The 143,758-nt window shown below is 36.6% G+C and overlaps 11 protein-coding genes and 2 non-coding genes across 19 annotated transcripts in view; 7 read left to right on the forward strand and 6 right to left on the reverse strand.

Moving 5' to 3' along the window:
* Positions 1-3,451: 3,451 nt before the first annotated feature.
* Positions 3,452-22,882, reverse strand: ark2n (arkadia (RNF111) N-terminal like PKA signaling regulator 2N). 4 transcript variants are annotated; one of them, XM_052537150.1, is made up of 5 exons: positions 22,650-22,823; positions 20,197-20,949; positions 10,574-10,651; positions 10,106-10,190; positions 3,452-6,640 (listed from the first exon to the last, which is right to left on the reverse strand). In XM_052537150.1, exons 2-5 carry the CDS (start codon positions 20,876-20,878, stop codon positions 6,475-6,477), a joined length of 1,011 nt encoding a protein of 336 aa, XP_052393110.1. In that variant the 5' UTR covers positions 20,879-20,949; positions 22,650-22,823; the 3' UTR covers positions 3,452-6,474. The 4 variants fall into 4 exon arrangements, with proteins under 4 accessions (XP_052393110.1, XP_052393111.1, XP_052393112.1 ...); XM_052537152.1 differs by having other exon boundaries at positions 6,492-6,640; positions 10,054-10,190; positions 22,650-22,822; XM_052537151.1 differs by lacking the exon at positions 10,574-10,651 and having other exon boundaries at positions 22,650-22,882.
* Positions 22,883-22,890: 8 nt separating this feature from the next.
* haus1 (HAUS augmin-like complex, subunit 1) lies at positions 22,891-26,558 on the reverse strand. The gene is made up of 9 exons (XM_052537153.1): positions 26,425-26,558; positions 25,836-26,010; positions 25,579-25,714; positions 25,017-25,151; positions 24,790-24,913; positions 24,129-24,194; positions 23,741-23,812; positions 23,165-23,212; positions 22,891-23,048 (listed from the first exon to the last, which is right to left on the reverse strand). Exons 1-9 carry the CDS (start codon positions 26,443-26,445, stop codon positions 22,992-22,994), a joined length of 834 nt encoding a protein of 277 aa, XP_052393113.1. The 5' UTR covers positions 26,446-26,558; the 3' UTR covers positions 22,891-22,991.
* Positions 26,559-27,825: 1,267 nt separating this feature from the next.
* atp5fa1 (ATP synthase F1 subunit alpha) lies at positions 27,826-33,624 on the forward strand. The gene is made up of 11 exons (XM_052537280.1): positions 27,826-28,019; positions 28,718-28,793; positions 28,892-29,061; positions 29,755-29,928; positions 30,034-30,200; positions 30,280-30,580; positions 32,446-32,670; positions 32,750-32,857; positions 32,940-33,084; positions 33,177-33,327; positions 33,405-33,624. The coding sequence occupies exons 1-11, from the start codon at positions 27,960-27,962 to the stop codon at positions 33,481-33,483; spliced, it is 1,656 nt and encodes a 551-aa protein (XP_052393240.1). The 5' UTR covers positions 27,826-27,959; the 3' UTR covers positions 33,484-33,624.
* Positions 33,625-45,236: 11,612 nt separating this feature from the next.
* On the forward strand, positions 45,237-53,211 carry thbs4b (thrombospondin 4b). Its single transcript, XM_052538027.1, has 22 exons — positions 45,237-45,481; positions 47,030-47,227; positions 47,475-47,758; positions 47,880-47,982; positions 48,311-48,393; positions 48,503-48,554; positions 48,810-48,961; positions 49,258-49,395; positions 49,638-49,715; positions 49,809-49,961; positions 50,043-50,147; positions 50,249-50,356; positions 50,498-50,657; positions 50,775-50,893; positions 50,967-51,019; positions 51,154-51,347; positions 51,571-51,749; positions 51,850-51,898; positions 51,985-52,181; positions 52,273-52,445; positions 52,564-52,703; positions 52,780-53,211. Exons 1-22 carry the CDS (start codon positions 45,406-45,408, stop codon positions 52,836-52,838), a joined length of 2,853 nt encoding a protein of 950 aa, XP_052393987.1. The 5' UTR covers positions 45,237-45,405; the 3' UTR covers positions 52,839-53,211.
* Positions 53,212-56,556: 3,345 nt separating this feature from the next.
* On the forward strand, positions 56,557-60,334 carry LOC127941407 (dnaJ homolog subfamily B member 5-like). Its single transcript, XM_052536410.1, has 4 exons — positions 56,557-56,725; positions 57,495-57,741; positions 58,033-58,541; positions 59,669-60,334. Exons 1-4 carry the CDS (start codon positions 56,633-56,635, stop codon positions 59,900-59,902), a joined length of 1,083 nt encoding a protein of 360 aa, XP_052392370.1. The 5' UTR covers positions 56,557-56,632; the 3' UTR covers positions 59,903-60,334.
* A 2,173-nt stretch (positions 60,335-62,507) lies between these two features.
* On the forward strand, positions 62,508-67,030 carry hwa (huluwa). Of its 2 annotated transcripts, XM_052536218.1 has the most exons (4): positions 62,508-62,668; positions 62,894-63,424; positions 65,952-66,138; positions 66,272-66,893. In XM_052536218.1, exons 2-4 carry the CDS (start codon positions 63,038-63,040, stop codon positions 66,436-66,438), a joined length of 741 nt encoding a protein of 246 aa, XP_052392178.1. In that variant the 5' UTR covers positions 62,508-62,668; positions 62,894-63,037; the 3' UTR covers positions 66,439-66,893. The 2 variants fall into 2 exon arrangements, with proteins under 2 accessions (XP_052392178.1, XP_052392177.1); XM_052536217.1 differs by lacking the exon at positions 62,508-62,668 and having other exon boundaries at positions 62,697-63,424; positions 66,272-67,030.
* Positions 67,031-67,179: 149 nt separating this feature from the next.
* On the reverse strand, positions 67,180-69,577 carry LOC127941296 (60S ribosomal protein L37). Its single transcript, XM_052536219.1, has 4 exons — positions 69,447-69,577; positions 68,617-68,752; positions 67,816-67,900; positions 67,180-67,283 (listed from the first exon to the last, which is right to left on the reverse strand). The coding sequence occupies exons 1-4, from the start codon at positions 69,447-69,449 to the stop codon at positions 67,214-67,216; spliced, it is 294 nt and encodes a 97-aa protein (XP_052392179.1). The 5' UTR covers positions 69,450-69,577; the 3' UTR covers positions 67,180-67,213.
* On the reverse strand, positions 67,474-67,551 carry LOC127942388 (small nucleolar RNA SNORD72). The gene has a single exon (XR_008149311.1). It is a non-coding gene; the product is annotated as a small nucleolar RNA SNORD72 (small nucleolar RNA).
* Positions 67,971-68,050, reverse strand: LOC127942389 (small nucleolar RNA SNORD72). Its single transcript, XR_008149312.1, has one exon. It is a non-coding gene; the product is annotated as a small nucleolar RNA SNORD72 (small nucleolar RNA).
* A 770-nt stretch (positions 69,578-70,347) lies between the features above and the next one.
* st8sia5 (ST8 alpha-N-acetyl-neuraminide alpha-2,8-sialyltransferase 5) lies at positions 70,348-81,763 on the forward strand. Of its 3 annotated transcripts, XM_052536339.1 has the most exons (9): positions 70,348-70,760; positions 73,459-73,566; positions 75,032-75,130; positions 78,497-78,589; positions 78,820-78,906; positions 79,066-79,210; positions 79,582-79,694; positions 79,787-79,879; positions 80,036-81,763. In XM_052536339.1, the coding sequence occupies exons 1-9, from the start codon at positions 70,630-70,632 to the stop codon at positions 80,496-80,498; spliced, it is 1,332 nt and encodes a 443-aa protein (XP_052392299.1). In that variant the 5' UTR covers positions 70,348-70,629; the 3' UTR covers positions 80,499-81,763. The 3 variants fall into 3 exon arrangements, with proteins under 3 accessions (XP_052392299.1, XP_052392300.1, XP_052392301.1); XM_052536340.1 differs by lacking the exon at positions 75,032-75,130 and having other exon boundaries at positions 70,349-70,760; XM_052536341.1 differs by lacking the exons at positions 73,459-73,566; positions 75,032-75,130 and having other exon boundaries at positions 70,349-70,760.
* A 2,535-nt stretch (positions 81,764-84,298) lies between these two features.
* On the forward strand, positions 84,299-113,566 carry LOC127941532 (lipoxygenase homology domain-containing protein 1-like). The gene is given in 41 exon segments (XM_052536675.1): positions 84,299-84,800; positions 87,742-87,856; positions 90,891-90,971; positions 91,070-91,254; positions 92,235-92,333; positions 92,704-92,855; positions 92,953-93,076; positions 93,167-93,417; positions 93,506-93,641; positions 94,656-94,816; positions 94,993-95,079; positions 95,459-95,594; positions 96,011-96,165; positions 97,148-97,308; positions 97,589-97,665; positions 97,806-98,002; positions 99,376-99,568; positions 99,770-99,930; positions 100,025-100,201; positions 100,353-100,494; positions 100,915-101,066; positions 101,136-101,269; positions 101,971-102,122; positions 102,197-102,301; positions 102,370-102,498; positions 104,447-104,611; positions 104,731-104,912; positions 105,684-105,800; positions 107,233-107,395; positions 107,618-108,075; positions 108,210-108,336; positions 108,880-109,085; positions 109,180-109,365; positions 109,761-109,888; positions 110,644-110,761; positions 110,840-111,017; positions 111,128-111,313; positions 111,421-111,591; positions 112,412-112,550; positions 112,631-112,786; positions 113,086-113,566. Coding segments are annotated over 41 exon segments (6,915 nt in total). The 5' UTR covers positions 84,299-84,508.
* A 2,368-nt stretch (positions 113,567-115,934) lies between these two features.
* Positions 115,935-121,067, reverse strand: psmd5 (proteasome 26S subunit, non-ATPase 5). The gene is made up of 10 exons (XM_052536194.1): positions 120,865-121,067; positions 120,067-120,211; positions 118,939-119,052; positions 118,726-118,854; positions 118,538-118,647; positions 118,319-118,461; positions 117,528-117,719; positions 116,750-116,859; positions 116,527-116,667; positions 115,935-116,448 (listed from the first exon to the last, which is right to left on the reverse strand). The coding sequence occupies exons 1-10, from the start codon at positions 121,038-121,040 to the stop codon at positions 116,191-116,193; spliced, it is 1,518 nt and encodes a 505-aa protein (XP_052392154.1). The 5' UTR covers positions 121,041-121,067; the 3' UTR covers positions 115,935-116,190.
* Positions 121,068-142,435: 21,368 nt separating this feature from the next.
* Positions 142,436-143,758, forward strand: part of LOC127941289 (collagen alpha-1(XXVII) chain A) — a 56,259-nt gene continuing 54,936 nt past the window's right edge. The window contains exon 1 of the mRNA XM_052536209.1: positions 142,436-142,824. Within this exon, the coding sequence (XP_052392169.1) occupies positions 142,772-142,824 (53 nt within the window). The 5' untranslated portion in view covers positions 142,436-142,771. The remainder of the gene's footprint in view (positions 142,825-143,758) is intronic.

Genomic DNA, 143,758 nt, shown 5'->3' on the forward strand with positions numbered 1-143,758 from the left:
CTTTATTTTTAAGAGGGTATCATTCACTTTTTAATAGTCTGAGGTAACTGGTGTATAACTGTTGTCAACACAGTTTCAGATTTGTTGTTTGTAATAAGTTTAGGTCAACAGAAACATGATCAACCTGTTGATTTGTGTTTTAAAATATATTTTTTGAAAGAAAGCATGAGCAAATCACAGACAGACAGACACAGTCTGTTGACTATAAAGGGGGTTGGTGGCTCTGAAAGACTATACACTCCATATGTCAGTCCTGAACCCTTCCCCCAAACACACACACACACACACACACACACACACAGTGTGATTATCTCTACTCCTTCTGTTCATACTTCTCACCACGACCCCTGTGAAGACCCTCAGCCTCTCTCTCTGTGCTCCTCCAATTATAAAGTAACACATCTCATACAACATCGATTACAATACGTGTTATGAAGAAACCTTTCTCTTAAAGTCACTGTACTTAAAGCATGTTATGGACAGAATCAAAAACAGTCTATTAATTAATTAAAAGACCTAAACCTAACATTGAACCATGTGCAAATGCATGGCCTTTTGATGGAATCATACTGACAGCTTTTAAAAGTGAGCTGACCAAAAGAATAGCAGCTTTTAAAAATATAACTCTCAATGTCCTGTTTATGTGAATGCAGTGAATCTCTAAATATAGTTTTACAGATAAGAACAAGACAAGAACAAACTAAAATTCAATGAAAACAACATTCCATCAGGTCAAACATCATATGATGAGATAAAAGCATCCAGAAACTTTATAATGTCATAATAAACAAAATCAAGCACAACAACTTAAATAGAGTTAAGTTTAAAATAGTTTAACTCGATGTTACTGTAGGAAATGCCAATTACCCCAAAATAAGTCAAAACAAAACAAAAACAAAAAAAGTATGCAAATACACTACCATTAAAAAATTGGGGGTCAGTAAGATTTTTATTTTAAGAAAATTTATACTTTTATTCAGCAAGGATGCATTAAATTGATGAATTTAAGAGATTTATATTCCAATAAATACTGTTTTTATGTATCAAATTCCACAAAAATCTTTGTTTCAATATTGATAATAAGAAATAATTCTTAAACAGTAAATCAGTATATTAGAATGACTTCTTAAGGATCATGTGACACTAAAAACTGGAGTAATGATGCTGAAAATTCTGCTTTGCATCACAGAAATAAATTACATTTTAAAATATATTCAAAGTGAAAACTGCTATTTTAAATAATAATAATATTTCAAAATTTATACTGTTTTTTTGATCAAATGAATAAGCCTTGGTGAGCAGAAGAGACTTTCCCCCCCCAAAACTTAAAAAATATCTTAAGGCTTTTGGCTAAATTGTTATTCATACTGAATTTATTCTCTTATAATATCTTGGCTATAAATAACAGAGCTGAATTCATACCATCAAACTTTTTCTGGTGTGACGCCAGCAGACTGAGCTCACATTAGCATACAGCTGCGGTGTCTGTATGAAGGAAACAGAGCACAGCCTCTAGTGGCAGCTGCCTGGCTGTGACCCCTAGGGGTCAGAGGTCAGCGGCTGCTTTTCCACACTGGAGTCTGTATTATACAAGGTTTGTGCTGTTCTGAGCTGTTACACTCAATCATTCACAAGTTTGTTGACTCATTTTAATAATAAACACACACAGACACAAGAAATCACAATTTTACTTTTTAAATATCTCTGTTTATTTATCTTAAAATAGTTTTAATCTACATAACTGGAAGAAAGGCTTGCAGAAGCAAAAAAATAAAAATAAAAATAATAACTCTTGCCTTTAAATTAAAATACTGTCAAATTGAAATGAACAAAAATTGAAATGAACAAAAATAGAGAAACATTATTCAATTAAAGGGAAAGTGTTTTTCAAATGCATTGGAAATCTACTTAAACCCAAACCCCTCACGTCACGTGACTTATCTTGAGTTCAGGACCCTCTCTCTGTTCTCTGGATGTTGGATTATTGCTGTTTTAGGATGCTTAAATCTGTTTCAAATTACAAAACCTTCCAGAAGGAAACACAAGACACCTTAGGTGAGGATGATGAAGATGTCCTCATAAATCAACATCAGGGATAGTTTAAATGTCACCTTTCACTCACTCTAACATCGTTCTAAACCCATACAACTTCATTCATGGAGGACAGAAGGAGAGGTTCTTGTAGAATCACAATAGTTTTTTTCTTACAATGAAAGTTCCAAAAATGTAACACACTGTTACACACTTTGGGGACTGTTAGATTAATGTTTTTGAAAGTCTTTTCTGCTCATCAAGGCTGCATTTATTTGATCAAAAATACAGTAATATCATAAAATATTATTACAATTGAAAATAACTGTCTTCTGTTTTAAAATGTAATGTATTCCTGTGATGCACAGCTGTATTTTCAGCATCATTCCTCCAGTCTTCAGTGTCACATGATCTTCAGAAATCAGTATAATATACTGATTTACTGCTCAAGAAACATTTCTGATTATTATAAACACTTAAAACAGTCGTGCTGCTAAATATATATATTTTTCATGATTCTTTGATAAATAGAAAGGTGAAAAGAACAGCATTTATCTGAAAAAGAAATCTCTTGTAAAATTAAAAATGTTTTAACTGTCACTTTTGATCAATTTAAATCACCCTTGCTGAATAAAAGCAGAAATATCCTTAAAAATAAAAAAATAAAAAACTTACTTGACCTCAAACTTTTGAATAGGCCTATATGAATTTGCGAAAGTGAAAATGAGGTTTGAGAGCTCTGGTGAAGAATATTTTCATTAAATAAAGCCGTTGCTCACAAAGCTACTGGTAAGACTACTGAAGATTCAGAACATAATGCACAACTGGTTTGTTGTGGTTTAACATCACTTTAGGAGATGGACAGCATCTGTCCCCATCTTCTGTGCTCCACTGAAGGAAGTCAGTCATACAGGTTTAGAACATGAGGCCAAATAAATGATGATTATCAGCTTCAAATGCACCTCTTTCATCCTGGAGGGTGCAGGACTTTCTCTAACACAGGAAGAGCAGATATGACCCATCCTGGGATTGCTAGTGTCCATAGTCACTAGTGACAGATGTGCCCACTCTGAACTCTGAAGGGACTTCACAAAAGCTGCCTGAACATGAGACAGCAGCTGAGGGCGAAGGATGGAATCTGCTTGTGTGTTTGACAGAGTTCAGCATCTTAAAGGAACAGCTCAAACAAGAAGTCAAAATAGTTTGCAGAATGTTTGTGCAGCTCTTCTAAACAATGAAGCTACGCTGTAAAGATTATCTAAGTTGTACAGAAAGACTATTAGAGTACGTTTTACAAGAAAATACATTCAGAATGCTGTTCAATTCATTGCTACTTGCTGTTGCACTTTGTAATTATTTGTGAAATTTATGTTATGAACACTTTTTTGAGTGTAAATGAGAGAGTCAAAGTCATGCAAACTATTTTTATGGAGCTTTATGGTAATTTTTCACACAAAGCGATCATATAGCTTCAGAATACTACACTGGAAAAACACGCCCTGAAACAATTCTTAATAAATTTCAAAAATACTTAAAGAAACAAGAAGTTGCATTGAATTAAACATTACATTTTAAAGCAGAAAGACTGAAATAGTACTTTCTTGTAAACACTACTCTCTGTTTTCCTGCATTGGAACTTCATCTTTCCTTTTTCTAAAAGCTGTTGTTCACCTCATGTGATTGACAGAGGTTAAGGTCCAATCAAACTATTAGAGGGGCGGGGCTAAGGGAGCCAAAATGGCCACAGGCACAGCTTCTGAATTATCCTGCAGGGTTCAAGGGTGATACACAAGCTGAATGAAGCAGAATAATTCACATTCAGATAATGAGCGCTCCTCACACACAGTGGTCTGACAATTGAGTCGTGAGGAAGAAAAACCAAAGGAAACTCAGAAACCTTCTGATGTTATACAAACAGAATATATTGCCAAGACTCAAACTTAAAAGTACAGTGAACTCAGAAATGAATATTTTGTCATTATTTAGTCACCTTAATATAATTGTAAACCTGTATGACTTTTCTTCTGAGAAACACCAAAGGAGATGTTTGGAAGAATGTTCACGCTGCTCTTTTTCATGTAACAAACGCATAGTGACTTTCAATCTCCATGAATGACAATAAAGCACTATTAAACTAGACGGCATATGGACCACCTTTATGCAGCTTAAGCTTTCATAATCATCTGTGTTTCAAAGCAGAAAAAGTCATATAGGTTTGAAAAGACACAATGGTGAATAAATGATGACAATTTTCATTTATAGGATAAACTATCCCTTTAATATGCAGTTTTTAAGATGCATATTCATATTGCTCTTCGAACAAATGATTCATATATATAACCAAGTAAAACACAGCAAATATCAATAAATAGCTTCAGTGGTGTGGGATAGCATGATGCAACCATACAAACATGTATATAAAACAAAGTTGTGGTTAAAATGCTCAAGTCTATATGCAAATTATACCCCATTTAGAAAATAAAAACTAAAAATGTTTTTCTCATCACACATTGATTGTATTCACAAGAAGATGCACTACAGTTCAAAAGTTTGGTTTTATTAATATATATAAAGAAGTCTCTTCTGCTCCCCAAGCCTGCATTATTTGGATTAACAACACCGTATGAACTGTAATATTGTGAAATATTATTACCATTTAAAATAGCTGTTTTCTATTTGAATATATTTTTAAATATATTATTATTCCTGTGATGCGCTGCTGTATTTTCAGCATCATTCCTCCAGGCTTCAGTGTCACATGATCTTCAGAAATCAGAATAATATTATCATCAATGTTGAAAACAGTTGTGCTGCTATTTATTTTTGTGGAAAATACAGTCACTTTTAATTAGTATATTACATCCTTGCTGAATAAAAGTAATAATTAATTCTTTAATAAAAAGAAATGTTTTCAACATTGATAATCAGAAATGTTTCTTGAGCCGCATATGAATGATTTCTGAAGATCATGTGACACTGAAGACTGGAGGAATGATGCTGAAAATACAGCGGAGCATCACAGAAATAAATTACATTTTACAATATATTTACATAGAAAACAATCATTTGAAATTGTAATATTTCACAATATTACTGTTTTTGTCTTTCATCAAATAAAGGCAGAAGAGACCTATTTCAAGAACATTCAAAAATCTGAATGATTCCAAACTTCTGACCATTAGTGTATTTGAATAAGAAGTTCCATGGGCATAATAAAAGCAAGGACTCATTTCTATGACAATGCAAGATGTACATAATGAACATGCTCTGAAAAACCCTAATGCTCAGGATACACACACACACACACAAACGTATAGTGAAAGCAGTATCGGGTGAGGAACACACACTTCAAGGCTTCTCCCCACACAGCAGAGCAGCATTAGATGATTGACAGTGAACACACACACACACACACACACACAGAGCAGTGAGCCGTTCGCTCTGGTGAGAGTAAGACCAGCAGGCTTGCGTTTGGGTCTCAGCTAACAGCTCTTCAGCAGCTTAACAGGAAGTTACATCACAAAAACAGGGGGCTGGGGCGGTTCAGCAGGCGGCTCCTGAGGCCGACAGCAGGATCATGTAAGCGTGCCTGTTTCTTCAGGAGGGGCGAAGTGACTCAAAAGAAGAGAAGATGTTGAAATCGGAGGATCTGACGAAGTAAAACATCCCTGATTTGCCATTGTGAAATGACTGAGGTTTGATTAGTGATGAAACTTAATCGGCTGAATCTCACAAAAATGCCTTAAAATCAATAAAGCAAACAGACAAGAAATTAAGAAAAGAAAAAACTTTTTAAATTAGACATTTGCTTAATTTTCATAAAAACTTCAACCTCTAAATTTCTTCGTATCATAGTGCATTTTTTATTTAACGCAATGCATTATTCTGATTTCATTCGTAGTGATTTACTGCTTAACAGAAAAAACATAGAAAATAAAAATAATACATTTAAATCAAATTATAGTATTTTTTAAATGACGATAATAAATGTCAATTCAAAAATCTTAATAGTACTCAAAATACTCAAAATCTTGTCCGTTTTCGGCTAAATATAAATTCTATATTCTTGCTTTTGGAGCGAAATGTGACCAGTTTCTGTGAGATTCACCCGTTTACATTCAGTATTCGTTTCTATGAAGAAGCCCCATTTTTCAGCTTGTGAGTATTTCAGACCAGTAGTTTTGATACCTGACTTTATCACAGGAGAACTTGGTACAGTATTTGCTCTGATAATGATGATCTGCTGTCATTTACTCACATCGTGGTCTCACAGAAGCAAATAATTAATCAGGCATATCAGAAGCAAACACTGAGCTCTTTCAAGTGTGTTCATTTAATGAAAGCATGGTTCTGTGTTCTTAGTTTCAACAGTCTCGAGGTTATGGTTTGAGTCACTCGGCCCACCAGTCACATGTATATGAGTGTGTGTGTGAGTGTGTTTGATCACAGCAGGTATCTGTGCCGGTCTTCATCCAGTGTCAGATCCACCACCTCAGGAGGAGGAACCCAGCCGGACTGCGCCGAGACGGACGTCCACTGAGCCGGAGCTCTCTGCTTCCAGGAAGAAAGAGACTGAATCACTCCACCGCGAGGAAACCTTGAGACCACGCTGAAAATAACATTACAATAGCATTACAACTCTTGGGAAAAATAAACAAACTTTAGCTTTAATTCATCCTTCTACAAATGAAGGCCTAGAAAGTCTTAAATCTGAGCCAAAAGTCTTAAATCCATTGCATCAAATACATAAAAAAAGGAATATCTTACTCCGCATTTTTACCTTACTTTCCAATTAAATTCTGTAAATGTCCTTAAAATAAGGTACATTTACTTAAGATAGGAAATGAAGATATGAAGTCTTGTTTTCCGAGAAATTTAAGCAACTTTACGCTTGAAAAAAGTACTTGTGTCAATAGGGTGTGAAAACCTGTTTTCCCTTCGAGTTAAGTGGATATTTTTTTGTTCTAATATTTGCTCCATCTGCAAATACTTGTTCTTGATTTAAGGATAAACTCAATTTTGTTCAATTTCTCTGAAAACGGGATTTCTTGCGTCTCAAGTGTTTATTATTTTAAGGATGCTTTATTGGAAATCAATAAGAAAAAAAATGCAGTGCATACAACATTTGATGCAATGACTTTATGAATTGAGGCCTTCATTTATGATTTAATACTTTTTAAGAGCTGCAAAATCCCTGTCAAATGCCGAATTTTCAGTGTCAGTTCATGAAACCCAATGCATTAAGAAATGCTAATGAATTGATCCCTATAGTAAAGTACTAAAACAAATTCAAATCCTATTTCATTTAAACTAAAATCCAATTATATTAACAATGACTTTGGAAAGATTACTTTAAAACAGATGAATGAATGTGCACATGCAAATGGCTCAAATCATATAAATTATGGAAGCATATGGGTAGCATTATTCAATTTGGGATGTAATATGCAAAATGACAATGCAATATGTAAAATGGCAATGCATTTCTGTATTTACATGTACATTTTCCAATACATTTGTGCAATGTTTGGTGCAAAATGAAAATGAAAATTAAATTACATAATTTTCATTTGCCATTTACTACACCAGTTTTAAAATGTAAAATGAATATTAATTTTAACGCTTTATAAGTTGCAAAATTAAAATGAAAATGTATTACAGAAATGATTAGATATGTTTAACATGTTAAAGAAAAAACTGTGGCAAAATGATCATTTAAATGCTATTTTTCTTAATTGCATTAACACTCACAGTCAAGACACTTACGATTGCATTTTCATTCGGTGTCACGCAATGAATGTAGCAAAACTCAATGTGCACATTGAAAATGCATTCCGAGCCGATCACGTGTCCCCGCCCTCGCGCCACGTCAATCATTGTGTGAACAAGGCGGGGCTTACAGAAGGTCAGAGACTCAAGTCTCAAGAAGACGATTCAATCAAATGAGACAACATGGACAAGACAGTTGGTCCGTGTATGTTTTGATCATTTCGGTTTATGGCTTCAATATTTCATTCGGACTTGTGGGCGGAGCTGAAACGCTGCTTTCATCTGATTGGTCGAATCGGAGCGGTTTTCATCTGACAGCCTTCAGCTCGGTCTTGTCATTCTTTCAGGCAAAATAAGAGTCAGTGCGAGTGAAGCACTGAAATGTCTGAAACTACACTCACTGTTAATTAGCATAATATTTGAATCAGATGTAGCTGGGCACATAATTCGTGCTGCTGAGACCTGCAAATTATTTCTAGGTTGTAGTATTGTATGAATATTGTCCCACTGATAAATACAGTGCAAATAGTTCTGTCCCTTTGGATAACAGTGAAGTGGAAATTAAAATCAATAATAGACTGAACAGTTCCATGTCTGTAACATTTACCACTCTCATCTTTTAAGTCATAAGGCACTAGGTATGTGTGTGTGTGTGACATTAATAAATAATTGTAAAAATGAATATAGTTACATTTCTAAATAAAAATAGTAAAATTAGCTCTATGCTGCTCAGTGCTCCTGTAGCCTACCCCAGAGCGCCCTCTCGCGGCTGTAGACGGTAATGTTTTCTCTTGGTCTTGAATAAATGTGACATATAGTCCAGTGCGACTTATATATGTTTTTTTCCTCGTCATGACGTATTTTTGGACTGATGCAACTTATACCGAAAAATACAGTTAACATTATTATTATTATTTATTATGAGAGTAATTGACACAGACTAGAACTTTAATGTTTCACCCAATTCAGCTCATATCTTTAGACTCGTCCGACTCGTGTTGCTTGTATAACCGGCCAGACTTACCTTCCCAAAAAATCCTATTTAATTTTATTTCATAAATTTAACTATAGGCTATTTATTTCCACTTTACTGTTATCCAAAGGGACAGAACTATTTGCACTGTTTTTATCAGTGGGACAATATTCATACAATACTACAACCTAGAAATAATTTGCAGGTCTCAGCAGCACGAATTATGTGCCCAGCTACATCTGATTCAAATATTATGCCAATTAACAGTGAGTGTAGTTTCAGACATTTCAGTGCTTCACTCGCACTGACTCTTATTTTGCCTGAAAGAATGACAAGACCGAGCTGAAGGCTGTCAGATGAAAACCGCTCCGATTCGACCAGATGAAAGCAGCGTTTCAGCTCCGCCCACAAGTCCGAATGAAATATTGAAGCCATAAACCGAAATGATCAAAACATACACGGACCAACTGTCTTGTCCATGTTGTCTCATTTGATTGAATCCTCTTCTTGAGACTTGAGTCTCTGACCTTCTGTAAGCCCCGCCTTGTGCACACAATGATTGACGTGGCGCGAGGGCGGGGACACGTGATCGGCTCGGAATGCATTTTCAATGTGCACATTGAGTTTTGCTACATTCATTGCGGGACACCGAATGAAAATGCAATCGTAAGTGTCTTGACTGTGAGTGTTAATGCAATTAAGAAAAATAGCATTTAAATGATCATTTTGCCACAGTTTTTGCTTTAACATGTTAGACATATCTAATCATTTCTGTAATACATTTTCATTTTAATTTTGCAACTTATAGAGCGTTAAAATTAATATTCATTTTACATATTAAAACTGGTGTAGTAAATGGCAAATGAAAATTATGTAATTTAATTTTAATTTTCATTTTGCACCAAACGTTGCACAAATGTATTGGAAAATGTAAATGGAAATACAGAAATGCATTGCCATTTTACATATTGCATTGTCATTTTGCATATTACATCCCAAATTGAATAATGCTACCCATATGCTTCCATAATAAATGAGCTATTTTTGTTTTATTGCATTTAACATGTTATATATACTTATACAGGTGCTGCAACAATTTTATTAAATCACGTATTTGTTTTTGCATCTAAAAAAATAGTTCTGTGGTATGACAGATGATTCTTTAATAGTCACAATTACTAAGGGGTAATGATAAATGGCAATTCTATTGTAGTTTAAATGTAGAAGTAGAAGCAAATGATTGTTTAAGACCAAAATATGATGTGCATGGTATTGCTTACCTAATTAGCATATGAACACTACTAAATGACTGCTGAATAAGGATCAGTTCACCTGGCGTTCTCTTGAACTCCGACGATCTCCACTTCACTGTCGGTGGACGCCAGACTCACCTGAGATGGCTTGACTTCTACTGCACCTACAGACACACAAAATACTTCATTCAGCAACGGTAACTAATTCAAAAATGTTTAAATTACAAAACATGATTGGTTGCAGTGCCGACGGAGGTGGTGTGCTGTGGCCCGACTGGGTTTGCAAAAAATCCTTCTGTTCAAAATTCATGAAAACACATCCCTAATGATACAACTACTGCAGTGGCTTCCCACTTTCGTCAACGGAAAGGTTTGACAAGCGTTCCCAAAACTTCTCTTTGGTAGTGGAAGAGATTGCGGTCTAAGTGTATGTTTTGATGCACATGTTTGAAAGTACTAATATTAGTGTGTGAATTGGGACACTGTCATTGTGTACGAGTGTAGAGTCAATCGACCATCCTGGAGACGGAGTAACAGTAAAACGAACCTGAGAGCGACTGAGACTGCCGTTCCTGTTCGGAGTGAGTGTCTGAAATATCATAGTGTCCAATCACTGCAGGACCCACTGCAACACACACACACACACCATTCAGAAGATTCGCCACCATATCTGTATGTCCCTAATTCTATGAACTGGTTTCTTTTGAAAATCGATTTATCTTTCTAAACGCTGGATTAAAGATTAGTGTTAGCAGACTATAAAGCTTCAATCCTCATTTTGAACACAAACAAAAATATTTTGAATAATGTCGACTGTAGCCATTGACTTCCATAGTATTTTTTACATCCTATGGAAGTCGATGGCTACCGTCAACTGTTTGATTATCAATATTTTCTAAAATATCTTCTTTTGTGTTCAACGGCAGAAAGAAACCCATACATGTTTGGAAACAGCTTAAGTGAGAATAAATGATGACTGAATTTGAATTTTTGGTCAACTATCCCTTAAATGTGTATGTTTGACACTGGACTAAAATTTAGATTTCAACAACTTTCCCCCAAAAATATACAATTTGGGGATCCCTCCCTCCCACCGTGTCACATTTGTGGTGTTTGCAGTCAAAAATGACCAAATATAGTTCCTTGTTATGCTATACTGACAACAAATATTGAACTCAATCTTTTTAATAGTTTTTTTCAATTAGCACTGGTTTTGTATTTCGTTTTTGCACTGACTGATCATAGGCCTCCTTGATCTGAGCTTATGCACTTCAGTTTTTGAGTGAATATTGATATATATATATATATATAAAAAAGTTTCATTTTATTCCAGAATACAACATTTTCTAAAAGAAAGACTATTTCAACAAAAATTTGTCAGATCTTTTTTTTTATCCAGTGAGAATTGATTTGAGTGTCTTCTGTATGTTTGTTATAATAATAACAAAATTATATATATATTTTTATATAAAATAATTTACACTGACAAATTGCTCCCTCTAAGACCAGGAGGATTTTTTATTAAATAGGTAATTTTTTTGTTTTTCAAAAAAAAAAAAAAAAATATATATTTTTTTTTACAATATAGCCCTGAATGGACATTAAAAGTAAACTACCTGGACAATAAGGCTATGAAAATCAGGTAAAACAGATGCATGCTGGTAAAATACTAGTATATTTATTTACCAGCTTACGACAGAGCAGATAACACACATCAATAATGTGCTACATACACATGAAAACACAAATGAATGTCGCCTGGCACACTTTTACGTTTGGTTAGGCAGTAGTATATGACATTAAACAAAGAAAACATTTTTTGGAACAAATAAAAATACATCTCTGGTTACTCATTTCTTGCTTTCTAACAACTATAAGGAAGAAATTCTCTCCTCCATCTAAAACATTATGACACTAAACTTAGGCAGCTTGGATATTATTACACAAAAAGACATAAAAACGTAAACCATCTCCTTCAGACACTCTATACAGTAAAGCAATACAGCAAACAGCTTTCAAGTCCTCCTGCAAGTCAGTAACACTACAGTAAACCTTGACTAGTGTTTGTGTTAGTGTGTAGGAAGCACATGATGGGCGAATCTCATGAAATCTGGCCAGCTCATATTTCACCCTAAAATCAAAAAGAAATGACATGTAAATATTTTGCAATACAATTAAGTCTCCTTATACCCATAATTTTGAAATTGTGACATTAACAACTGCCTTTGGTGAAAAAAAAAAAAAAAAATCTTATTGCAATCAACTATTTATATATAGATCAGTATTTGTTGTGCTGCTTTTAATTTGCAGATTATTTTAAAAATTAAGAAAATTATTTCAGAAACCTCAATATAATGATAGGTAAAAGTTGATAGCCTGAATGCACTGCAAGTCGCTTTGGATAAAAGCATCTGCTAAATGCATAAATTTAATTTAATTTCATTAGAAGCACCAACTAATTACAATGCATTACAGTAATTGTGCACACCTGTACTTTATTTAAAAATGCATTAAAACCTAATATTTCTTAATATACAGTAGGCTTCCATTGTCTTTATGTAAACATTAACTTTGGGGTAAAACGTGACTCTGACATGATTCTATGGTAATTACCCTTAAAAAAAGGTGATCAATATCTCTTGCCTCCAGTAGAAATAAAAGAAGAATCACCTGTTTATTGCATGTGCATCACAGACTGTATCTATTAGTGTTTGATGATAGTTTGTGTGTTGTAGGTGCATATTAATAATAAAAACCAATGCACAGGCTGTCATTACATTACAGATCTCTACTGTTAGCTTATATCATGCATATTCCGCTTTGGAAGAAGTGAATCAATAAGAAACTAAAACAATCCACAATGCAAACAACAAGAGTTCTTTGGTAGACATGCTGGCCTAGATGAAGACAAAAAGACACATGGCAGTCGAGGCGAAACCTCAGAAGTCTCTTGTGGAAATAACATCATGAAAGAGTTATTATTCTACAGGCAAGACAAATGATTCTTTAAAATAATCCAGGTGAGTGGAAGAAATGAGATCACAGAGGCACTGAGTGTGGAGGGCGGCCCTGAGATGCCAATAGAAGACAATGGAAGATGTTTATAGAAGAAAGACAGATGATGTTAAAGAAACGGTTTACCAAAAAGAAAAAAAAGAGAAAGAAGTTTCTGTCATTATTATATCACCCTCAAGTCATTCCAAACCCATAGGACTCTGACAAAATTGAATTAAGAATATCCAGGCTTTTTACAAAAGAGATTTGGTCAGTTAACCCTACAAAAAAAAAGAAAAAAAAAGTGATTGCAATAATCAACATCTTCTGAAGTCATGCAAAAGTTTTTTATGAAAAGACCCAAATTGAAGTGGTAATTCAATTAAACTGATTTTTTTTAAAAACATTCTTAGAGCCAGAGTTATTATAGCTAAATCCATAATATTTTAAGTAAAAAAAATTAAATGAATTACAATATTAAAAAACATTTAATCTAGTTACCAAGACAACATTTCTCATTTTACTTTTGCTTTTTTATTGTGCTAATATTATCCATGTATAACAAAAACTAAAAATGACAAAACAACCCAGCTAAAAGTAAAACTAAAAGTAAACAGATCATTCCCATTTTAATTTTGTTTAACTGAATGTATTAAAAAATTATATATTTAAACTCATGTATATTACTTGATATTATATATATAAAAAAAAAAAAACTGGAAACATGAAAATAACCTGATTCAAAATATGCATTAAAAACTAAAATAGTATCATAATAGAATGATAATAGTATAGTTGATATGATACTAAAGTTACACTGTCTGGAGATTGACAGCCTCAGTTTCTTGTTCACTTTCAATTAATTGCCACGATATTTCACAATTTCACATTTTGTGTTGGATGCAAGAAGCCAAATGGGTTTCGAAAGGCATGAGGATGAATAAATGTTTAATTGGTTATGAAAACTGATCCTTTAATAGAGAGAGATGGGGAAGCCAGAATGGAGGTGATTTTAATTAGAGATAAAGAGAAAGTTTGTGCAATGTCCGAATCCTCCACTTCAGCGGTCGAATTGAGTCGGCACAGTTGTGTTGCGTTAACGTTCTTTAAACGTTGGGTTCAGACGGCTCTGTGCTACCATTGACACCGGCAGTCTGGGGCGGTGGAACTGTGATGACGCTGACTCGAGCCATCTGATAGGCTGCCAGCGTTTCCTGTGACTCAGACGATGGCAGGAATGAGCTAACGTTGCTCCGCCCCTCCGGATTTTCACTGGACGAAAGATCATCATCCGAATGCATGCGGGTCAGTCTGTCCATCCACACGCGAAAGCGCTCCTCGGTGTGTCTCTGCATCACGGCGAATCGCGTAAGCGCTTCCTCCAAGACTCCGCCCAGGGTTCCACTGGCCACGCCCATGTTGAGTTGGCCCCACCCATGCGCTGATGCTCCAGAAGCGTTGGTTCGGCGATGGCCAGCTTAAAGACAGACGGCAGTGCCGAGAGAGAGACGTCAGACACACAGGAATGCAGAAAGCGGCGGCGTTATTGCGTGCACACCGGCGAGCATGCTGGGAACAATCATGCAGCTCTCGCAGTGCATTCTGGGTACAGTTCACCAACAGACATATGACTTAAGATGGCCTAAAGATCACACAGTGAGATTGATGCCAGCATTTTAACCAGTATAACGCCAACCAACCATTACATATGAAGAAATAAAGAAAGAAGAAGTGTAACGCTTAGAGATTATTAGGCACCATTATGATTGTTTAGAGTCCTGAGAGATGCAATAAAAAGGCTAATTAACATATTACACAAAACTAATCATAGACCTCACAGATTATGCACTAATTTTTTAAGTTAGTGAATGTGCATGTGATTTTGGAGGTATAACTTGGGAGGAAAAACCTTGGAAACATTGCATGTGTTGTTATTGTTAAAACCTTGTTACCTGAAATAAAATATTATATAGAAATAATACTTGAATTAGATGAAAAACTTAAACTTGGACATTAACCTTGACAATTAACTGAAATTAAGTTGAAGATAAAATTACTAACATTGCTAAATCTAAAACTAAAGTTAAAGCTACATACAAATAAAATAAGAATAGACAAAAGCACATAAAATTACTAAAACTAAAAATGTAAAATTAGCAAAAAAAGCTAATTCAATTTTTAAAAAATGACAGCCAACCCCAAATATGAATAAATACTACAGTAGTATATAGTAGAAATAAAATATCACTGCTGCAAACTCGTACGTTTTTTTATTGCTAAAAACTGGAATTACCAAACATTGGCTTTAGAACTACATAAATCTGCACTACTAATTCAATATACAATATAAAGTTATGATATGGTCCACAAAGGATCAGATATACTGAGCTTTAACTCTGGCCATGCCAACAATGTGGAACCACGGGGACATAATGCATTTCCTAACTAACAGATACTACGAAGAAGGATGAATTAACAAAAAAACTGCAGACACATTAGACACACAAGCCACAGATAAAGGACACAAAGACAACAGACACGGAGTCAACTGAAAGACTAAAAGACACAATGAAGGAAATCTTGCAATATTCTAATATGCTAACCTTTAATCCAATATAACCGACCTCCAATCAAAAGGACTTTGCTCTGGATTCATTATAATGAAATACATTTAGTGCATCAGTATTGCTGATCATAAATATACTTGATAATAATGTCATTGTGCATAATTGCCAATTTACTGAATGTCTAGTGTTTCGGCAGAAAAGGTAAGCGACAGCTTTAGACTATCAAATGAACAAAAACGTCACCCAAATTAGCTGAAGTGCTTTTTGTTACACCTTACCTTGGATTTTAAGCTTTTAAAGACTAGCCAGAGCTAGCAGTCATTCTGGTGGGTCACTAAACTCATGGTTCAGATCATATTACGGATATTGAGTTACAGATTGGATAATTGTTCAGATCGGCTAAAAAAAAATTGGTTATCTTTAACTAGTGAAAGCTTACTTTAAGAGCTTCTATACCACAGCAAAAACTACTAGCTTAAATATTAAAGCCAGTAATACAACGGGAATAATTACACAAATGACAAGTTAGATAAATACAACAAAGTTACAAATAAAGTCAGTAATAGTAGTATTCAGGTGAAATGTAATAATTAAGTGTAAAACAACAAGTGTTCACTGCATAAGTTAAATACAGATTAATCTTTGTTAAAGCTGTGGTGTTGTTTGATTAGTGGACAGAAGCAGGTATTTACAGGCTACTGTCTCTTTAAGAATAAATACACAGACCTAATACTGACACACATCCGGTTTCTTTCTCAGCCGTTTACGGTCACTGAAGATATAATCGACTGTTTACCAGAATACCTGCCAAAATGGGTATTTTACTATAGCTTTTGTGTGTATGTGTCCGTTAAAGCACAAAGAGACGTGAAAGAGGAATCAATTGGGTGTTCATGCGCTGTCTGAATCGCGCCTCTCTCTCGATGTGTGTGCGGCAGCAGCTGTATACACAGAAAACGGTGCAGAAGTACTGATTCTAGATCTCTTTCACTTGAATGGTTTAAAATTGCTTGAATGTGTAAATTGGCAAGACAAAACACGTATTCACTCTGTGATGGTTAAACTTAACAGTTAATTTGCGAATCACATGTGTGCCGAACTGTGGGGTCTGGTCCATACAGATGATCTACAATCTGTTGTGTTTCTACTGCAAAGGGTCGGATTTGTGGACATTTTCCATGGGAACTTAATTTGGGGCATTTTGAAAATCTTCCAAGTTGGGAACTTAACAGGAATTAAGTGGAAATTTGGGGAGACTTCTAGAAAATTTATCATATACAAACATTTAGTTTGGTCACAAGCAGACTTGCATGCAAATTAACACAAACTTTAAAAATAAAATTTTAGATTTTTTTGGAATGTGATTAGTGGTCGATCGCTATATCACCAAGTCCGAGATAATAGCCGATATTTGGAATTTTTAAAATATCAGTATATCCCGATTAGTTTTTCAGCTCGGCCCGATGTGTTCATGGTGGGACTTTATTTTGACGACGCTAAAAAATGCAGGGCCTAAGTGTGCACAGCTCATATTCTCCTTGTTCATCGTCATAAACAGTTCTGTCTAATACGAATATAATTCTGTATACAAAAAAAGTATACAAAAGGTACTGTAATGATAAATTTTATATTGTTAGTAATAGAAAGGTAAACATTATAGTACTTTCTCGTATGCCGTCAGCATTAGGCAAATACGCATTTATATCATTTAAACTTTGAATGACTAATGAATATTTAATTTCACAACCCTTGCAAACTTAGTCGAATCCAACTGTGAGATCTTGTGAAGTGTGCATGTGTATCCAGCATGATTGCGTGTTTTTCTGTGTATATTAAATGCTTGAAACTCATTATTTCAAATTATGCTGCTCTGGGCATTTGCCCACTGTCATATTCATGTCATTTTCACTGTGTGCTGTGTGTAAACTGAGTGTTACCCTGGCTTTATTTGAAAAATATGATTCCCAATGCACACAAACTTCCCAGAATATGGAGTGCCCTGTTAGTTACTTTTAATAAAAAAAATGATTCAATATTTGTGAAAAATATTTTAGTATAGTATAGTATTATAAAGTCTAAGTAACTAAATGATTTTAAGTTTCTTTAATATGAATTAATTTTTTATTATATCGGCCCCTCTGCTTTCCAAAATATCGGCATCGGCTGTAAAAAAAAAAAAAAAAAAAAAAAAAAAAAAGGCTGTATCGATTGAGCACTAAACATGATACTTTTTTTTCAGGATTCATTGATGAATAAAAACTTTAAAAAAGAACAGCATTTTTTCAAAATCTAAATCAAAAAATGTTATTAAAAAAATAAATGCTGTTCTTTTTTACTTTTTTATTCTTCAAATAATACTGAAAAAAGTATCACAGGTTATAAAATATATATGAGGCAGCACAACTGTCTAGTAAATCAGCATATCAGAATGATTTTCTGAAGGATCATGTAACACTGAAGTCTGGAGTAATGATGCTGAAAATTCAGCTTTCCATCAAGGGAATAAATTAAATTTTAAGGTACATTACAACAGAAAACCATTATTTGAAATTGTAATAAGTCTTAACAATTTTACTGTTTTGTTCTGTATTTTTGATCAAATAAATGATGAACACAAGCAATATCTTTCAAAAACAGTAATGTTGAAACTTTTGATCAGTACTGTACTTCAGTATAAAAACAGAACACTGGCTAGCTGAAGCTACAAGAAAGGGCATCACAGCTTGAGCTAGCTTAGCACATGATACCTACCCTCATAAATGATCAATGAAACAGTGCTAACTAGCTTACATTTTTCATATCTGATTTACAGGCTGGCTAGCTACTGTACTAACACTTTGGTATTTGCAAGTTAAACTTGAATCTCATAGATCAAATATATTTTAATATCAAAACTTACTTGAATGGAAGCCGGGAAAATGAGGAGGAATCCCCCATTAGGTGACTAAGTGGGATAATGTGTGGGGAATGGTACTTTTTAGACAGGTTTTTTTTTTTATTTCCTCACCTAAATGTTTGATAAGGCATATATTTGTTTTTACAATGGTACAATTTTGTAGCCTACACACGGCATAAGTTAATTTTAAACAAATTTATGCAAGTAACGTGAAACCTCACCAAGATGGACATGTTGACATCATTTTGTGTTCTGGATTCAATAAATTATTTGTGCATGTTATGGAGGAATGCACAGTGCATGTAGGGTGTGTGTGCTGTGTGCATGTGATTGAGGTAGAAATTAAACTGAAATTGCATCAAATCTGGTTGTTTTAACCAAGATTATGCTGTAAGATTTTTTTCACCCCAACTACATTAAAGTTCCCAGTTAATGCAATTTTTTTTTTATCAAATACACAGTTTATTCCAATGGAAATTTTCCAGTCTTGAAAATTCCCAGAATTTTGCAACTCAACTAAAGACGGAGGTCAGTGTGAGGTCAGAACGCTGTTGTATTCTGAGAGCGGAAAAATGTTCCTCACCCGCCGCTTTGCATATGAGTTCATTCAACATGCATGCACAGTAAAACACACCTGACCGCTGCAGGAGATCTGTCTGATGTAATGCTCTGATCTATGAGTGTGTGTTTATTCAACTGTTCTGTCATTCAATAAACATGCACTGAACAATGCATGAGAGAAATGGCTTCACTGAAGGTCCTGGTTTGTTTCAGGACTAAAGGTGGGAATCTTCAGCATCTCACAATTCAATTTCGATTCAGAGTCAATCAGTTCTTGATGCACCTCAATTTATCCAGTAACTTATACAGCACAGGGTTGAAAATCTTTAGGGAGATTTTAAAGTACTGTATACTATAATAGGCCGGCTATCATTCACAAACAAAAATAAAAAATAGTCAGTTTAATAAGAAATAACCAATTTAACTATTTATGTTTTTTCCTCCCCACCGTTTTCTTAATTAGTGAAAAATAAATTTTCTGCCTAATAATTTCTAATGATTACTAGCACCATATAACTTTTTTATTCAGCATTAAGTGAGATGGCCAGATAAGCAATTGTTTACTGTAATTAACATTAATAATAATAATAACAATGATAAATACAAGAATAAATGAATAACTAATTTTACTGAAACCTTGTAGTTTTACTCAATTATTAACCATTAAGAGATATGTCAGATATGAAATGTATTAATAATAGTAATAATTATTATTAATAAAAACAATATAGATGGATAAATACATTTATTGCTGTAATTTATTGTAATTTTCTTAACAGACATTAAAAGTGAGAAATAAAATAAGTCAAGTCAAATAAGTTTTGTTGTCATTAACATTATCATCATGATCATCATCAATAGCATTATTACTATTAATATTTATTGATAAATAAATAAAAATGTATAGCTTCAATCTAACATTTTACTTATTATTGTCAAATCGCAAAAATAAAACTGGTTCCACTGGTTGTCTGACACTTGATAAAAGTCTTACTGGTTGTTTTATAATGAACAAATGAATAATGAATGTTTGTGGATCAATCCAGAATCTATCTGAGAAAGAACCGTGATGCATCGATTTGTTCGCGACATGTGAGTGTGTGTCCACAGAAAGTTGACTGTGTGTGTGTGTGTGTGTGTGTGTTCACCTACCTGGTGCGTGAGAGTTGATTGTCTCTCCCTCGTTGTCAGACGAGGCTGTTAGCGGCGAGGATGAGGATGAGTGGGCCGTGATGTCGCTGTCGCTGGTGCTGCTGTCCTGGAGCACGTCAGGTTTGCGTCTCGCCGCCGCTTCACGTTTCTGCCGCAGCTGTCTCATGCGCTGCTTCTGCTGCTGGCTGCGCGGGCCTCTGACGCGCACGCGTCCGTTCACATGCTTCTCCTGGCAGCGGTTCTTCTTGGCCGCCATTGCAACCGTGGACGCATCGCTCTCAGAATGTGAACGTCGTGACTTCCTGCCGGCCGTCTGAACGGGTGCGGCTGCTTCCTCTGCTGATGAAAGCGTGTCGGAGTCTCCCAGGTGACCGGAGGAGGAAGGCGAGCGCAGGCAGGCGGAGGAATCGCTGTCTTCCTGTGTGGCGGCAGGGGGCGGATCTGTTTCCTGCGGCTGCCCGGGGGCGGAGTCTCTATGAAGCTCCTTTAGTAAGCACGGCATAGAGAGCAGACCAGGTGCCGGCTGTTTGTCAGGACCGCTCTGCGAGCTGATTGGCTCCTCGCATGCCGGGGAACTGCTGGGCGTGGTTTCTTGTCTCAGGGGCATGTCCTGCTCTTCTGCTGTAGCCCCGCCCTCTGTGGGGAATTCAGGGAGCTCGTTGGCCTTCTGGGCATCAGTCATCTCTGGAGGGCGGGGCCAGGGGCGGAGTCTCTGGAGTGGCAGCTAATAGGTGACGAACAGGGGCAGTTGACCTGGAAAACAGGAATTGTGTGTCAGTGTAACAGCTGACAAATGTCTTATGTTTACATGGTTAGTTCGGTTTCTCAGTATTCAACCACCAGCTGAACTACCACGCACCAGCGACACTCTTATCATCCTTTCTACGCTTCACTGGACTCCAGCACACAATGCTGTATTTCCCCAGAGTCTGGCCTTGAAAACTTGTTTTAAAACTTCATATGCATACATTTTTTTTTATTTGCTGCTGCCTCAGTCACAATGCATGAAAATGTACAAAAATCACTTTTGAGAGACTGATGTCACACAAACAGCAACTTATATGCAATATTTAGATCTTAGATCACAACTACAGAAAGTTCATACTGACTACATAAATATTCAGGTAACACTTTACAATAAGATTCATTAGTTAATTATTTTAGTTCACATGAACAATACTTCTGCAGTATTTATTAATCTTATTTCGTTAACTTTAACATTTACTAATGCATTATTAAAATCAAAAGTTGTGCTTGTTAATATTAGCTAATGCACTATGAATTAACATGAAAGACTATTTTCATTAACTAGCATTATGTAAATAACTAATAATTAACTAACATTAACTAATGGAACCTTATTGTAAAGTGTTATCATGACTTCATGAATTTAAACCAAAAAAAAAAACAAGAAAAGTTTATACTGACTGTATAAATGTTGATGACTATCAATTCCATTACTTTTACAGGATATAATTTTTTTTTTAATTTTAAACTTCTCTCAAGAAAAAAAAATAACTACAGATGTTAAAATTGTCCTCTCAAGACATTTAACATCAAAACTCATTACCCTGTTTTACACTTCCTACCAAAACACCGTGCTGTTTATACATCACAACTATTGAACCTTTATTTTTGTATACTGTTATATATTTTTTCTTCCAATTAAAGTAAAAAAAGTCACATAAAAAAATAATCATAAGGAACCATTTTGAACGGATATTTTTAATTATTTTTGCATTGACTGCCACAAATCTGTAGCAATTATTTTAGATACCAAATGTCAACTATCAAATCGAGGAATTAATATACAGATTCTAAAGCTTCTTGCACGTTTTAAAGGAGATCCAACATTCATCCCAACCGCATTTACAGCACTAAACATGTGTCTTAAACTGTGGTTTCCATAGTATTTTTATACTAGTTTCCTTAACATGACTAATATTAGTTCCTCTCGCAGGCACGGAAACACGAACCAATCATCAACGCATCATGTATGAAGATCACGAGCCGCTGCAAATGACGCATGCAACCGTATTTTTATCAGTATGTTTGCAATTAATAAAAATCGTTGCATACTTCAACACCCCAGAATCAGTTTTTAAGTCATAGTGCGTGCATGAAATTCAACGCAACTCAATGCACCGACGCAGCTACGAAAGAAACGAACGGAATACCGCTCTTAAATAATTAGAGAAACAGGAAAAAAGTAAAACAAGCGACACTAAAGTGCAGCACAAACGCTCATCCTACGACAGTTTCTGGAAGATGCACAACCGCTGCACTATAATCGACACATCTGCACCTTGCGTGGATACAGCACGCATAAATGCATGTATAAACGCGTGCATTAATTAAAGTGAACGTGGGATTGGGTCAAAACTGCAGTAGAGGCTCAAGATGGAGAGGCGAAGTGCTGAGCGCGCGCTCGAGCGCCGTCGACTGAAGCTTACCTGGTTCAAATCTGTCCTCATGTGTGTGTTCTCCGGAACATCTCAGGCTCGCAACAGCACATTCATGAGGAAAATATGGAGCTGATAGAAATGTTATGGGATAACTGCTATGCGTTCTCGACTTTGCGGCCGCTTTAGCGCAGTTTGCTAATTTAAAATGTCCTGACTAGCCGTCGCTGGAACAAATGTGTAGTCGTCATTTCCGCTGCGCTGGAGTCGGGAGAAATAAAAGCAGCCACCGTGAGACTCGGAGACGAATTGCGTTTATTACAAGCGGCACAAGTTTTAGAAATCACATTTATTTCATTTATTAACACGCTTTTTATTAGAGATTTTAAATTATTAAAATAAAGCGTTCATGAAGTCTACTTTCTGCTCCAGCTGGGCATCCAGGGCAGCCTTGAAAAAAAAAGAAAATTACTTTAAAATTATGATGCAACAAAGGTAAATAATATATATAACAAAATAAAAAATTATAAATGTCAAATTAAAACGAAACTTATAAATAAAATTACCAGCTCTCGTTTTGCCTCCTCGATTTTCACCCGTGCAAGAGCTGGACTCTGAAAAAATAAAAATAAATAAATGTAATATGAAAATTAAATGAAAACCAGTGTTGTTTTGATATCACTGACATGCTATTTTAGTTATATTAATATTTAAAATCAGTTTTTATATTTTCCATTTTCATTTTACTTAACATTTTGGTAATTCTGTAATTTTAATGTCTTTAATTTTTTAGGAATTTTTATTTTTGTTTTAGTATAAGTTATTTTAGTATATCAAGTTAATCTAAAATTATTTAAAATTAAGTATTTTTTATGGTTTAAGTTTGATTTAATATAATAACATGTAACCTATATAATAATAGAACAATGAGAAAATGGGTAAAATATCAATAATAGAATTTGAGTAACTCTTAGCAATGATTCATTAAGATGTGGATGTGACAATTTTATTGAATAATGTGTCCTTCATACTGTGCATTGTGCTATGACAAAATTAACCAACCCATGCATAAAACAACAAAACACAGCAGTGCTTTCCTATGTTCAATATAATTCTGAAATCTTCATATAAGCTGTACTTACAGGGCTCAAGTCACTATATGGCTCTAGTTTCTTCTTCAAAGGTAGTGATTCGTCTTTCAGAGCTGCGATTTTCTAAGTATAACAGAGGAGAGAAATTAATTAAATTACTTTTTCTTACCAGCCTGTAAATGTAGTTGTGTTACATTGCATATTCAATATATTTGTTACATTTATGAACATATTAAAACCTTAAATTCCGAAAGGAGGTGTGCACAAAAATTTCCACAAAATATATTTATTAAATATCTATAGGATGATTAATGTCTAGGTTTATGTCATTTGACTGCAAAATCAACAAAACTGCACATGGATCATTTTTGGCATTATTATATTTCATTTCAGCAATTAAGACTCTGCATGAATATGGCATCAATCTCAGTCAGTTTACCTCTGATAACTGCAGGATGGCCTGATGGGTAAGAGAATCCTCCATCTGCCGTGCCTCCAGCTTTTCCTGTCACAAACACATCTTCTGTTTGAATAAAGCTCGAGAAACTATACACATGCCCACTGGAATACTTTGCATGCTTATGCATGATATTTTCTAGTTGTATACACTATAACCCATTTCCATGAATTGTACCACTAATATCAAGGCCTTTTTGATGCATCCTCTGTGGCGGCAGAGAAACAATGACACAAAATGGGCTGATGGCACAATAGATGGATCAGTGTGCATTGTCCTATATGCTAAGTTTAATGGTTTTAAGTGCACACACGATTTTTGTTTTTGCAAATGTCCCTGCTAAGAATATCCTGAGAAAAGTCTGCAAAAAAAAACTGCATTTTTGCATAATTAAAAAGTGCACCTTGAATTCATTCAGTCATGTTTGACAATCACTAAAGAATCATTAAACAGCTGCCAAAAAAAAAAAACATCTTGTAAGATACATTTATTATAATTACATTTATTATTTTCTATTTATAGGGGCAAAAGAAAATGCAAAACATTTTCATACTTTTCCAGATCTGTAAATTACTAAAATCTAATTCCCTGAAGAAGAAATGAAACTGTAATTTGACTACTTGATGATAATTTCAACACACACCTGCGCAATCTTATTCCTGCACACGAGATCTCTGGATTTGTTCTTCATGAAGTCCATGTTGAGAAGCCTCTCCTCCGCAGTCGCTGCTTCCACCTGCTGTGTGTGTGTGATCTTCATCAGATCACTGGAAAACATTTTAGATAGTAAGTAAATAAAATAAATTACATTAAAATAAATAAATAAAAATGTTGTTAAATAGAGTACATTTGATTAAAATGTTTTCTTACTCCTGAAGTTTTTTCCGAAGAACAACTGCAGCAGTCATTTTCGTTCTAACAGCAGTAAGTTCCCGCTGCAGCCTCCGGTCCGTTTTCTCTGCCTCCAGCACGTCATTGGTCAGTTTATTGATTGCAGGCATATAGCTGGATATCCAATAGAGTGAAATCAATTACATCATTATTTCAGCAAAGTTTTATATTCATAACTCATTCATAAATCACGTTTTACCTTTTGTAACACTTATCTTAAAAAAAAAAAAAAAGTGTAAAAAAATTATTATTTCAACCATCTATCTATATCTATCTATCTATCTATCTATCTATCTATCTATATATATATATATATATATATATATATATATAAAATGTATCATGCACATAAGGTAAATGGCTTAGTGTGATTTTGCCTGGTAGATGTATGGACCAATGAGATTTCAGGGTTAAGATTAGGTTCTGTGGTTGCTGTTCCAGAACCACCATGCATGTTGTCTCAGGAACATGTCTAAATCAACTCCTGCATGTGATGTAATAGATTTAAATAACGCTTTTATGATGTAGAGTGTTACTTTACCTCCCAAGTGATGTGTCTCTGAGTTTAAGCACCTCAGCGGTTCCCTCGAGTGCCGACAGCAGGTCAACTGTGGGTTTGGAAAGTCCTCCAGCCTGAAGTCCTACTGCCTGGAGAAGCACTTCTTGGAGATGAGTTCCTGTCATAGACAAGCAACCCCAGATTAAATTATTCCACAACAGAAAATGTTACTTTTACAGAACCATTATGCATTAGACAAACTACTTTATCCAAAATGACCTAATGGTGTAGAGTCTCACCATCACTGGCATACTCTTCTGTTTTCTGCTCGTGGTCTTTGATGAGCAGCTCAGTCTCTCTGCATCTCATCTCACTGCTCTCGGCCAACTCATACAGAATCTCCACTGTGCGTGTGTTCACTTCAAACTCCGGCACCGGCTGCTGCCCGAACACCTTTCTGAGCCACTGGCTCACCTGAAATGACACGCATATGCAAATACACTGGTAATGATACACGCATGCATTTTGAGACTCAACAAGTTATTTGTGTCAAATGATACTGAATGACTACCATATCCATTTACATACATACATATATGTATGTATATGTATATACATACATATATACATACATATATATACATATATAACATTTTATTGCTATAGGACGTGTTCAAAAACAATAACAGTGACTATTGTTTTGTTCGCATCTACCATATATGTAAGTCGTAAGACGTATTGTAAGTGATGAAGCTAACGTTAGTCTAATAAGATCAGATAAACACAAACAACGGAACATTTACGCGTTGTGAAGAGATTTACATCGTATTCAGGATTATATTAGTTCAGCATACAACCCTGATTAATTATACAAAGATATTAACTTACGATTTTGCTCTTCTCGCACATTTTACAACTAAATGTGTGTCACATCAACAACTAAACATCCCGCCACTGAATTTGTTCTTCTCGTTCCGGGGTCTAAAAGCGCATTTCTCATTGGCTACCCGAATGAAGAATCGACCAATCAGATTCTTGAAGGCAGAAGCACCGCCCAAACAAAACAAAAGTTTCAAGATAAAAGAAACAATGCATTTATAATTATAGATACATATATATATTCACAGTGCAATATTCTCTTTTTAAGGATAAATTACAGTTTATTGGAATCACAAAAGATTTAGCCAACTGTTTTATTTCACAAAACATTTATTGGAGAAATTATTCTTCTTACAACGAATAAATTAAAACAATGTAATTAAATTTTAATTATTATAGCTTTACATTAAAGGACATATAATGTATAAATAATACATGTAATAATAGTTGTAAAAAGTAATAAATATAATAATTTAAAAAGTAATAAAAATGCCTGTTTCCTTTTTTTTCAGAATTGTTTTGGTTTCAGAAAAAAAGTATTCTGACCGGATATTACCATATGCATTTTTTAATACAGTAAAAAAGTTAATTTACAAAATTATTCATAGATGAAACCATCACATTTTACTTTTTGTAACTCTTATCCTAAAATATATTTTGAAACATTTTATAATACGAGATCACAAAATAAGTTAGCCCAAATATTATACTTTTTTATCCTAGCATTTTTTTGTGTTTGATTATTTTTATTTTTGTTATTATTTTTTACATATTTTAAACTACACAATTTAATAGTATCTTCATAAATGTAAATGTATTTTTTTTTTATCAACACAAACGCCGTTTAAGACATAACGTGGTACAAAGGTGCGCATGCGCGACCAAAGTAAAACTGCTAGGTGTGTAAGTCAAAGTCGCATTTTTAAAGGTTTTAGATGGTTTAAATAACAATAATAATAATTATTATTATTGTATTCTGTATAAGTCTAAAGCCTGACATTTCATTCTCTGACGCGCTTCACCCGGCAACCCGCCAAAATAAAAGCCGATTTGCTGATTTTAGGTTTGGAAAAAATGAAAATTCATTTAAAAAGTTACTTTTAGCACTGTATTTTTAAGTGTACTAAAATAACTGTATTTTATACTCAATCTTTTGTATGATACAATAGCATTATCACACATATTGTTTAATTTTTATTTATTTTATTAAAATACAAAATAAAAATTATAGTATATCATAATAGTAAATATAATAGTATTAAAATATAATAATAATATTATAACTATTTCTAAATATTTTGTTCTTTAATGAGTCACACTATGTACAGTGTGAGTACCAATCCAAATATCCAAGTGCTCTTATGAGAACAAAACCGAGAAACCCACAGATATACATAATAAAGGCCTCTCTCAGAACTGCATCCGGGTTCTGCAGCCGATCAGCGCTCTCGACCTCCATTTCCTTCATTCAGCTCCTCGCGCTCCAACCGTCCCCTGCAGGAGGACACAAGCTCGCTCTCTCGCTCCACAAACCACCCGTAAACATGCTCTCCGTTCGCGTCGCGGCGGCTCTGGCCCGCTCCCTGCCCAGACGGGCCGGATTCGTAAGTCTCACAATGCTTTTGTGTCGTTTTAGCGAGTAAGTTGCGCGGAATCGTGCCGGTGAATGTCAGCGCTGGATACATGGCGTCGCCATCTTGCTTTTAAGCAGGACCTTGCGTTAATTTAGCGTTATTTGATTCTCGTTTTCAGTCACAGCTTTTTGTGGTTTAAGGAAACAGAATCTTAAAGTGTTTTTAAAGAGTGTTTAAAATCTAGATGCATATAGTTGCATGTTTAGCACGGTTACGATGAATGAATGACATTCCCAATCCCAACTGAAGGTCAGGAAATGCTTCTTGGGTGTATGACGTGCCAGCTTTCATTGGCTTAACTCTGAATTTGGTTTTTTATTCGAGTCTGATGTTTAGGTGCATTGACATATATATGGATATATTAATTCACGTTGCACTGTAGGTTCTTCTTATATGCGGAAGTCTGGATGACGACATGTTGCCGCATTAAACGCAGTTAGATTGGAAATCAAACATTGCATATCAAGACGTTGATATTTTTTATTTTATTTGTAGCTGATGTGCTTTCAAAATGTTATTTGAAGTAAGAATGGATTTAGCTCCCGTTTCGCGGTTGTTGATGGCGCATGAAGGTCAAGGGCTCGCATGCAACAAGCTTGAATCTGAAGTTGACTGTGTATTATAACTTAATCACTGTAGGACTGTAACCAGTCTATTTAAAATTGTAGGTTTCAAAGAATGTTGCTGCTGCATGCATTGGAGCGAAGAACCTGCACACTGCCAGACCATGGCTGCAGAAAACAGGTTGGTGATTTGCATTCAGTTGGCATTACTTATTTCTTGCTTTTTATTTTTGACACATTTAGACATGCATGTTCAAAACGCTTTGCGTTGTGTTCCAGGCACAGCAGAGGTGTCCAGCATCCTAGAGGAGAAGATTCTTGGAGCCGAGATTAGTGCTGATCTGGAGGAGACGGGCCGTGTGCTGTCCATCGGTGACGGTATCGCCCGTGTTTATGGGCTGAGGAACGTGCAGGCCGAAGAAATGGTGGAATTCTCCTCCGGCCTGAAGGTGAGTTAGCAAGGGATCAAGAGGTCGCGGCTGAGCCGTCAAGGAGTCCAGATTCTCAAAGGCTGGGACACACCAAGACAACAATCAGCTGACGGTGTTGTCACTTTCCACCAATCAAAACTACAGCCGACTGAAAACCTAGACCTGCTTTCTGTTTCTGTGTGAGAGGAATCAGCTGTCTGTATCAGCACCTATCAATATTATATATTCATCACTCAAAAGGAGAAAATTAAATGAGGATATACGCAGATATATGACCGTAAACAAAGTAGTGTTTGAATACTATTTTGAGTATTAGTCCTGTTGATAACGTTCTTGGGTTTTAAATGAACATTTTGTCATTAATCACTTGCGCACATGTTGTTCCAAACCTGTAAAAGCTTAGTTCGTCTTCAGGACACAATTTTAGATATTTTGGATGAAAACCGGGAGGCTTGTGACTGTCCCATAGACTGCCACGTAAATAACACTGTTGAGGTCCAGGAAAGTATGAAAAGCAATGTCAGAATAGTCCATCTGCCGTCAGTGGTTCAACCGTAACATTATGAAGCGTCTATATATATATATATTAGTATAAATGAGTAATTTTAAAGGAATAGTTCACCATCAGTTGCTGGTCCCTATTGACTTGCAGTGTTTTTTTCATACTTTGGAAGTTGGCTTTTACATTGACTCTTTCATATCTCTATATAGGGCATGTCTCTGAACTTGGAGCCTGATAACGTTGGTGTGGTGGTGTTCGGTAACGACAAACTGATCAAGGAGGGTGACATCGTCAAGAGAACAGGAGCTATCGTGGACGTTCCTGTCGGAGAGGAGCTGCTCGGCCGTGTGGTGGACGCTCTGGGAAACCCCATTGATGGCAAGGTCTGACCACTAACTAGATGCTTGCATTGTTTTAGCTCCTATTGGATTTCTTTATCCAACTGTTATCACACTTGAGTTGACAAATCTCTTGTTTTTCCTCCAAAGGGTCCCCTGGGCTCTAAGGAGCGTAGGCGTGTGGGACTGAAGGCCCCTGGCATCATCCCCCGTATCTCTGTGAGGGAGCCCATGCAGACGGGCATCAAAGCCGTGGACAGTCTGGTGCCCATTGGCCGTGGCCAGAGAGAGCTGATCATTGGAGACCGACAGACTGGGTAAGATGAAGTGACTTGATGAATGTAAATGCTTGCTTCATTTTTACGCTTGGTCAACCATTTCAACTTGTTTCCCCAGCAAAACCGCCATTGCCATCGACACCATCATCAACCAGAAGCGCTTCAACGATGGCACTGAAGAGAAAAAGAAGCTGTACTGCATCTACGTGGCCATCGGTCAGAAGAGATCCACCGTGGCCCAGCTGGTGAAAAGGCTGACGGATACTGGTGCCATGAAGTACACCATCGTGGTGTCCGCCACTGCGTCTGTCGCCGCTCCCCTGCAGTACCTGGCTCCATACTCCGGCTGCTCCATGGGCGAGTACTTCAGAGACAACGGCAAACACGCCCTCATCATCTACGACGATCTTTCCAAACAGGTGAGAACTTTGTACTCAAGCTATGGTCACATTTACTGTGGTTCTGCACATTTCCACGGCTCAAATCCAGTCACTTCTATGGGAACAGACGTGATTTTGTATTTCATGTGAAGGTGAAAGATTTCCCCAACTGGCTCAAATTAGTTGTGGGTTTGCCACATTGACCAATAGAAAGCAGCTTGGTTTGTAAGTGACCTCAACTATATTAATAAAAATATCCAAGTTGTTCTTATCACATTTTATAATAGTAACACAAACGGTAATTAAAGCTTCATGATTAATCATAAAACTGATTCATTTTTATTTTTTAAATATGGCTTGGTGCAAATTTACTGAAATATCCCTGTGTGTTGCCAGCAGTTGGCTCTTAGATGCGAGCGGCTCATTAGAAGCCAGCGTTTGCATAGAGCAAATTCAGTTTGCATGAGGCAGCATTTGAGTTTGGAAGGCTTTAATGTGCATTTAACAATCACTTCAGTGAATCACTTAAATGTGCATTTGCAACATGCACCAGAAGTGATTCTCAAAGTTTAATGTTTGAAAATGAAGAAATTAAAACATTACATTATAGTCATTTCTTAAATGCACTTATGTAATGTGCTTGTATCATTGCATTCAAAATAATGTATTTATTTTATAGCTGTAAAACTAATCCCTAAATCAGGGGTTCTCAACTCTGGCCCTCAAGCTCAACTTTCCTACCGAGTTTGGTTCAAACCCTCATCAAACACCTGAACAAGCTAATCAAGGTCTTCAGGATGACTGGAAAGTTACAGTGTTTTGAGTTTGAACCAGGTTGGAGGTAAACTCTACAGGAAAGTGAACTTTGAGGGTCCCTTGATTTGAGAGCCCCTGCACTAAATCATGCAGCACTAATAGTAACTATAGACTCACCTAAAAATGCTAAATTGAAACAGCAAGTTGCACTGCATGCTTTAGAAACAGTTGTACTCTTCTTGTTTCCAAATCGTTTCACACACTTGAACCCAATATAAGCATTCATAAAATTCAAAAAGGTTGAAAGAAAGCAAATCTTCAGCACCAAGCGCCATATACTTCCCTATCCTCAACTAATAAAAGCCAAACATACAGGGGGTGGCGTTCACCTCTTACCTAGGATGTCTAAACCAATCGAGTTACCTAAATGTTGTACAATGGAAGTCGCACAACATCTTTCCTATCCACCTTCCTTTTGGGTAAAGAGTAAACGTCCTAGAGCCTAAGCTCAGCAAAGCTCAAAGAGCAACGCCATCCAAGTCACAAAGTGACAAAAACAGACAAAATGGCAAATCAAGAAGAGGTAAGGTTCAAAAGAAAAATGTCAAAACAAACAAAACGAAATTTGGCATAAAAAAAAAAGACAAGTAACATAACCGTAAAAGAGTTCTCTGTTCACTTCCTTGCACGTCCTTTTATCTGCCGGTGGAAACTACTGGCACTGGATAGGTCGGTGTCACATTGATTAATGATGACTGACAGCTTCCAGAGCCAATCAGCAGACAAGGGAGGCGGCCTAAGAGATTGACAGGTAACAAGGAGAGCGAGAGAACACAGGAACACTTATGGACGTAACAAAGGGAATTACAAGGTAGTTCACAGTGGCCTGTTTACATTAATCTTGAGCTGATGCGATATTAACGTTACATGACTCCGCTGAATGCACAAGCACAGTTTAGCACTCTTCTTCATGAGCATTTGAACTAGATTAGAGCACCATCTGCAGTTAAAATCTAAACCCTATTCACCACCAAGTGCACTTTTGACTTCATTAAATGTATCCTAAAATGCTTTTAAACTGTAATAAATGAGTTAACCTGATTGGAATTTGAATGCAGAAAATAATGGTCAACTTTTGCTCTCTTCAGGCTGTGGCCTACCGCCAAATGTCGCTGCTGCTGCGTCGTCCCCCCGGTCGTGAGGCCTACCCCGGTGACGTCTTCTACCTGCACTCCCGTCTGCTGGAGAGAGCGGCCAAGATGAACGAAAACTTCGGTGGTGGATCCCTCACCGCCCTGCCTGTTATCGAAACCCAGGCCGGAGACGTGTCCGCTTACATTCCCACCAACGTCATCTCCATCACTGACGGACAGGCGAGTCACCGCACAAGCAGATCTTGTGCACAATCAGCGCTTTGATTCCCAAGCTGATGTTCTCAATCTCTTACTGCAGATTTTCTTGGAGACGGAGTTGTTCTACAAGGGTATCCGTCCCGCTATTAACGTGGGTCTGTCTGTGTCCCGTGTCGGCTCTGCTGCACAGACCAGGGCCATGAAGCAGGTTTGTTTTGCCTCCCATTTGAAGCTTTGAGCTCATTTCTAAGTCAAAATGGTTATTAAACACCCAGTTGTTTGTTCTCCAGGTGGCTGGTACCATGAAGCTGGAGTTGGCCCAGTACCGTGAGGTGGCCGCCTTCGCCCAGTTCGGCTCTGACCTGGACGCCGCCACACAACAGCTGCTGAACCGAGGCGTAAGACTCACAGAGCTGCTCAAGCAGGGCCAGTACTGTAAGTACACTGCTGCCCCCTACTGCATAGGAGGACTGGTAACTCGCAAACTCCTAGTTTGTAATGTTCCTCTGCCGTTTTGTCTTGTTAAGGTCCCATGGCCATTGAGGAGCAGGTAGCCGTCATTTACGCTGGTGTGAGAGGACACTTAGACAAGATGGAGCCTAGCAAGATCACCAAATTCGAGAGAACCTTCCTTCAACATGTCATCAGCCAGCACCAGGATCTGCTCTCAGCCATCAGGCAAGTTTTCACAAGCAGTTCTGTGTAAGGAAAGCCAGTGAGATTCACTTCTAAATGTTTATACTCTTGTGTTTCAGGACCGACGGTAAGATTTCAGAGGCCTCTGACACAAAACTCAAGCAGGTCGTGCTCAACTTCCTCTCAACCTTTGAGTAAACTCTGTTTCCTGTATGGCTAATGTGTTCTCAATGTTTGCTTCTGCTTAAATTTATACAAACCTTAAAGAAACATTCAAGTGGCACTTGATCCTCAATGTACAGAAATCTCCCAACTCAGAATAAAGTGTTCCCAACTCCATCTTTGTTCCTCTTCATTTATTTTATGTTCTTGTGATTTGTTTGAATGCTGTTGCATCTGTCATTATTTTCTAATTGGTGTTAATCTAAGATGAATATAGCTATTACATACCTTAACTTTAAAGCACTGTTATTTCTTATTCAAACTAATCGGTTGAATTGTGAATGGTACCAAAATAAACTTCAGATTGTGTATTGCAACTAAAAAAATGTAGGCTTGTCAAGTGGTCATTTTCTAGTAACTTAACATTTGCATGCTTTTTTTTTTTTAACCATTTTTCTCATTTGTACATTGTTTTATTGCTTTGGCTTTCTAATTTGGTTTTCACTCATTGTTAATGAACAATTGTAGTCTTTGGCATTTTCTAATCAGGTTTGTTTTGCATAAAGAATCTGAGGTTTGCTTGAGTTGAAATCTGGAGAATTTTGAGTCTGATCGGTGCAATGACTGGAAAAAATGAAAACTGTTTGGAATTGAACTTTTTCAAACCTCTTAACCTTGTTTTTGGGTTTCTGTCACTAGTTTTAATATAGCTGAAGTCATTTTAGTTCAGTTGAATGTCATTTCATTGCACATTCTGCCACTAGAGACAGTCAAGTAAAGCTCTTGTGCAGTAGTGCTGGTGTTTCAGGACTTCACCGCCAGGTGCAGACAGTAACACACTGAAGTCCTGCATTAGGTAATGGAACAGAACATGCCCTCTACTGACTGAGAAATACATTGGAAAGTGACACTATACAGAACTTGTCATTCATTTTTAAAGTTGAATGGGATATAGAGATATTTGTAACATGCTCCTTTCTATGGTCATGAGACGCGAGTCCAGTCCACTTACATAAACATCAGAGACCGCTTTAGATACACACTCTAAAAACAACAAAACTGGAAGGTTTTGCATTCTAATATCAAAATGTTCTCTTAATATACAGTACATAACTTATATTGTTCTTCTGCAAAGAACCATTATTTCTGAGAGCATGTACAAACATCATCTCCGTGAATTCAAGTACTAAAGCCACTTACATAATGTTCCTCAGAAAACACACAGACCCTCACGCATCTGTTGACGAAGTACCATTACATGTTGTTCTCTCATCAGAATCACACAGCTGGATCCAATTATTACATTAGTAAAATCAAAGCACAAACCATTTTTCAAACTCTGGATGAGCACTCGCCAAGCTTATATCTTGGCAAGTGTGTTTCTTTAAAGGCTTTTTAAAGGTTATCTAATCACAGAGACATGGATTTAAAAGCATATCATCCTGAAGATGGCCTAATGGTTAGAGGGTTGGACTCCCAATCGAAGGGTTGTGGGTTCTAGTCCCGGGCCGGATGGAATTGTGGGTGGGATGAGTGCATGAACAGCTCTCTCTCCACCTTCAATACCATGACTTAGGTGCCCTTGAGCAAGGCATCGAACCCCCAACTGCTCCCCGGGCGCCGCAGCATAAATGGCTGCCCACTGCTCCGGGTGTGTGCTCACAGTGTGTGTGTGTGTGTTCACTGCTCTGTGTGTGTGCATTTCGGATGGGTTAAATGCAGAGCACAAATTCTGAGTATGGGTCACCATACTTGGCTGAATGTCACTTCACTTAAGATCCAGGATCTTTGTGTTAAGAGTTTATGATTCTCGTCCCCCTTTTGGTTTTTGTAACTATCAAAATATTGAGCTCAACCATTCAAAAACACAGACTGTCAATGCTCTTTCAACAGGTATTTGTTATCCTTCTTAAAATGTCTATAAATTTAATAAAGTCTAAAAGTTTGCATACTACGCACAGTAAACATACTGGATACTGCAGAGCTATAAAAGTAGTATGACAGTACGGCATTTCAAACACAGCTCCAGAGATTTATTTAGAACCGTATCGTCCTGAAGAATCATTTTAATGTTAGATTTTAGGCATCTTTAAACGCCTTTTTGTTTTTAAATCTGTAACACTTCAAAAACCAAACTCACCTCAAAACCACCTCATTATTGATTTACTGAATGTTCAACCATCCACCAGTGTTCAACACTTAAAAATAAAGCTTCTTTATTAGCATCTTCTTTATTTAACATTCATAGGACAAATTTGGTATGAATGTAAAGAAGTAAATCCAACAAGGGGTTTCCCAGCAATGCTTAGAAGAAATGTTTATGTCTCCCTTTCAGTGAACATGCAGTTCTCAAAAGAGCCATTTTAATCATTTAAAAAACCTTTTTCCACTATAAAGAACCTTTTATGGAATGGAAAGCTTCAGGGATATTAAAATTCCTTCATGGAACCATTGATACCAATAAAGAACCTTTTATTTTTATGAGTGTATACTTGAAAAAGATTCTTTAGATAATAAAATGTTCTTCACATAGGCTCTTTGAGGAACCGAAGTGGTTCTTCTTATCTACGGCATGACTGCAAGGAATCTTTATTTTTTAAAATGTGTTTATACCAAAAATATTGCTGTTGTTACAAGCTGAAAAACCCTTATCTGGTACTGTTTAGAAGCATTTTTTCTTAAGAGTGTATTTATACAATGCTGTGCCTCTTTATTGGGCTTGAGGAGATGTTATATACCAGCGGGATGCAGTACACACACCTCTACTGAACAGCTTACGATCACACACACACACACACACACACACACACACACACACACACACACACACACACATTACTGATCTCTCATGCATCAATGCTCTGCTGTTATATTTACACACTTGTGTAAAGGCTCTGGTATTATTATGTCCCGTGGTAGAACTTTTTAATATCACAAACACACTCTTGGCATGAGGACTAGGAAGGTCTGATGTTGGAGTGTGTGTGTGTGTGTGCATCTCTAAACCAGACCGGATGCTCCAGGCCTGCTGTACGAGCACGCGTCATTTGAGATGAGTTTTAGTGGTGAATCCACGTCTGAGAATCTAGACATCAGCACACGTGGATAAGAGGGAGTTCAGGTTTAATGAAGAGGAACAAAGAGACACAGATATTGAATAAATCCATTTATAAAACAGATAGCATTGATTCTAGATTCTGATTGCATGAACAGCGTTATATACGCAGATATACACACGTGGCCACACATTGATTTTATTTTATACGAATGTATTATTAACAGCCTATAGTTTGGCTTATGTATTATATGATGATGAAATTGTTCATTCTTGAATTTTACTATAACATTTGTGTCTTTTGTTGTATTGCTGTTGTCATATGACTTATATATACTCTTATTTTACTAGCCTTTATTTGCATATGTTTTGTTATTTTACTTCCCTCTTAATAAAACTGTCACATCCACATCTATAATTCTGTAATTTTTCCATTAAATAAATATTGGTTTCACTTGTGTCCCGATGCCATTTTTATTTTGTTTTTATAGATGATCTCCTTTTAATAGATAATCTTGTGTTTTTTGACTCCAGTATTTTAAATTAGTTTGTTATCTATGATGCTCCGCACATGGATCTGTCAAAAAAGATGGCACGAAACTACAGTAAAATCCACTCTATTTTCTAAAATGCATGTTATTGATCTTATTGTGAACGATTCATCCATGCTTTTTTATTTTTAGGCCTTTATATTAATTATTTATACAATTATATATTAATTTGTAATATGAAACAAGTCCCTGTCAGAATGAGTTGTTTCTGTATATATGTCACAATACAGAAGAAAAGATTTGGTGTTACTTCCATTACAGCCGGACTTTTAATAACATTTTTACTATTTCCTTGTGGCCAAAAATCATGAAAATTAATTCATAAGAATTCAGATTGATCTTTTGGTTATTAATCTTTGATTATTGTCTTAATTTAATGGTCTTTTTGTGCACAATTCCTCAGTAAATGTTATTTAAAATGAGACTGGAGAGCTAAACCAAAGAGAGAAAGTTTCTGTGAATACTTTTACTGGCTATGATTTGAATAGACTGCTTTTATGGTGCTTTGGCATCCTTTTTGGTCACCATATGTTTTCATAGTATAAAACAGAGCAGCATGAACATTCTTCTTAAGCGCTCTTCCACAGAATGTCAATTGGATATGAAACGAGACTAGGTTGAGTAAATATTTTTCTATTTCATATGCAAAATACTCCTTGAAATGCCCTTTGGGGGTCTTAAAATAGGTTAAGCTACTTTAAATGTGATCTCCAGAGGGAGCAGATCATCAGAATAATACAAATGTTTTCAGAGAGGCCATATATTTTTATTCTATTGCTGTTTATCGGCGAGATGAAAGCTTTAAATGGTGGAATCAGCCAGAATGGAGCAACCGTCTGGAAAACTGCTCCATTTCCTGTGTTTTTCCTTCACTTTCTGTGAAAGCCATTATCTATGTGTCACTATACACACATATACACTATATAATACAAAACACACACTCATCAGGTCATTTCCTTTCCACGGTAAAGCAAGATGATCCAGTTGAGCATTTTTTTGGTCTAAACACACACACCGAGGTTTTTTTTTTTTTCATAACGGACATCATGCGACCATTAGCTCATTACAGCGATGATGTCACTGTTTATGGGGCTGGTTCCATTTATCTGATAGTGATTTACCTGTGCTGTGTGACCTATTCAGCCTCCATAGAGGTTTTCTTTGACTAATGCTCTCTAAATCATCAGATCTTGTCCACCTGGCTCCCAGACACCGTCTGACAGAAAGTCACGCTTATAATCTACAATATACACCTTGTGTTTTTTATAAGAGAAGACCTCCAGAACTTTTCCCCCTCTTGTTCATTCCAAGTAAACAGATTTTTTGGAGTGTTTAGTTGTTTAACTCGCTTTCTAACATTCCGAGAAAATATTGTTAGGAGTTACACATCTTCTCTCCCGATGCCAGTGTTACAAACAACGATCCAGACGTCTAGCTCGGACTTAAGTTGGAACTAAGAGTGGAATGAATGTCAGTCTGTTTGCGTTAAGAGATGTGAGACCTGTTCAAAGCTTCAGGGGTTTTAAACACGCCCCCTCATGTCTACATCACTGTGTGGGAAGATTTGCATAACACCGCCCAAATGTTCACACAAAGAAAGAAGGTGTAACTTTGATTCTCGCTGTAGTATTGTTGCTGCCGCCACCTTGTCGTGGAGACTCTCTGTGTTTTGTTATGAAGGCAAATCTACTTTGTTTGGTCTTCCTAAAGAAGTAGAGATCAGTGGTTGAGTTGTATTTACAACACTATTCCAGAACAGTTCAACCCAAATACTCAGATGTAGAGGTCTTCACAGTGCACCCGAGACCCGTCGACCCCGGACCCGACCCGGGACCCGTACGGGTTCGGGTCTATATTTTAAATCATCAGCCGGGTCCGGGTCGGGTCCGAATCTATTACCTCGGGTCCCGGGTCTGTTTAACATTGTGTGTAATACCCGTGCAATCGCGGATCGGAGTCATCGGACTCGGAGAACATTTACATTTTCTCCCATTTTTATAATATTATAAATGAACCGTTTAATCTTAAAGTTTTAGTGGTTCAGATTCAGACTCGATGCTGAGCAGAGAGCACAGACAGAGATCAGATGATAGTAAATAAATAATGTCAGCGGCCATGGCATTGCACGAGCGATCGTTATTATAGTTCAAAAGGCAAACAGTGTAAGTTATTATGCGAATTAACTCGAGTCAGAATGTACATGTGCACAGTAGCATTTGTCATCCGTCACCGTGACATCAAGTGGACTTTTGAAGCTGAAATAATGAGTGGATTCAGCTTGGACTTGGAATAACGAGAGGAATAACATGAATAACTTTCTTGACGGAGGATTGTAATGCATCACAGGCAGTCAGGTACAAGGAAGAGAGACCACGGCTCTTTAAATTAGGTAAGACAAAAAGCTGTATTCTTCGCAACAGGTTTATTGACTTGTAATAGCAATTTAAGGTGGAATATGTCAACGTCGGGCCCAGTCGGGTCTGTGTCTTCCCGGCGGGTTTGGGTCCAGATTTCAAGTAATATACGGGTCCGGGTCGGGTCCGGGTAGGCATTTCTCGGATCTACACGGGTCCGGGTCCAGCTTTTGAAATAATAGACGGGTCCGGGTCGGTTCGGTGTAGTACATTACGGGTCTCTGTCGGGTTCGGGCAAGAATTTTTGGACCCGTGAAGACCTCTACTCAGATGTGAGCATCGCATTTTCTGACTCACAGTCTGTAAGTATGCTTTCATATTTAAAGAATTTGCCACTGGTGATTAAAACACGAGGTTTGAGCTGTGAATAGTAGCGCTTGTTGCTTATTTTTTCTCCGATCACAAATGCAGACACAGTTATATGTTTACGCGGCATGATGCAACGCAACACGAAAAAAACAAATATAAGTAATAATAATAATCAATAAATATGTTCCCACTGGATGCAACAAATGCCTAGTTTATAATGGGTTTTACTGGTTTTGAATGGTTGTGCGCAGTGTTTGGAATAACGTTAGGTAACGACATTATTTTTTCTGTAACGGAGTAATCTAACTAATTACTTTTCCCGTAGTTACAACACTGTTAACATTACTGGACGTTAAATGTGGTGCGTTACTATGCATTGATTTAATAAACTATGTAATCCGAACACACCCCTGGCTCACACAGCGAGTGAGGAGGTGGGTTAATAACGAGATAAGCGATTATGATTGGCTAAGGCAGAGTCATGTGTTTCATGGTAGCCAATCAGAGCCAGTGTTTTTACGCCAGTGGCGTCAAACTCACACACATACCATACACACGCGAACGCACGCACGCAACAGCTAAACAGAGATTCGCAGCAGAGATGGCGAGTCAGGAGCAATCCGATGAAAAGTTGGTATTTTCAAGGTGGAGATATAAGCACTACTTTAAATTCATTGTGGTCAAAGGCAAGAACATGCATCTAATGTGTTCATGTAATGTGATACACATGCATCTACAAAGCTAGTGGACAAAAACACTTTTCTAACAAAGATAATATTTAAAGTCCAGGATAAAACTCTAGCTGTGTGTTGACGTGCAATAAATATCGAAAGTTATGTTCGAACACCTGTCTGTTACATTCGTCTTGTGAAAACTGCTAAAAAAAAAAAATATTTGACATATAGAAACTTTTTTTTTTTTTTTTACAGTAACACAAATAGTTACTGGTAACTGGTAATGAGTTACTTTTATTATAGAGTAATTCAGTTACTAACTCAGTTACTTCTTGGAACAAGTAGTGAGTGACTATAACTAATTACTTTTTTAAAGTAACCTTCCCAACAGTGGTTGTGCGGCATCACCATATGATGAGGGGCGTAACATTTCCATCACATGCTTGAGGCATTCAGCCAATCACAACGGACTGGATAGCTGGCCAATTAGAGTACACATCGCTTTTCAGAACGATGAGATTTGTAACAAAGTGACACATTTCAGATAGGCATAGAGGAAAATAATGTTTTTCGAACCGCTTAAACACATTGCATTACACCACATACACAAATAATGTTCTTTTTAACAACGTCATATGACCTCTTTAAACTCGCCCCGATTTTGTTCGAGCATTTTTCCCAAGCACATGCACACTATCCCTGTGTGTGTTTGTGCACAAGGACGCCAAGTACCTGAATAATAGCTTCCATGTGCGACCTGTCTCCCCACACACGCACACGCGGTGACAAACACACATCCCTGAATGTTATCCATCACACACTCTCATCTTTCTTTGCTGATGTGTCTTTGAGGTTTGTAGCGTGTGACCGCACATTTGAGCTGCTTGTCTTCTAAAGCCTCACAATTGTCTTTTGATCCGCAGCGCCGCAAGTCCATCCGGCCTGCAGCGTAACACACAACAGAAGCTGATAATCAAAGCCTGTTGTTCTACTTTCACCGCGTACCCTCAGTTCTGAGAAAATGACAAGAATAATATTTATGAGGTTTGGAAATGATTAAATTGTTGAAAATTACTGACATTTACTTTTGTTGTAACCTTTTGTGTTCGGAATGTTCGGAGTGTGTTGGCATGCTGTTGATTACCACGGGACAGAAATTCAAGTCCTCAATTAGTTTGTGAAAACAAGAATCAGATTTACAGGAATGTACTAACAATGGAAGTCTATTGGGAGCAAGTCTTTGCACTGGGATAAACACTTTTTTTTAACACCACCCAAAGACTTCATAACTGATTAATTGATCAAATTTATAATTTAAAACACTATATATGCAATAGGAGTAAAAAAAAAAAAATCATTATTTTCATTTTTTTTTACTTTTAAACTTCTATTGCATCTGAAACGTTCCACTGAAAAGTCAATCTTAAACCAAATCAAGTTGTTTCTGGTCTTAACTTAATCTGGTCAAGTACCCAAAGCCCCTCTAAAAACCATTGACCTGTGTAACTCTAGAGAGCCCCTAAGTGACACTTTAATGAAAAAAATATGGCATGTGAGGAAAAATGTTATTGTGTTCACATAACATTTACGTTTCCTTGCAAACCTATTGCATTTCCTTGTGAAACTTTACATTCACTTTCAAATATAGTTCCTAGTTTAGTATACTTCCTCCCAATATCCTCCCATATTGTTTCCATCACAAAAGTTTTGCGAGCGAATGCAAAAGTTTTCTGAGTGAACGCAACATCATGTTTTTTTATCATCATCATCATGTCCCTTTAAGGTCTCCATAGGTTTTACACATTTCAGCTGAATAAAAAGCATCAAAACTGCTACAAGTTACAGTTTGTAAATCTATCGTCCCACAGCAGGTTACAAGAACATTCCACCATCCCGGATGAGGTCAGAAGAATAGTGTGCTTACCCCGAGGGGAGGTCAGAGGAAAATTATTCTCCCTCAGAGCCCAAGAGAACATTCTTTTGCCCCAGTTTACCCTGTCTGAACGATTACACGCTCCTAAAGCCTGTTACACAGGCTGTTAAAAGCACCACCATAGCCAGCCTCAATAAACACACTGAACACAAGCAGTGTGAGAGAGCTGTAGCTCAGGTAGGAACGCCGTGAGGAGTCAGCACTGTCTGTTTAAAGAGATTTTCGACTCAAAACATAGAAACATAGACGTGCATACGTGTGCAGCTGAACCCTAGTTCTCACACACATGGTAAGATCATTAGCGGGATCGTCTTACCACAAACTAACAGGCCATCTCAATCTACAGTGAGAACAAAAGGACACAGTGTGAGTGTGTCTGTCTGTTTCCTGCTGTTTTACTGACAGATCCAACATAACCAGACATTCAGAGAAAGATTTAAGGCCAGGTCCTGTTGTAACATACACTCGCACAAACGGGATTCAGTTTGAATCTGAACATTCCGGAACTTAGCCCACCTGGGTCTTAACCTAACCATAATGCTTCAGTAAGCTTTAATGACAGAGCAGCTCCGGCTAAAGACTGTAATTTAGGGGACACACACACACACTGGGCAGCAACTGGGATTATGTCACTCACCACAACATCACGTGATCGGCCAATCGGCTGTGTATCAGTATCAAATAAGTCTGTTATTAGTGATACTGACCGCATGAGTAACAGACTGGAGTTCCGCCACGAGACTAGTGATAGTATGTCGATTTCTTCTCTCTGTTGTCATAGTCTTTCCTTAACTGTGAATGAAGAAAAAAAAAGTGTTTTATAATTTCTGCAGAGAATGCTATGCTGCTAGGGTGGCTGCTTGGGGTCGGGGGGTTGTGGGTAGGTGCTAGGGCATTGTTAAGTGGTTTCTGAGGTGTTGTGGGTGATCGCTTGGGTACTGCAACAGAAGGACGTTTTAGGAATATTGTGGGGGATTGCTAGGAGGATTCTGGGGTGTTTAGGCATAGATACAGTACAGACCAAAAGTTTGGACACACCTTCTCATTCAAAGAGTTTTCTTTATTTTGATGACTATGAAAATTGTAGAGTCACACTGAAGGCATCAAGGGCTGTTTGAGCAAGAAGGAGAGTAATGGGGTGCTGCACCAGATGACCTGGTCTCCACAGTCACCGGACCTGAACCCAATCCAGATGGTTTAGGGGTGAGCTGGACCGCAGACAGAAGGCAAAAGGGCCAACAAGTGCTAAGCATCTCTCGGGGAACTCCTTCAAGACTGTTGGAAGACCATTTCAGGTGACTACCTCTTGAAGCTCATCAAGAGAATGCCAAGAGTGTGCAAAGCAGTAATCAAAGCAAAAGGTGGCTACTTTGAAGAACCTACAATATGAAATATTTTCAGTTGTTTCACACTTTTTTATGTAATGTATATAATTCCATATATAATTCCACATGTGTTAATTCATAGTTTTGATGCCTTTCATAGTCATGAAAATAAAGAAAACTCTTTCAATGAGAAGGTGTGTCCAAACTTTTGGTCTGTACTGTATGTATAGGTACAGTAGATGCCACATTTGACCACTCTAGACATGTCAATGCATCCTCCGTCTTGGAATGGTCTATATGTCGTTCCTCACAATTAAAATAAATTAATTTCCAGATGCAACAGCGTTGTGCACCATCTAGTTGTAAAAACTGCCTAAATGTAGATTTCTGAACAAACTGGATAAACTCCTTAGAATGCGTTGGTTTGTGTTCTTGATAACTCACTATTACAGGTTTATAAACTAAAGTATCTTTTAAATACATTGTTATCTAACGGCTTCGTCTTATTGTATTGAGTTAAAGTCAGATATAGCCAGATATAGATATTCATGCATGCGTAGCTTATAACTACAGTTGCAGACACACAGGGATCTCACTCTCAAGTGTTCATGGACCAGCTTTGACTTTACCAATATGGCGGATGGCTTGCATATAGCGGTCTATAGAAACAGCCATTAATAGGGCATCTCCCTATACATATCTACAGTATGTGTTTAGTGTTGTAGCTAGAGCACTGTGGGAGTTTGCTGGGATGTTTTGAGAGAGTGATAGTGAATTGCTAGCAAGTTTCTGTTTAGTTGATAGGTGGTTGCTGAGTGTAGTGGATGGTTGCTTTCTGTGCTATGAAGTTTATTACTCAGGCTTAGATGTTTATTCATATTACTGACCTCAAACATAATAGTACGAGTATGATAATAGTAATAGTGATGTTGACTTTGTATACACATAACCGATTTTAATAGATAGACATAACAACATAGGTACAACTCAATCCCATAGATGATTTTTTTGCCTTTTGTAAAGTAAAATGTTATTAAACTGCCATTGGGTTGAAAGATGAGATAATTGGTCCCAATTGCTGGTATATCATTAAACGGCTGTTACCATTTGCCTTCTTCACATGTGTGTCTGACTTTAAAAATAAATGATTACAGAATACTTTGCGCAAGAATCAGACCTTCACGTAACATTAGCAATCCTCCATTCAGTTATCTTTAAACAATTCCCCAGAGATCCATCCCTCAAGAAGTATTTCACTGCACCTGCAAGTCAGAATGACAGGAAAGTATGTGAAAACTTGAGAAAGGAAAAATGGATGGAGGGAAAGGAGGATGGAGAGAGGGATGTGGAACAAATGGGACCTCATAAAAGTTACAAATAAGAGTTCAGACATGAGCTGGGTCCGCCAATTATATGGCACTGCTCTTTGCTCCGCCCCTCTCAGCATGGGGGTGTCTACTAGACTCATAACTCCGCCCACCACAGCTGCTGTTGATAGACAGCCTGTTACCTCAACCCACTCTTTTCTTCTGTCCCTCACTCCTGAGTCCTGCTCAATCACAAGCAGACTTTCTCTATAAAACACAGTCACAGTCTCACATACAAGACACCGAAGACAAAGGAATCAAAGATCAGCTTCCATAAGGCTTTTCACCCACACACTCCTTCTGTGGAGTGGCAGAAGGTTGTGATAAAGGATGACCGGCACAATGCATCTCCTCACGGCCGTTTCTCTGATCTTTACTCTCAGCTCAGCAAGCGCAGAATCAACCGGTGAGTACAAAGTTTCTTTAAAACGTTAAAATGTTTCTTTAATTCATGACTAAAGCTGCCTGGTTTAACTAATAATATGAGTATTTAAGTTTATTCAAATTAACATTTTACTGTATTCTCACTTTTTTCCACATTTCTCTGTCTCGTAAAATCTCACGCTGAGCTGTATATCTCTCTGTAATCTTCTCTCTCTCTTCTCTGTATGCTCTATGACATCATCTCCTTTTTGATTTCTCAATTTATTCGTCCCAACAATGTGAATGTGTTTCTCACAGAGCCTCAGGCTCCAATTGAGATTTTTGGTAACTGGTTGTGTGTACGAGAGAGAGAGCCAAAACCTGTGTTAGTTTGTGTGAAGGGTAGTTCATTCTGGGCTATAGAAGTCATAATGTCTTTAGCAGAAAAGATGAGATTGCATTATTTTATTGAATCTGAAAGGCGAACACAATACTTTAAAAAAACACATAAACATACCCTATTTTTGATGACAATGCAATATTTCCTCCAAGATGTGACTTTGTGAATGTTTGAACATTAAAATGAAAAATAAGTCAAATCACACATGTTGGTAATCACAGCCAGCATGTAAAGCTTTCAGCACACCATCTGTGAACAGAAATTATGCTTTTGAGTAACAAACAGCTCTTTGAAATGGGCAAACTATACTCTTACTTCACAAGAAATCAAAGATAAATGAGGAACAACAATAGCCTTGTTATTTTGGGGAATATTGCTTAGTTGTACTGATGTGCTGATTGCTAAGGCATGAAAATGAGAGTCAGACCATCTCTCTCGGTTTAAATATTGGAAAGACATCATCTTTGGGTCGTCATTAACATTTTTGCACAACATTATGTTTGCCTGTTCAGCCAATGGCACGCTTCCATCACCATAACAACTAACATCTGTATTTGACATCCGGCAGTGACACCGCAACGGTTGTCCGTTCACCTGGTTTCCATGAAGTTTTCCAGTGAAAATGTTCAATGGATAAGATCCAATTCGATCCCTGTCAATCTCGGTTATACAAACTAAGACCAGTTGCTAAAACCAGTTACAGGTGTTTCTGATTAAAAACCTCAAGATATGAATCTGAAATTCAAGCTTTTTCTGCTTATTCTGGAACACAACAGAACAGAAATTTATATCTTTGTTAAAAGTTGCTCACCAAAATGTATGTCACTCATCAAGCACGTTAGTTACGGTCTGGGTTTCAGCATTTGTACACACACCACCATCCCATTTTCAATGCCAAAACATTGAACAATTTGAATGCCATTAGACTTTTGGTTCGAGTCGAGCTGTGTTATGCGTTAAAAAACAACTAATACTGAAACTTCAAAGGACAACAAATCCCTGAACATTTATTTGGCCACATGCAACTGGCTAAATAAACAGGAACAGTATTTACAGTCTTACAGAAAATTACATCAACTTGGGCATCACTCCCAGCATGCATTAGCCTAAGAAACAACCACATGTTTGTGAGCAGTATGCTTCGTGTTTGAGTATCACTTATATAACCTTTAAATAATGTTTTCCCTGCAGTGTATAACCTCTTAACGTCACCGGACTGCCTACCGGATCTACTGCACGGAGGTTTGGCAGAGCAGGGAGTAACAGAACTCTTTATTCTCACAACATTCCGTCTCCAGCCTCGAACCGGAAACACCATATTCAGCCTGTACAATCCACGAGACAACAGCAAGTACTTTGAGTTTTCTGTGCTTGGGAAACTCAACAAAGGTACGTAAACTTTCACTATACCATACTTTGACATTTCTGTAGGAGTTATGATTATATATGTGATATGATGACGTGGGCGTCATTTGCTTTTGTCATTTACTATAAAAAATTGCAATCCAATTTGACCTGAAAATAAAGGTGTTAAGCTCTAAAAATTACAGAAATGTAAAAGATAATGGATCAAAAAAGAAGTGATATCAGACAAAATATAAAAACTCACATTGTCTGTCTCTTTCTCTCTATGTAGCTACTTTACGATATCTGCGCAGAGATGGTAGGATGAGTACCGTTACCTTCAACAACCTGAAACTGGCTGATGGTGAGAAGCATCGGCTGCTCTTCCATTTGAAGGGACTGGAGGTGGGCCAACCAGGGGGCTTCCCACACAACCAGGGGGTGTTGCCGGTGCCCGGGGTGGAGCTCCACCTGGACTGCAGGCTGGTAGAGACGCTGAGAGATTTACCAGCTGTGTTTAATGGCCTAAACGATCACCAGGGAGTGGAGCTCAGAACTATGCAGGGGAAAGCACAAGTATACATCATATTTAATAGCTGCACACTCACATGTTGAGATATATTTGGAGGGTTTTCGATGCATGCACTAATACACTAACATAAACTCCCCATTGTGCTCTTTCTGTTCCGATTGGCAGGAGGAGTTGGAGGAGCTCAAACTGGCATATGGTGATTCAGTGGAAAATGTTGCATCGCTGCAGGACTGCCACACTCATCAGAGCGACTCTGTACAGACCTTAGGTAAAAACTCAATTTTGACATTCCCTGAAGAAAACATGAGTGGTGCATCTGCAAAATCTGCCACCCCAATGTTAAGAATTATTGCTGGTTGACAGGGTGTTCTGATCGGTTTCAAAGGCTAGGGGTTTGTTACAAATAAAGCATTTTTCAGTGGCATCAGCATATGTTTTCGATCCAAGAAAACAGTGGGCCAGAACTAAATCGGCTTAATTACTAAGTGCACTTTTGAGGAATAGGTTCCAAAAGAAGAGATAATGAAAGGGAGACAATATGAAAAAATGGTTTATCTGCTAAAATGATAAGATCAGCGTTTTTGTTGTTTATAAAGGGCTTAACACGAAACAGCTTACAAATCAGATGCTGGAGCTGACAAAGGTCATTAATGAGCTGAAAGATGTTCTTATTCAGCAGGTAAAACCTTACTTCCAATTACCTTTTTGTAACTTTTTGTTTAATGTTCTTAATTTCCACCATCCCTTATTTACAAATCAGATTTTTGTATTTTCACGCTTGTTTACAGGTGAAGGAGACATCTTTCCTCAGAAACACCATTGCTGAGTGCCAAGCCTGTGGTAAGACATTATGATTAGCAAGATATGCGTGATATGCATGGGTTTGTTAATGCATCTATGCAGATAAGAGACCAAAACCAGGCATTTTTCCATGTCAACAAATATCCATGGCAACATGTCAAACAAATACTCCAGTCATGACATCAAAGTCACCAGATCTGAAGCAGGAGGGAAATCATGGAGTGTTCAATTACAGATGTATCATGAATGCTTCAAACCATAGTATAAATGCTAAATGTTATTGGTTAATTCTAGGGCTGGGTGGAACGGAGGTGGTGAAACCAAAGTGCACTCCTGGAGTATGTTTCCGTGATGACATGTGTATAGAAACTGAAAATGGGGTGGAGTGCGGTCCATGTCCTGATGGATACACTGGAGATGGATATAGCTGTGATGATGTTGATGAGGTACGTGTCTGTTCAAGGAGTCATATCAAGACAAATGACTTTTACTTTATCTCCTGAGGAAGGTTGATTGAATTTAAAATGCTGCTAATAAAATAATATTATGGTGTAAATTTGAATAGGGCATGGGATTGAAACATTTAATGTTTCAAACATTGTTTTTATGTTCTAGGAAACATGGTGAAACGTGCAGTTCCTTATTTTGATAGGAGAGTAGAGTTGAGAAAAGTGCCTTAAGCCAGAATTCAAACTCAGGGTTAAATGAATGTCAATGCCATTCATATTCGTGTCGATTGCAGTGCCAGTTTAATCCCTGCTTCCCTGGCGTGAGGTGTGTGAACATGGCTCCAGGTTTCCGCTGTGAGGCATGTCCTCTTGGATTCACTGGAAAACCACTGGAGGGTGTTGGCGTGACCTATGCACAAACGCACAAGCAGGTACGTCACTGATGACTTGGGGCCCTTTTGCATGATTTGTGTCAGAGTTCCCTAATTAAACTTTATGCAAAGTGAAGCATCAAGCTACAACATTAGCCCCAGCACCATTGTTTGCAGGTCATATGTTGTATTTCAAAGTTTAGGCAATTAAAAAATGACAAGTTGCCACTCATATTTTGATATACAGCCAGCCATAACAGACTGAATGTTCACTTATCTCTTCATTTCTATGTTTTCTTTAGGTGTGCGATGATATCGATGAGTGTAAAGGACCAAATAATGGAGGATGCGCCACTAACTCCATCTGTGTGAATTCTGTGGTGAGAACTGATTTGTTCATAATGCACAATATATGTCACATGGACATGCAAACCAAAAGAATAATGCCTCAAAATGTTTGTTACCTTGTGTAGGGATCATATCAATGTGGCCGATGTAAGACAGGATTCACAGGTGACCAGATCAGAGGTTGTAAGCCAGAGAAAAGCTGTGGAAACCGCCTACAGAACCCTTGTGACCCCAATGCACAGTGCACAGAGGAAAGGGATGGCACCATCACATGCCAGGTGCCTTTTTAGAGCACACACATTTAAGCATAAGCTGGAAAAAAGACATTTTGCTCAAAAACAAATGTATTTGTGTACTAGTGTGGCATTGGATGGGCTGGAAATGGTTATCTATGCGGTAAAGACACTGACATCGATGGGTACCCTGACGAGAAGCTGCGCTGCCGAGACCCAACCTGCAGAAAGGTAACTATGGCAACAATGTAATTGATATTGACTTGCCTAGGGCTCTGGTGACATCACTTGCTTGTTTCCGTGAGGGCTGATTCATTTGGTTCCTCTACCAGGACAACTGTGTTACCGTTCCAAACTCGGGACAAGAGGACGCAGATGGTGACGGGAAAGGCGATGCATGTGACCCAGATGCAGATGGAGATGGAATACTGAATGAGCAGGTAAATGCACACATTAGTGTTGTGTTTGATATATTTTATGCAGAGTCTCACACTAATTCCTTTACAAATCTCTTACCTCTTGTTTTTATATCTCTGGTTATGAAGTAAACTTTTTTTTCTGTGCATATGTATGGATTTTAGGACAACTGCTGGTTGACACCAAATATAAATCAACGGAACAGTGATAAGGACAGCCATGGCGATGCATGTGACAACTGTCTCCGGGTAGATAACCCAGACCAGAGAGACACAGATTCTGATGGCCTTGGAGATGCATGTGATGACGACATGGATGGAGATGGTAAGAGAATGAAGAGATGGTAAAATCTTGATGATTTAGTTCACACAAAAGGTTTGTCTTTGTCTTTCTGGTATGGAGTCATTCTCATTTTCGGTGTTTGTTTTTGTTGATTGTCAGGGCTGAAAAACTTCCTTGATAACTGCCAGCGAGTGAAAAATCGTGACCAGCTGGATCGTGATGGGGATGGAGTGGGAGATGCATGTGATAGCTGTCCTGACACCCCAAATCCAAATCAGGTACATGATCTGCCGATACATTCTTCAGATTCTGTACTTTTGTACTATAATAAATATTTATTTTTCTTCCCAGTCTGACATTGACAATGATCTTGTTGGAGATTCTTGCGACACAAATCAAGATAGGTATGAAAAGGTTCACAACTCATGCAACAGAGATACGGGTTCCTTTGCATTCTTACACCAAAAAGATGAATTTCCAGACAATTCTGTCAATGTTCTGTAGAAACTTCTGCAAGCACATTTCTTGTATCCTTCAGTGATGGTGATGGTCACCAAGATAGCAAAGACAACTGCCCGCTGGTAATTAACAGCTCCCAGCTGGACACAGATAAAGACGGACTGGGAGATGAATGTGACGATGATGATGATAATGATGGTATTCCCGACACACTGCCTCCTGGACCAGATAACTGCCGATTGGTGCCCAACTCTGACCAAATAGATGACAACAGTAAGTACACCATTAATCCTTGAAAATACACAGTATGTGTAAACTCCATATAAATAGCAGACATATAACTTTGCACTGCATTCCTAGTCTTCTAAAGTGATAATATACCTTTGTGTAAGAAACTGAAATGTATTATCCTTAGAAAGTCTTCTTAAATCCTTATGAAGAACATACATAAATAATTTTTCAGTCATCCCTCACTCACCTGTTCATCTCTACACAGATGATGGAGTAGGCGACATATGCGAATCAGACTTTGACCAAGACAAGGTGATTGACAGGATCGATAACTGCCCAGAAAATGCAGAGATCACACTGACAGACTTCAGAGCCTATCAGACGGTTGTACTGGACCCAGAGGGTGATGCTCAGATTGACCCCAACTGGGTGGTTCTTAACCAGGTGACAGATTAGCAATAGATTCATAAAATTGTATGTCTCTACAGAAAACTGTTCGAGACGTACAGTACAATGCTGACAAATTATTTGCCTTGCTTCAAAGGGAATGGAGATTGTCCAGACTATGAATAGTGACCCTGGCCTTGCTGTTGGTGAGCGGATGCATGTTTCTCCAAAATAATTAATGACATATTATCTTATTTCTGTTAATGATGCAATTGCCCTCTTGGATGACCAGGTTACACTGCATTCAGCGGTGTGGATTTTGAGGGAACTTTCCACGTGAATACGGTGACTGATGACGACTATGCCGGCTTCATCTTTGGCTACCAAGACTCTTCCAGTTTCTACGTGGTGATGTGGAAGCAAACGGAGCAGACATACTGGCAGGCCACACCCTTCAGAGCTGTAGCTGAACCTGGAATTCAGCTGAAGGTTGACTAGCCGAATTTCTAAATTTATGTCCAAGTTTGTAAGAAAGTCTTGATTGGTTTAACAGAACTCTAACTTTGTTTCTTGCTCTTAGGCAGTGAAGTCCCAGACTGGTCCAGGTGAGCATTTGAGGAACTCTCTCTGGCACACAGGTGACACTAATGATCAGGTACGTCTCCTTTGGAAGGATCCAAGGAACGTTGGCTGGAAGGATAAGGTATCATACCGCTGGTACCTGCAGCATCGCCCACAAGTCGGATATATCAGGTGAGCCAATCGAATTTCAGGTGACTTCATGTCTGAAGCCAAGCAAGCTGTTACTTGAGAAAGAAAAGTGTGTTAAAAATCAAAATGATTCGGTAGACTTCTGTGTGTGTGTTTGTAGGGTTCGTTTCTATGAGGGATCAGAGCTGGTGGCAGATTCTGGGGTGACAATTGATACCACAATGAGAGGAGGAAGACTGGGAGTGTTCTGCTTCTCTCAAGAGAACATCATCTGGTCAAACTTGAAGTACCGCTGCAATGGTGAGAACACAAACACAAACAGACATGTATAATGTTACAAAATATTTTTGTTTCATATAAATAAATCTTTTTCCAGACACCATTCCTGAGGACTTCCAGGAGTTCAGTACACAACATGGCATGGATCCCCTGTAAATAATTCCCATAATGCTATGTTTATACCAGCACACCATTTCGCACAGTCCTATGTGTGTCTCTTTTGTACACAATGTGTGTGTGTGTAGAAATGGGATACGTGTATACACAATGTGTATGCCATTTTTTTTATTTTAAATCAACCTTTTTACTCTTGTCAAAAAACTTCATATAACATTTAGAAAAGAGACGAACAGTATTTTCTGTTATCAGTCATTTAAAAGTTACAATTATTATCTACCTGTCTAGAATGCAGGTAGATTTGCACCAAGTCATTGTAAAGAGAACATTTAGAAGAAAGGAGGAAACATAATAAACCTTTTTGGAGTCTTTCATTCCTATTTGGCACCAATAAAAGAATCATTCCAAGACACTTGATGACATAAATGTATGACTGTACTTCCATCTGACTAAGGTTTTTATGTTCTGTAGCTCAGAAACAGTCATTTTTGGAAGGTAGCATCCCAAATGAAATGAAACCTTGATCTAAAATTGGATTACTTTTTAAAGTCTACATCTCTCAACTTCTCTTTAGTTTAGCCATATTTGTTTGAGCAGCAATGCATTCTAATATTACGGTACTGTATATTTAAATTTATACATGTGATGCTACCTTAGAATTTGGCTAAATGTTATCTTAATTATGCCGTCTTCCTTTTGGAATATGAGAAACACCCTTATGATGCCTTAAAGTGTTGTTTTGGTTGGCCGTTCAGTAGGGTTTGGGCCAGAGTTTGTGTTTGATGGGCATGTTAGTTAGTTTGTTCACACGAGAGGCTGTTTGCTCGTCAGCACTACTGCCAGAGTTGGTTAACAGCAAGAGTAAAGAGTCTCTCCTGCTGTGTTTGCTATTGGCTCATGCTAACCTCAGCAGTTCTTGCCTCTTTTCACATTCCTCTTGTATGTGGAAGCTGTTTTATTAGAGTATTTAAAGGGGGGGAAATGCTTTTAAAATGTTCTACTACTGTTCAGAACATTTGCAAAACATGGGCAGCAGATGGCAGTATGTCCCTAAAATTTACTCATTATTGCTGGCAGCTATTATTAGAACAGTCAGTTCTCTTGGCAATGTTTTCCCTTCTTCGCCTTACCTCATGTCTCGGTTTGCCATCTGAATATTAATGTTTGTAAGACAATCACTTGGTCTGTTAAGAATTCGTCGTTGAATTCATTAACAAAGCAGATGATTATCAAAATAGTTACACAACCAAATGAGTGTGACTTGAATGATGGATCTGAAATGAGAGGTGCTGTCAAATGCCACTTTACTCATTATGAATCACCCTGTAACCTTTACTCAGAGAGGATGAGGGAGAAAGAGTGATCACAGAAGGAGAAGGTCGTGTAGGAAGAGCAGTACCTGTGAATATCACTCCCCTGCAACACATAGCATATCCTATAACACATACACATATGATAAAATGGGGGAAAGGTTACAAAGGTACTGTAGTGGTATCACAGTCTAGTGATTGTATTATTATGGTACCTATTACCATATTCATATATTTACCTGTCATTCTAAAGTACCTAAAAGAACATAATGGTATTACCATAGTCATGTACAAAAAATGTCTAAATACCATGGATTTTGTATTGTTAATTAGTTACTAGTTTTACAAGTGTCCATACAAACATGTAACGTTAACTATTTTACAAACATAAATGACACTTTCAATTTTGTAAAGCAGTGTCCTATTACTTTTCTAAGTGATCATAATGTATAATTGTCACCTACAGGATGATAAAACAGGTTAAAATCTCAGACAATACCAAAAAAATCATGGAAACTTTGGGGGTGAGCTCTTTTGATTTTAGACAATAACCATCCCAACAACTGCCTAGCAACAAGCTAAAACAGTCACGATTTCTTAGGAAAATATTAAAATGCACTATTCGATAAGCTAATGTGTGTTTTTTTTCTGAAGGTCGCTGAAGAACACTTTATCAGTTAAAACAGAGAGGAAACGATTAGCTCACTGGACATCCCTCAATCGCTCGGACTTCGTTTGATAGATGGTTTCTAATTTAAACAGAATTACGTTAGGAGCACTTCAGTCAAAGCTAATAACGGTCACTTACAATGAGCGCGAAAAACAAACCTCGGCACAATGAGGGCGCGAAAATTACGCGGCACAGTTGCACATCCGCTGGTCATGAGCCGAGAATTATAATTAAAAGCAAGAGATCACGACTTATTACGTGCCGCTGCTGAGCTTCACTAAGCAGAAGCACAATGTTCCAAAACGTCCTCGACACTTCGCTAGATGTTCCTGCAATTCCTCACAAACAGCGAGACACACACCTAATCTTACATTCATCTCTCGAGACACAACGGAATGTCCGGCCGGTCGATAATGACAGATTTCGAGGTTTCATTTTCACACCACTCGGCTCGGGTTTCCTGCGCTCCCTCTTTCTATTTTTCCAAAATGGATGAAATCTGGTTTAGAGATTCTCTGACGTCTCTGACAGGGACATAAACACCAAATTTGTCCAGTTTTCCGGTACCAGCGGGAATCCTGAAGCATCTTTCGTCTGTGATTGGCTGAACGCGTAATGTCTGAGGAAATATGGCCATTTATGTACTGAGGAATGCGCGCCAATTCACCTAAACGTACGTTGCGTAATGCGACGTTTCCCAAGGCTCCGCTCTAATACATTTAGCGGTCAGTTAACGCCGAGGACGGTCTGTGAACGCGCGCTCGTGCATGCGCAAAGACTTTTTATTCCCGTGGAGATGGAATCATTGAACTGTCAACGTGACGAGCGTAAAGAACTACTGGTACACAATCCGCCAGACTTGACAATCACACGTTAACTGCCTGTAATTGCATGTCTGGGTGAAGCGGTACTGGATGTGTCAACTGTGCAAAATGCACTTTGACACAAAGGGACACTGAAGTGTGTGCGTGTGTAGCTAAATTCTAATAAGACTTTATTGCTTGCTCAAGGCATCACACATGTTTTGACATTTTATAATAAAACTGACATTCAAGCATAAATCTTCCCACAGATGCCCAATATTTTCAACTAGCGGACAATATAATAGATAGGCTATATAAAATAAAAAGCAGTAGTCACCATTATTTTATTTTTTTACTTTTTAAGTTAACATCCATTTATATGTATATAATGAAAAAATGCTAATTTGGACAATAAACGGAACAACTCTGTCAGGCAGTGATTTTTATTTAATTTATTTTTATCTCTTCACCCTTAAATGGCAATGATTGTCTGCGTTTCGTGGTTAAAAAATAAAATTAAAAGTTATGCACGACTCAGGTGTAAAGTGCGTTTGACGACCTTGTCTATTGTTATGCACATTTTTCCTTGTTCATCTGCTGTCAATCTCGCCTTTTTATTTTCATGCTTTTTCGTGTTCGTGTACCACCATTCTTTGCGAAAATCCACTGTCATTCACAATTTTAAATCCAAAAATCTGGCCGACAAACCAAAAGAACAGTCTGTAACAGGAGACCAATTTAGGAAGGAAGGATGGAGGGGAGGGATGACACTCATTGTGAATTCCGGAAACGCACCTCCACATGGAGAGGTGGGCTGCCACATCCGCGTGATGCTCATCTCGGTCCTCAGCGGCATCGAGTGTGGATTGGTGGGCACGCGGTATTCCCTCTCGTGTGCGTGAAGAATGGGCGTGCTCGGGGAAGCTCGGTCATGCAGCGTGGGCGCAGTGTGTAGAACGCGGGTATAAAAGCTCGAGCAGAGCGGTTGGAGATGCATCAGACAGCAGCTCACGCGCTCGGCTCACACTCACAGGCAGCAGCAGCAGCATCATGGTTCTCATCTGGACTCAGTTCGGCGTCAAACACAAGAATGTCAAGTGCAAAGTGCGAGTGATCCACGGAGAGGAGGGATGTACCTCAGAGGTGAGATGCAGCACATTACATGCAAAAATCTATTTGCATCTATATTCTCCACCATATAATATAGACTCAGACTTTTTGTGTTTATTATATATTGGACAATACAGAGGTATATATTAAATTCTTATGCACCTCTTTTTTTTTTCTGTGTATAAATCTATATATGCATGACAGTAGCTTATATATGTATGTGTATAATGTAATATATAATGTAATAAATTGTAATATATTTACCTTTATTTTTCCTCTATATAATATATACCCTAAGACTTAGAGTATAATATATAATTGAGAATATAGAGGTGTTTATATACATCTCTATATTCCCCACTATATAAAATGCATAAATAGATGTATATATTGTAGAAAAAAAGAGGATGTGATTTTATATTTCCTCTGTATTCTCCAATTTTTTGAGTGATTCACATTGAGTGAAAACACAATACTTCTGTTGTATGAATTATACAAGTAATAATTTATAAATAATAATAAGGTCATCTAATTACTTGCACTTTATAATTTTATATTACATTATTTTTTATTCAATGTTTATGCCATTATATATAAATATATAAAAAAATTGTTTAAATAATTGGTCACTGACAAATTCATCTACTCTGAATATTATGGGAACTCCCTTCATGGCTATGGTACTCACATCTCTGCCTGAACCAAGACAACTATTTTTATTTGGGATCACCCTGTGTAGATGAACCAAGCAGAACTAGAAATGATTGTACTCTAAACTCTTGCCATCTGTGTGTGTTTGTAGGATGTGCCTGAAGAACCGGAGGTGTCTAGCCCCCCATCCTCACCAGAGTGTTTGGATTACTACTCTGTGCTCGGCGTGTCAAGTGACTCGAATGAGGAGGAGATCAGACGGGCGTACAAGCGTCTGGCGCTCCGTTACCACCCAGACAAGAACCCAGACGCAGACGCTGAGGACAAATTCAAACAGATTGCACAAGCCCACGATGTTCTGACAGACCCAGAGAAACGCAGCATCTATGATCAACAAGGTGAGAATAAAGTGCAAGCACAAACATATTTAATATGCATGCACTTGCATTTTAAAAATACATTTAAATTAAGATAGATCGATCCCAGTATCCCACAAACACTCTCATTTCAAATGAACACCGAGTTCAGTGGGTTCCTACAACCCCATCTGAACTGATTCACACACTTGCAGTGCTGGGTACAAATAGCTGCAAACATGATCAATCATTTATGCATACTTTATTAACCAGCAAATTAGCTTTTGTAAAACCAAAGACATGCATGCTAATAAAATCTCTTCAATCTTCAAGGTTTGACCAAAGGGGGTGTGACTCCAGCTGGAAACAAAAGCGACCCCTCTCAGAGCTCCTCAAAAACTGACGCCCACTCCTGGCGCATGTTCTTCAACTTCGAAGTCGACTCCGATGACGACCTGTTTAACCCCTTCATGAGGAACCCCCTGCCCCACCTCAGCCGTCAGCATGGAAACAAGGGCGGGCTCAAGCCATCGGGCGTGGCCGAAGTTCACGAGCTCCTCGTGTCACTGGAGGACATTTTGATGGGCGTGACGAAACGTGTGAAAGTGACACGCCTCCGGCAGATGGACAAACACGGGTTGAGACCAGAAGAGCGTGTGTTCGACGTGGAGGTGAAGAAGGGATGGAAGGAGGGCACCAGGATCACCTTCCCCAAGGAGGGCCATCAGATGCTCGGCCACGCCCCAAGCGACCTGGCGTTTGTTATTAAGGAAAAGAAGCACACCCATTTCAGACGAGACGGCTCGCATATTGTGTACACCACCACCATCACGCTGCGAGAGGTGAGATGTGTACATGTGTACGTGTGTATGTGTGCATGGCTGTACGAAATGTTCCCTCACAGTCGCCGGTACTCAATAAGCCTCTGCAGAGAGCTGTATCCAAATTTAGCATCTCTCCCCCGCAGCCTCAGAGCACACACTCTCCCTCCCATCTCACACACCGCCTCTTCAGCTCTCAGCATCGTCTCACACACATTCTGTCATTCGCTCCTCTCTAGCAGTGGATCCTATTTTGCCTATACGCCCTCATGTATCCATTTTCTAAGAAAACTATCTACAGAGCAGGGTTACAAATATAATGATGATATATACACAATACTGCAAATCAGAATCAAATTAGCACCTTATTTAACAAAATATTAATAAAAAAAACCCCAGAAAGGGTAAATTATTTTGGACAGATTTTGGAACTGATGATGAATATAGGTCAATTAATTGTCCTGGCTGAAATACCAGGAAATATTCAGTCCATATTTGGTCATTCTAAGATTATCGGTACTGATAAGTCACCCTGATTGGACAATATACTGCAGTAATATTCATAAGACAGCAGAATAGAATTAAAAAATATTTTATAAAATATTTATTCCACAATATATATATATTGGCCGAATAACAAAGGTGTTCATTAAATTGACCATCCTGCTCTCTAAACCTCAGATTTGGCATCGGCTCTTAAAAACAAACCTTTATTCTTTTATTCTTTCCAGCTCATTTCCATTTCTACTTTCCTCGTTAGCTCTCGCCCTCTCATTTTCCACATCCACTTCATCTTTGTCTTCCCACGCTTACCCTCCCGTCCCCCGCAGACTGGAGCATCATTGAGAAAGAGAGCGATTAGCGGCTCTTTTCTGCTGTTGTGTAACTGTAATTTTCAATCTGTCTGGCCTATATTCCGCCCGCGATCATACTCACATTATATAAAAGCATCATATATAGATAAGTGGATTAGACCTCATAACATATGCCGGAGGGGCATTGTAGCTCTTATGCTGCCAAAGCACTGCAGCTTGTTATATAACAGATCTCAAGACAAAGACAGCTACTGAAGATCGATACAGACCTTTATAACCTCATCAAAGATGACACAACGTTTAACTGTTTTCCTTTTTTGTGCTTTTCTCCAGGCTCTGTGTGGGTGTACGGTTAACGTCCCTACGCTTGACGGACAGATGAAGCCCCTCCCATGCAATGATGTCATCAAGCCCGGCTCAATGAGGAGGCTAATAGGGGAGGGGCTTCCCCGAGTGAAGAACCCCGCCCAGCGTGGAGACCTGCTGGTCGAATTTCAAGTCGTTTTCCCTGATCGCATTCCCCCGAGCAGCAAAGAAATCATCAAACACAGCTTGGGACAGTGTTAGCTAAAGAAAACACGCTCATTTTGGTGACAGACTTAATGTCAGCTGTTTGTCTCTGTGAGGCACACACACTCAAGTGTGAGACGAGATGCTCACACAAACATATATATAGGTATGTAATACCTGTGTGATTCGTACAGAGATGAAGTGTTTGGGAAAAACACACGAACAGCTCACGCACTTAACACACACCTGCACTGATGGTGCAACTCTGAAGTGTTAGCATACTTCTTTAACCATGACGACCTTGTACTCATGTACAGAACTGTCAGTGATTTAGTCTCTATGAGAGATCCCTGTGTCATGTTCCAATGAATTATTTGTAAAAAGTATATTGAAAAAATGTGAATTTCAGATATGACCTGGCATGTATGATGAATGATGAACGCATGTTTTGTAAGCAGAAATAAAGTTTTGTTAATGAAATAACTGGAATTTGGTGTTGCGGTCTTTAATGTGTCGAGCAATTAAGATATAAGATGAAAAATACATGCATGGAATGATGCATGCATTCAATTACATATGAGGGGAAAAAAGGTGTTTAGTGATTAAGGTCAATTTTAAGGTTTTCAGACTAGTCCGAAATACACATTTAAGTGTTTATTGCACTTTATCTATCTCCATAAGCAGTTTTCAATTACAATACATATCTTTAAAGGCCATTCTCTTCAAATATTTTTTTCTTCTGATGCACTGTGACCAAAATCTCCAAAAAAAACTTTACAGTTTTATTCCGGACTATATTTCTAAGGTTTAACAAAGGGGTTTATTCATATACAGTATATACAACATTGTAACATTATTATGTAACATTTTATTCCTTAAATATAGTGAAAAATATCCAAAATCCCGTCTGTAAACAACTTTAACTCTAATGTCAACACAATGAAACAAGAATTGTGAACTTGGCTCTGTCCAGATTTCTGTTCTGGACAAATATGCAGTCAGACTAATTTGCATATTCAAACATAACATTTCAGACAACTTGTAATACTAAATTTTATGTGCTGTGATTAATCAACTGCAGAAGTATGATGGTATCAATTAGTTAACATTTTAACCCTAATCACCTGTGATGTCTTGCCTCAAAAATACCTTTCAAAGAGATAAAACATTAATAAAGTTGATCTTTATATATTAATTATATGAGATGTTCATATTCCACACCATGATGGTGTCAGAAAATGTGCAAAATTACCTTTAGGGTTACAATATTCTCTTAAAAGGTCTGTATAAGTCATTTAAAGTAGTAACATGTATCCTTTTTGTGAACCTTTTTGGGCAAATAAGGTATAAAGATGACAAGCTATTTGAAGGTACTGCCTCAAGCAGTTTTACCCCTAATGATACAATTTTACTATGAGTTCTGTATATTTGATAGGACATATTTGCCAGTGATACTTTCAAGCTCAACAAACTGGCATTCACAGGAAATGTGCAAATACATGAACTGTCTGAGCGAGAAGAACATTGTCTCGTGTCAGTCATTGCCGTGTTCGTGGCTCGTGAATCATACTCACCGTTTAAAATGACAGTCACACTTACTCAGGATCAGAATGGCTGTTTTTAGCAGAGTGTGAACCTAGATATTTCTTAGAAAAACTAAAAAAAGCAATTCTATATCTAAAGTGTAAAATGGGAAATCCACCAATATGCAATTGTATTTGCTGTCTTTTTTTATTTAGCTACATACTATGCAGAACATGTGTAATTTTTCCTTTTTCTAACTTCAAAATAGGCATTTCATGACATTTCACAACATGTACAGTGACTGTGCATTTGTGCTTTCAGCATAAGTGGTATGTTCCCTGTGCAAGCTTCACTCAGTTATAAACTGCTGCTCATTTCTAAACTTAAAAGACGCCCGCAAAATGAATGGACAAAATTATAAGTACTTAAGGGGACCATCTAAAGGGCCATAGGGAATCAAGGTTAGGTTAGCATTATAAATATGTCTTTCTGATGTCTTCAAAGTAATAACATGTAGCTACAGGGTTTGTGATGCCATTTACATGAACAACAAATGAAAAACGCATATAAGGCTACAAGCTTAAACTAGTCTACACTGCCCTCTCTAGGCCATAGAAATTAATTGCATGGTGAGAACTCCGTAGAATCCAATGTACTGTGATTAAAAAATATTGAGATGAGTGTTATTTTGCTGTTATTTATAGGCCTTTACTATTATGTTGCTTAGTAATATTTTTAATTAACATTTTATGTTTTAAATTTTAATTAAGTAAATTTAAATTTAATTATTATTATTTATTTTTTTAGTTTACGTTTTTCACCTAATATTAATATTTTTTTTCAGCTTATAGCCTATTTCAACCAACAAACGTTTTCCTCAAAAAAATAAATAAAAAATAAATAAATAAAAAATAAATAAATAAAAATGGTTAAGAATCCTGGCAATGATTTTCAGGAATTACTGTACCTTTTCATTTACAATAGCCTAATTTAGGAACAAAAAAATTGTAAGCAATAACATGTAAATACCAAGGCAAGCTGGTAGGCTATAGCCTATAAAATTTTATTATTTTAAAGTGTCACCAATTAACTATTTCCTTTGCAGTCTCTGAGCTTTCCTGGTGATTTGTTTTGTTTCCAGTCAGATATCGGAACCTCAAAAGAGCTCGATTTCACCTCAGCTGAATCAGCTCTTCCCGCATAAATGCTTTAACATATTTAACTTCATTACTATGTTATTTTGAGAGCTCGCTAACAAAATAGACGTCTCAACACACCAAAGGCATTCTCATTTATGAGGTAAGACTGAAAAGTTGTTGTAAACTGTCGGTGAAAAGCCAAAGCTCTTGACGCACTCTGGCGGAATTGATTGATGTCAATGGGGCGCACCTGCGGTTCAACTGTTGGCTGTCAGTTTTAGTCATTTTATTGATATTATTTTACATAAAAACAATTATCAGAGGTACAATTGAATAAGCATCAAAATCACATTGTTTTAACCTGATTTGTGATGAAATGTCGCAGCTGGGATCGGCTGTGCCCTCATCATCATACTTACCCGAGGGCCTCCCGGTGTCCAGTTTGGCCCTGCTGATCCTGCTGCTCATTCCCTGCGTGCTTCTGCTCCTGCTGATCAACTGCCTGTTTGTGGGGTACAAGCTGTTCCGCATGACCCTGAGGAAGAGAGACCGCTGCGGCTCGGAAATCTCGCTCATGCACTCGTCGTTTTCCACCCGCCAGAGAATCACCCGCTTCTCTGATGATCCTCTGTTAGCTCCAAACAGAAAGACCAACTACGTCTCGGTCTCGGAACCGATGCTGGCGCCTCCCATTACCTCGTCCTTGACCTCATCAGCGGAGAGAAGGGCCACCGGGCAGCGCGCCAGGTTTCTACGCCCGGATGGGGCAACTTACGCCGGGTCCGAGTCACTGCGTGCGCGCGTGCCGGACTGGAGGACGAGCGCCCCGGCGCTGCTGCAGTCCAGTGATTCGGACACGGAGCGGGTCAACACGGTGCCCCCGAACTCTCCAGCGCTGCATGTGCCTCGAAACAGGGTAGGGTCAAAAAATAAAGCACCTGAAAATCTCTTAAGAATTTGAATATTAATGGAAGATGTCACGGTGGTTATAGGTCTAATGTTATCAAATTTTAATAGGCTACCTTGGTTCATAGAAATGGTCATTTAAAACAAAAACAAAAAAGATTTTGCCATTTACATGACATTATAACCTACATGATATACTTATGTGATATATAATGGGAACATTTTTGGTTCTTTGAAAAGCTATTTGATTGACATTCTCATATAGTGGGTAGCCTATTTATATGTCACTGTATGTCCAAAAAGCATAGTGTTACTATAGCACCATATCCAGTGCTTTAAGTGGCCCAAAAGAGGTGCCGGTACTCTATTATTATTATTATTATATATATATTTATTTATTTATTTTTATTTATTTTTTATTTATTTTTTTGATGATTCCCCTCATCCCCTGAGGTAACAACAACTATATTGAAGGGCTTTTATATACAGCAGTCAGCAGGCAACAGGCAACCTTAATAATAAATCCTTTTATTAGTTTGTGGATTTGCTTGAGCTAGAAAAAACTACTGAACATAAATAAAATGTGCAAAAGGATTTAGAAAAAATACCCTTAGAAAGAGCTACTGCATTACTGCATTCAAACTTCCAAACTGACTCAAATGATTCGCAAACCAGCTCCGAACTCCCGAACTGACTCAAATGAATCACGTTCCGAACTCCCGAACTGATTCAAATAATTCGCTATCCCCAAACTGACTCAAATGATTCGCGATCCCACTCCGAACTCCCGAACTGACTCAAATGATTCGCGAACCCGCTTTGATCTCCCGAACTGACTCAAATGATTCGCAAACCCGCTACGAACTCCCGAACTGATTCAAATGATTCGCGAACCCTATACGAACTCTCGAATTGATGATTCAAATGATCCGCGAAGCCGCTCCGAACTCCCGAACTGATTCAAATGATTCGCGATCCTGCTTTGAACTCCCGAACTGACTTAAATGATTCGCGAACCCGCTACAAACTCCCGAACTGATTCAAATGATTCGCGTTCCCCAAACTGACTCAAATGATTCGCTAATCCGCTTTGAACTCCCGCACTGATTCAAATGATTCGCGATCCACAAACTGACTCAAATGATTCGCGAACCCCCTTTGAACTCCCGAACTGACTCAAATGATTCGCGAACCCGCTTTGAACTCCCGAACTGACTCAAATGATTCGCAAACCCTCTACAAACTCCCGAACTGATTCAAATGATTCGTGAACCCTATACGAACTCTCGAATTGATGATTCAAATGATCCACGAAGCCGCTTTGAACTCCCGAACTGACTCAAATGATTCGCAAACCCGCTTTGAACTCCCAAACTGACTCAAATGATTCGCGAACCGGCTACGAAATCCCGAATTGACTCAAATGATTCGCGAACCCGCTCCGAACTCCCGAACTGGTTCAAATGATTCACGCTCCATACTCCGAACTAGGAAGCGTGCATTGTGAAGGGCGCTCTGAAAAACGGCAGTGAAGGCAAATGATTAAAACCTCTATTAAAACAGATGTCCAAATGAACATAGTGGTAAGCTAAAAGCATGTTTTGGGCGCATGGAGAGGTGGTGTTAAGCTAAAGAGCTATATTTGGAAGTGGTGGTACTGAGGACCGGTGCTTACCGGCCCACTTAAAGCACTGACCATATCAAAAAATAGCATAGATTTGATTGCATGATTATGATATTTTATAGGAAAATATATTTTTTAATACCTTGTTATTTGCCTTGTTAAATTGTCATTTTTAAACTGGTAGTTTGGCCCTTTTTATGAGTATTTACATAAAACTGTAATGTCCACGAAGTGAATGGTATTTGTCACAGATCCAAAATACCATAGATTTTTATTTCTATATTAGAAATATGGGGAATATAGAAATATGGGAAAATTACTATACAGTAAAACATTTGTGGGCAATGGTCAGTGCTGGTCAATTACAATATATTGCACTATACTATATTATATTTGTAGTTAGTAATCCATTACACATTTAATCTAATATAATTTGATTACTTGTTGATTACTTAAAGATGACTTTTTGTGACCCAACTCATATATCACATTAATTTAAATAGTGTATATATAAGGCACAGTATTATCCTATAAACTTTGTCAAGGTGGGTTCATTAAGTATTTTAATGTTTGAAAGACAAAACCCTTCAAAGATGAAAACTTGTGTGTATAATGTCGTAAAAAAAAGTTACTGTAGTTTGATTAGAAGTATTTTGAAATGTAATATAATCTAATTTCGCATGCTTGATTTTTGGAATTTGACTACATTATCCAGATTACATGTAATCAGTTACTTCCCAGCCCTGGCAATGGTCTCCATGATCAATTTATCTCACAAAACCTTTGAAGAAACACAGCCCGGTTTATTAGCTTTAGTCTGGAAGCTGAGGAAAACCATTACTTTCACTACAGTTTTGGGTGCAAGTAAAACTTGCCTTTGAGTAATTTAACCGTTTAACTGCACTGGTTACAGTTCTCAATGCCGATGACTTCCATGCGTAGAAGCAGCACCATGGAGCTGGAGAACGCTCCTCTGGATAAGATCCATGTGGAATACGAGTCCGCCAGCATCATCCCGCCGGAGATCTCCTGCTATGTGGCATCGTCAAGCCCCTCGGCTCGAGGTTCTGGACTGGATAGTGACTTTGGAGCCAGTGCAGGTTAGTCTTGTGATCTCATTCACTCAATTGAGACTTCAAAAGCTCAAACCTATAAAATACAAATAGAAAAGTTCTCACTGCTAGTGTACATTTGGAGTCTGTCCATTCTTTGAATTCCTAACTGTTCATTTAGGTGTTTCTCTGCGTATCCTTTCTGTGGACAGTGATGGTTTCCCGGGCTCTGCCTGGGCGTCCGCCCTGGAATGGGATTACTACGACCCAAGTTACGTCACTCAGAACCACATACCAAAGCACAGACCTCACGCACCCCCCATCACCACCAAACAGTACTGGGTCTAGAGCCTGAACAAGACTCAGATCAGCCATTCTTATTCTAGAACTTAAGTCGAGCCAAGTCTTGGTTTCTGACGGGTTTTAGTGCACTTAAAAATGTTCACTTGCTGTTTTAACTGCAATACATCACGTCTTATTGTCAAAGCACACACAATCAAGAAAAAAAAAAAGTTTTCACGATCACAGCTTACTTCTGCAGCAACTCCAAACAGGTTCGTTCGGATTATAATTTTTTTTTTGTCTAGAATCACTACACTGTTGCTATCACTTCATATCACTTTGACAAAGCATTTGTTTTACACTTTTTGATTTGTCACTATTTGTATGTTTGCACTCGATTCTTAGCATGGAGTTACTTAGGTCTTCAGAAGAGGCCGTTTGTGTCCTTCATTTTGCCACCCTACACATTCTTGTATTTGTTAACAAATTTCGACTGTGCCTGAATTTAATAAAGTTGAAAAAAAAAGTCATTTTATTGCTGTAGACTTCTAATAAAACCTTAAATTAACAACGGTTTCCTAGCAAGATCAGTTTTCCTATATTTATTGGAATTTATACTAATATTTAAGTGAACAAAATCTTCATAAAACATGCAAGTTGAAAAAAAAACCAAAGTGTTATAGTGCTCTTCACAAAACAATTTTCTTCAAACCAGCCTCTGGTTTGCATTGATATGAATAGATAACTTGTTTTCAAATGGTTTGAGAAGTACTGAGTGTGTTAGTGAAACAAAAGGATGCATTCACAGACATTTTAAACGGCACTTTTTATTGAAAACAGTTTATGAGGAGCTGGACGCAGCCACTGCTGCCCGGCGGGGCTTGGGCACGGTTCCCTCACGGAATCCATTTCTGAAATACACACACAAAAAACATACTTGAGTCAACACCACATCACAAATAGTGATGGAGATTATTCATAAGCCTATAGCATTACTGCAAGGGTCGCAAATCTATTGATCAAGTCCCCCAACAGTAGTTAATAAAACCCAACTGGTATAAACGCTGAACAAAACAGATCCCTATCCGAGCGTATGGGTCAGGCTTACCTCAGTATAAAATTGTTATCACTGGACAGTCATTTGTTCAGACATTTATTTTTGCACATCATTGGTAAGCGACCATATAGAAGCTAATTTAACCGGACTACAGGATATCAGGTTTTAGGAAAGCATCAAATCACGGGATAAACAAAGATCTCAATCATGCTGATACACTGTCAAATGTCCGATAAACAAAAAAAGGCCCATTTTATATCAAATAAAGTGTTAGGAAAATTTAAGAACACAAATAAATAAGAGGGGCAAAACTCAAAAGATTACGCTAAACCGAAAGATTAAAAGCATGAAAGTCTGAGCAGAACATTGCATGCCCGTTTCCTCACCTGAACCTGCGGAAAACAACCTTCATGTGTCTCATGCGGCCGGTTCCTGTGGTGCTGCGCCTCTTGGCCTTAACGCTCCAGTTGTCTGCAAAAAAAAATAAAAAATATATATTTTATATGCTTGAAAATAAAACGTATTCCCCATAACGGTCTCAGGCTTACCTCAGGTCAAATCAGTCATATCACTGGACAGTCATTTGTTCAGACATTTATTTTTGGACATCACTGGTAAGCTTTGATATGCCAGACAGAATGCATGCATTTTTGTAGCTCATGCTCTCGCCATCTCTTTTCCCATTATTTATTAATTGTGTGCAAATTTAAAAGAATTTTTCACCCCCAAAGAGAAAAAAAAATGTAAACCATTGCAATTGGTCAGGAAGTCCATCATACTTTTGCTGGAATCAACCATTTAAGGTTAAAAAATCTTAATAATGGATTGGTTCTTCAAAAATACTATTTGATGGATAAGTGTGGTGTGGATTATTGTGATGTATTAATCAGCTGTTTGGACTCTCATTCTGATGGCACCCATTCACTGCAGAGGATCCACTGCTGAGCAAGTCAAGTCATTCTAAATTTCTCCAAATCTGTTCTAATAAAGAATCTTAACTCATCTACATCTTGAGTGACCGGAGGGTTTAACACTTCATTTTTGGGTGAACTAATCTTTTAAATGTTGGCAATGTTTAGATGATATCAAGTCTTTTAGCTTGCAATAAAGCCACTTGAAATCAAAATCAATGCAAAAACAACCCGACTTTGAACTGTGATAGTTCATATGCAAATCAAGACACTTACACTTTCTCTTGCGCTTGGCAGGGTAGCCACACTTTCCACAGGTGGACTTCTGCAGGTGATACGCCTTGGATCCACATCGGCGGCACAGAGTGTGCGTCTTATTATGACGCTTACCGAAAGATGACGTACCCTTCGTCTGGAAAACACAAGAAAATCATCACACATCACAGCTTGAATTTAAACATTCCTTTCATGCAACACAGCAAACTGCCCACCTAGTCAGAATTCATTCAGATGCTGCTTTGGACACTATTACGCCCATTAAGTGATGTCTATGCAGGCAGCTCATTATGAAGACAGCTCCCTAGTGGACTAGATTGAGATATTCTTAAAATGTTGTCTAAATAGGAAGCTCACCAAGTTGTTGCCCTCAATGATTTAGACGAAGATGTCCAACAAGTATGTTTTAGGAAGATTAACACAATGACTTTCGATTGAACGGTCTAGGGAGGGAAACACACTAGCATATAATGCTGTCTAGAAAGACAGCTCACTAGGCTGCTAGACACAGCCAAGTGTGTTTACAGAAAGGCTCTAAACTCGTGCCGCTAAAGTAACTGAGAAACACAACTCTGACGGTTTAATTTAAATGGTTTCAAAGCTAACCGGTTTATTTCCCGAGATCGTTGAAAATGAACGTGAAGCCTAAGCGACATGCTAACCGATAAACATAGCATCTAAAACCGTTCGCTATCGAGGAATCACAAGTATAATGGATAACATTCATTCTTGAATATATACGCTTGTGATATTATTAATGATACAGTGATTAAAACAATCTATGAATCAGATGTTAGAAGATTCTGAAAACAAGGTGCTGGGACACTCACCATCTTTCCTCAGAGCTGAGTCAAAAGAGACCGGAAGAGACGCTGGTGTACCATTAAAAACCCACCGGAGCCCTTTCGGTGCAACAACTAAATACGTCCCCGAAGTGTTACTGCGGATTTGATGCATTTTCACCAGTTTTGGTCACAATCACATCAAGATTAATTATAGAAATGCCATGTAGATTTACGATGAAAAATATTAATTTATAATTTTATATCATACTGAAAACCTTTATAGCCTAAACATTTTCTCTTAAGCATATAAAATCTAAACATCTGTCTGTTAGTATAACTGAACAGTGTTCATATATATATATATATATATATATATATATATATATATATATATATGTGTGTGTGTGTGTGTGTGTGTGTGTGTGTTTCATGTATATATCATGAAAATGGCGTTAAAAGTTCCCTTTCACACCACTTTTATTTTATTTAAACAGTTCCTCTTAATAATAATAATAATAATTATTATTCTTTGGCTATTTTCTTTATTATTTAGCAACACTTTGCAATAAGGTCACATAAGTTAATATGAAAAATACTTATAAAGCATTTATTAATAAAGCATATATTACCATTATTCAAATGGAAAGCCAGGCCTATCTAACATCATTTAATGGACGTGAGTTAACAACAAAGATGAATAAATAGCTCCTGTCACAAAATCATTGTTCATTGACATAGAATATTAGTAATTTAAATGTGGTCATCTAATTTACAGTATAATGTTAATGTATTTAGCCTATGTTTACATTATTTGAATATCAAGTTGAGCTTAAACATAATATAATGTCCAACTATCAGTCCAAAGTCCAAATTGGTCTTCGTGTAATTGCCACATTTTCTATGGTTTAATCAATGGTTTGATAGCAGTCTTGCTCCACTGGTGCTGATGAGAGGAAGAGGAGCGCGTCATCGTCTGCGCGCTCTCCGCATTTGGGACGCGCTTTCTGCAGGAGCGTCGCGTATCGCAGGTTATGAGAGATTTGCTACAAGACGATTGACCTCATTGGGCAGTTGTACTGACATTCTCACGGGAAGGTTGCTCAAACGCGATACTGGAGCGAAAAGGAGCTGCAATGGAGACTGAGAGCGCATCGGTGCTCGTGAGGACGGTAAACACGCGCGGGTGTGACTCGATGTGTCTTCTGTAAGGCAAACGCTCTTCTGAAGGATGGGCTACTCAGATCCGACAGCTAATAGAGATCTGTTAGGAAACAGATCCTTGTGTTTTATTTTCATATGTGCTTTTGGACTGGTCACCTTATTGCAGCAAATCCTCTATGGCAAGAACTACATTAAAAGGTAAGGTGATTAATTTATTTAATGGTGCATAATGCAAAAAAATTATATGAGGGCATGTGGATGATAAAGCAAAATAGTCTTCAGCAATTAATCTTAGTCATGTTTAATTGCACCCATTTTGCTCCAAAATCTTTTTTTAAACTTGAGCTCCATTAAATCATGCCATACACAGTCCCCTGGATGACTGTCTATGCAGCGAGATGCTTAAGTCTGTTTTCTTCTTCCTCTGTGTTTATTTTATTTTATTTCTACCTTCAGCCCTTTAAACAGCTCATACATCTTGCATAAACCTGCGTGACAGCAGAAAGCCATATATTGCAGACTTTAATCATATGCAATTGTGTCTATAGCCTGTGAAGAAAAACTGGAAGACTGTGATGTAGCCTTCTTTGCATGAGCACATAGCCTAGATTCAAGCACTAGAAATTAATTATGCATTTAAATCATGGTGGTGTTTTGTAAGAATTGTTTGGGGCCACTTGCATCAAAATGACATCATACAGAGAATAAGTCCTGGAAAGTGAAACATTTTAGTTTTTTGGGGAACGGAGGTAAGCAGAGTGAGATGGCTCAGCATTGCGAGGGTGTTTGAGTGTGTGTGTGCGTGTTTGTCTATGTAAAATGGCGTCTCTCGTAAGAAGCGCCCCCAGTGCATTATGGTTCCTGCGTCCCAGCAGATGCCCATATGCTGAGTTAAAGCTTTCTCACACTCCCACCTGAACCCCCCTCTTGCGTCTAACACACGCTCAGGATTCATGACATCAGAGCCTGACGGCTGTGGATCGCATGAATGCTGTTCTGTACCCCGCATCTATTCTGCTGAAGTGGAGAGAAACAAGCGAGTGCTTTTGCCTCAAACCCAGCAACGAGAGTAAATAGTCACCAAATTGAGATTTTGAGTCTTCTAATTATCTGGTTTTAGTTTGGCAAAAAGCTCTTAATCTCGTGTGCGTTTCCTTAATGATTCAGAACAGCGAATGAAAAACTAAGCTTAGATTCCTAAAAACCCATTGTGAAAATGAACCCAAAAACCAAGCAATAGTCTCAAATTGCCAAAATAGCCAAATAGCAATATGTTTAGGAGAAACACCCGAGGCATGAAACATGATTAAGCACACACTTATAATGAAGCAACATCTGAGAGATAAAGTTTATATTGGAAACACTGTCCTATATTCTTTTGTGTGAGCATGTGACAGTCTGAAGTTATTTTGATATTTACACCTCAGATTAAAGCGGTGACAAACACATTTTTACTGCACTTTTATTACACTGACAAACGCTTGCATAATGCAGCCACAGACTGGAATACAATCTCTGAATAAAACATCCTTTTAAATGATCCCCCCAGGTGAAATAACAACTTGGAATTGTTAAAAACACTTTATGCCGGACTTGGCCTTCTAATGTCATTGCAATAAAACTTAAAGGTGTCAGGTTGGCTCAGAGTTACAACTAAAAATAAAATCGCACTGAACTGGCTAGTACGAGAGCTGATTGCTGCAAATAAATCTTATACAACACGTTTATTATATTACATTTCCCCCCAGCTCTGATTACACTGGTGCTAGATTTAGGATTAGCTTCTGCAGTCTTGTGCCAGGCTTGAAAGTTCCTCTTCTTCCTGAAGATATTGATTGGCTCTGCAGAAAAAGTATTGACATTTTGCTACTACTTCAGCTTTGACCTCTTCATTATCTATTTGACTGCAGAAAAGCATCTGTCCTTCATATCCACCTCTCTCTCTCTCTATCTCTCTCTCTCTTCACATTAGCATCCGAGCTTGTGCTTCTCTTCCTGGTCAAGAAGTCCAAGACCTGATGTCCACATTAAACAGATGCTTTTAAGAACATAGAAAATGGACAGCAGAATTAATCTTAAACACTTCATGAAATCAGAGTTTTGTGAGGTTTGATCCATGTCTGAAAACTTGCTAGTGGACCAAAAAATGCTTTGTCCAGTTTTTTTTTTCCGAATAAAATGCTGAAATTAACTAACATTGGTTTAGAAAAATTAGTATACATACACTAATGCAAGTGTTTTAAAATCCTAGTTGCATATTCATCTTTGCTTTTACAATATGTTTTAAGAAATCAGTGTCTAATCTCCCAAAAGGCTTGTAAATAATCTGGATTATTGCAATCCTCCTTTTAAGATTATGCCAGCGTTTTTAATCTATAATGCATTGAAGACAAAATGACCCCCAGTAAAGATTAGTATCCAGAAATGTGCAAAATAAGATGCTGTTCAACATCTGTCCTCAGTTTTAAATACTATATACACTAGTGCTCAAACATCTGGGGTCAGTAAAATACTTTTATTCAGCAAGGATTAATTAAATTGATAGAAAATGACAGGAAAGACAAAATATATAGATAAATGGCTTAGAAAAAAAAGCTTATGCAGCATTTGTTTGCAGATTCCACTTGGTAAATTCTTTCTGTCATCTGATGCAATGACACAGAGGCTTCTTGAAGTGTCTAAAACTTTTGGACTGCAGCTGATGGTATTTGCTGTTCTTTGTCATGTTTCTTTTCACTGATTTTCAATGACACTCCTGACATCATACACCAATTTTTACATTAATTGATTAAATCAAACCAATGAAAAACTCTTACAAATCGGTGTGTTTTGACATTTTCTGCTGCCTTTAACAAATACATGAAGCCTTAAACCACCTGCCTCATTTTCTCACTAGTGGGCAACATTTTTCCCGCCTCAAAGGAGAGGAGGTGGGCAACTGGAGCGGGCTCATTAGTTACCCCGATGATGGAGGGATGAAGCCGGCCAGAAATGGGAGGAAAAGGTACAAACCAGCACAGAGACCTCTCAACAACACCACCAACACTCTAGAGAGACAGTGAGAGAGAATGCCACATAGACAATGATCAGCCGCTTGCATGTCTGGTCTGGAGACACATCCAATCCCATCAGCCAATCAGACGATCAGAAATAAGCAGCTGTGGCATCTAAAACCTATTTTTCAGAGCAGGACCAGGACTGATTAGAGTTTTACTTTTAGACTTCAAAAAGAGAAATTAAGCATGGACATGATCGCTTCAGGACGTATATTTCCCATTTGCTTTCTCCAAAAACAACCTGGTTTGAAATGAAACTTTAATTTGAAAAAAAAAAAATAAAAAATAAAATAAATGTTGAAAAAAGTTTAAGTGGTTGTGTTCATAATGGAATACAAGCTTACTGTATACTGTACAATATTCACTGTATTCTTCGAGCAATTGTGTTATTAATAATTCTTAGTAAAATCATTTGTATTCATGCAGTGCAAAAAAAAAAAAAAAAAAAGTTCTTATATTTCTCTTATTTTCCAGTACATATATCGAAGCATTCTTAAATCACAAAACATTTACTTGAGAAGTATGATGGCTTAAGATATGATTTTTTTTAAGTGAGTTTATGCTTAAAACAAGAACAAATAGCTGCCAATGGGGCAAGAAATATAACATTGTTTTCCCTTTAAGTTTTATTTTCCTATTTGGCAAATATTTTTTCTTTACATTTCAAAAAGTAGCATGCTACATTTTGTCACTAAATTTGATTTTGCTGTTAAATTTAGAATATTATATTATTGGTATACTTTAATTTAAATGCACACTGAAATAGTATGGTTAGCATGTTCATATGCTTTTATGAAAGCCACTGTATTAACATGGGAATAAACCACTATAATTGATTTCAGGTATATATATATATATATATATATATATATATATATATATATACTTATTAAACATTAAATACTATATAAATAATAATATTATATTATTGATGTAATTTGCATTTAAATTGCATGTTTTACACTTTCCGAAATATTACAATTAGCAAAGTATGCTTTTGTGAGCAGAGCGACTGTACTTAAATAGGAAATAGGAACTGAAATAGGAACTATTTATCTCAGATAGCATCGCAAATTATTATGGTACAATATAAACCAATTCGTTATTGATTAAGGTAGAAAATACTATGAATTTTATTGCATATTTATTAAATATTATTTTCTAAAATATATATATATATTATCTACATAATTTATATTTTATATAAATTATATTTTAATTATATCTTTAAAAGTGTATAAATTATCTTATAATTGATATGATATTGTATGGAGGAAACGAATGGGATTTTTACATTGGAGAAGCCTGCTCTTGTGCTCTGCTCTTTTTTTGTTGTTGTGCTTGTCAGTACTGGGACAGGAACTGAAGGGTCATTGAACTTTAAACCTAATCCACTTGTATGCATCTTGACAGATGTGTCCGTCAGAATTTTCCACATTCTGAGGCTCAGAGCTCCGTAGTTATCACGCCCTGCCTAGCTGATATTAAGAAGAAAAAAAAAGAAAAGAAAAGGTAGGCCACACTGATGGCATCTCCAGTTCACCTCCTTGCCAACCTTACGTCCCCCTTGAGGATGTCTCTTCGTCTTTTCCATCTGGTCTGAGAGGGTCCTGCTCATGCTCAGTGCTCAGCGCACCGCCGCTCCTTTGTGCATGTTGTCTGCAGCCTTCCATCCGTCCTCAACCTTTGACCCCATCACCCTTTTCCCGGCTCCCTGAGGTTGGGAGGCCTTCCTTGTGTTCCTCTGGATGTCATGGGTCCCTGTTTCTGTGTCCCATCATGCATTTCTTAAACCCCTCCACATCTCACCTGTGTGTGTCATGAGCACACTTGAGTGTGTGAGTGTGTGTGTGTGCACGCAAACGGTTTGTGTAGTGTAGTGTACTGTACGTATGTGTGTGTGTCATGTGACTGGATTCCTGCTTGCACATTGCACCACCTCTCTTTGACCAGAAATATGTATATCTATTTTTTTGTCTTTTACGCTTTTTCTTTTCATTTAAATGATCATAGAAGATTGTAATGTGTCGTCAGAGGTGTCTGGCTGATCACACATAAAGAGCACTCATGATTACCCAGTGTGCACCTCTTCAGGCTACAGCACAGTCACATGTCATGACGTCACTCCAGTCAGAGATGTATGGAATCGCTAAATCTGTTTCATTTTTCTTCTGCTTTGTTTTTCATGCTCTTTCTCTTTGTTTCTCTCTTTTTTCTGTCATTGCTCTTCATTACAAACCATTATTTTAATTAATTAGCTCACATTTACTCACTATTAGCTTTGCTCCAAAACCATTAAACAGCATCTTACTTATTATTTTTATTATTATAATGAAATGTTCAGATTTTTATTTTACAAATATATTACTGCAATTATTGCAAATATTTAAACAATATATATTTTTTATAATAATAGTTGTTATTTTTATTATTATTATTATAAAATAGTAAGAATAATAAAATTTTAATAACAACAACATTAAATATTTTTGACATAATAATAATAATATAGTACAGTAGTATAATCGCAATAATAATAAAGTAAAAATAAAACAATAAAATAAAAATATTTTAATAATAATAAAATACAATTATTTTGAATAAAAATAATAATTAATAATAATAATAAAATTAATACTCTGCTTTTTATTGTACAATACAAGAGTATTGTTGTAATACTAGTTGGACTAGTTAGTTAGACTAATAATAAAATAATAACATAAATTAAAATATTTTGAATACTTAATGACAATAATTAGCAATAATAAAATGTAAATATAATAAGATAAAACAAATGACTAATATAATAAGATAATAAGACTAATATAATAAGAAATAAGATATAATAAGATGACTAATAAAATAAGATCATTAATATATGCGTTTTATGATATTATTGAAATAGTGATAAATTAAGAAAATAATAAAATAAAATAAAATATTTATAATAACAATAATAATATAATAACAGTTATTAGTATTTTAAATAAAAAAAATAGTAAAAATTATTATAATATAATATAATTTATTATTATTGTTATATAGTCATATTGAATCTGAGGCATGTTTTACTTCTTTTTTGTCCTCAGCTGAAATGATGTGTTGAAGACACAACAGCTAAGACATCAGTTTAAAACAGTAAACAGTTAAGAAAGATTTTTGTTGCTGTACAGATCTGTTAAGATGGAAAGTATTATTTAAATCATGTTATTATATAACAAATTAGAACATTACAAAAAAATGGTGTGGTGTTTGTAGCCTTTTAGATAAAACACTGTGCATGTTAAACCCATTTTAGTCATTTAGTCTAGCACTTAGCATGGTGGAAGATACTGTAGATATACAGAAGACCTTTGGCTTTCGAGGGCCATTTTGGCTCTTATTTTATTTACAGTAGCAGACCGTCCACCATTAAAGTCCATTTAAAGCCCCTTAAAATGGAAACATGAAGCATTGAGTATGTTTTCATAGACACGGTGCCCGAGGCAAGACTGAAAACGTCAAACAGAGACAAATAATGAGAAAAACATTCCTGATGCAGTCTATACACTTGTTCCTATTTTACAGTTCATTCATGAAGTCCATATTTGTAATGCATATTTTCTGTATTTTTGTTTCACAACCAAGGTGAGGATTCACATTTCACCAAGCAACCCTGCTGCCTCTCCTCATTGTGGTGAAACTGTTATTTCTTTTATATTTCTCCTCATAACAACAGAAAAGACTGTTTTAAGCTGAATGCACCTTGCGTAACAGAATGAACGAGTCTTCAAAGTGTCTTGTCAACAATCCTCAGGATGAATTCTGGTTATAATTTGGAACCAGTGTTAATGGGATCAAACAAGAATCCTTTCACACTGCAATTTCTGCTCACGAGAGTCAAACAGTGAGTAAAAATAAGCTTTCTTAAAAGAGTATATTGCAAAAGAGTGCAGTGCTAAAAAGGTTTTCTGCTGAGTTCAGAACAACACATGGCACAAGTATGTGATTCTCAATCTGGTGGCCTAAGCGTTGCTCCGAAGTGGCCACAGTAAAGGCTTAAAATGACTCAAAACAAGACTAAATATGCTTTAAAATAAACTGAACAACTCTCATTTTTATTTAAGAACCACAATTCTCAAGCACAGTCTTTGAAACCCTGAATAAGGTCATGGACATTACTTAAATGTGAATTTTTTTAATTTTAATGAATGAATGAAGAAATAATTTTTTATTTATTTACTTTTTAACAAGAAATACCTTGGTTTTTTTTTCAATTATATTAAATGCAAAGATAATTTATCAGATTGAAACTGCTGTTTGTTCGTTTTTATGTAATTATAAAAATATAATATTTAAAATACCACAAAAAGATTAGAAAAGTAAATGCTGGTCAGTTTTAATAATAAAGAAATAAATGTATTTAGAGTTATTGTAAACTAAAATATTCATGTATTGAATTGCGATTAGTAAAGAATATAAGAAAACTATGTAATTTACATGAATTTTTTTAAATCATGTAAATTCACTATAGACCCTGGAGAAGATTCGGTTATTGGAATTCGGCAATTAATTAAATATTATTATAAATCTAATTCTAACATTTAAACTGGATAAATGTTTAAACGCATTGCATTAAATTAATTTAAACGGCCATTTCTAGTTTCTTAAAAAAACAAAAAAGCTTTATTGGAGGATTCTTGTTTGATTCTATTAGATTTGGTTCTGAGTTGTGACAGAAATCCAATGCCGTTTCTTCAGGATTGTTTGACCAGACACATGCAACGAGAAAGACCAGGATCTTCAGTTAGGTTCTCCATGGTGGAATCTCAGGTTGTTCCTGCAGTGTGTGTGTGTGTGTTCAAGAGGACTCGTGTCTGACTCCGTGTTTTCTGGCAGGTATCTGGAACGCCCCGATGGCTCTCTGGAGTTCAACTCCACTTCCTGCAAGGAACTACGGCAGGAAATCACAGATGTGAAAGTACTGACCATGTAAGTTTCTCTCTCGGATGTCTGTACATACACAGCAAGCATTCCAGCAGGAGTCAGATTTCCTGATCAATGTCTCGTCTCTAAGGACAAGAGCTTCTATTTAAAGAAATACAACATCTGAGAAGGAACGCCTCTCTTTGAAGACTTTAAATAAGAAAACCTACTTGTAGCTGTGACTGCTGCCGTTTTTCTCTCATTTAATTGACTTTATGTGTGCGTGTGTGTTTTAGGGTGAAGACTTCAGAGCTGTTTGAGCGATGGAGGAACCTGCAGGTGTGTAAGTGGGAGCAAAACAAGGAGGAGGCGGATAACTTCAAGTGAGTACATGAACATTTTCCTCTTTTACCTCCCAACTTCAGCACAGTCTTAATGGGATTTCTTTTTGAAACAAAGGAAGGATGTCATCTCCTTCGATATCCAGTAGGATTCTTTTGTCGTAACGAAGCGATGATGTCATCTCTCCCCCTGTCCAATAGAACGTCTCTGTCACGTTGCTGCAATGCCCCCTCCTTCCTGTTTACCACAAAGAGAAACACTCCCTCGGGCACCAAACTGCGTTATGAGGTGGATACGAGTGGAATCTTGCACATCAGCCCGGAGGTCTTTAAAATGTTCCCTGTTGTGAGTGTCAAATCATGCTAAAAGCACTGGTCTTTGACTGCACGAGCTTGGAAGAGCATGCAAATGCACAGATGATTCCTTTTGGAATTTCTTCATCATTTAGAACTTTCAAAATAGATTCCTTTTTGCAGAATTGTTTAGAGCATATATTTCTGAGAGGATGACATGCCCAATTAGGAGACTTTTATAGCACCATAAATAATTTTCTTTATCAATATCAGATCTCCCTTCACACACACACACACACACACTCTGCAGTGATCACACTCTAGAAACCCTATGCCTGTAACCATCTCCAAGCAGTCATCCCTGTAATCCCATTTCGGTTGCTCCTGTCCTGTTTCTGAATGTATTCTCTGCTCCGACTGCAGGACATGCCCTATTCCAAATCCCAGTTTAAGAAATGTGCCGTCATCGGGAACGGGGGCATCATCAAAAACAGCAAATGTGGACGAGAGATTGATGCAGCTGACTTTGTCTTCCGGTAAAATACTGTTTAGCGTGTTTTACTCCATTTAGACCTCATGGGAATATATAGAGAGATCTGCTAAACGACAAGTCCAATCTCTCTTTCAGATGTAATATTCCTCCCATCTCAGATATGTACAGTGAAGATGTGGGATCTAAGACTGACCTTGTTACAGTAAATCCCAGCATTATAACTGAGAGGTACACACACACTTGTTGTTGTTGTTGTTATTACAGGTCCATCTAATAAATGTGTGCTGTAATTATACTTTATGCAAAAATACCTATGAATGCTACTTTACATGCATGCATAACACAACCATTTAAACACTAATTTTCTCTCGTTATTTGCACCAGGTTTCAAAAGTTGGAGAAATGGAGAAAGCCATTTTACGACGTTCTGCGGAACTACGAGAACTCCTCTGTGGTTTTGCCAGCGTTCTATAACACGAGGAACACAGACGTGTCGTTCCGCGTGAAGTACATGCTGGATGACTTCGAGTCGGCCCGCGGCGTGTTCTTCTTCCACCCTCAGTATCTGCTGAACGTGCAGCGCTTCTGGGCCGTGCAGGGCGTCCGTGCCAAACGCCTCAGCAGCGGACTGATGCTTGTCACCGCAGCCATGGAGTTATGTGAACAAGTGCATCTCTATGGCTTCTGGGCATTTCCCATGAACCCCTCCGGAATCTTCATAACACACCATTACTATGACAACGTCAAGCCCCGCCCCGGATTCCACGCCATGCCACATGAGATCTTCAACTTCATGCACATGCACGCTCGCGGCATCGTGCACGTGCACACGGGCCCCTGCAGGTGAAATGTACAAGCGTGTGTCTCTGCAATCTGATTGGTCCTTTTTGTAGAGCTCCTCCCATTCACTGGCACCATAGAACTTGGACTTATGTGCGTGTGCACGAATAGTTGCCTTAAAGGCCAGGCATTTTATTGCTACATGTTTTTTCAATATCGTGTCGGGACAGTTGCAAAATGATATGTGTTTCCTGTTTGGTGATTTCCCGTAATGGTGTCGTATTTGTGTATCAGAACAGATATCACATTTTAAACTTTGTGAGGAGGCGCCAAACCATGCACAATGCAATAGAACACAACAGATGTGTTCCGGAAGTAAAACTTATTCATTTTCTCCAATTGATTCTTAATGATAAACCTTTTATGACCGACCTGTTGAGCTCTTTGGTACTGATCGATGGTAAATGCTTTTGTTGAAGCCATCTGTTCGCATTAACTCAACTTATTTTTAATCATGTTTAAAGGTGCAGTCATTTTTTGACTGTACTAAAGCATTAAAAAATACCATAATAGATTTGCAGACATTTAGGAAACTTTTTAAGTTCACATAGTTTTCTCTGAAAATGCTAGAGCCAGTTATTTGAAATGTGTTCTGTGTCGGAATGTCTGTTTTTGTTTTGGTCTGTGTGATTCCACCCACTGCCAGTTTAAACAAAAGTATTTAGACACCCTGGGTTGCCAGTTCACAGAAAACACAGCAAATTGCAGCCATCACAGCCAGCAAACGAACTAGGGCAGAGATCGCAGATTCTATGGTTTAAGAGCAAGTTTATTGTTCATTAGCAACCACATCAGTGCATAAAAGTAAACTGAATTTGACATTTCAGTCGAAACTTTATGCATAACTACATGTTTAACGCACAGGTTCTTAAGTTATTTATGATAAACTATGGGAAGTAAACCTGACGTTTATGAAATTCACACAAAATTTGTGATTGAGGTTTTAATGTCTTTAAATCGACTGATCGTGTTTATAATGCTGAACTTTATATACTTTGTTTTCAGGTTGCTTGCATATGATATTGTGATAGCAATGTGACTTTATCACTTTACCAAGAAATTAACTGTTTAAGATTCATTAAGATCCTGATTTCATGAAACTTGAAGGCATCATAAATCAATCTATCGCCATTTATTTGTTGCACAACAATATCTGGCACAGAATTAATCAATTATTCTATTTTATTTATTTTTTTGTACTGTCATTGTTTTGTTAGCACAAATGTACAGTTATTTGACAAGCCAATAAAGCACACAGATCTAAGCTTCAAAGCTTCATGATGCTCAGCCTCTTTAAAGTGAGTTCTGTGGTGTTTCTGTAATATTATTTTAGGGTTCTCTCTTTCGCAGATATCCAGGGTTGGTGTTGAATGTGGAGCCGGTGGTAAATAATTGATCAGTTTCAGATGTTAATCAGTGTTAATCAGACAAACATAATTCATTTGATTTCTCTGGAGTTCTCCTCCTTTACATGTACAGATACAGACACCCAAACAGAAAGAATTATGTTTTGTAGATATTATTTCCAGAACTTAATTGGTGGAACATTCTACAAGCTTCCATTCTATAATTCTGGGATAGCATTTCTTTGTTACTTTGAACATTTATTTTTTACAGTTTAGTGGACACTAAATGCAGAATTTAACCAATACAGAATCTGCAAAAAATACAGTTTCCTTGTAATGGAACTCTGCATTCACCTATTTTTTTTACAATTCATTACAGACTAGCCTATCAGCGAATTCAGATAAATGAATCAGAGAACGAATCGTTCGTTTGAGTCGGTTCTTTTAAATGAACCACTTGATTCGGTTTACAAATCGGGCTGGACACAAACAAGGAGGTCGATGTAAGTATATTAGCTGGTCTGCCTGTTTGTTGTCTCTACAGCAGGCTGTTAAGTGAAGAGTGAATTATTTACCATGTGGTGTGTGTGTTGTGTATGTGTGTGTGTATTATGGCAGAGCTCTCGTATATCGCCCCCTGCTGGTCATCTCAGTCAGAGGAAGACTACAGTATGTGCCCACAAGATGTTTCCACATGTGCAAACTAAAATAAGTTAAATGCAAAAGAAAGAAATGGTGAGTTATTTTCTTTCAGATGAATAGGGATGATAGTTTGTTGTGGTACAGGGTCAGGACTGGAAATGTCCTAAATACAAGCAAATAAATCCTGACAAACGCACCATTCTTGCTGAGGGAATGCGTTTGTGTCCGAGGGAGGGAGAGATGAAAACGTGTGTATGCGACAGATATGGTGTGTAAATGAGCTGCTGTGTGTGATCCTGTGTTTATCAGATGATAGCAGTAGGCCTATCACATGTTTTTAATATAGCTAATGGCAGGAGGTAACATGGAGTTAAATTAACATGTCATCTTAAGAGAATTTCTTATGAGTTCAAATTGGTATGCATTTGATTTGCACACAGCCTACGTGTGTGTACTCATATATATATATATATATATATAATGACAGACCTATCAGTAATGTTTTGCAATTTACCTATGCTATAATCTCCCAGCAGAAATTTTTATACATTTATAGGTGCCTTGGAGTTATTTTCCAGATGTTAACTTTATAGGTATCATTGCAAATTTTCTTTGCAAAGAAAACAATATTTGGTGAAATGAAGTGGGTGGAAAAAAATGATGCAATTAATTATATAATATATAATTAATTATATTCTACAAATATAAATGAAAAAATTGATAGTATATATTAAATATAATTGTTATATATATTTAGGCTAGTGGAAACAAACACCTTACTGTTTATAGGGTGGACTATGACTTGACAACTACTCAGAACTCCTTAGCAACTAATGCCCTAGCAACCACTCACAACCCTCTAATATTGTGAGTTTTGAACAGTCAAGAAAATTAGGTTATAATCGGTTTTGTGAGCTGTTCTTTGTGTTTATTTTCACACACAAGAGTTTTAGAGCAACTTCTTCCACTTGCGTTTTCAGCCAAATGGCAATTTGCCTAAATTAGGAGTCCGATCTTCTTTATTGCCTAGGTTAGGTAAAGCATGTTAAATAGTTTGACCACGTTAATCCAATGGCACTAACTTATTTATTTGTGTTAATGAAATCACTGTGAATTATTTACAGGTGTTAGTGAAGCGTCTTTAATTATCTGTTCTGACTCTCTCTCTACTGGTGGATCTTCTTTCTCTCTTTCTCTGTCTTTCTTTCTTATAGTCTCTTTCTTTTTCTCCCCATGACTTTCTTTTCTATTGATGCGCCTTTTGAATTTAACAATGCACATAAAATAGCTTTTATTTCCCTTGAGGTTGTGTTTATGTATTTTTACAAACGTATGCCATATATAAGGAAGTGTGCACATATTAAAGTAAAGCGATCCCCCGACCATGAATAATGAACGCTGTGAGGCCCAGCCCTCTCTCTCTTGCTGTCCTCTCTGTTTTCATTTGCTTTCTCTCACGGATCATGTGACCACACTGAGTATAGTAATTATTCATGAGCTTTGAGCCACACCTAGGGACCTGCGCGAGAGAGCCTCTGGCTCCGAGCTGAGGCCCTGCTCCAGCTGCACACAGGGGCCCATCGGCTGGCTCTGGTCAGACGGCGACACCTTACACCGCAGACGGCGAGGAAACACTCAACCCTCACCTTGCCACTCTCCAGATGAATAAAAGATGCCCACAAAAGAGAAAAAACCAACAGAAACCGAAGAAAGGGATGACGAAGGAGAGGAGAAGAAGCCAACAGCAAAAGGAAAGAGTAAGAGGGACGCAAAGTCAAGACAGAAGAGCTCCGAGGCGAAGACAGAAAGCCCGGAGACACCTAAACAGAAGAGAAAAAAGAGCGAATCTGTGAAAGAGAGAAAGAAAAAGGAAGATGTTGAGGTGACAGAGAATGACAACGGACCAGATGAGCAGAACAACAATGAGCTCATCAGCAAAGAAAAACAGACCTCAAACGAGGAACAGGAGGTAAGGAAAGAGAAGAAGAAGAAGAGTAAACCATCCAAAAGCAAAGAAGGACAAGAAGACATGGGGTCCAAGGAGAAAAAGAGCAAAGATGGCAAGAAAAAGAAGAAGTCGGCCGAGGAAGAGGATGAGGACGCCGTGCAAGAGGAAGCAGAGGAAGAGGAGGACAAGAAGAAGAAGAAAAAGGATAAGAAGAAAAAGAAAGGTTCTGACAGCGACGAGGAAAAGAAAGTGAAGAAAGGGAAGAAGTCAAAGGTCAAACAGGTGGATTATGCTGAGATCTACCAGGAAGAGCTGCTGAACTATCACACAGAGGAATCGGATGATCAAGAAGACGAGTTCAACAAAAAGAAAGGTAGACTCTGGAAGAGTTCTTCTTTTTATTCTTAGCACTCTTTTCATTCAGATAAAGAGAAAACTAGATCAGATGAGGTTTTCCCGGAACTCCTTGTCAGAATTGAATGCATTTATTCATTTGAAAGGATAGTTTGCTCGACACTGAAAGTTCTGTCTTCATTTAGTCATCCTCATGGTCCTCCGAACATGCTATTATGGTTTACTGGGAGAGAACGTCATGCACAATTCACTAACCATCACTTTTGAGCTTCATGAAAAAAAAGCACAATAAAAGTAGTCAATACTGAAGCTTCAGAAGATTATCAATGAACTACTTTCTCACACATGGGGGTGATTAAGTGACAGAATTTGTGAATGAACCATCCTTTTAATTTAGCAAACTGCATTTGGAGACTTGGTCAGTTGTAAAGCCAAAGCACCTGACCTACTATCAAACTATCTGTCTTCTGGGGATGATCTGTCTTTCTCGCTCTCTTACTGTGTCTGTCCGTCTCTTCCTCTGCTTTCACTCTCAGTCAGGCACCCCACTCCTCTCGGTTTCTGTATACCTGGAACACCTCTTATTTGATTTCTTGAATGCTGAAGGTTGAACAATGAAAGCAGAAATAGACTAAATGGACACAGAAAGGTTCTTCAATGGAGTTGCACACTTTTAAATTAAAGTTTTTTTTTTATTGGCATCAGTGACTCCATGAAGAACGTTCAGCATCCATAAAACCAAAAATATTAAATTTCTTCACATAAAAAAATCGAATAAATTAAATGTTCTTTTAAGAACTTTAAACTGAAAGGTTCTTCGAGGGACCAAAGAAATGGCTCTTCAATGGCGCCGCTGTGAAACCAACCCTTTGGAAACTTTATTTTTTAAAAAAGCAATTGGAATTATGGTGGAATTTTCAATTGGAATTGGAATTTTCAGTGTCAGTATCTGATTTGCTGTAAATTCTGATCATTCCATTATCGTCCAGTCAGAGAAGCTTCTGGATTTCACCTTGGCATCTGCTCCAGAGGTCTCTGATTGGCACAGCAGAGGCGTGTCTGGATTGAATGATTATTACGGTGTCCTGGCAGCAGGGTATCATGAGAGGACAGCAGCGGGCAACGGGCCAGTAGTGGATTTGAATCAGACGGGCACCTCTCTATGGCCTGAAACATTATACTCTAATCGCCCTTTTCATGGAGCTATCAAAACCTCATTCAGCACGACGGACGGCATGATAGCTTCAGTCGGGCGTAGCACATCGGGTCGAGGTTATCGCTTAGCACTGATCCAGGGGTACCTTACCCTGGCTGAATCAAAAGCTGATCAAAATGTAGAAAAATGCAAAGCTGGTTTATGATAAAAATTCTATAAATCCACTGTGCTGAATGAGGTTCTGAAGATTCCATAAAATTTAATAATTTACTGTTTTAAATAATCATATAGCATATTAGATTAAAATATTTTTGTTTATATACTGTATATATATATATATATATATATATATATATATATATATATATATATATATATATATATATATATATATACAGTACAGACCAAAAGATTGTAGACATTACTATTTTTAATGTTTTTGAAAGAAAATTCTTCTGCTCATCAAGCCTGCATTTATTTGATCATAAATACAGAAAAAAAAATATTGTTATATATTATTACAATTTAAAATAACTGTTTTTAAATGTATTATACTTTAAATTATCATTTATTTCTGTGATGCAAAGCTGAATTTTTAGGATCATTATCACATGATCCTTTAGAAATCATTCTAATATGATGATTCATTATCAAAGTTGGAAACAGTTCTGCTGCTTAATATTTTTTTAGAACATGTGATACTTTTTTAGGATACTTTGATGAATAAAAAGTAAAAAATAAAATAAAAAAGAAGCTATGTTTTTAAAATATCAATATTTTGTAATAACAATGTACACTACTGGTCAGTAATTTTGGGTCAGTAATAATTTTTTTCTTCTTTTTTAAATAAAATCAATACTTTTATTCAGCAAGGATGTGTTAAATTGATAAAAAGTGATAATAAAGAAAATATATTATTAGAATATATATTATTAGATTTTTTATTTTTATTTTGAATAAATGCAGTTATTTTTAACCTTTTATTGATCAAATATATTAGACAGCAGAACTGTTTCCAACACTCATAATAAATCAGAATATTAGAATGATTTCTAAATGATCATGTGATAGACTGGATGTTACATGTGACACTGAAGGCTGGAGTAATGATGCTGAAAAATCAGCTTTGCATCAGAGGAATAAATTATTTTTTTAAAGTATATTCAAATAGAAAACTATTATTTTAAGTTGTAATAATATTTCACAATATTACTGTTTTTTCTGTATTTTTGATCAAATAAATGCAGATTTGATGAGCAGAAGAAACTTCTTTCAAAAACATTAAAGATAGTAATGTTTCCAAACTCGGATTCGGTTTGTGGGTACACACCTGAATTAGAAAACAGCATTCACATTATCCTAACAAACCGAACTGTGGCAGGTGCATACCAAAAGTGCACGTGTAAAAGCACCCTAAAAGAAACTTAACATGCTCCAAGTAAACCCTGTTTGAATGTTACTTCTAGAAACACACTGCTCCTCAGGTTCACACATGCATTTGGTTGTCCCAGGGTTTTGCAGAGGTTCAGAGAAAGGTAGAGGTCACGCGGTGAACATCAGGGCCATGTTGTACTCTCACTCCATTAACATGGCGTTTAAGTTACAGAGATATTGCTTACAGCAAATGCATCTCATACAAACATGAGTAAGCTTAAAATAGCAGGTTGTTGGGTTACACGGGATATACCTGAGCACTATATGTATTTGAGACTACAGCCCTTCGAATGTCATTCAAATGAAAACAAGATGCTTTCTTTTATGGAGGGTCAGGTATAATTGGCTTACAGAATGCTCTCCTTCTCAGTGTACGAGGTGGTGACCGTCACAGGTGATGTTAAAGGCGCTGGGACTGATGCTAACGTATTTATCACCATGTATGGAGAGTTTGGAGTGACTCCCAAAGTTCACCTGGCCAGCAAGTAAGTTAAGCTTCAAACCTGCATTTCTACATGGCGATGTTCATTTGAAAGGGTTGACATGCACAAATCTGTTCCCTGAAAATATATCGTTTGTCAGTATTAGTATTATCATTATTCAAGGTAGATATTTAAAGGAGTAGTTCACAGAGTAATAAAAAGTAATGAAAATGTACCCTCAGGCCATCCAAGATGTAGATGAATTTGTTTCTTCATCAGATTTGGAGAAATGTACTGTAGTATTACATCTCACCAATGGATCCTCAGCAGTGAATGGGTGCCGTCAGAATAAGGGTCTGAACAGATGATAAAAACATCACAGTAATTCACAAGTTTTCACTGTCTTGCAGTTTTTTGCATTTTCGTTGAATCAGGAGAGAAATATGCACAGATCAAGCACCACTTACTGGATGAAGCGTTATGGATTATGGACTTTTTGGCTGGACGCAAAAGTTTAAAGTTTAAGGGGAAACAGTTTTTTCATGCACCTGTTAATTTTTTGATTTGGGGCTTTTGGGCTTTTCATAAAGTGTTTTCTCAGACTAATTGAAAGAAAAGATCCTAAAGACACTGCTAAGTATTTCTTATATAGCACTTTATCTGTTTGTGTAAATAGATTTCAATTACAATACATATTTTTAAAGGCCGTTTTCTCAAAATGAGTTTTTTTTTACTTTACATATTTATTCCTGTCTATATTCTGATGGTTATTACAGAGGGATTTGTTCATATATAATTTTCTTGATTAAATACAACATTTTATTCCCCCCAAATTGTGAAAATATATACGTTTTCCGGCTGTTCAACGTTTTTTTCTGAATTATGGAGTGACGAAAAGAGATACACAGAATTCCTTCTGTAAAAACATTTGACTCTAATATGTCAAAAAAATAATTTAGTTAGTGTTCTGATTCTTGTACTAGAAATGAATGCAAATTAGCGCATATTTAATTAAATAATGCCTCATTTGCATATTTTAACATAACATTTTTTTTTTTTGCAATTATCAATGTAATCAATCAAACTTAGTAAGGTGATAACTATTAGTTGTTGTTTTTTTTTACTCTATTCACCTGCAGTGTCTCGCCTTAAACACCATAATAGATTTGTTTCTTACAAATACTCAGTTTTTCTCCTCATAAGACATTATCTGATGGACTGGATTGGTGTGGATTATTCTGATGTTTTAATCAGCTGTTTGGACTCTCATTCTGACGGCACCCATTCACTGCAGAGGATCCATTGCTGAGCAATTGATATAATCCTACATTTCTCCAAATCTGTTCCCTTAAAAAAACTAAATCATATATATTTTGGATGTCCTGAGAGTGAGTAAACTTTCAGCAACCTTTACATTTTTCACAGTTTCAGTGGTTCTACTTTAGACTTATTTAATTAATTCAGTGTGTTACATGCCATTTCTTAGTAATTATTTTTTATTATCAACATAAACAGTTCAGGAAATCTACACAAAACACATTTTTTCAGGGTAGCGCAGAACTAGGAATGTTTATGGATTTTGACAGGAGAATGCATATCTGTTAATGATTTAATTCTGTATTCTTCTCTAATCTACAGCACAGAAAAGAGGTATAACTTTAACACGGCCACCTCGTCTGCCCGTGTGTGGCCGTGCATTGCTTTTTGCACACAATGCTGTACAAGAGAACATCCTGTGTGTGCTTTGATCATGACATTCACACCAACACATCTTTGGGAAACAGATATTGTTTTCTTAGTAGTGCTATACGATTATTCATGAAATGAACTATTCGTGACATGAATTTTAATCGCTTGGCTCATCCGTCACACACAATGCCATGATGAAGCACAGGATTTGCTCTCCTCTATACAGCATCACCATGAACATTCATCTGAAGCTGAAGAGATTCATGTGACTTGCTCCTTGAACCAATGAGAGGGTACAGTCATATGACATCACTTCCCTTTTCGGTCTTTCAGGATAACACGAGAAGGTAGGCTACTCATAGAAATCTCCACACAGACATCATATCCCATGAATGTGTGTTGATATTTTATGAGTAAAAAGAGAGACCTTTCCTACAGAAACTCTTCCTACAGTAATCAATCGTCCTGATGAATGAGCAGTAAATTATTCAGAAATGGATTACTAATGGGAGAGTTTTTACTTGCTCAGATGAATGTCCAAATGGTTAATGTTGCATAATGACTCATAAAAATTACAAATGCCGTAAAAAAGGCCAGAAATGGATATCAGATGTAGCTTCAGATATATGCACAGTGATGATTCACAAGTCTCCTAACCACAAATTAATTGGAAGCTTAGATTATGTCTCCAAATTTATGATTTTACTACCTTTATGAGAAATATTGTGTGTTTGGGTAGTTGGGTGCATCTCACGAAGATTGTCAAGAACATGTCTGGGTTAAATCTCACCCCAATGGACCTTTTCACATTTCACTTTTTTTTTTAGTTTAAGATTTTTTTTCACTTTTACATCATTTTCATGACATGTTTTCATGGGATTCATCCAGTCAGAAAAAGACTCATTTATCAGGTAGATCTGTTCAGTAACTCCTCCTCAGAGAGTTTCAGCAGAATAGAAAAGAAATGGACTTTTAATTCTGTCCGGAAGTCAGAATGCAACATTTTGGAATCGAGATGATATTTAACAGAATCTCTGAATCTGTCTAAATGTCATTATTTCCAAAGTTTGCCGGTGAGTTTTCCGCGTGCTGATCTCAGGTGAGGTGTGTGTTGGTTTTTCCGCATCGGTAAGTCCGTGTGTATGTGTGTGTGAGAAACTTGGCAGTGCGAGTGGATGTGTAATTCATACTGGGTGATTTTTAATTCATGCATTTCGCATTTTGATTAGAGAGATGCTTTTACCGAAGAGACCGTAGAGCGTTGATAATGACAGATGGTGCTTTCTCATGAACACACACTTCTGCATAGTCAGTTCCAGATGTTTCTGCATTAGAAGTTTGATTGAGTGTCACTGTTAATCATGTAGTTTTGAGTCTGTTCACAGGTTTATTTCTCTTAATTTTTTAGGAGCAGAACAGCCTTTGAAAAGAACAAGACTGACGTCTTTCGGATCAAAACGCACAATGTTGGGCCAATAAAGAAAATTAGGTACATAAACATCTGAATACATCAAAGAGTAACTACCTTTAAGGCATGTCTTAAAATTAGAACGATATATGTCTTGTGATGTACTTCCTGTAATGCAGAATCGAGCATGATAACACGGGCATGAGTGCCAGTTGGTTCCTGGACCGGGTCATTGTGACTGACATGAACAGGCCACACCTCCGATTCTTTTACGCCTGCAACAATTGGCTGAGCAGAGACGAGGGGGACGGACTTACGGTCCGATATCTGCTGGGTAGCCTGAATCCCATGGACATCCCAAAACGTATATGTGACCTTTTATTTAAAATACATGCTTGCAAAACAGACAGCAAATATTATTTAATTTAATTTAATTTAATTTAATTTAATTTAATTTAATTTAATTTTATTTTATTTTATTTTATTTTATTTTATTTTATTTTATTTTATTTTATTTTATTATTTTGGACCATGTAAAAAATGTGCCACAAATCTAGTCAAAACTTTTTTATTTATTTTACAATTTTTAATGTACTTTTTGCCATTTTACCAAACTTTGATTTCCTCAAACATTTTTTAATTAGACACATATTTTTATAATTATTAAAAATTTTGCATTTAGACATGAAAAAATAAGAATTCTGTCATTATGTGTTTGTCCAAACCCATGTCACTTTCTTTATTTCTGTCCTTCTTTCTTTCTTCTGTAAAACACATTCCTTAGTTAGCCCATATGCAACAGACAGAACAGTCAGTGTACATAAACAAATGAACACTACATAAATAACACGTGCATTATATGACAAACTGTAATTTTCCCATTGAGGCCTTTAGCATGTGTAAATTATCTAAAACAAGATATTACAACTCTCAACAATGACATATAATTTGCAGATATACTTCACATCTTGCTTCATATAATCTATAGATAACATCACATAGGTATCATGATCATAGATGATGCATGCACACAAGCAGCAGACTCAGGTTGCATACAATGAATTAGAAGAAATTTAGGAGTAGAGTAGAGTTTCAGACGGGGATCACAATATCAGCAGTCCAACATTCCCAGAGACCACAGACAATATAACATTACATCCCACAGATAGGAGAAGAGTAGATGTACCAACAGTTTCTCAGAAAGAGTTCTCCAGTGGTTTTTGATGCTCCATGGTTTTTCAAAAAATACCACGGTGTAATGATAGTTAATGCCCAAAAATAATGCATGCAAAAAAGTGATCTTATATAAATGTGTTAATGTGAGTGTCTATACATATGTTGCAGAAAACAAGTACATAGCCAGTGTCTTCACAATGGATGCTAAAGGCAGTGGGACAGACGCTGATGTCTACCTCAGTATTTTCGGAGAGTTTGGGGATACAGGTCACTAAATCAGTCTGTGTTTCTCTGGGTGTTATTTTATGATGCAAAAAAAACAAAACAAAAAAACACCACACACACAAAAGGTCAAACTTTAATTGCCTAGAACATTTTTAATTATTATTAGACATATTTTCACAATTATAAAGCATGCTTTTATGGAAAACTGTGAGATTATTTTCTTTAATATAATTAAATTTTATTGCCTAGAGCTGTTTATGTTTCAATTAAACATATAGTATTTCTTACAATTAAAATACACATATTATTTGATGTTATGTTATTTTAGACAAATGTTTTACACTTTGCAGTACTAAACACAGTCAGTGTTTCCATGTGTATGTCTTGGTTTTTCTTGTTGTGATGACTGCAGGAGAACGAAGACTTGCCAGTGATGGAAAAGACAATTTTGAGCGCGGCAATGAAGACAAATTCACCATCGAAGCACCAAATCTGGGCAGACTTCGAAAAATCACCATTGGACACAATAACAAGGGGTCTTCTGCGGGCTGGGCGTGCGATAAGGTACACAAACACACTTTTCATCTAAAACCTTCATGACGGATATCTTTGTCTTCTGTTATTAATATGATATCTTTGTCTTTACGGTGATCTGATTTAGGTTGTAGTAGACGACATGGGGAATAAGGAGGTTTATGAGTTTCCGGTCAATGCCTGGTTTGACATCTCTGAAGGGGACGGCAAAATACAAAGAGATGTGATTGCCGGAGCCACACAACCAATGGGTATGAGCAAACGTGTGTGTTTGTGTGTTAGGATAAGTGCATCTGATTATAACCGGCTTGATTTGTTTGGTTGTGTGTGTGTGTGTGTAGCGATTGTGTATAACGTACAGGTGATGACGGGGGATATTCGTGGAGCCGGCACTAACTCTAAGATCCACTTTGCCATGCACGGTCGGAAAGGAGTTAAGAACAGCGGTAAGTTGTTCCTGGAGGGCGGCACGTTTGAGCGCGCTCAGATCGACATCTTTAACGTGGAGCTGCTGGAGCTGCTCAGCCCGCTCAGCAGAGTCACGATCGGACACGACAACGCTGGGATCAGCTGCGGCTGGTATTGTGAAAAGGTGCGTGTCGGGGCTGTAAGGTGTTTTGAAGCTTGTATTACTTATTCATACATGCAGCGTGTGATCTGTCTCTCTGTTTCTCTCACAGGTGACGGTATACTGCCCCTTCACAGGTTTAGAGCAGGTGTTTCCCTGCGGCAGGTGGCTGGATGAAGATGAGGGTGATGGACTGATGGAGCGAGAGCTGTATGAGATGGTCTCGCTCAGACAGAAAAAGCAAAAGAGTGAGCAAATGATCAAAATCAAACTTCCCCTGTCGAGGCAATCAGGGGTAACTTTCACTAAACATGCTGCATTGCAGTGTAAAGACCTGCGTCTTATTCACTGACCAGCTACTGTACTAAATGTGCTGTGTTGTGTTTATTAAGAAAAATTTTAAAGTTATTGTCATTTTTTTAGTTGATGCAAAAATAGTAACAACAATAGTGAAATACAATTAAATGTGAAAAAAAATTAGAATGTGCATTAAAAATTAAATCAATAATAAAATAATTTGATAAAAAGTGTTAGCATCAATATTAAAATACTATTATAGTCCTAAAAAAAAAAAATCACATTTACAATTAAATAAAGGTAGGTTCATAACAGGTAATAAAATAAATTACATTAATTAAAAAAATGTATGATAAAATGTATAAAAATAATACAGTCAGTGATAAAAATGTGATTATATTTATACAAATAACATCAATAATAAAAATACATATTTATATAAAAATAATATAATACAATTAAATTCATTATTTATGATGAAATCAATAATAATAAAAAACAATTATCATAAAATAATAACAACAATTATACAATCATATTAATAAAAATAGTAACATCAATAATAAAATAGTTATATTCATAAATAATAATAATAATTATCTGTATTCAAATTAAATTATATTAATAGAAATAACAACATCAATGATACATTTATCTTAATAGAAAATAATAACATCAATAATAAAATTAAATTCTAACCACAAAAATTATAACATTTAAAAGTAATATTGAATTGACAACATTTTTCCGTTTTGTTTTCCATTTTTATGTCTTTACTACATGATCTGTGTCATATGCAACGGCTTTTTTGCATTGTTTGCATTGGCCAAATGTCCAGTGTTCATTGTTATCAATATTTGTTGCTTTGGTGTACCATGTTCAGCGTCCTTGAGCTCGGGAAAGGCGCTATATAAAATAAATTAAACAAATTTTACACAAAAGGCTCTTTTCTGCGTGTTCCTCAGAATTGCCCTGGTCCCTGTGGATCTGGACGTCTGAGATTAAAGGTGCGGGCACAGATGCACAGGTGTTCCTGCAGGTGTATGGAGAGACGGGCAAGAGCGACGAGATGAACCTCGAGAGCAAATCAGACAGTTTTGAACAGGGACAGTGCGACAAGTTCATTGTAAGTCTGTGTGTGTCTTATTCTAGAAATATACAGTGATCCCAAAACACATTGTGTCATTTTATCTGTCGTTACAGTAGATAAGAATATTTCAGTTGATAAGTTTGATGTTTTATTTCTTGAGAATGTTGAATCTAAATCCATTTTTGTAATTGAGGTTTTTGCTGTCGCTCTAGATTGAGATGCCCGATATCGGGAAGATACGCAAGCTGAGGATCTGGCACGAAAAGAGGCATCCTTTCTCTGGCTGGCATCTTGGCAGGGTGAGAGACCTGCACTACAGTCTAATGCACTATCACACAGAAACGATTTGTGCAGTTCACACTGAAAACATGATGTAAGCAAGCATTCTTCGTGTTTTCTCAGCTACAAATAAAAATGATTTGTGCACTCTGCTGCTAAAAGTAAATGTATTCGTGTTTCACATGTGAGTCTGCAATCGAAAGAGCGCAAACATTTCTCCAAATGATTGATACAGGTTCACTTTATATAGCTTAATCGTATCTGTTTCAATTTGTTTTTCTTCTAATCAGTTCATGGAGACACAACTGAAACAAAGTTGATATGTAAGAAAAATACAGAATTCTGTAATGTGTCCTGAGCTCTCTGCTTAACATTTCTTCTTGGTTTTTCTGAATAAAGGTGACATTGATGAAGACCCTTACTAGGGAGAAATACTCATTTGTTTGTAACCGTTGGTTGGACATCAATGAAGATGACAATGAGATCGTTAGAGAGCTGCCAGCTACTGGAAAACTTGTGCCAGAAGCTTTACCGCGTGAGACAACTACAAAACACATCCATTCTCTCTTAAAACTTCTAATAAGTGCATTTTGAGCATCAGAAAAACTTTTATTCTTTCGTTTTTAAGAAAAGCATTTACATGTATATACTGGTGCTTTAAAGATCAAAGCACAAATCTGAAGAACCAATGTTTAGACATCAAGAAAAACTTAACAATTCAAACATGAATAATGGTTCATAATAACAATAATCTTCTTTGCTGAACATAAATGACTTCAAAGAACCATCGAAGAACCTTTATGTGTTTTGGACACGTAAAGATATTATCCCAAATTCAGCCATGCATTATATTAATAGTTTACAGTAGGTAAAATACAATTTTACAAAAAAAGATAATGATGTATTTGATTTTTTTATATTGCTGTATTTGTTTCTATTGTTAATCGATAGTTATTAAGTATCGTGTGACGATTTGCACGGGAAACATCAGTGGAAGTGGAACAGATGCCAGTGTTTATTTAAACATCATTGGTGACTTGGGAGACACTGGAGAGCGACTGATGTTCATGAGCAAAAACAACGCCAACAAGTTTGAGAAAGGAAACGTGAGTAGTGGCATGCTGACATGAAACATTAACTGTGCATTTCTTTTTTTTTTAAAGAAATTTATCATGGTTTTCACAAAAATATTAAGTAGCATAATTAGGTATCATTTTAGAATAGGTAACACCTATTAGTTGGTTATTAGCATGCATATTACTACATTATTAGCCATGTATTAGTGCTAATTAAGAACATATTAATGCCTTATTCTACTTGACCTTATTCTACATCCCTAATCCTACCCAATACCTAAACCTAACAACTACCTTACTAACTATTAATAAGCAGCTTATTAAGAATTTATTGAGAGAAATGTCGTAGTTAATAGTTAACAAGTGTTACCTATTCTAAAGTGTTACCCATCATTATTTTCACCTTTGGTTATGAGAAATGTTTCTTATGCAGCAAATCTGTATATTAGAATGATTTATGAAAGATCATGTGACACTGAAGACTGGAGGAATGATGTTGAAAATACACCTTTGATCACAGGAATAAATTCCATATTAAAATGTATTTCAGTTTTTACTGTATTTTGATCAATAAAATGCAGCCTTAATTTAATTTATATATATATATATATATATATATATATATATATATATATATATATATATATATATAAAAAGCCTCATTATTTTAAAAATGATAACTGGATGGCACTTGATGAATGAAACATACACATTTTTTGTCATGTGACAACGATCTATTATTGTTTGAAATATTTATTGCTGAAAAATGTGTGCTGTTTACATGCATGCTACATTACTGTCACATGACCTCATTATGTCGGATGTTAAAGTCAGTGTGAGATGTCCAGCTATCATCATCATTTTGCATTTGTTAAAATAAAATATAATGACGATTGCTGGTGATATTACATTTGGTTAATTTTGATACAGATAGACACATTGCATTTGTAGGATACGGAGCACAGTGCAGTGTGCTCTGCTCAATGTAGTTTGTGTTTTATTCTGTTCTCAGCATGATGAGTTCCTGGTAGAGGCGGCCAACCTGGGACAGATCAGGAGAGTTCGGATTGGTCATGACGGACGAGGCGGAGGATGTGGTTGGTTCCTGGATAAGGTGATGATCAGAGAGGAGGGGCAACCTGAGGCGTCATCCATCGAGTTCCCATGTTACAGGCAAGACAATCTAACAAACATTAGCTTGTGTGCTAATGCGTATTTCAAGCTCACTATAAGTACACATACATGTATAAGTTCATATGTGCATGTATCTGGCTGAGTAAAGAACATGGGAGAGTGGTCTTTAAGTCAATTATGTAGTTGAGAAAACTGACTCTGGTTACTAATGGACACTAATGAGTGCAGATGAAACCCTAGCTACACCAATGAAAGAGCTCAGTTACACACACACACACACACACATTTGCCTACTGTATCTCTCTCTGTCTCATCTCAGGTGGTTGGATCGTAATGAAGACGACGGGCAGATTGTAAGAGAGTTAGTCCCTACTGATGATGGTCAGCGTTTGTTTAGTGAGTGAACACACACATACAAACATTAGCACATACAAAAATGTAAAATGTATGCAACGATGAACTAAAAAGTAGCTTGCATGTCTGTCTACATAAATATATTTACAATAGGTTTTGAGGTGTGTGTGTGTCTGTTCCAGCTGTTGGTTATCACATTGCGATAAAGACAGGCAGTATTAATGGTGCCAGCTCAGATTCGAAGGTGTTCGTAAAGCTGTACGGAGAGAAAGGCGACACCAACAAGATGCTGCTGGTCGTCTCCGATAACGACCTGGTGAATTATTTTGAGACGGGACAGACAGACATCTTCACCATAGAGACCTTTGACATTGGCAATGTATGCTACCTGTTCATGTTTGGCCTATTCACCCAGTCTAAAGGTCTAAAATTCTATTTTGTTCTGTTCTGTCTTCAAATTCATTCTGTTTACATTTGTTCTATTGTGTTTTGTCCTGTTGATCAAATTCACTCTTCACTGAGTTAAACTAATTATATTCGGTTGTATTTGTATTTGTTCTAATGTTGCTTCTATTGCATTCTATTCTTCTGTTCAAATTAACTGTATGCTGTTAAACCCATTCTATTCTTTTTTTTTTTATTCTATTCTTTGTAATGTTCAAACTTGATTTGTTTTTTTGTGTTCTGTTGTTCAATTCATTCTATTTTGTAACTCATTCTATTTTATTCTAAATGATTCTGTTAAACTCATTCAATTCTATTTTTTCTATTCTTTCTAATGTTCAAATTTGTTCTTTTACATTTGTCCTATTATGTTCAGCTCAAACTATTCCGTTAAACCATTCTATTCTATTCTATTCTATTCTATTCTATTCTATTCTATTCTATTCTAAATAATTCTGTTAAACTCATTCTATTCAAATTTTTCTATTCTTTCTGTTGTTCTTTTTGTTCTTTTTTTAAATTTGTCCTATTATGTTTAGCTTAAACTATTCTGTTAAACCATTCTATTCCAATTTATTCTATTCTATCTTTAATGTCGTTCATTTACATTTGGTATATTGTGTTTTTTCCTATTGTTCAAATTCACTCTATTCTGTTGTACTAATAATATTCAGTTTTTTTCTATTCTATTCTTTCTCATGTTTATATTTGTTCTATTGTTTGTTGTTGTTTACATTTGTTCTATTGCATTCTATTCTGCTGTTTAAATTCACTTTTTATATTAAACCAATTCTATTCTATTCTTTCTCATGTTCAAATTTGTTTTCTGTTGGTTAGATTTGTTCTATTGTGCTCTGTTGTTCAGTTCACACTATTCTGTAACTCATTCTATTCTATTCTAAATTATTCTGTTAAACTCTCTAAATAAATAAATAAAATTCTATTATTTTCTATTCTTTCTAATGTTCAAATTAGTTTTTTTATTTGTCCTATAATGTTCAGTTCAAACTATTCTGTTAAACTATTCTATTCTATTCTGTTCTTTTCTTTGTTATGTTCAGTTTTGTTGGATTTTTTCTATTATTCAAATTAACTCTATTCTGTCAAATCCATTCTGTTCTGTTCTACTGTATTCTATCGGGATAGGTACTATACATTCTAGATACTGCAAATGTCAAAAATGCAACTAATCATTCAATGTCACAAGAAATATGAATAAAGTACATACTGTAAACATCATGCATTTGTACATAACAACAATTATACTCCTGTTATTTTAAACTAAAATGAATGTTCATGTTCCTGTAGATAAACAGGTTGCTGATTGGCCACACTAACGAGGGTCTGCGAGCCGGTTGGTTCCTGGACAGTGTTCAGATCTGGGTGCCGGTGCACGGGGTGCAGTACATGTTCCCCAGTCACCGCTGGCTCTGTAAGGACGAGGCTGATGGGAAGGTGGAGGTGGAAATCTATCCTAGTGAGACACTGGAGATAGAGAAATGTGTGTATTTCACATTTATGAATTTACAAATGCTTTTATCCAAAGATTATAAAAAAACATTTCGGTTCTTGCATTCCCTTGGAAACAAACCCATGACTTTGGATGTTTTCAATAAACTGCACTCAAAATTGGACTGTTATTAGTTTAAATCTAGCTACTGTGAACTGAAAATGATTAATGCGTGTTTTTCTAATCGGCCAGTGATCAATTATGAGGTCACTGTGGTGACAGGAGACGTGTGGACTGGAGGGACGAATGCAAACGTCTTCCTGCAGATTTACGGTGAGGAGGGGAAAACCGAACTAATACAGCTCAAGAGCCGATCCAACAACTTTGAGAGAGGGACCACTGAGATCTTTAAGGTGAGTTGTACTTGAAAATTTTAAAAGCTAAGTGATGTTTCTGGAATCCGGTTGGTTGTGTCTGAAGAGATGCTCTCTGATTGGTTGATTTAAGATCGAGGCCTTAGATGTGGGACGGGTCTATAAGATCCGGATCGGCCATGACGGCTCAGGAATAGGGGCTGGATGGTTCCTGGAGAAGGTGGATGTTAAACGGCTGGTCATGGCAATGGTGAAACCAGAGAAGAAAGAGGAGGACAAGAAAGACAAGAAGAAGAAAAAGAAGAAAAAGGTCAGTTGGGGCAAATCGGATTTTGCTTTTAAAAAAACATTCTTAATGAGCCCTAAATTCAGAATGTTGGGAGGATACTGGGAGAGACCAGATTTAACATTTTAGTCTGAATATTCAAGTTTTTTATTTACAACCATCTAATCATCTGTAGGAGGAAGAAGAGGAATCCCCAGGTGAACTGAAGGAGGTTGTTCGGGCTTTCAGTTTCCCATGTGGCCGATGGCTCGCTCGTGACGAAGAGGATGGAGAGATACTCGTGGAGCTGTGTGCTGAGGATTACGAAGATCTGGAGGGTATAGAGAGAGATTTAAAGCGTCACAAAAAAAATAAAAAATAAGTGTAAACAAAAAAATAAAACCATTTTAAGAAAATGAATCATTTATTTTAAATTTACGAACTAAGAAATGTACATGTATTTATTAATAATTAATTAATAATAATATTTTAATGTAATGAATAGATTTATTTTTAATTTTAAATACATATTTTATTTTCAAAAATTATGTAACAATTCTTTTTGTGAAAAAAGTGTGTTTGTGCTGATTTGCTTTGAAATACAAAAAAAAAATTCTAATTTGTTTGCTATTTTATTATCTAATACAATGACACATTTTTCAAAATTTTTAGGGGTCAAAATAGCAGTGTACCATCTGATACCTTCAACAGAATTGCATTTTGAGAAAACATTTTTGTGTTTTTTTCATGTGTCTTAGATAACTCATACGAGGTTCATGTGTATACTGGGGATATGCTGGGGGCCGGAACAGATGCGGGTGTTTACATCAACATATACGGAGAAATGGGCGACACAGGCGAGAGAAAACTACGCAAGTCAAACCACCTGAACAAGTTTGAGCGCAGCCAGGTGAGTGGAGCAAAACACCCACACGATCACGCTGTATACAGAGTGTTTCTAAATGCAGATCATTTTCAGGAGGATGTGTTCACCATCACTGGGATGGACCTGGGGCCGCTGAAGAAACTGAGGATTCGTCATGACAACAAGCAGGCAAACGCTTCATGGTACCTGGACCGCGTCGAGATCTTTGACTCCAAAGATGAAACCATGTGAGTGTCATGCACATCGCCCGAAACACATAATGTATTTCTCATTTGTCACACTTTGTAACATTTATCAGAAGACATAAAAATAGATGCAACTGAGTAAATTGTTGATGTAAAGTAAGTACAATTAATATGGTTAGCATTTATTGGAAAATTTTGGAAATTCTAGATGAGAAATGTTCGAGCTCATATTGAGATCTCTGACATTTGATTGCAGACTTTTCTTAAAATATTCATTTTAAATAAATACATTTAAAGGAAATAAAACATTTATTTAAAATGTATAAATGAAGGAATACATTGAAATTTGTTTTTTGAATTTGATTATTTTTTATATATATTTAATAATTAATATTTTATTTTCCTTTTAATTTTAATTCAATATTTAGTATTGTATTGTGTGCTCTTGTCATTTACTTTAAGTTTTAATTATTTTAATACTTAAGCCTTAAACTAAATGAAAATGACAAATGTTGCCTTGACTAAAATATACATATTTTTACATTTTCTTCAATGACAGTTAATTTTTAATTTATTTCAAGTATCGAAAATGTTTTTTTAAATTTAATGCATAAGTCTAAACTTGCCAAATCGAATCTAATTACTAGCTAAAGAGAAACAACTGACATATTAAAGCGATCTCATTAGTGATTTCTCTTCCTATAGACTATGCTGACCATGTTTGCTTTGTGTGTGTTATTCAGGTATTTTTTCCCCTGTCAGCGCTGGTTGGCGGTGGATGAAGATGACGGGCAGCTGGGCCGTGAGTTGGTGCCTGTAGACGAGGCTTTCATGAAGAGAGATGAAGATGAAGAAGAGGAGTCATCGCCTGCTCAACTCGGACTAGAGCAAAAAGGTTTTGAATGTTAATGGCAACCTAATGGCATTTGCTCACTGCATTGACATTACATTGAATATGTCTGTTTGTAGCCATGTCAACAACATTCACGATGAGAGTCAAAACAGGGGAGAAGAAGAGCGCCGGGACAGATGCAAACGTTTATGCTATTCTCTATGGAACCAAAGATGACACTGGTAACTATGAAAACACTTTTAGTATTAAAAGGCCTGCGGCTACTGAAAAGTGTGTTTGTGTGTGTCAGGTCTCATTAATCTAAAGGCGTCTAAGAACCATGGGAACAAGTTTGAGTTGGGAATGATTGACGAGTTCACCATAGAGGCAGTGGACATCGGAAAACTGAAGAGAATCCGTATCGGACACGACAACGCAGGTACATTTCTGCAAATACGCTGAATCTGCATTCTGGAGTTCAGATCTGTGCATTGATGAGTGACGTGTGTGCTTGTGCGTTTGCTCGTTTGTGTGTTTACACTGTAACGAATCGCTGTCCTTTTTACAGCAAAGGAAACTAACGTAATGTACAACCATTTTTAAATATGAACTTCCTGTGTTGTTGTTCACAGATAGTTTAAAGCCAGGCTATGAGTTATAAACTGTATTTGCACCCTTAAACATAATTTTAAAGACACATTCTTAGTTTTTTTTTTTTTTTTGAAAATTCTTCACTATAAAGTGAAAATCATCTGCATCAAAAATACTTCCGTTCATTTAGGGTTGAGTTTAAAAAGAAATGAATACGGTACTTTTATTTAGCAAGGCTGGATTGAATTGATCAAAAGTGACAGAAAAGACATTTATAATGTTTAAGAAAAATAAATGCTGTTCTTTTGATTTTTCTATGCATCAAAAAATCCTTAAAGGTTCCGTTTTACGCACTTTTTTGAAGCTTTGATTGTGTTTACAATGTGCAATATAACGTGTTCATGTTTCGCGTGTAAAAAAAACGTATTTTTCACACAATTCACCTATCTGTATACTGCTGTTTTCACCGTCACAAAAACGGGCTGATGACTTCCTTGTTCTATGAAGCCTCTCCTTCAGAAATACGTAACAGGTTCTGATTGGGCCAGTCGTTCCTGGGTTGTGATTCGACAGCAGCTGAGAGCAGGCTGCCCTCCTGGTAACGTGATTGGACTAGAACACACGTGCTGGAGATGTATTTATAGTCACAGGAACGTTTTTACTGACGAGATGCGCATGAAAATTGCATTTTTTTTTTGCACAGCCCTAACATCTAGTTAACAAAGCTAAACGGCGTTGCCCTTTGTGTAATAAGTTACAGAAACTGTTAAACGCACAAACTTAAATAATAAAATACACTTACCGGTTGTGGTCCATAAACAACGCCTTCTCCAGACAAAGAGGGAACTGCTCCATCTTTCAAGAATAATCTTTGTGCGAATCCGGCATTAAACTGATTGAGATTGAGAAAGTTGTCCTCAGCAAGTTGTCCTCAGCTAAATGAGCTGCACATATTTTTACATGTGGATTATAATTTTCGGGAACCGAGTTAAACATAAATTGTAACCATTAATCTCAAAGTACAGCGTCCCTGGGAAACCCAAACAAAGGTGATTGGACTCCAAGATAAAAAAAAAACAGCGTTTCAACGACATGGCGACAAAAACAAACAGCTCTTCCTTCTTCTCCGTCGGAGTGCAACAACAAAGCCACACCCATTCTGTTAAATCAAATATCTCGCTTGGCATTGAACTTTGAGCTTTATAATTTTACAGATATTATATATTCTCTAACAACAACATTACACACCAACTAAAGTTTAAAACATGGGATCACGAAGAAGGGGACCTTTAAGATACGTATTAGAATGATTTCTGAAGATCATGTGACACTGAAGACTGGAGGAATGATGCTGAAAATACAGCTTTAAAATTACATTTTACGATATGTTAAAATAAGAAAACATTTATTTTAAAGAATAATAAGATTTAATTTGCTAAAATAAATGCAGCCTTTGATGACTTCTTTCAAAATCATGACAAAAACCGTTCAGTTGTATTGTAAGACATATTTACATAGATATTTAAAACAGTTTAAATGATGTGAATTCGTAATGAATTCAGTAAGGTTTGTGCATGCATAAAAATGAAGATTTATTATTGTATGTGAATAGGTGTCTGTATTAAAATGTAATTAACCTGTCCTTTAAATGTGACATTTAATTAGACTAGCTTTCTTCTTAATCCCCAGCACAGGCAGCATTGGTGTAAATCCTACAGACAATTACTTACAGTGTACATGTGTGTATGTGGATGTTGCACATGTCTCTTTGTGTGTGTGTTGTCGTGTTTTCTCAGGTGCGTATCCAGGCTGGTTTCTGGACTGGGTAGAGATCGATGCTCCATCTCTGGGTCAGCTGTTGCGCTTTCCATGTGGCCGCTGGCTGGATAAAGGAAAAGACGATGGTGCCATTGCCAGAGACCTGTACCCTAATGAACTGCAGACAGTACTATACACACCCTGTATGATACATGTTCACGTAGCTAATTTATAATGATTACAGGCTAATACCAAGCCTTATGTATCTGATCAACCCTCATAGACAGGCCTACACAGACTGATTCATTCTTTTGTGTTGTAGTTGTTCCCTACGAGATTAAAATCTTCACCAGTGATATATTTGCTGCGGGAACGGACGCAGACGTCTTCATCATTCTGTACGGGCAGAACGGAGTGTGTACGTCTCAGAAATCGATCTGCGTCAATAAGAGAGAGAGGAGGATGTACTTTGAACGAGGGGCCGAGGACATGTTCATCGTAGAGGTAAATGAGCAGATCATTTCTGTGCTGCTCAACATATCTACAAAGATGTTGGGGTTAAAACACAATAAAATTTGTCCAGCTTTAAGTGCTGAGTTTTGCTGGTAAAGTTTTTTTGCTGGACCAACAACAGACCAGTACAAATTGGCATAAGCCAGCTTTTAGTATCGATGAGAATCTATTACACAAAAATTTTGAAATTTTTTAATTTACTTAAATTTCAGTAATTTTGTTGTGTTTTTGTAAATTTTTTAATGTTTTAGTTATTTTAGGACAGTTTTAGTTAATTTAGTACATCATATATATATATATATATATATATATATATATATATATATATAATAAAAAAAAAACATATAACATATATATAAATTAAAAAAATTAAATTTAATTAAATTTATACATATTTTATTTTATATATATATATATATATATATATATATATATATATATATATATATATATATATATATATATATATATATATATAATTTAAAAAAACATAACATGCATATAAATTAAAAAAATTTAATTTAATTACATTTATACATATTTTATATTATATATTTATATATATAAATATCTTTATTTTTATTTCATTTATTTCAAGCAATGAAATTGTTATTTATTTTTTTTATTTTACTTTTTAGAAATTAGTTTTAGAAATTAATCTTGGTTCTAGTTTGCATTTGAACTTTTTAGCTTTTCTATTATTAATTAAAAACGGCTTACACTGACAGCAGTGATCTTGATGTTGACTTTGGGCTTCTGTAGTTGGAGGACATTGGTGATATCATTGAGAAAATCCGTATCGGTCACGATAATCGAGGGGTGAATCCTGGCTGGCATTTAGACCGGGTGGAAATTCGCAGGCTGCTTCGGAAAGGAAAGGTATGGCTCGTTTTCCTACCATACTTCACCAGACTCTTTGGTTTGACAGAGTTAAACAGCTCGTGTATAAATCTGCATCTAGATGTCAACACCAGCAGACGATATCTGCCCCTTTAAATCCTTGAGCTCATTATAGCAGGATTGATTCTGATTGGCTGGTTTTTAGAACTATGTCTTTATCGTTCTTTATAGTTATCGTCCTTGATGTGAACAGGCCTCAAATGCGCTTTTCTGGCCAGACTAAGCTACAGCGTGGACCAGACACATTGGTTTTAATTCTGGCAACGTGACACGTGGTTGAGTCTAGAATGTTCCCGTCTGGCTGTGGAAAACCTTCTTTTCTTCTCCACTGTCTGTCGTCCACCCATTTCATTGACCCACATCTTCTCTCTGTTGCTGTTTGTATAATTAGTTCCAGTGACTAATCTTCTGTGACCCGTCTCTCCACTCCAGCGCTATCTGTGTACAGTAGAGGAGTGAAACACTGCCTCCGCTCTAGCTCCGTCAGGCACATCACACCAGCGTGAAACTCTGATATCAACATACACGTCCTCCGTTACCGGCACAAACGGTTTATTTACAGTACCGTTTACAGTGCCGTTCTGGAAGATTTTTTACTTCTACTCTGCAAGGGTGCATTGAATTGATGCAGAAGTGAACGTAAGGACGTTTATAATGTGTCAGAAGATTTCTATTTCTAATAAATACCGTTCTTTTGAATTTCATTCAAGTCGGAAAAAAATCTAGAAAGGTTTTTCATTTCCACAAAAATATAAGGACTGATTTTCAACACTGATAACAAAGAAATATTTCATGAGCAAATCAGCATATTAGAATGATTTCTGAAGATCATGTGACACTGAAGACTGGAGGAATGATGCTGAAAATACAGCTTTGATCACAGGAATCAATTACGTTTCACAATATATTTAAATAAAAAGCAGTTATTTGAAATTGCAATAATATTTCACAATTTTTTTTCTGTATTTTTAATCAAACAAATGCAGCCATGTTGGGTATAAAATATTTATTTCAAATAAATTTGACAGACCCTAAACTTTTGAATGGTACAGTAAATTATATATTTTCCTTGGCATGGCTAGTTTGAACGGATTTTGATATTTGATGGATTTCTGATTATTATTAATAAATAGGATGATTTTTGGATGATTGTTGCAAAATTAGCCTCCACTACCACATTTCTTGACCAACCTGGTCAGTTTACCACTTAACATGTAGTCCTAAACTTAGATGATCCTCACTCCTAAATCGATCTGTCTCCAGCCCTAACTGCACAACAGTTAAAGGATCAGGATAAAATATTCAAACACATTAAACCTTTTAATAGTCACTTCATAATATGAATTTCCTCTAATAAAATGTAAATAACTAATATCCTACATGCCAAGACTCGATGTGTGTGCACATGCAGGGCTCTGAGACGGCGATATTTCCGTGTGAGGGATGGTTAGCTCGCTCGGAGGAGGACGGCGAGACGATTCGGGAGCTGGTGCCGTCTGACATCATCGTGGAGAAACTATCACGAGACGGGACCCTCAAAGTCATCGAGACGGAGGTGGACGACGCGCTGGAGAGTACGTGTGTGGACAGTTTCTTATGAAGAATTTGCTAGATGTATTATATTTTATGCATTCACCTGGATTTATGCTAAATTAAATACATTTTTTTTAATGCATTAATTTCCTTGCAATCAAACCCATGACCTTGGTGTTGCAAGCACTATGCTCTACTATTTGAGCTACAGGAAGACTATTGCATACAGTGTATGTGTGTGTGTGTGTGTGTGTGTGTTGCAGTACACACGTATACAGTGGCGGTGACCACCGGGGATGTGTATGGAGCGGGGACCGATGCCAATGTGTTCATCACTCTTTACGGAGACATGGGCGACACTGGAGAGCGTAAACTCAGCAAGTCTGAGAACAGCAACAAGTTTGAGAGCGGATCGGTGAGACGCACGAACAATAAAAGTATTACTGATCCAAAACAGTAGAATACTTGCCTTCTGATTGGCTGCTGACAATGATTGCTTCTGATTGGTCAGGTGGACACATTCACTCTGGAGGCCGTGGATCTGGGCCAGGTGTTCAAGATCCGTGTTCGCCATGACAACAGCATGCTGAGTGCTGATTGGTACCTGGACCAGGTGGAAGTGGTGGACCAAGATACAGAGGAAGTTTTTCTCTTTTTGTGTGAACGATGGCTTTCGAGAAAGAAGGAGGACAAACGGATCGACAGGGTGTTCTATGTTAAGGTCTGCCTGCATGTGTGCATGCGTGCATGCGTGCACCCGTGCATGCATGCGTTAACAATGTTACAGCATTACAGACTAGCCCAGAGCACATCTGGATGTATATACTGTGTGTGTGTGTGTGTGTGTATGTGTAGGGGTATGAGGGAGAGCGGGAAACTGCCTTCTGTCCAATTAAAAAAGTGACAAATCTGGACAGCAACATGAACAACAAAAACAAGAAACGACATCCTGAAGAAGAAGAAGAAGATGAGGAAGGATCAAGTATGTATGAGCATATAGAGTCCCACTCCACAAAATACAGTGGGCTTCAAATGTCTGAGACTATCAAATGTTCTATTTTGGATTTTTATGTTATTTAATGTAATAATTTCATTACAGATTATATGCTCTCATTTTCATCGCATGTCTCATTTGTTAACATTAGATAATGCATTACCTAACATTAACATTACAGACAAATTGAAGATATTGGTAACACTTTACAATAAGGTTCCACCTGTTTTTTTTTTTGTTTTTTTTTTAAATAAAACAAATTATTAATTTACATGTTATAATTGAAAATATTTTTATTCAATAATTTTTTATTTAATTTAAATTAATAAAAATTGGAATTTAATTTAATTTAATTTAATTTAATTTAATTTAATTTAATTTAATTTAATTTAATTTAATTTAATTTAATTTTCTGGCAATCTCCCACTACACCCTTGCATTTTAAGAGTTGTTCCATGAGTAAATACCACTAATTTCTAGTGTAATTTAATATGTGGGAAGAAATTAAATGTTGTGTGTGTGTGTGTGTAGTAATTCCCTACCACTTCTCGGTGACGACGGGTTTGGATCGTGATGCTGGGACGAGTAGCCGAGTGTATGTCATCATCATAGGAAAGAAGCACAAGAAGACCGAACACCTCTGGCTCGACTTGGATGGGAAAACCGGATTCATGCCTGGATCCCTGGATTACTTTACCTGTTTCGGAACTGATGTTGGCGACATCAAGAAAGTGGAAGTGAGGGAAAGCACACTCACAGATTCTGTAGTTTTTCATTTCTGTATGTATAGATACGGTAAGATGTCAGATTGTCGGTTTGTGTCGTGTGTAGTTGGGTCATGATGGGGCGACTCCAGAGAGCTGCTGGTTAGTGGAGGAGTTGACTGTCGAGGTGCCGACTAAAGCAGTGCGCTACGTGTTTCCATGTAAATGCTGGCTGGCCAAAGACAGAGGAGACGGACTCACCGCCCGCTTCCTAGACGTGCAGGATGCAGAAAGTGTTAATATCCCACAGAAGGTACACCATTGCATCTCCTTCTACCTTCAAAATATTAAAAGCTCATGTAAGATTTTTATAGATTTTTTAGGTCAACTTTATTAAACATTACCTATTTTTTCTTAAGTTTAGGGTGTGTATGATTTTGTTTCATGTTTTTGAACTAAATCACGGCTACATTTATTTGATCCAAAACACAGTAAAAGCTGTAAAATTGTCAAATATTATTACAATTTAAAGTAGCTATTTTCTATTTGAAAATATTTAATGATGTATTTTGTTCCTGTGATGCAAGGCTTCATTTTCAGCATCATTCCTCCAGTCTTCAGTGTCACACGGTCCTTTAGAAATCGTTCTGATGTGCTGATTTGCTGCTATTTCCTACAGAAATTTTATGAAAGATGTCTTTCTCCTAGGTGATCTATGAAGTGACCGTGATAACAGGAGATGTCCAGCACGCAGGTACAGACACACAGATCTACATGACTGTGTTTGGAGTCCACGGCACGTCAGAGGAATTGCTACTGCCAAAATTAGAGGACAGGTACAGTACACACATAACAAAGATTCTCATTATTGCAAGACAAATTGAATGTTTCATGCAGTTTATCTCTTTAGATTTTATTCGAATGTTACATAGCGCATCGGTTACCTGCAGTGTTGGCTCCTAGACATTGATGTACTACTATAGTTTTTTCAGATTTTTATTCAATGTTTATAATTTTTATTTTTGTTTATTAATTTAGCTTTAGTTATTTTAGTACCTCAGTACAAGTATTTCATCTATATAAAAAAATTGGTGAAATAAAATAAGTTTCAAGTAACAATATTTTTATGGTTTTATAACCAAGCTAGTTACATGCGCCCAAAGTCTCATAAAAATTACCGTATTTTTTGGACTATAAGTCGCACCTGAGTATAAGTCGCATCAGTCCAAAAATACGTCATGATGAGGAAAAAAACTTTTATAAGTCGCACTGGACTATAAGTCGCATTTATTTAGAACCAAGAGAAAACATTACCGTCTGCAGCCACGAGAGGGCGCTCTATGTTTTCAGTGTAGACTACAGGAGAACTGAGCAGCATAGAGCGCCCTCTAGTGGCTGGAGACGGTAATGTTTTCTATTGGTTCATTTCTCTTGGTTCATGTCAAATTAATTTTGATAAATAAGTCGCACCTGACTATAAGTCGCAGGACCAGCCAAACTATGAAAAAAAATGCGACTTATAGTCCGGAAAATACGGTATGCATAAAACCATGTTTAAACGATCTCATTTTTGTTTGTTTTATGTGTGCAGGTTTGAACGAGGGCAGAAAGACACATTCAATCTGGAGATTGAGGTAATCGCTCCTTTGAGAAAGATGCGAGTGCGTATAGATGGTTCTGGAAGCAGACCCGACTGGTTCCTGGATAAGGTTTGTAAGAGACAGTGACATATACGTATACTGTAACTTCCCAAGCCTTTAAACGTGTTAATGAGTGCATGTATGTAGATTGAACTGCATAACCTGCAGACGGATGAAGTGGCGTTATTTACATATGAGGAATGGCTGTCTCGTTCATACGGGCCCAAGCGAACTCTCATATGTGAGATGCCTGCTGTGATAAATGACGAGGAAATGGTGGAGCTCACCACTTACACCGTTTCTGTGAAGACCAGCGATGTAACTGGTACGCACTTCCTTGTAACAGTCTATAACTACCTCAAAACACTTCTACGATTGATTGTGTCTGTGGTCACAGATACAGCAGATTGTAACCAATGATTGGTTGCCTTTTAGCGGCTGGAACCGATGCTAACCTGTGGATGATTATTTTTGGTGAGAACGGTGACACTGGAACGCTGGCTCTGAAAGAAAGCAACAACACCAACAAGTTTGAGCGCAAACAGACGGACACTTTCCGTTTCCCCGACATCCTCAGTTTGGGCGAGCTCTCGAAAGTGCGCATTTGGCACGACAACTCAGGTGAGCCAATCAGAGCGCTCATGGTGAGCATAATTAGCCAGTGGAAGGTCTGTCATTAAAAAACTGTGAATGTTTTATATGCTCAAAACAAGTGTGTGTGTTGACAGGTCCGGCTGCTGGCTGGCACTTGGAGTATGTGGAAGTGCACGATGACATCTTGGGGAAGAAGTTTCGTTTCCAGTGTGATCGCTGGCTCGCCAAGAACGAGGGTGATGGACAGATAATGAGAGAGCTGCCGTGTGCCAACAATGATGCAGTGGATTTCGATGAAAAAACCAGTGAGACACACTTGCGTTCATAACACACAACTCACAAATGGAGATGCATAGAAAAAGTTCAATTTCACAGAATTCAGTTGGACTTCATAACAATTAGTTATTTATTAACTGTCCCATTGGCAACCCGTTTTACATCCATAATGTGGCATATTTCCAAGTGAAACAGAATATTAAACAAACTGAATGCATGGAGAAGTGTCTCTGGATGACAGGTGGTTGATGGAAATGAGATTATTTTTATGAACATTATTTTTTTGGAATAACATACACAGATGAATCATACACTACAAGATCAGGAACATGCACTGAAAATTACATTTAAATGTACAATTGTAAATGCTGAACTTTTCATTTTATACATAAATATTGTTTAAAAATTGAATATATATGCATGCATACATATTCATTTATGTATGTATGCATATTTGTGTGTATATATAATGAAATGTATAAAATTATTATATAAATGTAAGATTAAAAAGCTTTTTTCAACATTGATAATAATAATAATAAAAAAAATATATATATTAGAATATTTTTTATTATTAAATATTAATGATGGTTTATTTATTATTAATTACATTTTCCAGTTTTCCATCAGAGGAATAAATAACATTTTAATATATATTACAATAGCAAAACATATTTTCAAATTGTAATAATATTTCACAATATAACTGTTATATTGTTTTCAAGCTTGGGAGCGCAAGAAGCTTGTCAAACTAATTACAAATCTTAATTATTTGTTTTATTTATTTAAGTAAATCTGAAATTCTATATATTAGATTTGATATAACGTCATGTGTTTTGTTTAATACAGAATACGAGATCCTGGTCACAACAGCAGATACAGATGATGCTGAAACCAAAGAAAACACCTGCATTGTTCTAGAAGGGAAGAAAGGACGTTCCAAAGAGTTTATGATGGAGAACTCGACTAAAAAGAAGCGTTTTTTACGGTAGGTGTACATTTGTTTCTCTGCTGGTTTTAATTTTTCATTGGTTAACATGCATTGTGCTGCTACATGTGTGATTTCAGAGGCGCTTCGGACCGCTTTGAGTTCTCCTCCAAGGAGCTGGGAGACATCGCTAGCATCTGTCTGGGACACATCCCTAAAGATGGCAAGAAAGTTAAAGCTGAAGCCACCTGGTTTGTGGAGGAGGTTGTTGTCACGGAGAAGGAGCTGGGCAATAAGTGAGTGACCTTTGACTTTAAAAGGATAGTTCACCTCAAAATAAAATATGCTTTTTTTTAATCACCAAGTTTTTCCAAACCTGTGTGAACTTCGTTCTTATGTTGAACACAAAAGAAGACGTTTTGAATAATGCTGGTAACCAAACAGTTGCTGGTAGCCATTGTCTCCAATAGTATGGAAGAAAAAAATACAATGGAAGTCAAATGGCTTAAATTATGGGTAAAACCTCAGGATCTGGAATACTGAGGCTAGTAAATACGTGTTCTGTACTATCCATAATCTGTCCTATTTCACTCAGGTATATTTTCCGTTGTGACACCGCCATCCCTCTTTCCTCAAAACGGGACGAGTTCCAGACATTCGAGTGCAGCAAGTTCATCGAGAGCTTCACCAGCAAGGCCCAAAGCCTCGTCCCGGTCAAATACGAGCTCATCGTTATCACGGGCGACGACAAGGGCGCAGGAACTGACGCCAACGTCTTCATCACCATCTTTGGATCCAACGGCGACTCTGGTAAAAGACAGCTCACTAAAAAGTTCCAGAACCTGTTTGAGCGTGGCAAGACGAACCGGTTTATTCTAGAACTGCTGGACCTGGGCGAGCTGCTCCGCATGCATGTGGAACACGATAACTCCGGACTCAGTCCCGGATGGCTCCTGAGCAGGATGGAGATTACGAACACGGCCAATGCTGTGACAACTATCTTCAACTGTGGGAAATGGCTGGACAAAAACAAAGCGGACGGGAAGATAAAGCGGGTGATCTATCCAAAGTATTGACAGTTAATCAACCAGTCAATGGTTCGGTCAGTATTACTAGTGAATATTCATTACATTACGTGCTTGTATCAACGATCCTTTGATTGTGTTTTTCGTCCATACTGTGTCAGTCAATGGGGTCCAATGTTGTTTGGACCAAACATTCTTCAAAATATCTTCTTTTGTCTTCAGCAGAAGAAAGAAAGCCAAGTTAGGAGGTTCATTTTTGGGTGAATTATGCTTTATAGGTGAGGTAAACTTTTTGATATTAAAATACTTTTCCAGACAGAGTTTAATGTTCAGATATAAGTTAACCATGACTGAGTGGAATGTCTTCAAGAACTTCAAGTCTGAATTTTTGGACTTTTGCTATTCTTTTTGTCCCTAATTGGTTAAATTTTAATGAAATTTCATTGAGATCCCTTATTGCTTATTTGTCGCTAAAAAAGTTGGGAATTTTGCAAAGAAAAAAGACCATAGTGTCAATAGTGTAAAAATTCATGAAGAATGAATTGGAACATCTTCGACACATTCGAAATCTGCTTGGGATATCTTTTTCCCGCACATGAAATTCAGGGTCGCATTAATTCTTATTGAAATTACTGGATTTTGACCACGGAAATTGGCCGAACAATGTTAAAAGTGACCATACATATATGGGTTTCTTTCTTCTCGTGAGCACAGAAAAATATATTTTGAAGAATGTTGGTAACCAAACAGTTAATGGTAGCCATTGACTTCCATTTTTTTGTTTTTTCATAATATGTAAGTCAATGGCCGACAGCAACTGTTTGGTTACTAACATTCTTCAAAATATCTTCTTTTGTGCTCAACAGAAGAAAGAAACTCATACAGGCTTGGAACGACATGAGGGTGAGTAAATGATGAGAGTTTTCATTTTTGGGTGAACTATCCCTTTAAGTAAAAAGTGCAGATGCATTTACTGTTGTTTGATGAATTTTTGCAGGAGAAATCCCTCAAGCTCATTTCGCAGCTGGTTCAAGTTGGTCACATGGATTCACCGCATTTTGAAAATGACATAATGCATTGCTACGCTATTGACAAACAATTGATATTTTTTGCATGTGAAACTTTGCCAATATGTTGCAGGGGTTTATTCAAACGGACTGTCCTTAAGATAGAAATTGAGTACTGTAATTGTGATATTTGGTTTGAGTTTTTTTCCACTGAAGTGAATGGAAGCTGATTTTTTTTGTTTCATCTCAAGAACAATTTGAGCAGGTGAATGAAGAAGTGGTTGAAGGAGCCGGTTTTACACTTTGGTTTTTAACTGGCCAATTAAATGCACTCTGCATTCAGACCACATCACTAATTAATGGCAGGGTATTGGTTTCATGAACGCCCAGCCTGCCTAAGATTCACCTCAGCTCTTCTCAAATCATTTTAGAAAACAGTCTTTCTCCCATCTTCCAGAGTGCCACCTCCCTGTATATACATCATCAGTGTGCCTCTAAAGACTGATTTATTGGATGTGTGAAAAAGTACATTTTGTTTGTATCAGTCAATATTTTGTACATATTGTTACCTCTGTGAGGCTGTAAGGAGTGCGTGTGTGTGCAGTAAAACTCAACCCCGAATCCACTCTCACTTTTGATCGTATTTTTATATATTTCAGCTGGACTTGGTGGATAGATGAGGACATTGGAGCTAGTTTTATTTCATTAATAACTCAATATTGCTAGATTGAATGATTGGCCATGCCAAGCACATACATCATATTGAAGTTTTAATTTTAAATCGATCAGACTTGAACTTTGAATCTGGAAGAGGGTTGGCTCTTTTGATTCGGGTCAGCGTGTGAAACACAGCATTGTGGACAAGTTGCAAAAGCAAACCACTCATATTTTGAGGTTTCATGCTTTTGTAAAAAGTCTCTTCTGCTCACTAAGACTGCATTTATTTGATCAGAAATACAGCGAAAACATAATATTGTGAAATATAATTGCAATTCAAAATAACAGGTTTTCTATTTGAATATGTTTAAATGTAATTTATTGCTGTTATCAAACCTGAATTTTCAGCATCATTACTCCAGTCTTCAGTGTCTCATTCTCCTTCAGAAATCATTCTTATATTCTGACTTGGTGCTCCAGAAACATTTTTGATTATTCATATTATGTTGAAAACAGTTATGCTGCTTCATATTTTTGTGGAAACTGTGATACTTTTTTGTTGTGATAGAATAAAAAATATATATATATTTTTTAACATTATAAGAGACTTTACTGTCACCTTTACTGATTTTAATTCAGCTTTGCTGAATAATAGTATATAAAATTATCACTGACTCCAAATGTTTGAATTGTAGTGTAGATAAAAAAATAAATAAAATAACATATCAACAAAAAAAATATCAACAATAAACCACTCAAATTTACTTTTTAATGATAAGTGATTTTGATGATTTTTAATGACTTTTAATGATACAAACAGAACCTCATTCATCATGGTGCATCAACACCTGGAAGTATAAACATTTGATGCGCTCTGTATATGTTCAAGTGCTGAAAACTGTCTAAAGAGCTTTTGGTCACATTTTATCTACACTTGACGGAAAAACTAACCTCTGACAGTAGAAAAAGTTCAAACTCTTACTGAAATATATACGTGTATAAATGTGTATATCAGTCGGCTCCCTCTGTGATGACTGTAGACACGGCGTTGACATAATAGGGTCCCTCGTTCAGGTACGTCTTCAGCTTTAAGTAATTGTGTGCTCCAAATATCTCCCGAGCGCTGGAGGAGCTCAGCAGCGCCCCCACCAGCTCAAACTTACAATCCTTCGCTTCTTTTCCAGTCCCCACCGAGCGATCCATCACCCACTCCACGAATCCAGGAGTGTCCATCATCAGCTGCTGAGCCCACGGCTGACAGCCAATGGCCTGGACACAAACGAGCAGAGAAAACAACTTTAATATGCATTTAAAGATATCAACACACACCGTCTCTCTGTCTCTTACAGTGAAGATTCGTAGCGCGCTGCAGTAGAGCTCTGGGAAGGGCTGTGTGCTTATGTTTTGGATCATCAGCATGGGTTGAGAGCTCAGACAGTTGAACCACGACTCGGTCAACAGTAACAGGTCATCTGTCTGCTGCTCCACCTACACAAACCACAGACATCTTAAAGCAAAAACCTCCATCTGAACACCAATCCTGTGGGAAAACACACCGGCACACACTCACAGGCAACGTGAGCAGCTGAGCGAGAGCCTCCAAACATCTGACCCTGAGCTCAGTGGCTCCATCAGCGGCCACTTTACCGATTCTCTTCAGCACGGATGTGAACTTCTCACCTGTAACAAACAGCTAAGTGAGAAAGAGTTCAAAATGAAGCCAACCATTCACATTCTATTCATTTGATTCAATTCTGATTCATTTGGGAATATTATGACTTTAATGTTCTTTTTTGCTTATATATGAAAGTAATTCTCTCTTAGACAATAATAATTATTGCTACTATTAAAAACATGTTCCGCAATTTACATATAAACACTGCATATTAAATAATTTCAGTCACATTTCCAATGATTACTGATTCAATTGACTCATTTTGGAATATTTAAGTTCTAATGTCACTTTTGCTTACATACAAAAGTAATTCTCTCTAAGATAAAGCTGTATATTATATATAGAGAATTAACATAGAAATGTAAAATAATTAATTATTATTTGTTCAACAGATGATTAATTAAAACTGCTCTGTCGTTAGCAACTGAACTAAGCCTGAGATTGCATTTCTTATGTACAAATTATTCAATTTCTATGAAATTATACAAATTATTGCTAAATTATAAATAGAAAACTTCAGTTATAAACACACGTCTGCAAAACAAACTACACTTGTTGTGCTGTACTGTATGTTATTGCATGCCATAACTAACAGGTTTTATTAAAAGCAGATCTGAAACATAAACATCTCTCTTTTTGAATTGTGCAGATGTTTTCACAAACACACAGTTACCTGTTTTCTGCAGAACTTGTTTACCCTCCACAGTATTGCCGAGCACTCCGAGCGTATCCAGGGCAACAGGAGTCAGTGTGGGGTCAAGGTTCAACGCCATGGAGAAGACCACCTCAAGGAACACTGGGTACTTCTCACAGACCTGCTGAGGACTGTCCATAATCGCCAGACTCCCAAAGAACTTCACCAGCCCTATAATAATAATAATAATAATAATAATAATAACATAGCATTACAGCAAAGTAACCATCTGACATTTACAATAATACAAGGATTTAAAAAAAGATAAAGACATAAGAATAAATGAATAAATAATAATAATAATACAAATATATATATTTTTAGCAATTTATATTCAAATATTTAAAATAAACAATGTCCACGATATTTTAAATGTCTGCTGAATAAGGACTTTGAAGAATATATCTTCCAGAATCTGGCATCAAGATTTAGGAGCTCATTTTTATTTCATCTCCTATCCTGAAAAGTCTGTCTTGCAGAATTGACTTTAAATTAATCTTTTTAATTCTTTTGCAATTCTTTTTGTCATTTCTTCTTCACCAGTTTTTTTTTCTGACCTCAGCATTTTTTGGTCCAGTGGTCATGTCTTAACATTGCAATTTCTGTATTGCATTAGTGTTTGATATTTCTCATGGGGATTTAATAATTTAATAGATAGAAAAAAAATATATTAAACACTTTCAATGTCTTTTTAATATTTCCAGTCCTGGAAATCAAATGAAACTTCCTGATATTTTCAGGTTTTTCATGACATGGAAACATACACTCACCTGGCAGGTAAAGGCTTGAGAAGGGGTCGGATTCTGCAGCGATTATCATGTTGGAGATTTTATCCATGATGCCTTGCTGCGCCAGATACTGACGGCCATGTTGACTCTGAGCCAGACTGGTCACCATCTCTATAGCAGTTGCTCTGGGAAGAGAAGAGAGTAATATAGTGTTTAATAAATAGTAATAAAAAGAATAAATAGTGTTTGTGAGGTCATTACCTGACCAACACATCGTCTCCGGTCAGTTCCTCCAGCATCTTTGAGATTAATCCACAGTTGGCGCAGTAACCCAGAGACACTGGAGACACTGTGGACACCTCCACTATCAACTGCACACACAGAACGGACACGATTAAGCTTGAATCTCTCATAAAATTCATTCCTTCCATCCGCAAATGATCACAAACCTCATAAACTCTGTATCTGATGATGTCACTGGTGAGCATCACATGCTTCAGCTTGTTCAGCAAATCAGAGTGAAACAGAACATCAAGCCCCGCCTTCGTGTTGCTAAGTTTACTGAGGGCAGATATCGCCTGCCCAAAAACAAAACAAACCGAATTAAAGGCAGTTCATACAGGAAAAACATTGATGTAGGAGTGAAGTGTGGGTCTCTGTACCTCTTTGGCCACAGCGATGCGCTCGACGCTGATGCACTGAATCACATCACACAGGATCTCTGCACTGTTCAGGATCTGAGACACTCCATCAGCGTGACCGGCAACACGCCCCATCTGTCGACATAAATACACCACGGATGGATCGATTACAATTTTACAGACTGGAAATAAACCTGTATAGAATGCAACAATTTTTGGCGAGAGACTACATTACCCATGAATCTGTAAAGAAATCTCCACCAATAGTGCACAACAGGTTGGTTTTTGGAAGTAAAAAACCCATTCATTTTCATCATGGGGGAACTGATTTTAGACAATCACTTACAAAGCTTTTACAGACAGACTTCTTATTTTAAGCTCTGAGGTTGTTTATCAATGGTATATGCTTTTGTTGAAGCCTTCGGCCTGCATTATTTCAACAGAGTAATAATCATGTTTTATAACTGAATTACTCATGAAAAACTACCTTACCAAATAATGATGAGAAATCTCCAATTATTATAGAATTTATATATATAGCACCTTAACAGGGTACACAGTAGCTCCAAATGTAATGCTGTACATTACAAATAGAAACCAAAAGCGCAGCACAACAAAACATGAAAACATCCATATAATAATATGATAAAAAAGACAACAGAAGAGAATACAGATATGACTTTAAAGATCTTTACTTCCTCACAGCTTTACTTCCTCCAGACACTTGAAGAGTATGGCAATGGGGTCCTTACTACTTGGGTCTCATGGGCAAATAAACTTGAGTATCATCCATATACGAATGGTGAGAAATACCATACTTCTTAAAAATAATTTCCAAAAGAAGCATGTACAATGAAAAAACAGGATTGGTCCCAAAATGGATCCTTGTGGAACCCCACAGGTAATAGGTGCTACAATAAAGCCGAGAAATAGGCAAATGACCAACCTTTTTTCAGATACCTTTTCACTTCCGTTCAAAGTTTGTAATGTTTTGATTCTCCTCGTTGCTGGTTGGTTTGGTTCATGCCTTGTAACGCTTCACCAAAGACTTTTTAACAATTATTTTAGGAAAAACACATTTCTGGACCCAAAGCTGCTGAAAAGGTACATGGAGACTGTTGCACTCTGTTGTGCACCTTCAGCACTGACCTGTGTGAGGGTGAGCACTTTGACCGAGTCGTTCGGATGGTTAAGTCCACTCTGGAGCGCCGTCTTGTAGTTCTGGGCCAGCTGGACGGGTTCTAAAGCCTGCAGAACACGACTCAGGATTTCCACACACACCTCGATCTGCTCTCTGCACCCAAAACAGTCGTTTAGTTTAGTTTTTAATTTAGTTTTCCATGACACTTTCCACCCTTTCTCTATTTCAACTTAATTTTTTAAAGAATATTTCTTAACCTAGTTAATGCATAACTGGTATCATTTTTAAGTGCACAGCCCTCTTAACACATTAATCTCTTATTTTAAAAAAAGAGAGCAAAAAAATAGGTTTCTTAGAGCTCCTTTAACTTTTGTGGCATTTAGAAATCTTGTTCCTATCCTTACAACAGCTTACAAAAATGCAATGCCTTAAAACTATCTAAATTACTGGCAATATATATATTAATATTAATATATATATATATATATATATATATATATATATATATATATATATATATATATGTGTGTGTGTGTGTGTGTCTATGTATATATATATAAAAGCACCATTTATCCTGCTTGGATTTGTTATTTGTGTGTTTAAAAACGAGGATGCCTGTTTGCTATTCAAATAGATTTAACAAAAGTAAATAATAAAAAAATATTCTTAACATCATAAAAAGTGCATAAAATAGAATTATTATGTGAAGACTGAGGAAGAAGTCGATCAAACTGCTCACGTATGTAGTATAAGCGTGCAGTCTGTAGTATTATTGTGTCTCTTGACTCAGCAGAATCAACACTCACGTGTCATTTGTGTTTAAAAGGCCGAATATGATCTCCAGTCGGGCTCCAGACACCGCCTGCCTCAACCCACTCACAGGCGTCGCAAAAACGGCCGTCCGGAGTCTCTTGAGCTCCTCGATCGGATCCTCTGATTCACTGATTTCATTCAGCAAACTCTCTATAGCCGCCGCCATCATGCACAAATGTTTGCGTCACGTGACCAAGGGGCGGGAAACGTTCTAATGGACTTATTTGCATAACTGTAACAGAACTGTCAAACGAAACAACGAGAAATAAATCCTTACAAAAATTATCGTGATAATCGTATTTGCTAAAAAACATAGTTATTGATAATACTGATATACCGTGGAAACTTGTTTTTTTGCTACCATTGTTTTCAAGAAAATAAATTAAAATACAAATAATAATATAATGATTATTATTATTGTTGTTATTATTATTCAGTGTTATTTTTTAACTGAATGATAATTGAATTTTAAATATTTATTTCGAATGCTATATTTTGGCGGAAACTACGGAGTGACGACACCTTGTTTTAGTAAAACACATCTTTCATTTTATTTATGATTTAATAGTTACGTTTGAAGAGTCACGCGCCAGTTTCCAGGTGAGCGTTCATGTAATATATAAATGTAGTTTATTATTGTACAAAATGTGTTCGTACATCTACGTGACAATTATTAGGTTTGCTTTATTTGCGTCTGTGACTGTGGTGTATATGAGAGACTTGTTTTCAATGTAAACAGGATTTATTAGGGATTAGGAGAGATTCTGTAGGTCCTTTAACCGGCCACTAGATGTCGCTATTGGGACTTGTCTCATCTTCATTAATTGGTTATTATTTGCGGCTGTTAATTAACATTTATGTTCAGCAAGTATCCCTTTCTGTAATGGGATCATCTCGTCATACCACGGTACTTTGATATATACCATGTTAATGATTGATTTCCATATTTATATGTCTTATTATTGTCATTAAACATGGCAGAAAATATATACTCCAACAAAAAAGCATCACAGTAGTATAATCTGGTACCATCACGATAATACAACAGTCCACCCTCTAGAATCTAGTGAAGGCTCCAGCTAAAGTTTGCATATAGTGGATTAAGCCAGCTTTGTATTAGCAGATCTCAGAACATCATCTCACCTGTATGTGAATATGAGTGTGTGTGTTCTTCCTCAGCAGTGTGTACACATCAGTGTTTGTGAGTGTGTGTGGTGTGTGTTGAACAGTAATCCCTATTAGGCCGTGGGAATGTAGGCGATGTGCCAGTGGATAACGCCAGGATCATTCCGGATTATTCCACATTGGCAGCTCTATTCAATGCCAGCAGCACAAATGCCCATCCATAGAGCTTCTGCAGCGGGAGAAAATGTCTTAGAGTGCCCATGTTTCATCCTCATGCCTGCTTAGGTCACTTGTGTCCATCTATCTGTCTGTCTGTGAATAAAATGCATAACAGACTAACATGTTTTAATGTTTCTGATGGGAATAGGCTTTCCGAGGCTGCTTTTATGAAATATTATTACTATTAAAAACATCTGCTTTCTATTGTAATATATTTATACCTGTGATGCAAAGCTCAAGATCAAGAAGCATTTCTGATTATTATCAGTGTTGAAAACTGTTGTTTTGCTTATTATTTTTGTGGATTCTTTGATAAATAGAATGTTTATGTTCAAAGAAACAGCATTTATTTGTAAGTCTTTACTCAAACTTTTGATCCAATTAAAGCATGCTTGATGATTTTTTTTAATCAGTAGTATATAGCATTTGTGCATCTGCATGTGACCTCTTGACTGGCTTTATTTTTGTGTGGGATAGTGCTGCACACACACACGGGTCAGATCACCTCAAATGTGTTTGTGGAAGAGGCTGAATTCAATGGCCTTATTCACTCTCAGACTTTACAAAGGGTCTGTATGTCCACAATAAAAGTGGATTTCGTCTTTTTCTGTTCTCAGGCATTCTTGTAGAACACCCTCATTTTTCTTAAACGTGCTTCTGTTAAAATTAAAGCCAGTTTCACTGTGTGTGCGTGTGTGATTAGAATAATGAGGTGTAAAATAAGAACATTTCAATATCAGAGATAAAGTCACAGTATGCTTTTTTTAAGTAGAGGAGATAAAGTACACATACACACACCCATATAAACACACACACAGAGAGTTCTGCCTAAATAGACCTTCATTTCTGTGTGTGTGTGTGTGTGTGTGTTTCAGAGCAGGTCATCAATGGCCTCCCTGTTCCTCTGAGGTAAAATGAGATCCTACACACACACACACACACACACATAGATACACAGATACACACCAGTTTAACCTCACTCCGAGAGCAAAAATAAAAGGCAAAGACCCACCTTCTTTTCTGAAAGACATTAGTCAGTGCCTTCACACACATACACTCAGCCATGGTAGTAGAGCTAAAATAGTTGACATTGTTCACGTCTCATTTCTTTTGGATTACAGCTGTAGCGTGATTTTAATATACGCTCATACTGTCATTACCTTAATGACACGATTAGTGTATTCAGAGATTCGCTTGAACAGACTCCAGATTGTTTTTTGCATAGTATATGTTTTAAAAAACACGCACAAGTTTTCTAAAGTTCAAAATAATAAGCAAACCAAATAGTTTAACTACTGCTCAGCAGTTTCTCTCTCATAGAGTTGATGGCGTCAGTTATATTTCAATGAAGTTATTCAGCAAGGAAGCATTAAATTGATCAAAAGTGATGGTAAAGACATTTATAACAAAAGATTTCTAGTTCAATTAATGCTTTTCTTTTGAACTTTTGTTTGTCAAATAATTCCTGGAATTTAAATGCATCACAGTTTCCACAAAAATATGAAGAAGCCCAACTGTTTTTAATCAAGATAATAATGTGTTCCTGTAGCTCAAGTGGTGGAGCATTGCATTAGCAAGCGCAAAGTTGGGCGTTCGAATCCCAGGGAGCACATGTTAGGAGAAAATGTTAGTCTCTTGTCAGCTAAATGCATAAATTCAATTCATAATCAGAATTGATTCTTGAGCAACAAATCAGTATTTAAGAATGATTCCTGAAGGATCATGTGACACTGGAGTAATGATGCTGAAAATTTAGCTTTACATCACAGAAATGTATTCGATTTTAAAATATATTCAAATAGAAAACAGTTATTTTAAATTATAAAAATACTGTTTTTTACATCAAATAAATCCAGCTTTGGGGAGCACTTTCAAAAACATGAACAAAATCTTATTGACTTTAAACTTTTGAATGATATTGTAAACAGATACAAAAGAGACTATTGTTGACATAAATTATTGAGCTATAAAATTGTGGATTTGTAAAAAAGAAATTAGTTTATATTGAGATCCCAGACTTTGGTATCTTGGTAAACTTGAGTTTAAGAGACAAGAGTAACATTTAAGAACGGTTCTGAAAGAATTGGATATTTCTGAAAAGCAGCAGACTTTACGATTCATGTCAGGGAGAAACAATTAAAGAGTTTTCATTTGTTACGTGTCTTATGCATAGGATGTCCTGATGTGTTAAAGCATCTTTAAAGCCTTGACTCCGGTTTCTCCTCTTCCCTTTCCTCTCTGTGGACTCAGAGTTGGTCGTTGTGAACCTCTAACAGCATGTGTGTGTGTGTGTGTGTGTGTGTGTGTGTCTCTCTTGGGTGGACTGGTTTCTTGCTCAGGGTTGGCCAGTTATTTTGGGATCAGACTGAGACACACTGTCACTGCTGCCGTGAATCTGTATTTATGCTTCTCTGATTGGCCTGTTTTATTTGAGTTTCTCTCACTGGTCAGTTTTATTTGCCGATGTTTGAACGGCTGTGTTTTTGTGTTGTTTTGGCTTGATTTGTGTTTCCTGCCATATGGAGAAGAGAAAAAACGTCTGCTTATTAGGTTTGAAAGGCAATTATTCTTCAATCCTAAATGAGTTCAGTTTTATGAATGTTTTTTTTGGAGTGAGCAGCAGATCAAACAAATCACAAGAAATTAGGAAAATTTAGAAGATGTGAAGAGTTAAATGAGCTGAAATGAAATGTTCAATATATTTAAGTGATTCTTTATACAAATTGTAAATGATGTTATCAGTTATTTACCTTTATGAAACACAAAATGAGTTAGCAAGGGGACTGTCAAAGCTTTCAGTCATCCTCCAAAAATGACTAAATATGCATAGAAATGACTATATAATTATATAATTAATTAAAGTAGATCAGCAGCTATATATTTTCATTACAAAAATAACAAGTAATTGATGTTTTTATGTTGCTTTTAAGTGTTTTTATGAAGACTGTTGACTGACTCAAATTAATCTGTGAATAATTAAAAAAAAAACAATTCTTTAAAATGAATACAATTCACTAAACGGAATAAGACTTTCATTTGAGATAGTCACTGACTCATTGAAATGAATCACATATTCTATTTGAGAAACGTGTTTTTGGAAAATTGTGATGGATGGATAGATGCAGAGTGTTTTCTGCTGTCCATCTGTTATTGTGACAGTATTAGACATCATGCAAACACACACTGAGACGATCACGTGTGTGTTTCTGAAACATGGACATACTGATGTCATCGTGTGAATATGGACAGTATTGAGGTCAGTAACCTCATGTGGATGCTTTGTTTGGTTCATTTTGTCCTTAGAGCAGATGTTCGGGCAAATACATAATTTATGCACAAATAAATGCATGCATAGCACTTTACATTTTAAAAATAATTTGCATTCATCAATAGTGTCCATTTGGAAGAAAAATTGAGTCTTCAAACACACACACACACACATCCATGCACACACACACACACACACAGTGTTATGTAAGTGAGCGTAGTGGCACTTTTCTCTGTGAAAAAAAAGTTTCCCATTGGTATACCATACACACACACATATATATATATATGAAGTGAACGAGTGTTAAGAATAAGAAACTCTCTCAGTTTTTCATGTGCATTGGATCACAGAGAGGAAAGACTATATATCTCACTTTAGAACCACATGAAAAGATTCATGAGTTAACTGAAAAGAGCAATTCTACATGCAATGCCACCTTAGAAGCTATATTTAAGGCCTATAATGCCTAAAAATGCAGCTTACCACAGTATTTTTACAACAATTATACAACAGTGTAGTTTGATTAACATATTTACAAAATGTGATTCTTTACATGTATTCCAGTAAGAGTTCTATTTAGAATATTGTTTTGTAATAAAATGGTTCTTAGAGTTTAGGGTTCTTTATTACTGCATTTATGTTTTTTTATCTAACTGTAAAACAAAATCTTTTCGAAGAACCTCATTATTGATTTTCTGGCGCTCAACCGTCCAACTACACGCTCTCATACAGTTCTTGACATCCTTCTTAAAATGTCTATAAATTTGAAATTTGAAATGTTTTTCTACCAATCATGTACTAAATACCATAACTTTTTTTCTTTCTGTCCCTTAATATGAACACCAATAAGAATAAGAATCCACATAGCACATTCGAATCATGGTTCTTTATGGAACCTTTTAAAAAGGTTCTTTTTAGAACCAAGGTTCTGCTGTTGCTACAAGCTGAGGAACCCTTCTCTGGTAGTGTTAAGACTGTATTAGAAGGTACTTCAGTGAATACCATAGTATTATCATAGTGCTTTGTTGCATACAAATGTAAATCACTTAATTGGTAAAGTAAGTTACTTCAAAGAATACTCTGGTAATATCATGGTACTTTGATATCGACCTATCCATAATTCTGAACTATTACCATGTCACCTTGTCCGAAAATATGGTGATATCATGGCATTTAATTGGTACTGTAGAGTGTAGAAGAAAAGTACTAGTATTAGTATCATGGTTTTGTCCAAAAACAAGGTATTACCATAATACTAAAAAGCTATGGTAATACCATGGTATTTCTTTTGTAAGGGTGCTGCTCTCTCTCTCTCTCTCTCTCTCTCTGTGTGTAGTCTTTCATTAGGGTTTTTAAGGGAAGCGTGTGGTTGTCTCCGTAGCGATGGTCATCTGGAGGCGGGACTGAGCGGTCAGGAATATAGCAGGAGTACAGAGGAGACATGTGTATATATAAACATAATTACTACATGTACACCCAGCAAAATATACATCTCACAGTCTACAATTACACCTCCCTCCCTCCTGCTCTCCAGCTCTGCTCCTCCGTCTCACTCAGAGCAGCTGCCAGAGCGTAACAGGAGGGATATTTTCCAGGTTTGATTTCGTTTATGAAAGCTGATCTAGTATTTGTGGATTTCTGGGAGGACTAGTTCATTTTGCGTTGAGTTTATTTTTCCTAGTAACACCTGACAAGGATCGGGCCAAAGACCACAGATAAAGATACAGTAATGCATAAAAACAGCAAAGAAAAAAAAAACACCACAAAGTAGCCTACCATCCTGTTATGTTCTTTTGGATTTCATCCATGGATTTTTCATCCAGGAAGCTGTCCCTCCTAAAACAAAAAATGTGTATAATTAATCATTTTTTGTATATTTTCCATAGTAATATTATGAGTTTTGAGGGGACATTTACCATAGTATGCTTAGTTTTTTTTATTGCTTTGCCATGCATTTCTGGATACCAGTACCAAGTAATTTCCATAAATGATTACTGTAATCATTCAGTTCCAATTTTTTTTTTTTTTTTGTATTACCATTTGTGTACTTGACTGATGAAGAAAGAGTTTTTATATGGTGTTTGACAAGGCTAAAAACTTTATTTTTATTTATTATTGTGTGATGACCTTATTTCTACACAGTACTGAACCCGTTCACCTTCATTTAAAACCCTCACAGATTGCAGTGGCACATCTTGGCCAGAGGGGGCAGCAGCAGACACTCTCCCCATTCACAGTGCGTGTTATTTGATTATTTGTGCTTGTAATGTGAAAGAAAGGTGTATAAGTGTGTTCGAGCGACGGATTACAGCTGTCATCGTGTTGACTGAGACTGAATGAATCCTCACAGACATAACAGATCCCCTGTTTTTTTGCACCAGAAGATTTCAAAGATTGTGGACCTGTGGGCAAACTGTGGCGAACCACAGAGACATCATTCACATGAGAGAGAGAGAGAGAGAGAGAGAGAGAGAGAGAGAGAGACTGAAGGGTAAATAAAGAGCTGGATACATGCAGGTATGAAGAGATGATGGCTTAATGACAGAATATGGATTAATATGACTGATCTGTAGGGTTTGGGAATGCAGAGTTTCTGCAAAGCGAGTATCATATTACTGGCACTTGGCAGTAGGTGAAAATGGTGAATCTGGTGTACAGATTTAGTCAAATTGCATTGAGAGTTGTGTACAGTAATGTGATTGTCTGGTGCTTCGTACGACATCAAAGATGTCTGTAACCAATTATTATTATGCAGCAGTTACAGAAGTCGTTTCAAACTCAAAAGACAACTTCATTTTACAGTTTAACTCAATATTATTCAATTACAGAATTCATGCAGGTGTCAATCACAACTCATAACCAAATCATATTCATTCAAAACAATACAACCACAAAACAGATTCTATAGAATCTGTATGCGTTTAGCCTACAGAAAACTTGTAATTAAAAAAGAAAAAAAATAGTTCACCCGAAAATGAAAATTATGCCATTTCTTTACTTTGATTTTTACTTGTATATAAAAAAAAAAAAAAAAAATATATATATATATATATATATATATATATATATATATATATATATATATATATATATATATATATATATTACTTAGTATTAATTTGCTATTACTTAGTAAATCTGAGGAAGGTCTATTGACTGAAACATTGCTTTAAATAAATTTTGTATTGATGCAAGTTCAACCAAAAATGGAAACTGTGTCATTAATCAATTTATTTATTATTTACTAATATTTAGTAAGCCTGAGAAATATTGATTGATTGAAACACTGCTTTAAAATAATGTTGTGTTAATGCAAATGTTAATATTGTGCTGGATCTTTTTTTTTATTATTTGACTTATTTATTATTTACATTGTTTAATTATTTTATTTTACTTATTTATTATTTATTTACATTTTATGAAAAATGGTTTATGTGACATACCAGGTTTAATAGCAATGTAGTAACGATATTTTTGAGGGGGTGAATTATTATTTTAAGCATTTTTTAAAAGTACTTCATCATGCATGTGTATGTGAGAATTTATTTAGCATGTATTGCTAAAGGTCAGACTCCATCATTTTTTTTTTATGTGACGAGTATGTGTGTGTGTGTTTGTTTGCCTCGTTCACATTCCACTGTGTGAATCACAATCGCTCTTTTTTTATGACAGACAACCAAAGGAGGAGTGCAGGCTCTTACATGTGTAAGGTCAACTTTCTCTCTGTCTTCACCCCCCACCAGCTCATTCCTGTCTCAGTCTCTGCCCATCTCAGTCTGTACTTAAGAGATTTCTGAGGTACAGCTAATGGTTTGCTGTTGCTTTTTACAGTCTACAGCAGCCACAATCACACAGCAATAACAGCACTAGAGACAACGAGGGAATGTCTGACATCCTAAAAGAAGACATTCAGAATGGAATAAGAACATGCAGAATGACATGAAACAGAGAGAGAGAGAGAGAGAGAGAGAGAGTGAGTGAGCAGAAGAAAGAGGTATAAGAGATGTAATAATAAGTGGTATAAGAACTGAGCATGAGCCTGTCAAAACCTAGCTTTTAAAGGGGTCATATAATGCTGTATTTTTTTGTTGTATTTTTTAATATAATTATTCATACCAAATAAATCAACAGCTTCATTCATTCATTCATTCATTTCAGCCAAACATTGCTATTTGAACTATTGTGTACCCCTTTACAATTTGGTTATAGTTTGGTAGGATGTAGGAAAGTGCTTTATTATGTAATTTGCATATTGATTCATTCTGTAATTTTGTTTTATTTGTTTTATTTTTTACATATTTTTGAAATAATTAATCACTATTATGTTCTTAAAGGTTGAAATTATTGAAAAAAAAAATTAGGTTGTATTTTTGTTTTTTATAAATCACACTAAATTTACAAAAATTTATATATTATTTTATTTTATTTTTTATTTTATCCAATCCAAACATCACTATTATGCATGTTCCTAAACCTCTGTGTGTAATTACTCACACATGCATGTTGGCTCGTTTATAACTCCTTTATAACACCCCAGTGATCAGCAACAACATCCTGGCACTCAGCTCTGCACGGTAAAGTACCAATCACATTCTTCTTCATAAAATGTAAATCTACTTTTATTTAGTTTTTATTTGAACCTTTTCCTAAATGGAGATTATATTTAGCGACCTTCTGGGGACATTTTCAGCCAAAATGTCTACAAAGTCGTGCCCGCTTTTGCCCAAAACGTAGGAGGATGGCATAAAACATCTCGCCAGACCTCAAGAAAACACAAACTGAATACATGCAGAATAGTTGTAGCCAACACGAGTCGTAGCACGTAATGCTGCCATGTACTGTATGTGTTTGTGAGTGAATGAGAGCTGCTGGGTATACGAAGGCCTTAGGTACTTCATTTCCTGTGTAAATGCATGGAATGGGTAAAGATTCCTGTTAACCAGCTGTGCTAGTTTGATGCCAGCGGACAGACTGAGAGATCTGACCAAACCTAAAGGCCTCCTTCTTGCAATGCTGCACTGCAGCTCCAGGACTCAGAGTGTAGTCTGCTATAGATCTGTCAAACAGCCTCTCATGGCACTCTGTATACAGTAAAAAAATACTGTGTTAAACTGTCAGAAACTCTGATAAATATATATATATACTGTATAGGAATGATGAAATCAATAAATTGCACTGAGAATTAGCATTTCCAGTGGCAATTTTTTTTAATCATAGTGTGTGCAATTGCAATTAGATTTTTTTTTCAAACTCTAATTGCATTTATTCTGATAAAAATGGCAGTCATGATTTTAAATGTGTTTAAAAACAAAATATTCATATTTCTCAATTAGCTAGTAATTCACTCAAAATATTCTCTATTTTTCAACTCATATAATGTGGGGAAAACACTCAATTTGAGTCTTTTGTTGTCCATCCTCAAGCTACTCTTCACCACAACGGTAACACTACAAAACCAACATAACAGAAACCTTTGTAAATTCTAACATAACAACATTTAAGTACTAACTTATGTCCCTCTATATTAATATTGTGTAAAAACACACAAAATAACACTTAATTTCTACATTTATTTTCCTTGTTTTCTGATGCAAAGCATGCTGGGAACTAGAAAACGCAATCATTTTAAATTCACCTTACTACAACAAAATTTTGAGTTTACAGAACTTATTTAAATAAAGGTCAATGAACTTTCATTATTATTTCAGTGGAATTAACTAATTTCATTTGATTAATTTCACTGTTCAGTTTTACAGTGTGCAATGTTTGCACAATTGGGCAAAAAAAAAAGTAATATATGTACGTATATATATGTCACATACCTGGACTCATTTAGTGTGTTTTTGCCCCTGTGACCCAGTTTCTGTCTTCCGTGTTTGGTTCGATTAGTTCCCAGGTGTGTCTATTCTATTCCTCATGTGTTCCATGTCCCTGTTAATTTAGTGATTCCATCCACCTGTGTTTCCCCATTATCCTTTGTACATAAGCCTTGTCCTTTCAGTTCTGTGTTGTCGGGTCTACTCACTAACTACTTACGTGTGCGTCATATGTTGGATATATTAAAAACCTTATTTTGTTTATCCTCAGCTCCGTGTTCCTTCCGGCAGCATAAACCGTGACTATATATATATATATATATATATATATATATATATATATATTAACAAATTAATATTTAATATTATTCAAACAAATTAATATTTTAATTTTCAAATGTTAACCATAAAGCTTATATTAAACAGCCCTACTATAATGTTTATTTAGCATATTTTTATATATATATAATTAAATATACTTATAAAATTGGTTATTATTAATAAAATAAATTGACTTGAAAATGTTTTTGGCCCTGTTTGCTGTACCCTGGGTTACGTTCCCACATTATAATTAGTCTAGGGGAATTGTGGAATACATAACAAAATGAAAGGATGTCCTGGTGGAGCCTCTCATCCCAGTCCCAGCCCTAAACAACACTGCCAACCACTAAAGGATCCACTATAATTTGATTTATTACAGGAATAAAGCAAAAAAAGGCTTCAGGAGGGGGCATTGCCAACATTACAAACAAAACCATATATCACTCAGTTTTAAATCTAACTTACCTACACAGAAAAAAAACAAGAATACTTCCTTAACTACCTAACTTTATTACCCCAAAACAGGAGAAAAAAAAAAGAGTTAAAAAAAAAATAATAATAAATTTGCACCCTCCTCCCTACAAATTATAAAGTAGACGATTTAACCAATATTGAACGAAGGACTATAAAAGCCTCAGCAACATCGAGTTGAGTTTTAACAATCTTGGGAGCAAAGCAACTGTACAGTAAAGCCGAGTTCAGACTGCACGATTTTCTAAGTAGTCGGGTGGTATGTGAATGAGAATTAATTTTTATAAATGCATTTTAATTCCTTATTTAAGCTCATATATAGATCTATACTGCATTACCAATACTCAATGTCAGTGGTCATACCAATGGAGTTTTATTGAAAAGAATACAAGACTTCTGTGCCTCTTACTTCAGAACCAATTAAACCGCGCTCGTGTGTCAATGGTAATCACCTAATCTCTGTCCAGCCCCACATCGGACACACACACTCTTTCTTAAATCATATAAAATGTCCTGTATACTGGTCAGGGGAAATGAAATGTTTATTCCTTCATCCCCCGAGGCAGGAGTGTGTGTGTGTGTGATGGATATATTTGTCCATCCCTTCTCTCTGTCACTCATTTATTAGTAAAATTAAGTTCTGAAAGGTTCGATAGGTGATTATAGACTGGTATAGATAAAGTGTGTGTGTGCCTGTGTGTGTGTGTGTACATGCATAGAATACTGTGAGCCTTAAATCACATGGTTTAAAGGGAAATCTGCTGATTTGTGCACACACACACACACACACACACACACACACACACACCAGAATCATCATTTTACCCTCCAACGGTCACCAAAGGTCAGGAGAGTAACTGATAAACCACACAGAAAGAGATGATCATTATAAAATACAGTAATGGCCTCCAGATCTATTTTTCTAAACTTTACAGTGCGCTCTTAAGCTGCCCTGATTTTATAAAGTGTGTGTGTTTCTGTGTGTGTTGCAGAGAGAGACAGAGACAAGATTATGTTGATTTAGGGTCATAATGACGAAGGCAAATATTTGTTCTGTCTGTATGAAAAGAGCTGAATGAAGTCTTACACTGCAGGCATCACAGGGATCTAGGACGAGAGATAATGAGGAAAGAAGTCATCAGAAAGAGGGAAATAAGAGAAGAGATATTCCATAAGACAGAGAGGGATCAAAAGTATTTTAGGATCAATTAATATGGGGTGAATCCCCCTAGTGGCCCATCATGTAACTGCATTTGCCAATCATTAGGTTTTACACTGAATCCCTGCTAGGTATTTTCCTATTTGCAGAGAAAATGTTTGCTATGTGAGTTCATGAATATTCAAAAATGCCTCTTGAATACTTCCATGCATGACAGGAACAGAAACCAGCTGTAGATATTAGTAAAGCAGTGTTACTGCACACTACACAGTGAGTTTTAAACACAAGTATTCTACAGTATTATCACATGACTGCATTTGCATTTTCAAGTCAGCAAGTGGCATTCAATTATCATCTCATGAATAAATAATCACTTGTTTTGTATATGAGCTGCAATCCACTGTAAAATGTCTTAACTTAGGGCAGACTAAACAAAAATGACAGTAGATATTACTTCCAATTCAGGCATCAAACTGAAAAAAGGAAGGTAAAGTCTAGTGCATTGCACTGTGGGACACAGAACCCAATGCAGTGTGATTGTAATACTTGTATAGACGCTACTGCACATATTGGCTAACTAAAAGATTGTATGAGTTGAACGCACATTACCATCACTACAAAGAAATTCAGGATTTTTTTTAAGCCCCGAGTTTCCGTGTTGAGTGCATCAATAAGAAAACATGTCGGATAGAATAGATGTTTTGATGATTTTTTATTTTCTTTCTAAATAAAAGGTTTAATGTTTTTGTCACTTGTTTAAGTGTTTTTATATATTTAAAAATATATTTTATATATAGTTTTTATTCATGTTTTTATGCATTTAATTTGATTAAGTTTTTAGTTATTTCAAGTTAAACTCAAAAACATTAGAATATTGCTTTCACAAAAAGTTGACATTTTTATGTACATTATTTTATTTCCATTAACATTTATTTTATTTCAAGTAACTGAAAATGTTTTTGTTTTTTTGTGGTTTGCATGAACAAAGTTACATAGTAATGTACTTTACAGTTACGAATACTAATGATTCAATTAACAGCACCATAATATGACTTCCCAACTCGAAATACAGAATTCTTGAGCGCACCAATATTTTGATTCTGTGCACATACTGCATACTACTGTCCTTCAAAAGCATGCATTTGCAGTTGTCTCAATGTTGTTTCTTTATTGTGTGTTTGTGCTGAGAGTCTAGCGTGACTGGTTTTCACGAAGCTCCGCCTCTACCGCGTCACACTTCCCAGCATGCCTCACTGTGGCTGTTGTTAAAGGATCTAGTAAATGGACATATAGACGTTTAAAGCATGTGAAGATCTCTAAATGAGAGACTGCACTCATGCCGGTCCTACCATTCTCTCATCTTTCCTGCGAACAGTGTTAAACGTTTTATTATCTGGTGCCTGAGCACTTAAAAAGCTGTTATGTGTGACCCGAAACAAGGAGTTTATAGTGGAGAACGTCTATCTGATCTGGCCCTTAAACTGGGCTTTAAAACTTCCAGTTTAGACCAAACATGTGCTCTGTAATTCAGCTACAATAAAATCAAGAATACCAGTGACGTACAGAGTTTGGATGGACGTTGGTCTGTATATCTGATCTATTTATTCTGAGTGTGAGAGAATTACGATCCAATTAAACTTCAGCACGTACACACTTAATTTGGGGGTTGTTAAAAAAAAAAATTTGGAAGAAGTCTCTTATGTTCATCAAAGCTGCATTTATGTGCTCAAAAATACAGTTAAAACGGTAATATTGTGAATTATTATTAACATTTCATATAACTGTTTTCTATTGTAATATATTGTAAAATGTTATTTATTCCTGTGATGTAAAGCTGTATTTTCAGCATCATTCCTCTTGTCTTCAGTGTCACATGATCTTCAGAAATCATTCTAATATACTGATTTGCTGCGCAAGAAACATTTCCGATGATTATTAATGTTGAAAACAGTCGTGCTGCTTCATATTTTTGTGAAAAAGTGCATTTTTTCATTATTAGAAAGTTACATAAATCTTTCCTAACATTATAGATGTGTCTATTTTTGTTACTTTTTATCAGTATAATGCATTCTTGCTGAATAAAAGTATTCATTTTCTTCAAAAGAAAAAGAAAATCTTTTGAACAATAGTTAAACTCATCCTGCACCACTAAATGAGTACCGGTGCAAAAACTCCCATAGACTTACATTACACATGAAAAGCCCACTTTTTTTCTTTTCTTTTTTTTTCCAGAGAATGTACACTGTGTGTGTTTAACATGGAATTTCACAGCATACAAGTTATCCTATGATCCTCTCTCACGCTCAAGTGAAAGCAAATTTGAGCATGTTTAGTACAAACACACACACACAGGCCTATGTGCAAACACACACGTATCTGTATCTGTGCACAGGTAAACTTTACATTCATAAGCACATAATTCATCTGTTTCTTAGATCTAACTGTAGTATAAAATGTGGAAGTGTGCACTTTGGTGATAATGTTAGTTATTTTATTTCTAATTATGTCTCTGTCTCTTTCAGACACGCTTATTTTTGTCCATACTGGAACTCATACTGTTAAATGCTAGTTTGTGTTTCTTAGTCTACTAAGAAAAACATTAAATTGCTATGTGACACACACACACACACACCCATAGAGCCAAGAAAACTCACAAAAAAAATAATAATATCACAATTGTTTTTCCCAGACCACACTGGATGTCTCCTCCTTAGATTTTTCCAGAAATCGCACATGTGCCTCATCTGGTTTCAGATCTCAACATGTCTCAAATTCAGAAACATCAAAGTTACTTAACCCTGATAATGTCAGACTGAGATAAAATAATAACCCAAAAAATCTATCTATCTATCTATATATATATATATATATATATATATATATATATATATATATATATATATATATATATATATATATATTATGGATTGTTTAAGGCTAGTATGATATAGTGAGAACATGAAGGAGGAGAAAAATATGTTTCCCAATAATAAGTCTAAATAAGATGATATTTAAATGCTTAGTTTCATGATCAAATCTGTAATGCAATGCAATACAATAACGATTAAGCCTTATGATCATATTTGAGACTCACATTTGAGCATGATTCTGTACTGTATCAGATATGATACAGTAGAGTTTAAAGGGTTAAATGACACAAAACCGAGAACAACACTTGTTTGCAAGGCTTCTATATTTATTTCTCCTCAGAAATGTTAGGAGAAACAAAGTTGGTTTGTAACTGACACATAATGAAAGAGCGACTTTGATCACATTCTCCATCTAAAAATATAAGGGGTCTTCTCTGAGTCGAATGCACATGCACATATGAATCTGTGAACACCCATCTGGGCCACGTTCAGACGCTGCACTCGCTCTGTTTATAACATAACAGTATGATTACGATAATCATAAGCCTCATTATGCTGTGATATCACATTACTGTGAGGTTTGCAGTTTATACTTGCATGTTCGCACTGACTTTATTCATAGACCTGATATTGAGTACAACATTACATGTCTGCAGTGCATGTGTGTGTTTGTGTGTGTTGGTTATTCTAGTGCTGTTAAGACAGAGTAAATCATGTGTGTGCTATTCTGGTGGTGTTATGAGAGAGCAGCTTGGTGATTATTGCTGCACACGCAACCACACTTTGGTTTTGAGCACCACACTTAGAAATTATGCCTATGGGTGTATGTTCATGTGTGTGTGTGTGTGTGTGTGTGTGTGTGTGTGATTGCAGCATGGGCACATCTATATGTGTATCTCTGTCAGGGTATAGCATGTGTGTTTTTGGAGTGAAAGTGTGTGTTATTGGGAAATTTGTGTTTCAGCACATGCTGTCTCTTTCTCTCTCTCTCTCTCTCTCTCTCTCTCTCTCTCTCTCTCTCAAACACTAGAAACCAATGTTAAAGGGTGGAGACCCTGCTGTCTAATCTAGTGCTTTACTTTCTTCTGCTTTCACTTTTTTGTACCTTTTTATATCTTTTTCTCACTGTTTTCATTTTTATTAGCGGTGCTTGCTAAAGTAAACATAAATATTAAAATTGCACGTCTCAGGGTTCGTGCTGTGAATGACATCTCAAGTATTTTTCGTCTGGTGAATTATGAATTTGGTCAGCAAGAAAACCACTGAGCAAATGTGTCAATTGCCATTTTGATTTCAGGTCATTTGAATGGTTTGTGTAGATCTGATTATGTTTTTTTTTACATTATTATTATTGAGAATCATTTATAAATGTGTTGTCAACAAAAGAGAAAGTTGAAGGTTTCCCTGCAGTTTTACACCAGAATAAAAGCTCTGTGGTTTAATGTTTGACAGCAAGGCATACATTTTAGGAAGTGTACTATTGTTTTGTAAAATAAAATTGTTAATATTTATTTTTTTCTTTAACTTTATAATAGTGGTATTAAAAATATATTTTGTTTTGTATATATTGTTAATTTTTTATTAAAATTAAATTAAATAAAATTAAATAATTTGTTTATAACTTCATAAAATATTTAAATTATAATTATTATAATTTATTATAAATTAATTGTATTATTAATATTATTATTATCATTATTATTAATGATACATTTCTTTATTAATATAATAAACTAAATAGGTCTTGGTCTAGGGTGAAGTTTTTCCTCATATCCTGCATAATAAAATCAACCTTAAATCAGTAAAAAAAAACACTGAGAAATAAAATGTTGGTGTTGATAGCAGCTCTAATTATTTGAGAAATGTTTCATATTGAGACTTATAATTGGTTTTGGGTTTGTATTAAACTTTTGATTGCTGACTGGTATTTTGGCAAATCTTGGCACAGTTTGAGACACCTTTGAGATCTCTTATGAATTTTTTTTTTCTCGGTAGAAACATGTGAGAAGCAGGATTACTTCAGCAAGAGTCTTTATTTTATCTCATTGCTGTCTTGAAGAAATCATTTATCTAACACAAACACTGTCAGTTAATGATCTTGACACTCATCTCCAACACTGATATCTACAAACTCTTGAAAGAGGCTTTTTGTAGTCTTTAGATTAATGAGATCATTCCAGCTCCTTGTAAACTATGCTGTGTGTTTTAATCAAATCATTTACCTGCTGCTACCGAACCACTGATTGATCTATTAGTGCTCAGTTTAATAAGAAAGGTAGGAAAGCATCTGCCAGACCAGTTCATGTCATTTACTGAGGCAAGCTATTATTAGTTTGCACAGACAAACACCACTAACAATTCATTCCTTCTCTCTCTTGCTATATTTACACCGCCTTTTTTTGTGTTGCATATATTGCATTTTTACACTACATTTTTGTATGCATTTAAGATTTCAGAACACTTAAAATGGTCAAATTTATCATTGGTTGATTGAATTTAGATGATTACGAAGCTTGAAGTCATTTGAGGCTGGTTTTTGCTGAGTATGGATCATTATTTGGTCATTTGTGGAAAAGACTTTCATTCGTTTGTGAGTTTATAATGAGTTATTTCATGTTTTTCTCTGCTTCAGATGCCGCTCTGCGATTGGCTCAGGGCGTGGCATGGCAGATTTAGGGGCGTGCCCTGCATAATGATGGTGTGTGAGCTTGTGGAGCGTTTGATCTGGTCTGGCCGGGTTATTTGTGTAGTGTTGGGAGCATTTGGTTTGGACTGTAATTACAGCTTTGGGCCAGCATGAGCATAATCAAAGCAGTCTGGGTGGTACACACTCACACACACACAAGCTAGGCTGTAATTTTAGCACAATATTGAATATAACCCTGACTGAAACACAGGAGGACACTAAAGTGTAAAGCACACAATTGAGAGACTCCAAGAAAGTGTCCTGGACAATAGGGTGAGTGTATCTGCTTTCGAAGTGTGTGTAGCCTGAGGCACGTTCTGTAGATGAGCTAGAGGTTGATCTTATGCCCAGAATAAAATAACAGTTACTAGTCTACACCACTTTGCAGAATATTACAGTCAGTGGCAATATAAGGCAGGACACATATCACTCTATGGAAGCTTGTTTCCACTACTAAGTTAAAAAAATTTTTAAAAAATCAGAGTATCGAGATTGCATCGAGTATCAAGTATCGAGTATCGAGTATCGAGTATCGCAATTCTGACTTTGTTTCTCAGAATTCTGAGTTTAATTCTCACAATGCTGTTTTTTCCATAGACAGACAATACAATATAAAAAGGTAATTTTGATAATTTTTGGTAATTTTTTAATCTCTATATTTAACTTTTTTCTTTGATGTATAGAAAGTTCAAACGAACAGCACTTATTCGAAATCTTTTGTAACCGTATAAATGTCCTCACTGTCACTTTTGATCAATTTAATTTGATCTTTGCTGAATAAATGCTCTCTGACCGGGAATAAAAACAAATCTTACTGACCCCAATTACTACTGTACACTTTTCAGTATGCAGTAAGCAGCATGGCAGTATTCCAGTCACGTTTGAGCCTGGAAGAAGCCGTCCCATGACCTTTGAACTATGGGGAAATGGCTCGTGTGAGATGATGGATTAGTTCATAAAGAGGATTAGCAGGACAAATTAGCCACATTTGTGGACATGGTCTTAACATTCTCAGATATAAGAATAACAGTGTATCAGAGAAGGTTACACAGATGTTTGAATACAAAAGCAACACTTCTGCCACAGTAATGACAGATTGTTCAAAAACACAGAAAAACAGCCAAAACAGTTCACACATGCTTTATTTCAGTAATGTAATCTGTATTTCTTTGTTTTATACACATGCACACTGCACAGTCTCCTGCTTTTGATAAAACGGAGATTGAGGTTCGATTGAATGGAATTTTTGGGATTTTATGTTAATATACAACCAGCATATAGTTAAAATAGAAATAGTTTATAATAATATAAGTCTTTACTATCACTTCTTAGCAATTTAACACATCCTTGCTGAATTAAAGTATTAGTTTCTATCAAAAAGAAAAAAGAAAGAAAGAAAAAAAGCACTGACCCCAATCTTTTGAACAATACTGTATTATTACAAAATTATTCTGTTTTAAATAAATGCTGTTTTGTTTGAATTTTTTATTCATCAAAAATCCAGAAAAATTATCACAGGTTCAGAAAATAAATAAAATTAAAAAGGAAGCAGCACAACTGTTTGCAAAATTGAAAATAAATCAGTATATTAATGATTTCTGAAGATCATGTGACACTGAAGACTGGAGTAATGATGCTGAAAATACAGCTGCACATCACAGGAATAAATTATATTTTAAAGTATATTAAAACAGAAAATCATTATTTAAAAATGCAATAATATTTAACAATATTACAGTTTTTTTCAGTTTTTTTGATCCGTTCCCTTAAAAATATTTATAGCCTCAATATGAGGTATTTTAGGAGTTTAAGAATCTTAAAATATATACGTATGTGTGTGTAGTGTATATATAGTGTATATATATATGTAGTATATGTAGTGTATATATATATATATATAGATATATATATATATATATATATATATATATATATATACCGATCAGCTATCCGATTTTCATGTGTCTGGATTAATGTGAACCACGTGGAGCTTCAATCTTACTGTATCCCGGTGTGTGGCCTCATCCCTGTCTGCTTAGTGTGTTTTCATGATCTATTGGTGACATACACAACCAAACAAATGATGCAGACTTCGAGTCATCAAAGAATATCAAGCGATGGATGGAGGGGAAAACACACTCTTGCTGACGGGCAGCAGAGAGTGTGTGGTACAGGAGAAATACGCTTGCGTTTACAGGGCGGGACGTGTGCTGGTCTGGATGTGGGTGTGTGGCCCATATTTAGATCCGAATCTGTATCTTTACAGTGACTTATGTAAGCTCTAAATTCACGCTGCTAAATATCCAATGGCAAATTGTCAGGTTTAAGTGGTGGTTACGCATCCAAAGTGCACATAATTAGAGGAAATGCTTTGCGTGGTAAGTTTTCAGACTTGTTTTTCCTCTGAACAAGCCATACAGAAACTCTGAATGCTTGATAATGTTTGCTGTTTTTCTTCATGGTTAAATTATTTAGCACAGAGCACATTTCAGAGCTTTGCAGGTAGCAATCAGGAATTTAGTTGTTTTGAAGGTTTTTCACAAGGTTAAGTAAGTTTAGTTCTCTTCATTTGAGTTTAGCACCTCTTTTTTAGGTTAAAGCCCTACTCTAGAAGTGAGTGTCAGAAAAGGTGTAGAATCTGAAACTGAAACAGACATCCAATCTCTTTAGAAGAGCGATGAATCAGCCCCAAAAGTAATTAGGTTCAGTTTTGATTTCAGGTTAACTTCTAAATTTGAAGAAACAATACTATATTAGATGTGGAATCAGAAGTTGCTTCATTTATATGCTGCACTTGTCCAACAATTTAATGTTTTTTTAAAATAGGGAAGACCAGGATAGTTGTCACTTTTTATTCCAGTGAATATTTGTCAGTTGTCAGAATATTTTAGTAGTTTATGCAATAGCTGAATATTTACACTATGTTGCAAATCATCATCAATTTGTAAAAATACTTTTTTTTTCAATTGTAGCTCTATAGAAGACAATATTCAGCTTAAATGAGTTCAGTGTTGCAAAGCAGCTCTACAGAAGACAATGATATTCACTATTCACTTCCAGCTTTTCTCAGTTTAGTCAAATCAATCATATTTTCTGTATATTAATTGTCTATTAAACTGGGTGTAAACACACTATTAAGTATTTTTAATGGAAGACCACCCACCAAATAGGCCATGATAGATAGATAGATAGATAGATAGATAGATATCCTTCCAGTTAATTTATTGCATTATTTACACATTGCACCAGTATTTTACATTTCTTCCACTGTGTGCAGGATGAACGTCTAAACTTGTAATATTAATCTGGAAATCCAGAACATGCATCTGAGTGGAAAGGGTTAAAAATATGTATTGTAATTGACTGACATATGCAAATAGATAAAGTGTAATAAAATAAAAATTTAACATTTGTTTTGCTTGTTTGTGTCTTTTCAAGCAATTCTGGAATGCCAAACATGAACAGTTTGAAACCTAGATCAAGACAGTCCAGAGTTAATCCTGTCTTAAAATTGACCCTGGGTTAACATCTTGAAGTGTGAAAAGCCCATTGTTAGCCTAACCTTGGCAGGGTCTGAGGTGCCCCGGTGTGCCCTCCCACAAGGGGCGTTATGTACGGAGGCCGTGAAACTCGACACCCGGCGCTCGCCACAGCTGCTCTCCAAACTGCTATTTAAAAAAGGAAAAAGGATGAAACTTCCACTGCTGACTCGTCAAACCCCCCAAGCACCAAACATCCAGGAGCCGCTGTAGCTGTTGCCAACCCGGCATAAATGCCTACAGCACCCGGGCAGGACCGGACAGAATCGCCCGCGGATTATTCCCGTCGCTCCAAGGAAGGGATTTATGGTGGTTCCGCACAACGGTTTATCCGATGCATGAGACGACGGCTCGCGCTCTCGGGCAGCGACGCGGTCACGCAGATTAACGGATCAGGATTTTGACTGCCGGGACAAATGAATACAAATGAATTTAGCGACCCGAAGGAGAGTCCGCAGAACCTCTCGTCTGGTGGCAAAGTAAGTTTCAGTTTTACCTCATATGAGGTACCAACAGTCGCGCAGGTCGGCTACCTCCGTTCCCCGGTGACACCGGGCACAAAGAGCGCTTGGTGGCTGGATGTTTGCGCAGGGCGCGCGGGTTTGTGTGTGTTTGTTGGTGCCGGGTGAATGGGCGCTTGTTCGCGCGCTGCTCTACCTGTGTAGCTTGGCCAGCGTTCAGAACTGAACAGAAACAGATCTTTAACTGAAAGGGTCCAGGTGTACCAGCAGAGATGCGCTCGAGCCAGCTCTTTACCATCATTACGCGCAGGCAGCATAGGTTTCTGGAGAGGTCCAAGAACTCCAAGGTCAGTTTACATACAAACCTTATGTGCACAGACATAGAGCAAATGGTCTTGACTGTGAATAAGGTCTTTGGGTTCATTTATTTATTTATTTATTTGTCAACAAGGATGGCAATGGTCCCCACTCTTATGAACGATTCCGGTTCCTATATGGTTCCATTTCTTGTTAATGCATTTGAGAAATAAATTAAATTACTATTTAATAACATTATTTCAGATTTATAATAGCCTACATGTCTCGCTTTTTAATGATTGTTTTCATTTGAGTGTTGGCATGCATTCCAATATTTATTTTTAACCAACCTGTTGACATTTGATTTATTAATGAATTTTAAAATATCAGTTATTTAAACAGAATTTGCATTTGTTTGTTTATCTACATGTTGTCTTTAGCCTCTTACAATCGGTCCTTGTTCAACAGTGATTTGCAATTCATTCTTGCAGTGGCCGCTTCCATAGATTCAAGTGTTTTTTATTCACTTAAAAGAACCGACTCGCATGGTTCGTTGAATCGGACTACACTGGTCGCGTTGTGATTCAGTACCGGTGTAGCGGCAGAGTGCAAGAACCGTTAATACCGTGAACATCATTCGGTTCCGGTGTTCTTT

This window comes from Carassius gibelio, chromosome A21, assembly GCF_023724105.1.
Source record: "Carassius gibelio isolate Cgi1373 ecotype wild population from Czech Republic chromosome A21, carGib1.2-hapl.c, whole genome shotgun sequence".
In the NCBI taxonomy this organism is placed as follows: Eukaryota; Metazoa; Chordata; class Actinopteri; order Cypriniformes; family Cyprinidae; genus Carassius; species Carassius gibelio.

Excerpts from the sequence above, each read along its gene's own strand:
- hwa (XM_052536217.1), top strand. The coding sequence starts at position 62,885 with ATGTCGCAGCTGGGATCGGCTGTGCCCTCATCATCATACTTACCCGAG. Across the intron at positions 63,425-65,951 it reads TGCATGTGCCTCGAAACAGG|TTCTCAATGCCGATGACTTC; the intron begins GTAGGGTCAAAA and ends CACTGGTTACAG. Across the intron at positions 66,139-66,271 it reads TGACTTTGGAGCCAGTGCAG|GTGTTTCTCTGCGTATCCTT; the intron begins GTTAGTCTTGTG and ends CTGTTCATTTAG.
- thbs4b (XM_052538027.1), top strand. The coding sequence starts at position 45,406 with ATGACCGGCACAATGCATCTCCTCACGGCCGTTTCTCTGATCTTTACT. Across the intron at positions 47,983-48,310 it reads CGACTCTGTACAGACCTTAG|GGCTTAACACGAAACAGCTT; the intron begins GTAAAAACTCAA and ends TTGTTTATAAAG. Across the intron at positions 51,020-51,153 it reads TGCGACACAAATCAAGATAG|TGATGGTGATGGTCACCAAG; the intron begins GTATGAAAAGGT and ends TGTATCCTTCAG.
- ark2n (XM_052537149.1), bottom strand. The coding sequence starts at position 20,878 with ATGACTGATGCCCAGAAGGCCAACGAGCTCCCTGAATTCCCCACAGAG. Across the intron at positions 14,498-20,196 it reads AATCAACTCTCACGCACCAG|CTGGCCATCGCCGAACCAAC; the intron begins GTAGGTGAACAC and ends TCTGTCTTTAAG.
- haus1 (XM_052537153.1), bottom strand. The coding sequence starts at position 26,445 with ATGTGCGAGAAGAGCAAAATC. Across the intron at positions 23,813-24,128 it reads CCATCCTGCAGTTATCAGAG|AAAATCGCAGCTCTGAAAGA; the intron begins GTAAACTGACTG and ends TGTTATACTTAG. Across the intron at positions 23,049-23,164 it reads AGGAGGCAAAACGAGAGCTG|GCTGCCCTGGATGCCCAGCT; the intron begins GTAATTTTATTT and ends TTTTTTTTCAAG.
- LOC127941407 (XM_052536410.1), top strand. The coding sequence starts at position 56,633 with ATGGTTCTCATCTGGACTCAGTTCGGCGTCAAACACAAGAATGTCAAG. Across the intron at positions 56,726-57,494 it reads AGGAGGGATGTACCTCAGAG|GATGTGCCTGAAGAACCGGA; the intron begins GTGAGATGCAGC and ends GTGTGTTTGTAG. Across the intron at positions 57,742-58,032 it reads CAGCATCTATGATCAACAAG|GTTTGACCAAAGGGGGTGTG; the intron begins GTGAGAATAAAG and ends TCAATCTTCAAG.
- atp5fa1 (XM_052537280.1), top strand. The coding sequence starts at position 27,960 with ATGCTCTCCGTTCGCGTCGCGGCGGCTCTGGCCCGCTCCCTGCCCAGA. Across the intron at positions 28,794-28,891 it reads ACCATGGCTGCAGAAAACAG|GCACAGCAGAGGTGTCCAGC; the intron begins GTTGGTGATTTG and ends GTTGTGTTCCAG. Across the intron at positions 32,858-32,939 it reads AGACCAGGGCCATGAAGCAG|GTGGCTGGTACCATGAAGCT; the intron begins GTTTGTTTTGCC and ends TTTGTTCTCCAG.
- st8sia5 (XM_052536339.1), top strand. The coding sequence starts at position 70,630 with ATGGGCTACTCAGATCCGACAGCTAATAGAGATCTGTTAGGAAACAGA. Across the intron at positions 73,567-75,031 it reads GCCAGAAATGGGAGGAAAAG|ATGTGTCCGTCAGAATTTTC; the intron begins GTACAAACCAGC and ends GCATCTTGACAG. Across the intron at positions 78,590-78,819 it reads GATGTGAAAGTACTGACCAT|GGTGAAGACTTCAGAGCTGT; the intron begins GTAAGTTTCTCT and ends TGTGTGTTTTAG.
- LOC127941296 (XM_052536219.1), bottom strand. Across the intron at positions 67,901-68,616 it reads TGCCAAGCGCAAGAGAAAGT|ACAACTGGAGCGTTAAGGCC; the intron begins GTAAGTGTCTTG and ends TTTTTTTTGCAG. Across the intron at positions 67,284-67,815 it reads GTTGTTTTCCGCAGGTTCAG|AAATGGATTCCGTGAGGGAA; the intron begins GTGAGGAAACGG and ends TGTGTATTTCAG.
- psmd5 (XM_052536194.1), bottom strand. The coding sequence starts at position 121,040 with ATGATGGCGGCGGCTATAGAGAGTTTGCTGAATGAAATCAGTGAATCA. Across the intron at positions 118,648-118,725 it reads TCAGATACAGAGTTTATGAG|TTGATAGTGGAGGTGTCCAC; the intron begins GTTTGTGATCAT and ends CTGTGTGTGCAG. Across the intron at positions 118,462-118,537 it reads GGAGACGATGTGTTGGTCAG|AGCAACTGCTATAGAGATGG; the intron begins GTAATGACCTCA and ends TTCTCTTCCCAG.